The 119,381-nt window shown below is 54.1% G+C and overlaps 4 protein-coding genes across 12 annotated transcripts; all 4 read left to right on the top strand.

Annotated features, from left to right (window-relative positions):
* The first annotated feature begins 3,633 nt into the window (after nucleotides 1–3,633).
* Nucleotides 3,634–15,015, top strand: NOX5 (NADPH oxidase 5). The gene is given in 16 exon segments (XM_062000113.1): nucleotides 3,634–3,756; nucleotides 4,242–4,385; nucleotides 4,991–5,280; nucleotides 6,040–6,280; nucleotides 7,043–7,196; nucleotides 8,717–8,859; nucleotides 9,062–9,244; nucleotides 10,002–10,134; nucleotides 10,300–10,440; nucleotides 10,681–10,703; nucleotides 11,809–11,832; nucleotides 12,545–12,663; nucleotides 13,731–13,815; nucleotides 13,958–14,057; nucleotides 14,200–14,366; nucleotides 14,884–15,015. Coding segments are annotated over 16 exon segments (2,199 nt in total). The 5' UTR covers nucleotides 3,634–3,636.
* Nucleotides 15,016–23,712: 8,697 nt separating this feature from the next.
* On the top strand, nucleotides 23,713–82,399 carry GLCE (glucuronic acid epimerase). Of its 3 annotated transcripts, XM_062000156.1 has the most exons (6): nucleotides 23,713–23,797; nucleotides 43,518–43,617; nucleotides 63,873–64,009; nucleotides 72,420–72,955; nucleotides 76,693–76,938; nucleotides 79,400–82,399. In XM_062000156.1, exons 4-6 carry the CDS (start codon nucleotides 72,433–72,435, stop codon nucleotides 80,422–80,424), a joined length of 1,794 nt encoding a protein of 597 aa, XP_061856140.1. In that variant the 5' UTR covers nucleotides 23,713–23,797; nucleotides 43,518–43,617; nucleotides 63,873–64,009; nucleotides 72,420–72,432; the 3' UTR covers nucleotides 80,425–82,399. The 3 variants fall into 3 exon arrangements, with proteins under 3 accessions (XP_061856140.1, XP_061856139.1, XP_061856141.1); XM_062000155.1 differs by lacking the exon at nucleotides 63,873–64,009; XM_062000157.1 differs by lacking the exons at nucleotides 43,518–43,617; nucleotides 63,873–64,009 and having other exon boundaries at nucleotides 23,747–23,797.
* Nucleotides 82,400–88,092: 5,693 nt separating this feature from the next.
* Nucleotides 88,093–100,548, top strand: PAQR5 (progestin and adipoQ receptor family member 5). 2 transcript variants are annotated; one of them, XM_061999688.1, is made up of 9 exons: nucleotides 88,093–88,384; nucleotides 90,520–90,560; nucleotides 90,996–91,189; nucleotides 91,570–91,697; nucleotides 91,813–92,018; nucleotides 92,556–92,682; nucleotides 97,421–97,517; nucleotides 98,047–98,188; nucleotides 99,055–100,548. In XM_061999688.1, exons 3-9 carry the CDS (start codon nucleotides 91,139–91,141, stop codon nucleotides 99,300–99,302), a joined length of 999 nt encoding a protein of 332 aa, XP_061855672.1. In that variant the 5' UTR covers nucleotides 88,093–88,384; nucleotides 90,520–90,560; nucleotides 90,996–91,138; the 3' UTR covers nucleotides 99,303–100,548. The 2 variants fall into 2 exon arrangements, with proteins under 2 accessions (XP_061855672.1, XP_061855671.1); XM_061999687.1 differs by having other exon boundaries at nucleotides 90,457–90,560.
* A 1,292-nt stretch (nucleotides 100,549–101,840) lies between these two features.
* Nucleotides 101,841–118,592, top strand: KIF23 (kinesin family member 23). 6 transcript variants are annotated; one of them, XM_061999464.1, is made up of 24 exons: nucleotides 101,841–101,919; nucleotides 102,023–102,089; nucleotides 102,204–102,332; nucleotides 102,961–103,066; nucleotides 103,752–103,888; nucleotides 104,503–104,612; nucleotides 105,159–105,329; nucleotides 106,295–106,336; nucleotides 106,735–106,847; nucleotides 106,970–107,091; nucleotides 107,914–108,016; nucleotides 108,351–108,430; nucleotides 108,521–108,640; nucleotides 109,135–109,294; nucleotides 109,999–110,166; nucleotides 110,402–110,559; nucleotides 110,920–111,093; nucleotides 111,738–111,917; nucleotides 112,266–112,568; nucleotides 114,402–114,632; nucleotides 115,636–115,718; nucleotides 115,971–116,052; nucleotides 116,176–116,246; nucleotides 117,825–118,592. In XM_061999464.1, the coding sequence occupies exons 1-24, from the start codon at nucleotides 101,909–101,911 to the stop codon at nucleotides 117,838–117,840; spliced, it is 2,937 nt and encodes a 978-aa protein (XP_061855448.1). In that variant the 5' UTR covers nucleotides 101,841–101,908; the 3' UTR covers nucleotides 117,841–118,592. The 6 variants fall into 6 exon arrangements, with proteins under 6 accessions (XP_061855448.1, XP_061855447.1, XP_061855449.1 ...); XM_061999463.1 differs by having other exon boundaries at nucleotides 101,866–101,919; nucleotides 102,020–102,089; XM_061999465.1 differs by lacking the exon at nucleotides 106,295–106,336 and having other exon boundaries at nucleotides 101,866–101,919; nucleotides 102,020–102,089.
* Nucleotides 118,593–119,381: the final 789 nt, after the last annotated feature.

Raw genomic sequence — 119,381 nt, 5'->3', positions numbered from 1 at the left:
TTTGAGTTCTTAGAAGGCTTCTGTCAAATCTTGCTCTTGCCTGCAGCACAGTCTGGTGCAGGGATGGAGAGCTGAAGATTGAAGCTGTGGTGGCTCTGACATAGAACTGGATATGTTCACTCCATGATATCCTTCTTTCTTGCTGTTCCCACTGGAGGTGGGTTTATGCTGTGGGTGACACGAGGCTCCTGCACGTGCTCAGTGGTTTCCTACCAAGTGGAGAAGGAAATGAGATGTCATCTCCAGATGGGTTTCTCACTGTCCTGTGGACTCCTCATTTCATACACTTGGCACATTGAGGCCATGGAGGTGCCACACTTGCACTCCTGCCTGCTGACAGTAACGAATTGTTTGTGAGACTCTGGCCAAGGCCCAAGGGGAGATTCACTGTGGAGTTTGGAAACAACCCAGCAAGGGAAACAATGGCCACGACACTGGCAGGTGTCACTGACCTGCAGGAGCTGCTGTCTTGTGCTCTCTGGGGGTCTTTGAGATAGGTGGGAGACATGAGAGTACCAGCTGTGCTGTGCAGCAGCCTGGGGTGGTGTCTGGGAAGAGCTGCCTTCTGCTCAGCCCAGCAGCCATGTGCTCTTTTGTGCCTTTCAGAGAGCATTTAGGGACCTGCAAACCGACCTCAAAGCAGTCCTGAGGTAACTCATTACAGAAATGTCACTGCCAGATGCTCCTCAAGGCTCCAGGTGAAACCTTTGATTGGCTTGACATGAAAAGCTCTCCAGGGACTGAGTGAGCTTCAGCCCTTTATAAGGGTCTGTGTCCTGGATCGTGCTGCTGGGAACCCACAGCCACCTGAAGAGCACCAGCTCCTGCAGTAAACCACAACCAAAGCCTCCCCAGATGCCTCATTTCAGGTGAGTTCAAGCCCTAAGAAAGTCACAGGAGACTGTTCTTCAGGCAGAAGCTTTGGTGGCGCTTTTGATACGATTGAAACACCTTTAGCTTCTCTGCTTTGTAGGAACACTGGTGCAAAGGCTGAGCAGCCTGGGGTATCTGTGGGTGGGAGCTGCATAACTTGTTGAGCTACACATCCTTTCTTCCCTCAGTGCAAATATTCTGGTAGCTGGTAAATACAACATCAACTAGGTTGGGGGTGTCTTGGAAACACGTGAAGTGTTCTGAGGAGGATTCTTTAGACTGGGGAATATTGGCCAGTTAGAGTTTTGTATTGTGCTCTCAGCTTCATTGGAAGAACTGTAGATCCCAGCCTGTGGAATGACAAAGGGATAAAGGAGTGTGATTCTGTGCTAAGGCCAGAGGTGGAGTGTGGCACTTAAATCCCCAGTCAGAGAAACACCACATTGTCCTGGGGAAGAACCCCTCACATTTTCTCCCCTCAGAGACTCTTGGCTGGTGTGTTTTACAAATCATTGCCAATGAGCCTCCATTTGAAGGATGTTACCTTCCCAGCTCTCATTCTCCCTGCTGGAAGCCTTTTGTTTCCCCTGTGTCTGGACATGTGGCTCCTTTGGCTGCCTTTACCTGCAGCTCAGCGCTGAGTGGATTTACTGATCCCATCTCCACTCTCAGTGATGCTCTAGTGATGTGTCTGCCCTGTGTGTGAAACTGGAGGCACTTTGGGTTGATTTCAGAAGCTGGACTGTTCTCAGCAGCTGGTGTGTTTGCAGCAGCTGATGTGTTCTCAGCAGCTGATGTTCCTGATGCCAGGAGTGCAGGACGCTGCAGCTCATCCCTGTGGGTTCCCTGTTTGGGCACAGCTACACTAAGGAGCCATCAAAAGGTAACAGGGGAATTCTCCCAGAATTACTGGCATCCAACACTCTGCAGTCACAAGCCAGAACCTGTGATACTGGGTGAGACTCCCAAACAGCTGAAAGCCTCCTTTAGCAGGGGGTTGGGCTGGATGAGCTCTGGGGGGGTCCTCCCAACCCTCCCCCATGCTGGGATTCTGTGTGGCATCCCCACTGCACACCTGAGCAGTTCCCAAGCAGCCAGAGTGAGCTTTTGTTTTTGCACAGAGCCTCAGCAAACTCTCCCAAGAAGGTCAGGAGACAGAGGGGGTTTCCAGCTGGGCTCAGCAGTCCCAGCGTGAAGCAAAACTGCTGCTCAGTGAACAAACCGTGTCCCTTCTGCCCTCCTGCTTCACTGCCTGGAGCAGCCATGACATCAGCCCCAGGAGGAAAGCAGAAATGGTTTACTACCTGGTTTCTGCTTCTGACATTCCCATGGCAACCTCCTCCCCAGCTGAGTCACGCTTTAGTGCCGTACAAGTAGGATTTGTTGGGGAAGGAAGGTAGGCTGCAGTATGAGAGGGCCACTCCTGCCTGTGCTCCTGATGGCCAGTAAATAGGGGCTGAAGGGCTGGGTGAACACGAGCTCTTTGTGGCACCTGGCAGAGCTCATGCTCCCCCAGGTCAGGCTGCTTCGTGGCACAATAGGAAAGAAAAGAACAACCTCCAACAGCTGCCATCACCCACGTGTGAGATGTTAGGAGGAACCAGGCTGCAGCTGCACACATGGTGGCAAACTGTGGTTCTGAGAGAGGGACAGTCAATTAAAAGCAGTGTGAAGCAGGAGAGGGCTCAGGAGTGTCCCCCCCTAGGTGTGGGCTGAAGTTTGTGCCTCATTTCCAGCTGTTTTGCCCAAACTTGCCCTTTGGCTGCCCATTCTCCCTGGGAGCACCATCCCCTTCTGCTGAGCCCCTGTTTGTGTCCCACAGCAGCCCTTTGAGGAGGGTGACAGCAGAGGGTTGGGGTGATAAGGCACAGGCTGGTTCTGGGTTGTAAGAGGGCTCGTTGAATGCAGCAGCTCTGGGTTGGTTTCCTCATGGTTTCCCAATCAAGATAATGAGAGTCTGGGGCTCTGGTGCCAATTTGGGGCTGTGGTGGCAAGCTGCTGACAGAATGTGCCCTGTTAACCTGAGAAAGGAGCTGCACAGGCTTGAGAGTGTGCAGGGCTGCCAGGGAGTGGAGCAGTAGAGCTGCTTTCAGGGCTCAGCCGTGGGCTTCATCTCTGGGAGGGCAGTGGCTGCTGCCCTTGCCGAGGATGCTGTGCTGCAGGGTGCCTGGCAGGCCATGGTGGCTGTGTGAGCCCCGTGGGCCTCATGCAGCACAGGCAGCTGCAGATTTTGGGGTGTTATTTCTCCCTTTTGGCCATCAGCTGTGCAGCCACACAGCTCCTGCGTGGGCACAGTGAGAGCAGGGAGCTGCCAGAGGCTTTGCCAGGGCAACCCCACACTTCTCTCTGCAGATGCTTTAGCTCTTGTCATCTTGTGTGCTGGTGCTCACCGATTCGAGTCCATAAAAGCAAACACAAGTCTCAGGCAGGGACACAGGCATGGTGGGGGGGTGCTCAAAGGGCTGCATCTTTGGACTTGCCATGGGAGGAAAGCTGAAGGAGGAAGGGGTTACCCCTCATCTCACCTCCAGCACCTTTGCAGTGGGGTTCAGCAGCAACACAGGTACAATGAGGACTCAGCAGCTCCTTTCTTTGGGGTTGCATGTGATGCAGCAGCCACACGCTCCTCAGACCTGTGTCACTGCTGCAGCCAGCGTGGCTGCCCAAGCCCCAGCTCATCAGGACCCAGTCTGGGTAAATAAAGGCAGACTTTGGATGCTCTGGAGGTTTAGGGGCTGCTGCCTGTCTACAGGTTCCCCCAGCATGAGTGTGGCCCAGGATGCTGAGTGGCTGCGGTGGGTGAGGAAGCAGTTCAGGAGCATCGCGGGGCAGGACAAGGAAATCAACCTGGAAGAGTTCAAAACCGCCCTCCAAGTGAAGGAGGTGAGTGCTCCTGGGGGGCAGAGCTCTGGGGCCCCTTCCCCAGGCAGTGCCAGCAGCCTGAGCCCTGGCTGTGACCTCTTCTTGCACTTGGAGAGGATGAAGCTTAACACTAGAGTTAGGTGATGTGGGAGAAGGGGAGAGAGAAACGTGGCAGTGGGGGACACAGCTCAATCTGTGCTGCAAAGGCTTCTGGATACCCATCCTGAGGCTGTTGTTGAGCACATTGGGCTATTCCCAGGGAATATGCTCTGCCAGCTGCCTGTCACCCTGTCCCATGTCCCCAGGGCTCCCTCCCTCAGGCTGCGGTGCCAACCCCCCTCTGCAGAAAGCAGCCTTCCCTCCTCCCTCCTGTCCTTGGGCCATCCCTGTGACTTTCACCTTTCCCTGAGTGATTCCCCTTGCTGGGGGAGGGAGAGCTTAGTTAGGATTGAGCCAGTGGAGAGCATCCCAGTGCTGTGTGAGAGCACCTGTCCCCCTCCCCACAGTCGTTCTTCGCCGAGAGGTTCTTCGCGCTGTTCGACACCGACGGGAGCGGGAGCATCAGCCTGGAGGAGCTGCTGAGAGCCCTGAGCCTGCTGCTGCACGGGGATGAGACAGACAAGCTGCGATTCCTCTTCCAGGTCTATGATGTGGATGGTGAGATGATGAAAAAGAGATACACTGGGGAGGGGTTTGGGGTTGGGGTCGGAGCTGTGAGTTGCGAGGCAGCACAGTGCTCCTCCGAGCATCCCCCCCGGGCACGGCCCCTGGCTGGGTCCATACAGCCACAAGCATGGAAACACCAACAAGACATCTTTCAGGCAGCAATTCCAGCCAGCCACAGGCCAAGGTCTCCTCAGCTGTGAGCAGAGCAGTCTCTGCTGCACTCAACAGCCCTCTCAGTCCCGTTGGTAGCTGTGGAGCCCGGCACACTCTTCCTCCATCAGCTTGGGAAAGCTGCAGATAACCAAAGCAAAGCTCTTTTGGAGCTGCTTTTCCTGCTCTGCCCTGCTTGGGCTTAAAATGCTGGCCAGAGAAGTGAGTGCTGAGCCTCTTGCCTGGCTGGTTTGTTCTCTGACCTGGCTGCCAGACAAGGGTGTTTACACCCCTTTGCCAGTGCTGAGCTCTGCCATGGGCTTCATCTCTGAACGCCCTCAGCCCATGAATGGCAGACTTCTGAGCACCGGCCCTATCCTGCTCTGAGCAGGCACAGTCTCCTCCCAAGGAGCCCACGTGCAAGGCAGGGAGGCAGCAGCTGCATCAAAGGCAGCCAGTTTCTGGATGAGGGGTGCAGGGTGAAGGTAAAGCCGGGGGGTGTCGGGGTCCCCACGCAGGCAGCGGCTCCATCGACGCGGACGAGCTGCGCCTGGTGCTGCGCTGGTGCCTGCGGGAGAGCGCCATGGCCCTGCCCGAGGAGCGCCTGGCAGACCTCACCTCAGCCCTCTTCGAGGCTGCTGACAAGGACCACAGTGGCTCCATCACTTTTGAGGAGCTGAGGGAAGAGCTGGAGGCTTTCCCAGAGGTGATGGAGAACCTGAGCATCAGGTACCTGCGGCGGCTCCACGGGGCTGCAGGTTCCCTTCTGAGCACCTTCCCCCTCCTGCCTGGAGCAGAAAGCATGGGGTGGGATGGTGCCAAGCTAGGGGCTGGGCTGGGCTGCAGGAATAGGTGCTGGCATGGGTGCAAGGCTAGTGCTGAGATGAGTGCAGAGCTCAGATGCAGGGATGCTGCTGGGATGGGTGCTGGGATGGGTGCAGGGACGGTGCTGAGATGGGTGCAGGGACGGTGCTGAGATGGGTGCAGGGACGGTGCTGAGATGGGTGCAGGGATGGTGCTGGGATGAATGCTGGGATGGGTGCTGGGATGAATGCTGGGATGGGTGCAGGGATGGTGCTGGGATGGGTGCAGGGATGGTGCTGAGATGGGTGAAGAGCTCAGATGCAGGGATAGGTGCTGGGATGCTGCTGGGATGAGTGTTGGGATGGGTGCAGGGATGCTGCTGGGATGGGTGCAGGGATGGGTGCAGGGATGGGTGCTGGGATGGGTGCAGGGCTTGGATAGAATGCCAAAATGGTTGGGCTGGGAAGCAACCCTAAATTCCTCCTGTCCCAACCCCTTGCTCTGGGCACAGACACCTTCCACCAGCCCAGGTTGCTCCCAGCCCCATCTAGGCTGGCCTGGAGATAGCAATGGATGTGGGGATAGTGCAGAGATGGGTGCAGGGATGGTGCCACGCTGGGCACAGGGCTGGGTGCCAGCTGGGTGCAGGAGTGCCCAGCTTCCCTCTGTCTGCTTTGCCCCCAGCGCAGCGAGCTGGCTGCAGCCCCCGCCGCGGGCACAGAGGAGCTGGCGCCTGCGCTGCCTCAGCCGGGCGTACTGGCACAACCACGGCAGCAGCCTCGCCTTCCTGGGGGCCTATACCAGCCTCAACCTCCTGCTCTTTGCCCTGGCTGCCCTGCAGCACATCAGCCATGGCACCTGGCTGGCGGTGGCCCGGGGCTGTGGCCAGTGCCTCAACTTCAACTGCGCCTTCCTCGCAGTGAGTGTGGAGCTGGGGGGCTGCTGAGCTCGTGGGGGGCACAGGGGGGGGGTTACCTGAGCCATCTACAGTCACACACCAGGACCTGTGCCAGGGGTTCTTGGGAGGGCAGCAGTGGGCTTTTCATGGAATCACAGAAGCATTTGGGTAGTTAAAGCCCCTGGAGCTGCTGCAGTCCCAGCCCTGCCCTCACCCTGCCCAGCCCAGCACTGACCCACAGCCCTCAGCACCTCAGCTCCAGGGCTTTGGGATCCCTCCAGGGCTGGGCACTCCCCCAGCTCCCTGGGCAGCCTGGCACAGGGCTGACACCCCTCTCAGGGAAACAGTTCTGCCTCAGCTCCAACCTCAACCTCCCCTGAGCCAGTTTCCTCCCATCCTGTCCTTCATTACTGGGGAGAAGAGCCTGACCCCCAGCTCCCTGCAGCCTCCTGTCAGGCAGTTGCAGAGTGCCCTTATGTCCCCTCAGCCTCCTCTTCTCCAGCCTAAATAACCCCAAGTCCCTGAGCCTCTCCCCACCAGGCTTGTGTTCCAGCCCCCTCCCCAGCACGAGGAAGGGTTGTAGCTGTGGGACCAGGCTGTGTGGGCTTGTGGGGACTCTGTGGCACAAGGACACCCCTGAAACCCTGCAGAGGGGTCCTTTATTTCTGCCTCGGGGTGCTCTCCAGGCTCACCCCCCATATTAGCAGGCAGCTGGCTCTGGAAGCTCAGGGACCAGCCCCTGATTGAACCCCCAAACACCTCTCATTGCCCCCCAACGTCACCCTCGAGGTGCTGATGCTGCGGAGGTGCCTGACCTGGCTACGAGCCACCCCCGTGGCCAAGCTCTTGCCCCTGGACCAGCACGTTGCTCTGCACCAGCTCGTGGGGTACGTGGTGCTGGTGCTGGCGGCCGCTCACACCGCTGCCCACCTCGCCAACTTCAGTAAGTACCAGCCCCTGGGCGGGGCAGCTTATCTCAGGCAACCAACAACCCTCTCAGCCCTGGGATGGGTTCCCCTCGTCCAGTGCTGGAGCAGAAAATGCCTCTGGGTGCAGGGGCCGGCGCCCACAGCACTGATCCGTCTTGGGGGAAAGTCCCAGGGGGGAAACTCACGTCCCAGAGGAATGCACATGCCGCAGGGAGGGGAGCACGTGTCCCGGGGGGAGATTCTGTGTCCTATGGGTGATGCCCCTGTCCCAGGGAGGATGCCCGTGTCCCGGGGTGATGTCCATGTCCCAGAGGTGATACCCGTGTCCCAGGGGTGATACCCGTGTCCCAGGGGTGATGCCCGTGTACTGGGAAGGATGCCCGTGTCCCCCTGGTGATGCCTGTGTCCCGGGGGGATGCCCATGTCCCAGAGGTGATGCCCCTGTCCCAGGGGTGATGCCCATGTCCCAGAGGTGATGCCCGTGTCCCAGGGGTGATGCCCATGTCCCAGAGGTGATGCCCGTGTCCCAGAGGTGATGCCCGTGTCCCAGGGGTGATGCCCATGTCCCAGAGGTGATGCCCGTGTCCCAGGGGTGATGCCCGTGTCCCAGGGGTGATGCCCGTGTCCCAGGGGTGATGTCTGTGTCCTGGGATGATGCCCGTGTCCCAGGGGGGATGCCCATGTCTCAGGGGGGGTACCGGTGTCCCAGGGGGGATGCCCGTGTCCCGGGGGTGATGCCCATGTCCCAGAGGTGATGCCCGTGTCCCAGAGGTGATGCCCCTGTCCCAGGGGGAGATGCCCGTGTCCCAGGGGGGATGCCCGTGTCCCAGAGGTGATGCCCGTGTCCCAGGGGGGATGCCCGTGTCCCAGAGATGATGCCCGTGTCCCAGGGGGGATGCCCGTGTCCCAGGGGGGATGCCCGTGTCCCAGGGGTGATGTCCGTGTCCCAGGGGGGATGCCCGTGTCCCAGAGATGATGCCCGTGTCCCAGGGGGGATGCCCGTGTCCCAGAGGTGATGCCCGTGTCCCAGGGGGGATGCCCGTGTCCCAGGGGTGATGCCCGTGTCCCAAGGGGCATGCCCGTGTCCCAGGGGGGATGCCCGTGTCCCGGGGGGATGCCCGTGTCCCAGGGGGGATGCCCGTGTCCCGGGGGGATGCCCGTGTCTCAGGGGTGATGCCCGTGTCCCAAGGAGGTTGTCCATGTCCCGGAGGGGCTGCCCGTGTCCCAGGGGGCTGCGGCGGGGCCGTGCGCTGCCCGTTACCCCCCTCTAGCGGCTTCCCGGACGGCTGCTGAAGGGCTCCCACCTCTCCGCACCCCCTCGTGCAGCCCCGCACCCCACAACCCCGCACCCCACAGCCCCCCTGACCCCGGAGGCTGCAGCGCCCCCCTCCAGCCGCGTTTTCCCCCCCGTAACTCCGAAACGCTGCGCTGTACCAAGGGCCCGAGCGGAGCCGTTGGGCGCTTCACCCGCAGCGCTGCGGCGGGCGGGGGGCTGCGGGTGCCCCTCGCCCCGTGCCCAGCCGGCTGTGCCCAGGCAGGCTGCGGAGCGGGCAGCGCGGCATCGGCGCGGGGGGCGTGCGGGGCACGGCCTGGCAGACGGGGCTGGCGCTGCAGGGGCTGCTGCTCGTCCTGGCCGCCTTCTCCAGCCCCTGCGTCCGACGGAGCGGCCACTTCGAGGTGAGTCCCGCCCGGTAAAGGGCTGCACGGGGAGCGGCTGCACACGCGGGTGCTGCCGCGTTGGGTGGGGAGAGGCCCCTGGACACCCCCCAAGCTCCTCAGATTTGGGGTTTCTGCCCTTTTCTTCGTGCCCTGGGCTGCCTCTGCCCGCGGGATGCTCTGCCACAGCCTCACCTTCCCACGCGCCCTGCTCTGCACACAGGTTTTCTACTGGACCCACCTCTCCTACATCTCCATCTGGACCCTCCTCCTCCTCCACGGCCCCCGCTTCTGGAAGTGGTTTGTGGTTCCCGGGTGCCTCTTTGCCCTGGAGAAGGGGCTGGGCTGGGCTTGGCGGCGTGCGCGGGGGCTGCGCATCCTGGAGGCCAACCCGCTCCCCTCCAAGGTGGGCACCCCTCCCGCGCCCCGCCGCTCTCACGCACCACACAGCTGCTCCAGGGCACAGCGACACCCGCCGTGTTGGCACCGGGCTTTGCAGACTGGGGAAGGGCAGGTTGAGAGAGCCCAGGGTGCGGGAAGAGGGGGCACAGCGAGCTGTGGAAGGGGATGATGCCCTGCTGTGTCACACAGCCCCCCAGGGGCTGGCAGGAGGAGGCAGGGGCAGGCAGGGACAGGGGGAGGAGCACGGTTTGGTTGTTAAAGCCCCTGAAGCTGCTGCTGTCCCAGCCCTCCCCTCGCTCTGCCCAGCCCAGCACTGACCCACAGCCCTCAGCAGCTCAGCTGTGCAGCCTCTCCAAGGTGCAGGTCAGGGTGGCTTTGGGCTGTTGCTGCTCAGGGGTTGCACTGAGCTGGAAGCACTTTCCTCATTTCCCAGCAGTTCTTTGTGATGTTCCCTTTAGAACTCTTACCTTTTTTTTTTCAAGTTAAAAACCCCTCAAACCTAAACTCTGGGGACAAAAAGCTGAGGCTTTGACTCTGAGTTTCTCCAAACCAAGCTGTTGTTTGAGGCCAGCCTGAACGTTCCTGTCCTGAGGGTGGAGGGTGAGGCTGGGCAGTGAACACACAGCAAACCTCTTCCCCATGGCAAAGCTGTAGGTCCATGCCACACTGGCCACTGTTCCAACGGGGAGGCACAAAGCCAGGTGCAGGGAAGGCAGCCCAGTGGAAATGCTGCCAGCTCCTCTGGTCTCCTGTTCCTGCAGGTGACCCACCTTGTGATTGAGAGGCCACAGTTTTTCCACTACAAGCCTGGAGACTACATCTACCTCAACATCCCGGCCATTGCCAGCTTCGAGTGGCATCCCTTCACCATCAGCAGTGCTCCTGAGCAGCAAGGTGGGTGCTTTGGGCTGGGCTGGCATCACCAGGAGGGTGTTTGGTATCACATGAGCCCTGTCAGGGCATCTGGGTCTCCTCTGAGGGTCGTGCAAGGAGATGTCGGTGCCCACAGAGCAAGGCAATGTTTGGCCACTGCTCCCCTTCCTCTCCCTCCTCCTGCAGATACCATCTGGCTGCACATCAGGTCGCTGGGCCAGTGGACTAACAGGCTGTATGAGTACTTCCAGCAGCCCCAAGCACCCATCCTGGAACCAAAACCTCTCAGCAGGAGCCTGAGGGAGAAGAGAGGCTGGGCACAGGTTGGTGCTGCTGCAGATGAGGCTCAGCTTTGGCAAATGCAGAAGTCAGGTGGCTCTTCTCCCCAGTGATGAGTGACAGGACAAGAGGAAACAGCCTCAAGTTGCCCCAGGGGAGGTTGAGGCTGGAGCTGAGGCAGAACTGTTTCCCTGAGAGGGGTGTGAGCCCCTGTGCCAGGCTGCCCAGGGAGCTGGGGCAGTGCCCAGCCCTGGAGGGATGCCAAAGCCCTGGGGCTGAGGTGCTGAGGGGTCAGTGCTGGGCTGGGCAGGGTGAGGGCAGGGCTGGGACTGCAGCAGCTTCAAGGGCTTTAACAGCCCAACCCAAACCATCCCATGGCTCAGAGTGGTGCTGGTTGGCAGCTGTCTGCAGGGTGATGGCTTTGCCACGCTGAGGGTCTCCTGTGCCCGTGGGTTTCCCAAGCTGAGTCCATGTCTGGCCCGTGTCGAGGGCTCTGACAGACAATCTGTCCCTGCCCAGCTCCAGGAAAAGCCAAGGAGAGTGGGCAGAGCTGGGTTGGGTGGGCTCTGCTGAGCAGCTCCCTCCAGGCCACCTCAGTTTGGGGCTGGGGGTGTCTGGTGGCCCATGGCCCCTGCCAGGTGCTGCTGGAACCCCTCCAGCACCACAGCCTGTGCTGGCCTTTGCCTTCCAGAAAGGTCTCTGCAGCAGAGTGGCCTCAGAGCAGGGCTCAGTGGCCACAGGGGGAGATGGAGCCGTTGAACTGACCTTGTACAAAGCCACAGGAGAGGAGGCTCCACCAGGCTCAGCCGGGGGGGTGAGTGAGCACCATCTCCCCCTTCCCCAAGCCCCACTGAGACCTCCCAGGGAGCAGAGCAGAGCCCTGGGGGCTCCCAGGGCAAGGAGGGCTGTGCTCTCACAGGAGCAGCCTGCAGAAACAAGGGGAAGCACCTTCCCAGTGGGGCAAAGCTTGTGAAAAAGCTCTTGCAAAAAGCAAGTCCTGGGCTGTAAATCGTGGCAGTGCCAGGACACTGAGAGGCACAGTCAGCAGCTTTTATCCCCCAGCATGAAAAGCTCTCAGGGTATTGATTCTGTCTGGGCTGGAGGAGCAGTCCCTGCAGATAATGAATTTCCATGCCCTAGTTTTAATGAGTTTCTCTCCTTGCTGCCTGCACCCTCTTCTCTGTGTCCAGAGAACACCAGCAGGTGACAGTTCCTGCTGTTGGTGGCTGGTGGGACATCCTGCCCAGGGCTCTGGGCTTGCTCTGACCCAGGGATATGTGTGTGCAGCCCCAGTAAACCCAGCTGGCCAGAAACCACCCACACCTGGGGAACAAGTATGTTTTGTGTTGGCTGTTTCAGGCTGGGGAGGTGGTCACTGCTCTCTTTGCCTTGCAGGACTCTGCCAGGCTGAGCCAGACCCGTGGGCTCTGCAGCACCAAGGTGAGGCTGCTTCACTCCCCCCCAGCCCCAGAGCTGAGCTCAGCAGCACCCAGGGACACACACATGTGCCCAGTCACCCCAGCTGTGCCTCTGCACAGGGTGTCCCAGCTGGGGCTGCTGCAAACCCCGTGCTGCTGGAGGGCTGCTCCTGCCCAGCCCCTCCTTTGCTCCCATAAAAGCCCCCAAATTGTGCCTGGGTCCTGCAGCACACTCATGCACTAACCCTGCTCCTATCCACAGCCTAAGGTAAGGATAGGGACAGGTCTGATGAGATCAGAGTAAGTTTGATGAGGAGCACCTGAGGGTGTTGAGGCTGGAGAAGAGGAGGCTGAGAGGAGACAGCAGCACCCTGCAACTCTGACAGGAGGTTGCAGTGAGTTGGGGGTCGGTCCCTGCTCCCCAGTAATGAGTGGTAGGAGATGGATTCCAGTTGCCCCATGGGAGGTTGAGCTTGGAGCTGAGGCTGAACTGTTCCCCTGAGAGGGGTGTCAGCCCCTGTGCCAGGCTGCCCAGGGAGCTGGGGCAGTGCCCAGCCCTGGAGGGATCCCAAAGCCCTGGGGCTGAGATGCTGAGGGCTCAGTGCTGGGCTGGGCAGGGCTGGGTGTGCAGCAGCTTCAAGGGCTGTAACAACCCAAATGACCCTGTGTTTCTGGGGGTTGTTGCAGCACCCAGGGGCTGCTGCATGTCTCCCCAAGGTGCTGGTCTCTCCTAGTGCTACATCGATGGTCCGTACGGGACGCCCAGCCGGCGCATCTGGGCGGCGCAGCACGCGGTGCTCATCGGCGCCGGCATCGGCGTCACCCCCTTCGCCTCCATTCTGCAGAGCATCATGCACAGGTCGGTGCCACTGCAGCAGCTGGGGCTGCAGTCCCAGCAGCACAGCCCAGCACCAGCTCTGGGTGTGCTTTGGGAAGCCCAGGATGTGATGTGTGCCAAGGCAGAGCTGTCCCCCCCACACCCTGCGGGGTGACCCCCATGGGGCTCCTCACTCCTGACTTGGACACTCACAACCTGCGGCCACGAGACACACAGCTGGGTCCCCTCTTGGTGTCCCCCTGGGGATTCCTGCTGAGGGAAACCCACTGGCAGGAGGTTGGTCCTGGGCATCAAACCAGAGCTGCTGGGGAATGGCTGCTCAGGGTCCTCCTGCAAAGCTCTGCTGGGGTGTGAGGGGGCTGGCAGGAGGAGGCAGAGGCTGGCAGGAGGAGGTAGAGGCAGAAGGAGGCAGGGGCTGGCAGGAGGAGGTAGGGGCTTGCAGGAGGAGGTAGAGGCTGTCAGGAAGAGGCAGGGGCAGGCAGGAGGAGGCAGAGGCTGGCAGGAGGAGGCAGGGGCAGGCAGGAGGAGGTAGGAGGAGGTAGGGGCTGGCAGGAGGAGGTAGGGGCTGGCAGGAGGAGACAGGGGCTGGCAGGAGGAGGTAGAGGCTGTCAGGAAGAGGCAGGGGCAGGCAGGAGGAGGCAGGGGCAGGCAGGAGGAGGTAGGAGGAGGCAGGGGCTGGCAGGAGGAGACAGGGGCTGGCAGGAGGAGGTAGAGGCTGGCAGGAGGAGGCAGAGACAGGCAGGAGGAGGCAGAGACAGGCAGGAGGAGACAGGGTCTGGCAGGAGGAGACAGGGTCTGGCAGGAGGAGGCAGGGGCAGGCAGGAGGAGGCAGGGGCAGGCAGGAGGAGGCAGAGGCAGGCAGGAGGAGGCAGAGGCAGGCAGGAGGAGGCAGAGGCAGGCAGGAGGAGGCAGGGGCTGGCAGGAGTAGACAGGGGCAGGCAGGAGGAGGCAGGGACAGGCAGGAGGAGGCAGGGACAGGCAGGAGGAGGCAGAGGCTGGCAGGAGGAGGCAGGGGCAGGCAGGAGGAGGCAGGGGCAGGCAGGAGGAGGCAGGGGCTGCCAAGGCTGTTTCTGCCTGTGCAGGTACCGTCGGCGAAAGCAGAGCTGCCCCAAGTGCCACCACACATGGTGTGAAGACCTGCAGGATGAGGAGATGACACTCAGGAAGGTAGGGGCAGGGGGAGGGCGATGCAGGAGCAGGGTTGGCCCTGGGGATGGGGGCAGGAGGGCCCATGAGCATCCCTTCCTGGGGAAGGGGGGCTGGGTTTCCCCCTGCCAGCTGCGAGGCAGAGGCTGCAGCATCCTTCCAGGTTGATTTCATCTGGATAAACCGGGACCAGAAGCACTTTGAGTGGTTTGTCAGCCTGCTGACCAAGCTGGAGCTGGAGCAGGCTGAGGAGGAGGCAGGAGGTGAGCAGGAGGTGGCCATCACACCCCCCCTGCCCCGGGGGTGCCTGACCCCTGCTTGGCATTGTCCCCAGGACATGTCCCCCAGGGGCCACGGTGTAGGGCTGGACCCCCATCCACAGCCAGGCTCCCCCTGAACACCCAGGGAGGTTTCTGGAGATGCACATGTACATGACATCAGCCCTCAGCAAGAATGACATGAAGGCCATTGGGCTGCAGATGGCCCTGGAGCTGCTGGCTGCCAAGGAGCAGAGGGACTCCATCACGGGGCTGCGCACCAGGACCCAGCCCGGCCGCCCCGACTGGGCCAAGGTGAGGGCTGCTGCTGCCCCAGCACCCACCCCATGCTCACAGGCAGGGAGCCACGTCCCACAGCCTGCTCTTTGCAGGGCACACCATGGGAGAGCCCTGTTTCACACTGGGAGGATGCACTGGGAGGTGTAGCCATGGGGAAGCCTCTCCCTCGGAATGACAGGACAAGAGGAGATGGGCTCAGGGTGCCCCAGGGGAGCTTGGAGCTGAGGCTGAGTTGTTTCCCTGAGAGGGGTGTGAGCCCCTGTGCCAGGCTGCCCAGGGAGCTGGGGCAGTGCCCAGCCCTGGAGGGATCCCAAAGCCGTGGGGCTGAGGTGCTGAGGGGTCGGTGCTGGGCTGGGCAGGGTGAGGGCAGGGCTGGGACTGCAGCAGCTCCAGGGGCTTTAACAACCCAAATGCTTCTGTGCTGTGGGCACTGGGGGAGGCTGGGTGGTGCTGCCAAGGCAGGCAGGACCCAGCCCTTCCCGGGGCAGGAGTGGGCTCTGCCATCACCTTTCTCCTTTCTCCTTTGGGCCAGCTGTTTGGGAAGGTGGCAGAGGAGAAGAAAGGCAAAGTGCAGGTGTTCTTCTGTGGCTCTCCAGCGCTGGGCAGAGTGGTCAGGGAGCACTGCAACAGCTTCGGCTTTCGCTTCTTCAGTGAAACCTTCTGAGCCGCCTCCTGCTGCCTCCTGCTGCCTCCAGGCAGGGGACTGGGCTCCAGCAGCCACAGCCTGCTGCAGTGCTGGGGGAGGGGGCTGCCCCTTGGGGAGGCTGGGATGTGCAGGGAGGGGAAGGGCTGAGCTGGGGGGATGGGATGGTCCTGGAGCCGTTCAGGGGGTCCCTGGAGCATCAGTGCAGGGGTTTGAGGGGGAAAACATTGTGTCCCAAGAGCATCTTTGGATGGGAAGGACAGGGTCCTGAAGCACCTTGCAGGGCTCTGGAGCAGAAGGGATGGAATCCTGCATCCCCTTGCAGGGCTCTGGGATGGAGCCCTTTGGAGAGGAGGGATGAGCATCATCCATCCCCTTGCAGGGCTCTGGGATGGAGCCCTTTGGAGAGGAGGGATGAGCATCATCCATCCCCTTGCAGGGCTCTGGAGCAGAAGGGATGGAGTCCTGCATCCCCTTGCAGGGCTCTGGGATGGAGCCCTTTGGAGAGGAGGGATGAGCATCATCCATCCCCTCGCAGGGCTCTGGGATGCAGGGGCCCGGGGTCCTGGAGCCCCGTGGGATGGAGGAGGTGGGAGTCTTGGGGCATCCGTGCAGGGGACAAAGAAGCAATGTCGCAGAGCCTCTGGGATGGAGGGGCTTGCATCACGTCGCAGGGCTGGGAGGTGGAGGCGGTGGGGGTGAGGGGCCGATGCCCACAGGAGGGCGCTGCAGCCTCGGCTACCGGGGCTGTGCCGCTCGCCCGGGGCTGGGGCTGCGCTGGCCGGGTCCTCCCTGGGCAGCTCTGCCCCTGCCCCAGCCCCTGCCCCAGCCCATCCCTCAGCCCGAGGCAGCCCCAGCACCTCCAGCACATCTTTTCTCCAAAGGCAAACAAGCCACCAGCCTCCCCGGCCCCTCCCCTCCCTCCCCTTTGCAGAACAGAAGGGGTTGGGGTTTAGTCTCTTTTTACACCAGAAAAACCTCATTTGGGTGGTCCAGGGGACCCAGCACCAGCCACCTCCCTGGGGCTGGGTGGGGGCACAGGGGGAGTGCCAAAGTGTGGGGATGCCCGTGAGTGGGAATGGGGGTGTTGAGCCTGGAGAAGAGGAGGCTGAGGGGAGGCAGGAGCCCTGTGCCAGGCTGCCCAGGGAGCTGGGGGAGTGCCCAGCCCTGGAGGGATCCCAAAGCCCTGCAGTTGAGGTGCTGAGGGGTCAGTGCTGGGCTGGGCAGGGTGAGGGCAGGGCTGGGACTGCAGCAGCTTCAAGGGCTTTAACAACCCAGATGCTTCTGTGATTCTACCCAACAGTTTATCACCAGCACTGCCAGGGCTCTGTCCTGGAGCTGCCCCCCAGCAGGTCACCCCCAGCCTGTGCTGGTGCAGGGCTTGTTTCTCCCCAGCTGCAGGACTCTGTCCTTGTTGAACCTCATCAGGTTCCTCTGTGCCCTCAGGCCAGTTGTATTTGGTGAGTCCTTGGCCTGCTACCTGTGATGAGTAAGCAATCACCCAGGCTGTGGCAGCTGCCAGGGCAGGGGGTTCCTGTGCCAGTGTGGCAGAGGCTCTTCCCTTTCCTCTCCACCCCACTGCCTCCCTCTGCAAACAGCCTCCTCAGCTCTGCACTCCCCATCACAGCTCTCTGCCTCTTCCAGGCTTCATCCCAGGAAACTAAACCCACTGGGGGGGTCTTTTCTGGAGACCCCCACTGTGAAACAGGGCATGGCCATGACCCCAGACAGGGCTGATCCCCTGGGGCACAGACACATCCAGTTGCTGTGATTAAAGGGGCTGTTTCCATCAGGGATGATGTAAGATGCTGCTCACCACAGCTGAGGGGAAATGAGGCCAGCTGCAGCCTCCTGGGGCTTGCTGGGATAGAAACAACCCCCTTGCACATGGAGTTGGGGTGTTCAAGGGACAGCTTTCAGCTACACTCCCAGTTTGTCTCTATTCCCACACCATCACCCACATGCTGTGTCCCCAAAGGCTCCAGGGAAACCCCATGGAATCCTGGCTGGAGGTGGCAGAGGGAAACACCCCCTCACCTCAGTCCTAAAGAAGAGTCCATTACAGCTCCTCTGCCCTCCCTCCCATCCAGAGCAATTACAAGCAGAAGGAATCACCAGTGTGTGCTGCTGGTGGCTTCCCCTGGGCAGCCCAGGCTCAGGCTGCAGCAGTGCCTGGATGCTTGCAGAGGCACAAACCCCACAGAAAGCAAGTCTATAGCTCTTTGAGCCTCTTTTTGGTTGAAGCAGATGGATCTGGGGGTGGAAACCATCCCAAACCCCCAAGAAACAAGGCTGCTGCAGGGGCTGGGAAGGGTGGGAGGGTTTGGCAGGCTGGGTGGGCTGTGGTTTGGCTGTTCCTTTTGGGGGGACACTGAGATGTGCAGCTGGACACTCATGCAGGTGGTTCACTGGGAGGAATTTGGTTGCTCTTCTTGTTTTAGGGGCTTGCAATATGCCAGGGAGGTTGGGGGGTGGTTGCAGGAGGCACTTTTGCTGCCTTGGGACATGCAAAACACCTTGCAAGCTTCCAGCCTTGCTGTCTGCCTCCTGAAGGCTGCAGTGGTACTTGCCTGCCTGCACTCACTCCCACCCTGGGGTGTAGGGGGGTGTTTTCCATGGCTGATGCTTCAAGCAGATGGTGAGGAAACGCTCTCCAAGGGCTGGGGGATGATGAAGGCAGCATCAAGGTCGCTGCTGACATGATGAACACTCAGTTGCTCACGTCCCAGCCAGGCTGATGAAAAATTAATGCATTTCTTCCCCTTCCATCCACTGAAGCTCCATCAGATGCCTTTTTTCCCCCCACCCTGAGTCTCTGGATCATCAGAGCTGAGGGATAAATGAGTGAAAGCTGGAGGGGGGGACAGGGGTTGATGCTGCTCAGGGGATGTTGTCCCTGGAGCAGGGCTGATGTGCCAACAGGCCATGGGCAGCTTTGGCTCCTTGGCCAAGCCAAGCCTCAGCAGGGATGGGAAACTGCCCAGAGAGGGGCTTGGTCCCCCCAAACTTGGGGTTTGCTTTATTTTGGGGTGAGTTTTCATGTTAAAGCAACAGGAGGCTCAGAATGAGGAGCTGGGGAGGCAGGGGGTGAGGCTGGCTAACGATGTGCCTCCTGATTAATGCCTTCCCTTGGCTGGCTTCATTATTGTGATTACACTCTGGCTGTAGCATAGCAACAGCTAATTGTTGGTTGGATGCAAAGCACATCATTCCCTCCACTAAAATTGTATTAAGCTATAATTGCATCTTGTCCTGCAGCAGCAGAGGCTGAACCAGGCTGGGCAGCCAAGGCTGGGGCTGGGCTGGGGCTGCCCAGAGCTGCCAGAGGGGTCTGGAGGGACCCTGAGCCTCTGGGGGTGGGGGGTCAGGTCTGTGTGTGGGGATGTCACGAGCTGCAGGGGCTTGGCCTTGGTTTCAGGATGGAAGAGGGGGCTGAAGGCTCTTGCACAGAACAGCATGTGCAGAATAGTCCCTGACAAACCCTCCACAGAGAAACTGTCATCCCCTGATGGAGGAAGAGGAGGGTTTGAGAGGTGATGGAGTGCTTCTGTGTCAGGAGAATCACAGGATTCCAGCATGGTGGGGGCTGGAAGGGCCCTGCAGAGCTGCCCCAGCCCCTGCTCCAGCAGGTTCCCCTGGCTCAGGGGGCACAGGAACGTGTCCAGGTGGGGTTGGAAACCTCCTGAGCAGGAGCCTCCACACCCTCCCTGGGCAGCCTGGGCCAGGGCTCCCTCACCCCAGCACTGAAACAGTTTTCCCTTATGTTTAAATGGAACTGATTGTGTTCCAGCTTGTGTCCATCAGCCTTTGTCCCATCTCTTGCCAAAACATAAACAAGTGTCCCCCCATCCTGCTGACACCCACCCTTTAGGTGCTGAGCAGTGTTGCTGAGATGCCCCTGAGCTCAGCCTCCTCCTCTCCAGGCTGAGCAGCCCCAGGTCCCACAGCCTTTCCTCATAAGGGGGATGCTCCAGTCCCCTCAGCATCTTGGTGGCCCTGCACTGGCCTCTCTCCAGCAGTTCCCTGTCCCTCTGGAGCTGGGGAGCCCAGCACTGGCCACAGGACTCCAGATGAGGCCTCAGCAGGGCAGAGCAGAGGGGCAGCAGAACCCTCACCCTGCTGCCCACACTCTCCTTAATCCACCCCAGGATGCCCCTTGCAGGGGGCTGTGAGTGGCAGCTGCTGTCAGCTCAAGATGCTTTTTGCAACCTGTTGCAAGAAGAAACCGAGCTCAGAGCTGTGAGGAGCTCAGAGCTGTCAGGAGCCTTTTTGCTTTCCCTGTGCTGTGTCCCTGCCCCTCCAGAATCCAGGCAGAGAGGGAAACCTTAAAGAAAGTGTATTTATCAGCAGTATGATCCCATTTGGCGTGTTCTGCTGCTAAGTGGCCCTGCTACATAGATATTATTCACTTAAGTAATCAATCACTGCCAACAAATTACAGGATCCAGGGGATGAAATTAGCAAAATGAACTATGGATGTAAAATTCATTTGAAATTCAATTTAGGAGCAACATTAGGCTTTCAATTAGTCTGCCCAACTGTTGGAGCATCATTTTGTCTATCAGGTTTTCAAACCAATGCAATTAACCTTTGCTGTTCAATTGTTGTTGATTTCATTGATATCATTATTATGTGGCTCCTAATATTTTGCTTGGATGATACCTCGTTAGTGTGATGGCTTCTAATTAGGGAAACAAGGGACCAGTGGTGGTATCTGGGGCTTCTTCCCTCTGCCTGCTGGGGCAGGGGAGGGAGAGGTTTCAGGGTTGTGAGGTGTTGCACAGGGAGGGGATGTGACCTGCCCCTGCTGTCTCCAACACAACTGGTCCCAAACTGGTGGAGCTGGGGACTGAGAAGCAGGGGGTGGCAAGGACAGGACCATGGGTATAAAGAGGATGGAGGAACCCTGCAGAGGAAGGAGGCAACAGCCAGATGTTGGTCACCCCCTTGGGCACAGCTGGGAGGGTGACACCAGCCTCCTCACAGGTTATTTGGGTGGCCCATGGGGTGAGGTGGGGTTGGAAAGGTGCTGGTGCTGTTTTGTGCTCCCTCTGTTGCATTTTCCAGGCTGGGGCTCTGTGTGTGTGTGAGCCCAGGCAGTGTTTATCCCCCACACTAAGGTAAGAAAGGGGATATCTTGGGCTTTCTGCCTGCTGCTAACACCCAGTGCAGCTGCTTCAATGCACTGGATGTGGCCACAGTGGTAAACTCAATTAAGCTCTTATTTTCAGGTAGTAAAAAGTGCTTTGAGAGCAGGTGATACCCCACAGAGAGGAGGCCCAGGGACTGTCCCAGGCTGGGGAGGGAGAGCTTGTGCCATGGCCATAGAGCAGGTGATACCCCACAGAGAGGAGGCCCAGGGACTGTCCCAGGCTGGGGAGGGAGAGCTTGTGCCATGGCCAGCAGCAGCTGAGCTTCCCCCTGCAGCTCTCCCACTTGGAGAGGGCAGCTGGATGTGACAGAGGAGTTAATTGCACAGCAGTAACTCCTTGCAGCCCCCATGTGCAGAGCTGTGGGGCTGGGCACAGGGCTGGGTGCTCCCTGTGGCACAGGCAGCCAGCAGCCCCAAGAGCTGATTTCTGCCCCCTCAAAAGAAAAGGGAAATACCTTTGACAGTCACTAAATTGCCAGGAGTTGTTTTTAACAGCCACAGCTTTCCCCTCCAGCTCCAGGGAGGTTTGGAGGTTATGAATGGAGCCAATATCTGATAGACAGACCTAATTGTGCCCCTGGTAGAGGCGATGGGAATGTTTCCATTGACGTCAGGAGGAGGATTGATCTGCACACATGGACTGTTTGTTCCTGGGGTTTTAAGAATTCATTTCCTCCTTCCATTGCCAGAGACAGATAGCAGCAGTGGAGGTAGAGGAATCATCTAATAACCACATATTAATACATGAATCATCAGCTTAGAGCCCAGTGTGGGGGGAGGCTGAGACTGCCTGAGCTGGGGATGGGGCTGGTGGACAGGCAGGCTTTTGCAAACAAGGCTCAGCAGCTAAGCTGGAACAGGGGAAGATTTGCATTGGACATTGTTTTTGATGCCAGGCATGTTTTGAGCTCTGTTCAAATGCATCCTGGCAGGCAGGACCTCTGCTGACAGCTCTTACCCTGTGCTGGAAGGGGAGCACCAGCACAGGCTGGGGGTGAGCTGCTGGAGAGCAGCTCCAAGAGAGACCTGGCAGTGCTGGCTGATAATAAACTGCCCATGAGCAGCAACGTGCCCTCGTTGGAAAGAGGCCAATGGCAGCCTGGGGGCAGCAAGAGTGTGGGCAGCAAGAGTGTGGGCAGCAGGGTGAGGGAGGTTCTGCTGTCCCTCTGCTCTGCCCTGGTGAGGCCTCATCTGGAGTCCTGTGGCCAGTGCTGGGCTCCCCAGCTCCAGAGGGACAGGGAACTGCTGGAGAGAGGCCAGGGCAGGGCCACCAAGATGATCAGGGGGAAAGAAGCTGGAACACAAACAGTTCCACTTAAACATAGGGAGAAAGTGCTTTGGTGCTGAGGTGAGGGAGCCCTGGCCCAGGCTGCCCAGGGAGGGTGTGGAGGCTCCTGCTCAGGAGGTTTCCAGACCCACCTGGACACTTTCCTGTGCCCCCCAAGCCAGGGGAACCTGCTTGAGCAGGGGCAGGGGCTGGGGCAGCTCTGCAGGACCCTTCCAGCCCCCAGCACTCTGGGATCCTGTGATTCTCCTGCCCCTGCAGCACTAAGGGCAGAGGAGTGTACACAGCACAGGCAGAACTGGCTGCTGACCTTTGGTTATGTTGCATGAGCTGTTGAAGGCTGTGTGCTGCAGACCTGTCAAACACAGGGATCCTGGTGGCTCTGCAAAGCAGGAATAGTCTTAAAAGCATTATTCTTTGAGCTTGGCCCAAAGATTGTTTCCATGGCAATAAATACACCTCCCCCCCTTTGTCTAAGTTCTTCCTTAGTTTGTCACAGGCCATGAAAACAAAATCATAGGGTAAAATGCAAAGAGACTTCAAGATAATGAGAGGTTATTGCCTTCCACCGTTCCTCTTTGTGCACAGAGAGACATTTCCATTGCAAATGAGCTCCCAACCCCACCGATGCTTTTACAGGCTTTGGCGGGCGGAACGGGTCGAGCAGCAAACATGCTCCTGCTTTGGGTGAGGGGTTCCTGGAGAGCTGTGCAGGGGGTGCTGTGAAGAGAAGGGAAGGAAAACTGTCATTTCCCTCCATTAAAATGCAACAGTAAAAAGCAAAGTGTCTAGGTAAAACTTTGAGGCTCCTCCCTGCCTGTCCTGCAGCAGTGTGAGGGGAGGCAGCAGCCTTGGCCTGGGGGTGCCAGGGCTCTGTCCCAAAGCCAACACTGGCCTGAAGTGTGGTGTAGAGAAATACCACAGAATCACTGAATGGTGGGGGTTGGGAGGGACCTTTAGAGATCATCCAGCCCCTGCTCCAGCAGCTTCCCCTGGCTCAGGGGCACAGGAACGTGTCCAGGTGGGGTTGGGAACCTCCTGAGCAGGAGCCTCCACACCCTCCCTGGGCAGCCTGGGCCAGGGCTCCCTCACCTCAGCACCAAAGGAGCTTCTCCCTGTGGAAGGTTTTGTGTTCCAGTTGATGTCCATCACCCCTTGTCCTGTCTCTGGGCACCACAGACAAAAGTGTCCCCCCATCCTGCTGCCACCCACCCGTTAGGTGCTGAGCAGCGCTGCTGAGGTGCCCCCGAGCCCAGCCTCCTCCTCTCCAGGCTGAGCAGCCCCAGGTCCCGCAGCCTTTCCTCACACGGGGGATGCTCCGTTCCGCTCAGCACTTGGCAGCCCTGCCCTGGCCTCTCTGCAGCCGTTCCCTGTCTCTCCTGACCCATCCTGGCGCGGGGGGTCGCTCCTCCCCAGCTGCACGACGCTGTCCTCGCCCTCGCTGTCCCTCCGGGGGTTCCCCCGTGCCCGACTCATCGCGGCGGAACGGCAGCACGGTGTGGAGCCGCCACGGGCCCGTCCGGGGCCGCAGGCCGTGCCGGGAGCCGGGGCCGTGCCGTGCCGTGCCGTGAGCCGGGGCCGTGCCGTGAGCCGGGGCCGTGCCGTGAGCCGGAGCCGTGCCGTGCCGTGCCGTGAGCCGGGGCCGTGCCGTGAGCCGGGGCCGTGCCGCGCCGTGCCGTGCCGTGAGCCGGGGCCGTGCCGTGCCGTGCCGTGAGCTGGAGCCGTGCCGTGAGCCGGGGCCGTGCCGTGCCGTGCCGTGCCGTGCCGTGAGCCGGGGCCGTGCCGTGAGCCGGGGCCGTGCCGTGCCGTCGGGTCCGTCACGGAGCGCCCCGGGCCGCCGCGGCCCCGCCCCCGCCACGCGCGCACCGCCGCAGCCAATCCGCGTCGCGCCGCCCCATCGGCGCCCGCCCATTGGCCGGCGCCTGGCCCCGCCCCCCCCGCGCGTGCTCTCGCGGGAAGCAGGGGCGGGGCCAAGCCGCCCCCCCACACACACACACACTCCCCTCCAACCCCCGATCCCCACCAAGCCCGGCGGCCAGCGGTGGCTGCGTGGCGGCGGGGCGGCGGCGGCTGCACCGGGGCGGCAGCGGGGCCGGTGTCCCCGGCTTGGCTGCGGCCCCTCCCGCGCGCGCTCCCCGCCCCGCCCGGTCGGCGGCGCTGTCACGGCGCGCCAGGCGCCGCGCGCTGCCATTGGCCAGCGCCTCCGGCTCGCCCCGCCTCCCCCGCGCTCCGATTGGCTGATCCGCAGAGGGGGCGGGGCCGCTGCGCGGGTCCCTCCGTGCGCCGCCGCCGCCCCGGCGCTGGGCTTCCGCCGCCCGCCAGGCCCGGGTCGTGTCCCGTGTCGTGTCCCGTGTCGTGTCCCGCAGGTAGGAGCCGCCCCTCGCCCGCCGCCGCCCCCCGCCCGCCGCCACCCCGCGGCCGCTGCCCGCCCCGAGACCCCGCTCCCGGCGCCTCCGGCCCAGCCGTGGCCCCTCGGCCGTTCGCGGGCCCTTCTCCCGTCGGCGCGGCTCCGGTAGCGGCGGCCGCGGGGCTGTCCCGGCGGGCTGTGGCGTCCCGGCGGCCTCAGCCCGTGCTGCCCGTGTCCGGACGCGCTCGGCCCGAGGGGAGAGGGCGGGGGTTGGTGTCCGAGCCCGGGGAGGTGAAGGCGGGGGCAGGGGCCGAGGTCCCGGCCGGGGAACCTCCGGCTGAACCCAACTCCAGACGGGGTCGTTGCGCTGGCCGAGGCCTCCCCCAGCTGCTGAAACCCCGCGCGTTTCTTCGGCCGGCGGGGACGAGCTGCTTCTGGCGCCTCAGCAGCACGAGGGGCTGAGCCCCGGGCGGCAGGGCGCGCTGTGTGGGGAGGCTTGGGGAGCGATGAGGAGCTGGCTTTAGTCACGCCGTGGTTAGGCCGGAGGAGGGAGGAATGTCTCCAGAGGTGGGCTCCCAGCCCCTCTCTCTGGGGCAGCCTGGCTGCACACACACACATCCCGGGAAGGTGCTGCAGGGGCCTGGCTGGGTGCTGCCGTGTCCCTGCTCAGGCCTGGCTGCTCTTCTGGTCCTTCGAGCTCTTTTGCATGTGCTTTGTGTCCGACCTGAGACGTTAAGATGTAACAACAACAACATGAAGGCACTCCTGAGGTGCTGAGTCAGGTGTCTGTAAAACTAAACCCAGCTCAGGGTACCCTCCTGTCCTTTAGTCTTTCGCTGGGAGCTTCAGGTGTGTCTGACTCTGTCAAACCAAGCTCTGAAGCTGCTGCTGTGGCCCCCAACATTCCCTACTGGAATCAGCGAAGCAGAAGCCACCTGTAAACCTGTTTGCTTGAAGGATGGCTGCATCCTCCAAGCAGCTGCTGCCAGGGGGTAAGGAGGTGAATACAGCTTGGTTGGGAAGGCTGCAGCAAGGTGGGGTGTGTGCTGGAGGTATGTTAATATGGGAACAGGCTGGCAGTGTTGGTTGACAGTGGCTGAACGTGAGCCAGCCGTGTGCCCAGGGGCCAGGAAGGCCAAGGGCATCGTGGCCTGGCTCAGGAACAGGGCTGTCAGCAGGAGCAGGGAGCTGATCGCTCCTCTGGGCTCGGCTCTGCTGAGGCTGCACCTCCAAGACTGTGTCCAGTTCTGAGCCCCTCTCTACAACAAGGACATGGAGGTGCTGGAGAGGATCCAGAGCTGGGTACCAGGAAAGGATTTGGAGAACAGCTGAGGGATCTGGGGCTGTTCAGCCTGGAGAAGAGAAGGCTCAGGGGAGACCTTCTCTCTCTCTACAGCTACCTGAAGCTGTAGCCAGGCTGGGGTGGGTCTGTGCTCCCCAGTAACAAGCAACAGAACAAGAGGAAACAGCCTCAAGCTGCAGCAGGGGAGGTTCAGGCTGGATGTGAGGAGGAATGGCTTTGGTGCCAGGGCTGTCAGGCACTGGAACAGCTGCCCAGGGAGCTGCTGGAGTCACCATCCCTGGAGGGGTTTCAGAGCTGGGTGGGTGTTGCACTGAGGGCAATGGGCTGGTGGGTGATGGGGCTGGGACAGAGGCTGCACCCCATGGGCTGGAAGGGCTCTGCCAGCCCAAACCATTCTATGACTTAATTGAGAGAGGCTGTGTCCTCCATGTGCTCTTCGTTTTGCCTTCTGGAATTCACTCCCACTTGAACAGCATAAAGAGGAGAGAACCTGATCAACACCTCAGGGAAGGGGGAGATTAAAACAATATCCCCAGGGTTTTTGGTAAGAGCCAGGCTGAGTGCAGGTGGGTGCTGGGGTGAGGAGGACAGGACGTGCCAGGATTGCTGTGCTGGGGCTGCTTTCAGGCTGCACCCTGCAGGTCAGCTGCTGCACACTTTGGGTGTGGGAAATGGCTCCCAATGAGAAAGGTTTTGGGTGCTTCATTGCAAAGCAAAGCCAGGAGAAAACAAGATGTGCTTGTGCTGTAGGTGCAGCTGGGCTTGAGCTAGGTCCCTGGGCTCTTTGCTCCTGCCCCTTTTCAGAAGCATAAGAAGGAAGCAGAACAGCAACATGCTGATGCAAACCTTTAGCTCATATGTATTCTGCCTTTAGGTGAAATGTTAATGTTGCAGTGGCAAATAGCTCCCAGCTCCCCAGGGAGCACAAGGGCATCAGTGTCCATGCAGCACTGTGACCTTCCAGATCTTCCACGTGGTGCTTGTGGGCTTCAGGGGAGGGTGCAGCCCAAACGGTGTGAGGTGCTTGGATTTGGTGGGGATTTATGGGTTTAGGTCTTTGGACTCTTAGGAACTTGAGCCTTTTGGCTTGTTTCATTCCCCACAGGAGCTGCCAGTGGTTAATAGCTCTGCTAGTTGGAGCTGGCCAAGCAAGAAAGGTTTGTGAGGAGGGTGTTATGTGCTTCTAGCCTTGGCTGGTTGGAACAAGCCTGAACAGTGTTTGATATCTCTGGAGAGGCGTTTTGCCCTGCTAAGATGTTCTCTGGCATAGTTGTGAAATCTGGGTGAAACATTGCACTCCTGTTTGTTTAAAGGCATTGCTCTCACTGCAGTGACCTGCCAACCCTTCCCACACAGCCCATGCTCCACAGGTCTGGTGCAGCTCAGAGGCAGCTGCTACCCAGCTGCTCTTTGTGCCTTTCTAAAAACACCAAATGAATCTCTTCTTACCAAGATCCTGGTGCCCCTGCCACAGCTGCTCAGTCTGCCCAGCTCATGCAGTGGCCTTTGACACTGTGCTCTGAGAAGATGGGAAGGCTGGCTTTAATAAGGAGATGCTGGCATGTGTCTCTCCAGGGTGGTGCCTTGGGAAGTCCTTTCACTTTGCATGAGGTTGTGATGTCTCTGTACATTTGGGCTGGTGGCTGTTCAGGGTTCTTCTCCCTAAAAGGATGGAGCCAGGCTGTGCTCAGTGATGGCCAATGACAGGACAAGGGGCAACAGGGACAAGCTGCAACAGAAGAGGTTCCAAAGCAACACAAGGAAGAGTTTCTTCCCTGTTGAGGTGAGGGAGCACTGGCAGGGGCTGCCCAGATGGGCTGTGGAGGCTCCTTCTCTGGAGACATCCCAACCCAGCTGGATGAGTCCCTGTGTGCCCTGCTCTAGGTGGTGCTGCTCTGGCAGGGGGTGGCACTGGATGAGCTTTGCAGGTCCCTTCCAGCCCTTGAGATGCTGTGATTCTGTGGTTGCCAGGGGGATCCACTGGCTGTTCTGGGACAGTCTGATCATAGTTGAAGGGAAAAGACACCCACACTTGGAGCCCACGTCTCTGCTGGTGCTGCCTGGCCAGGGTTTGCTTTAAGTAGAACTGTGCACCCCTGTTTCACAGGATAGCTGGTTTGCAGTGGGTTTGGGTGGTGTTTTTTCCTTGCCCACACAACAGATTTGTGCTGGAGCTGCCATGAGATGGTGAATTTAGAGCAAACCTCCATTCTCTGGCAAAACCTGTTCCCTGTTGAGGTGAGGGAGCACTGGCAGGGGCTGCCCAGATGGGCTGTGGAGGCTCCTTCTCTGGGGACATTCCAACCCAGCTGGATGAGTCCCTGTGTGCCCTGCTCTAGGTGGTCCTGCTCTGGAAGGGAGGTTGCACTGGCTGAGCTTTCCAGGTCCCTCCCAGCCCTTGGGATGTGTGGTTCTGTGAAGCCCAGCCTGGATGGAGTGGCGCTTTTTGTACCACACAGCGTGTTACACGGCTGAAAATTAGTAGGGACCTGAAATGATTAGTATCTGGCTGGTGGCCCAGAAAAGAGGGAAAGCTGGGCCTGGCAGCACTTGACAGTAATTTTCTGTAAGACAAGTGTCCTTAGCTCTTTCATTGTCCAATTGATTCTTTAACAATAGGGCTCCCATTTGTAACACTGAGTCTACAGCACTGCTCAGGCAGGGAAAGGCAAGAGGTGGATCAGGAGTACTCCCTGGGCTGCACCAGAAGGGCTGTGGGCAGCAGGTCTGGGGAAGTTCTCCTCCCCCTCTCCTCTGCCCTCATGAGACCACATCTGGGATGTTGTGTCCAGTCCTGTGCCCCTCAGTTGCAGAAGGACAGGGAGCTGCTGGAGAGAGCTCAGTGCAGGGACACGGAGATGAGGGAGTGGAGCATCTGCCTTGTGATGAAAGAAGGTGCTAGTGCCCGTGCTGCAGTAAACAACAGGCTTTGGGTGACTGCTGCAGAGAAAAAGGCACAATGTGCACAGAAAACCCCAAACCCAACCCCTAAAAGCCCTCCAGAGTTGTATTTAGCTGGCAGTGGCCACCTCTGGTAGCAGTGGAACGTGAGCTGGTGATGCTCCAGGCTGCTGCTTGGTGATCTTTGGGCCTGATGGCAAAATCCTCTCAGGATTTCTCCTCCTTTGGGAAGAAAAAGGAAAGAACAATCAACTGGATTCTGCTGAGCTTCCATTTGAGGCAGCTTCTGTTTCTCTGAAGCTTTAATTGAGCAGGGAGATGAAAGGGCATCTCCTTGTGGTGTTTCTCAGCCTGGTTACTTTGGGTGTGTTTTTAATGAACTGGCTTTCATGTGTGAGCTGCAGCCCAAACTTGAGCATCTCGTGTCTGCTGCTGTTCAAAGCACAGTTGACTCATCACTGCAGCCCTGAAATGTCAGGAGATGTTCCCCTTTTGCATTTGCCATTTTGTAGCCATTTGCTTTCTTCTCCTTTCTTCTTTCCCCTCCTCCTGAAGCTGAAATTCAGATGCTCCCAAATAAAACTGGAGCAAGAAACGCTTGTGTTGGCTCCTGCATTCAAGCCCAGTGCCACTCCAGCTGCTCTGTACCCAGGCTGGGGTTTCACTTAGCATTTCTGGTGTGAAATGCACATCTTTCCTCACAGCACACAGTGTCTTGCACTGGAACATGGTGTGTGAGGGGTGAGCTGCTGCCTTTTGGATCCCTTCCTCACCACCAGACTTTGTACCACACGTGAGCCTCGGCTTTTGCTCTTAAGCCAAGCCAAGCAGCCTCCAGACCCGTGCCAGGCTGGGGAGACTTTGTCATTGTGGAGCTAATGTTTAACCCAAGTTTCCTTGGAAAAGGCCCATTGCTCCTCAGCTGTGTCAAGTGTTGATGTGGAGTTTGAAAGGCTGGGGGTGACAGATGAAGTGCATGGTAATGAGATCCTTCTGAAGGAAGCTCACTGCTAATTCCAAAGGAGATGAGCTTTTAATTAGTGTCTTATCTCAAGCATGCCACCTCTTCTTTTTCCTTGGGGGATTATTGGAGGTACAGATCAACTGGTGTGGTGGCACTTCATGGAATCTGATTGACAGGCTCTTGGTTACAGGGAGCTTGGTGATCACAAAGGGAGTTGGTTCCATGTGCTTTCAGGAGTTGGAGTCTGCTGTTGTCTTAAGTTGCACGTCTGGAAATGATGATATTCAGAGAATACCCACAGTGCAGCACCTGCCACAGCAGGGACTGAGTCTCAGCTCTTCCAGACATCACAGAATCCCAGAGTGGTGGGCTTGGAAGGGACCTTTAGAGCTCATCCAGCACAACCCCCTGCCAAAGCAGCTCCCACCTACATCAGGTCACACAGGAGCCTGTCCAGGTGGGGTTGGAAACCTCCTGGGCAGCAGCCTCCACACCTTCCCTGGGCAGCCTGGGCCAGGGCTCCCTCACCTCAGCACTGAAACAGTTTGTCCTGATGTTTAAATGGAACTGTTTGTGTTCCACCTTCTTTCCCTCTGATCCTCTTGGTGTCCCTGCACTGGCCTCTCTCCAGCACTTCCCTGTCCCTCTGGAGCTGGGGAGCCCAGAACTGGCCACAGGACTCCAGGTGAGGCCTCAGCAGGGCAGAGCAGAGGGGCAGCAGAACCTCCCTCACCCTGCTGCCCACACTCTTGCTGCCCCCAGGCTGCCACTGGCCTCTTGCCCACGAGGGCACGTGTCTGCTCATGTATGTAAATGATGTATCCTGTTTCATTATGATGAAAACCTTCAACCAGAGTTTTCTGTGGCCACTGTGAACACCAAGCAGCAAGGTGAGCCACTCACCTCCAAACCCCTTTCAGCTTGAGCTGGAGAACTTACCTCCTGCTGACCTCGATAAAGTCAAGAACAATAAGGTTTCTGTTTGCTTAAAGTTCTTTTCACTGGGCTTTCTACAGCAGTATTAGTTTAAGAATACACAAACAGTCCACTGAAACACAAGGAGCAAGTCCTTTGGTGCTGAGGTGAGGGAGCCCTGGCCCAGGCTGCCCAGGGAGGGTGTGGAGGCTCCTGCTCAGGAGGTTCCCAACCCCACCTGGACACATCCCTGTGGCCCCTGAGCCAGGGGAAGCTGCTGGAGCAGGGGCTGGAGGAGCTCTGCAGGGCCCTTCCAGCACTCTGTGAATAGGTAAAACAGCAAGTAAGGTGTTCTTGAGCAAGCATGTGTGTAGTTTGGGTCCAGACTGAGACACTCAGAGATGATTTGGCTTAAGGAGCAAAGTGTGCTCGAGGAAGCTCACTGAGCAAAGGGTTTCCCTCTCCAGCTCTTGCTCTTCCCTGGCAAAGGTCCTGGGGAGGCACCAGGGGTCAGCACATGCTCTGTCAGTGGTTGGTGACCCAGCATTTGCTGGGGTTTAGGGCTAATGAAAAGATCCACAAGGTAAGGACAGAGCTGAGTGAGCGTAAAATGAGCTTGACTTGCTGGTTGAGCACTTGATCTTCTCGTGTGTGGTGGCAACTAGGAAGGTTAATGCTTGGTTTAGCTTCTAAAGTGGCTTCATTCAAGCTCAGTGGTGTTTGTCCTGCTTCCTGCCATGAAAAAGACTTGTTCCTGAGTATTAAACCCTTTCCATGTCCCATGTAGGGTGCTTGTCAGCTCAGCTCAGGCTGTGTTGTGCAGAGAGGAGCCTTCTGAGCAGGCAGGTTGGATAGGAGTGTTCCTGAGCTGCTCTAGCACAAGGGCTATTGGTGTGTTTCTTTTCCTCTTCTTAATTGCATTAAGGCATGCAGGAAATTCCAGGAGGCTCTGAAACAAAAGCAGTGGATCAGGAGCTGGTGGAGCCAGCGAGGCTGAGGGACCTTCCTCAGAGGGGAAGAGGCAGGATCTTTATTTGCACTTAGTGCCAAAGGCTGGCCTCACCTTCACTGAGGGTGGCTGCTGCTTGGAAAGGCAGTTTTGTTCCTGTTAAATGTTGGGTTCCACGTGCCAAGTGAAATGATTTCCCTGTCTCTTGCTGTGTGTGGTTAACCTGAAGGAGTGATTGTGCTGTTTTACTTAGAGGTGAGGGGAAAAAAAAGGGAGTTAAACCTGAACAGGAGGAGCTTATTGTACCAGTTTCTATGTATTTGATGAATTCCCTATAGAAATCTTCTCAACCACGTCAAAAGATACCAGTGACTGCCTGCAACAAGCCCTCTGTCAGTCACAATGGGCAAATGGCAGCCACATTCTTACCTCGTTGCATTACCAGCCCATGGGCTCAGCTGCAGGTATCCAGGCTGCAGAGGTGCCTGTGGCAAGAAAATCATCTCTACAAACCCTGCCCTCCAAGTACAGTTGTGGTTGCAGATGGTGGGATGCAGTCCCACAAAGTACCTGGAGCTTTGAGATCTGCAGGCAGTTGCTATCACCCTTGAGCTTTTGGCAGCTGCTGGCACTGACCACGTTTTGAGCTAGAGCTCAGTTGTTTAAATGCACTTGAAGGTTATCCAGCCAGATAACTGTCACCCCATGTTGGATGTGTACATTTGGGCTGTGTTTTCATCCCTATCTGCCCAGATGGGCTGTGGAGGCTCCTTCTCTGGAGACATCCCAACCCAGCTGGATGAGTCCCTGTGTGCCCTGCTCTAGGTGGTGCTGCTCTGGCAGGGGGGTGGCACTGGATGAGCTCTCCAGGTCCCTTCCAGCCCTTGAGGTTCTGTGTTTCCCCTGAGAAGCTGTTGGCTTGCCTTGTGTAGTCTGGTGTTGCACAAGGTGGCTAGGTGCTGTTTTGACTGAATAACAAACAATGGATGGTTGCTGGTTTCATTTCCTTTCTAATCACTCGTTTTAAGCAGCATTTGAACAGCTAGAAGGATTCATTGCTCAATGGCTTCCTGAGGCTGACTATTGAAGAGCATGGTTTGCATTTGCAACCAGTTGCCATCAGCCAGCAGGGTTAGTGAGCTGACCTGGACGTGTGCAGCTGCTGAGTGTCTCAAGGCTTCAGAGACAGAAGATGTCATAGGTCTGCAGAAGCCTTTGTCAAAGCCACGTGCTCTGATTGTGGCTCGTGGTTTGAAGCCTTTCAGAGTGCTTTCCTGGTTTATTTCTGTCTGTGCCCATTTGCTGAGCAGAACAAGCTTTCTTTAGCACACATTGTTCAAAGTGTTGGTTCTGGATTTTTGGGGGAGGCTGTGCCCTGGCTTCAAGATGTTATTTACTCATCAAGAGCTCGTCACTAGCAAGTCCCACACAGAAGGCTGCTGGTTGTGTTGTCTTAGCTGAGTTGGTTAAGCTCCCTTAAAATAACCTCTCCAATGGTGTGCACTGCCCTGAGCATCTCAAGCCCAAGGACTAATCTGCTCTTGCCATCCCTGCTGTTTAATGTGGGCTTTCTTATAAACCCTAAGCAGCTTTCCTCCCCTAGCAGGGCTTCTTCAGGTGTCTCTCTCCTAAGGATAAATGTCAATAAGTGAGATCAGAGCATCTGCTGCTGCAGTAAGGGCAAAGTCATCTTCTTAGTGTGGGGTTGGTTGGGTTGGGTTTGGGGTTCTTGGTTTGTTTTGGTAGATTGTTTCTCCAGGTAGCTGAGAAAGCAAAATAGATCACAGGCTTCACACTGCAGGGAAGGCAAGCATCCTGGTGCTACATGGGGATGTGGTGTCCAGTTCTGGCCCCTCAGTTGCAGAAGGACAGGGAGCTGCTGGAGAGAGTTCAGTGCAGGGACACAGAGATGATGGAGGGGAGCATCTGCCATGTGATGAAAGGCTGAGGGAGCTGGGGCTCTGCAGCTTGGAGGAGGCTGAGGGGGGAGCTCATGGATGTTTACAAATGCATCAAGGGTGGGTGTGAGGAGGCTGGAGCCAGGCTGTGCTCAGGGATGGCCAATGACAGGACAAGGGGCAACAGGGACAAGCTGCAACAGAAGAGGTTCCAAAGAAACACAAGGAGGAGTTTCTTCCCTGTTGAGGTGAGGGAGCACTGGCAGGGGCTGCCCAGATGGGCTGTGGAGGCTCCTTCTCTGGAGACATCCCAACCCAGCTGGATGAGTCCCTGTGTGCCCTGCTCTAGGTGGTGCTGCTCTGGCAGGGGGGTTGCACTGGCTGAGCTTTCCAGGTCCCTTCCAGCCCTTGAGATGCTGTGATTCTGTGGTTGCCAGGGGGATCCACTGGCTGATCTGGGACAGGCTGATCATAGTCAAAGGGAAAAGACACCCACACTTGGAGCCCACGTCTCTGCTGGTGCTGCCTGGCCAGGGTTTGCTTTAAGTAGAGCTGTGCACCTCTGTTTCACAGGATAGCTGGTTTGCAGTGGGTTTTTTTCCTTGCCCACACAACAGATTTGTGCTGGAGCTGCCATGAGATGGTGAATTCAGAGCAAACCTCCGTTCTCTGGCAGCCCCCCAGCCAAGGTGCCGGAGCTGTGTGTGCTGGGGGTGACGGCAGCCACCTCCCTCCCTCCCTCCCTCCACATCCTTCCCTTTGTGCACTGAGTGTTCTTCCAGAAAAATCTGGGTTTCTCAGGAAGTTAAAACTGTCAGAAGAGCTACTTGCTTTTGGGTAGGTGGGAGGAACAGCTTCATCCTGCTCAGCCATATGTTAGTGGTAAATTAAAGCCAGCAGCAGGGGTTTAGGATTAGGATAAGTATTCAGTCACCCCCACAGCCCAGACAGACCCTCAGCACTCTGTGTGTGGTGGTGCAGATGTACCACTGCCCTTTTGCTTCACAAAATGCTTCTTGATGCCTACAGCTTCAGGAGCACCAGGCTGTCCCTCACTCCAAGGACTCTGCCTTTGCTCCCCAGCGAGAGTGCTCACTGCCACCTGCACTTGAGCTTGTCTTGCAGCATCTCAGCTTGCTCTGTCCCCATATTCCTGGGTGCACTGCAACCAAGAGATTGGGTGTTTATCCTTTTTAAGCTGTTTTCAGTGCTTCCCTCAGCAGACAATGAGCTTTCTGCAAATCCCTGCTCTTGCAGCTGAAGCTTCAGGTCCCTCCGGTGAGTCAGAGCGTGATGCTGAGGTCAACCAGACCGCAGCACTTCTGTTTGAGGAAAGCTGATGGAGACAACTGGACTCCGACCCTGGGAGGCTTTGGGGAGCCCCTGCAGCAGCGTTTTGAAGGCAGCTCAGCACCCTCAGAGCACGGGCTGTGCTGTGGAAGCTCATCTTGGTGCACGGTACCTCTGCACTTGCCCTGGCTCACGGGGAATCCTGGCTGCCCAAGCAAAGTAGGGCAGTTATTTTTAAGTGCTGATGATTAATTTATAAATGCCATTATTTGTGAGGTAAGATGGAGCTAAGTACTCAGTCTTAGGTGGTGAAGAGAGCTGGTGCTTCACAGCAAACAGCCAGGGCTGCAGGGGAGAGCTGGAGGGAAGAGCAAAGGATTAGTTTTAAGCTTTAAGCTTTGCATGTCTGGAGAGTTTTTTCTTTAACATGAAGTGGGTTTAGAACAGAAAATCTTTAGTGGTATGTAATGCTTCCAAAACCCTTGGCAGATGGGTAACTTTGTTTCCAAACATCAAATGTTGTAGCTGTTTAATGCCTGTTTTTAAGCATGAGCAGCTCTGGCAGGGAATGTTCATATTAAGCCTGTGGGGAATTAGGCTTTTAAAGGAACTGTTTCCATTGCACCGTCACACAAAGTGCAGAATTAGGGAAGATTTAGTCATGGAATCATTTTGATTGGAGAAGAACTTCAAGATAGTCAAGTCCCAGCCCAGCACTGACCCCTCAGCACCTCAGCTCCACGGCTTTGGGGTCCCTCCAGGGCTGGGCACTGCCCCAGCTCCCTGGGCAGCCTGGCACAGGGCTGACACCCCTCTCAGGGAAACAGTTCTGCCTCAGCTCCAGCCTCAACCTCCCCTGGGGAGCCCCTTTCCTCTTGTCCTGTCATTCATGGCTGGGGAGCAGAGCCTGACCCCCAGCTCCCCTCAGCCTCCTGTCAGAGTGTCAGAGAGTGCTGCTGGCTCCCCTCAGCCTCCTCTTCTCCAGGCTCAACACCCCCATTCCCTCAGCCCCTCCCCAGCTCCTTCTGCTCCAGCCCCTTCCCCAGCTCTGTGCCCGGCTCTGGCCTCGCTGCAGCCCCTCAGTGTCCTTGTGGCAGTGAGTGAGGGGCCCAGCACTGACACAGCCCTGGAGCTGCAGCCCCTCAGTGTCCCTGTGGCAGGGAGTGAGGGGCCCAGCACTGACACAGCCCTGGAGCTGCAGCCCCTCAGTGTCCCTGTGGCAGGGAGTGAGGGGCCCAGCACTGACACAGCCCTGGAGCTGCAGCCTCCCCAGGGCCCATCAGAGAGGGACAATCCCTGCTCCTGCTGCCAGCCCAGTGCTGACCCCAGCCAGGCTGCCACTGGCCTTCTGGGCAACACTTGGACTCCTTTGCATCATATACAGAATAAGCTCACCCTGGGGTAAGAGGACATGAGTGTGGCTCCCCACTAGTGTTTAACCCTCTGTAGGCACATATTTGCTTATGTCTGGTGTGGAAATTGCCTTGTAGCTAAATGAGCTGTGCCTGCACACAGACACATCTTTGACACGTGGTCTCAAGCCCCTTGAACACCCACTGGTAGGAGCAGGATCAGCATCAGCACTCTGCTGAGAGGGGAGAGCAGAGTAAGAGAAGGTGTGCTTTTGGATTTGATGTCTGCCAGGTGTGTTCCTCCATAGTCACCAGTCTGTTTTCCCACTAGATGTTTCAGGAGTCAGCTTTTGCAGTCACTGAGTGCATGGTCTGTCACTGCTCTGACCAGGTTATGAGCCCCCATTGCTATAAGGTGGAGAACATTGGTCACATCTAGTCCTTAAACTCACAGTTGATCTTTGAACTACACCTAGCAGTAAAGATATCTTACAGGAGTAAGAAGATATATGGAAGATGAATCTGTTCTTAGGCTCTTGTGGGTCACAGAGCTGAGAGTTCCAGTCAACAGCAGCAGTGAATGTGATGCTTTAGACAGAGGCTTTTGTGCCATCCCAGGCTTTCTTGGAAAGGCAAGTCTTGGCATCTGAGCTGAGCAGCACTAAAGGATTCTTGGTGTGGAGTCATAGAGATGCAAATGTGCTGCCACATCACTGCAGGCTGGATGCTGATGCAGAATGGTGACATGGTCTTCAGCTGGTTGCAAAAACTGGCTTTCTCCCAGGTGTGAGAGTCACCAGGGTCTCACCTTTGTAAAGACATCATCCTCAGGTCTCTTACCCAAACACATATGTCTCCTGGTTTCTGTTGTTGTGATGTGCTGTTGGTGGCTTGGGAAAGCAAAAAGCTTACAGATCTCTTGCAGAACTGCCACACTTCGATGGCTGGTTTTCACTTCAGGTGGTGCTGCATTTCCCTGACACTTGCTAAATTGCTTTGTGTCTTGGCATGTGTGTTCATGGAAAGGGCACAGTGTCAGGAGGTTAGGAGCTGGTCTGTTCAGTGCCTGGCAACCCCAGGTGTTGGAGCCCTGGGACAGGCAGGTTGACAACTCTCAGTGTTTGCTAAGGGTGTAACAGTGCCTGCAAGGTTGTGTGTCCTGTGGCACAGGGTTTTGCAGACTCTTGTCAGTCACCTGCATCATCTGATTGTGCCTTAAATCCACCTTTGGGATGGTAGAAACCTGTCTTGCATGTAAGTTTTAAAACCAGTGTAAATGAGGGTGAAAAAAACCTCCACCTGCCAACCTTCCCCTGGTTTTCCACAGTGCATGTGGCCATTTGCAGTGTCCCCTGCAGGGTTATATCAAGGCTCATCCCACTGATTCTATGCTGTGCACAACCTGAGGTGCACAGCTCACTGCATTTGCTTGGATGCTCTAACTGTAGGTTTCACCTCTGCTGTGACAGCTCCTTTAAAATGACAGACTGTAATAGTGGTGAGATGCTTCTTGCTCCAGAAGGACCTTTGAGCAGCAAAGCTGGGAGTTCTTTTACCATAAGTAACTACAGTTTAAACTGATCCTGCCAGTTTTGGTCCTGCCATTGTTTCCATTAGAGCCCAAGGAGGTTATTTTGCTGAGATAAAACACCATGCCTCACAACTTGTAGTGCTGGTGGGATTGTTAACAGGCTCCCTGCCTCTTTGGCAGTGAGTTTCAGGTGTTGCTGGTGTAGAGTTGACTGTTTCTCCCCAAGAAGCTTTCTTTGCAGAACATTGCAGCGTGAAAAATACCCAACAAGGCACTTGGCTTGACTTGTGGTGTTGCTTTCCTGGTGTATTAACAGCTGGTGAGAGTGACAGTGGTGCACATTGTCCCTTAAACAGCTTCCCAAACTGGAAGCACTCCTCACGAGTGGGGTTGCTTATTCCCTGCCTTTGCCTTGTCAAAGCAAACCCAGCTGTGCCCAGTGTGTGGGATGGCAGAGATCCTTCAGAACGGGAGCTGGCAGCAGAGGTGTTCTGCTGTGCCTGGGAGAGAGCCCCAGATTAGCCCTTGGATGGAACATGGCACGGTGTCAGGACCAAAGGCCAAGCCCTCCCAGTGTGTGGGGGCTGTGGGCAGAGCAATCCCAGTGCCCCACACCAGTGTGTTGGTTCTCTCTTGGCACCCGGGTGCCCTCTGCTGGCACTGGCTCCTCTGCTGCCAGCATGGAGCTGGCTCTGGTCCCAGCAGGTGCTGTCTGATGCCACTTCTGCAGCCCCTTCCCCTTGGTATCCAAGTTCCATTCAGTGCACTCCCTCTGGACCCAAGTGCAAGTCCCTCTCCAGCTATTTGCCATCGTTTCTCTTGGGATATGCACAAAGAAACCCTCCCTGTGCTGTGTTGCATGGCCAGCTGGACCTTTGGCTGGGGAGCAGCAGTGTGCAGAGCCCCTGGCACCCACTGCCTGGGGCTGGGGAGGAGGCTGCAGAGTGTGTGAGGATGGGAAGGGAAGGAAGGGAGGTGCTGGTAGTGCTGTCATCCTGCTCCACGCCTGGTTCTTGTAACCTCAAACATTGTAGGACAAGGGAATCAGTCTTAAATAGCTGCTGCCTTTTCTTTTTAACTCTAAAGAGCCTCTTTGCACTACACAGCAGTCAGAAAAGCCACCCATCAGGGGCTGAGTGCTGGGATGCAGCGTGGGAGGGACGGTCTCACTGCTGGGGGCTCCGGTTTAGGGACTGGCTGCAACAGGCAGAGCCTGGGTGAGTCCAGTTTAACCTCATGGACATGAGTCAGGCTGGTTCCTCTTTCTGTGGGACCCAAAATTCCCTTCCCACCAGGAAGAGAGTTGGGTAAAGGTGAATACTGGGGTGTGAACAGGCAAGAATCAGAAGAGAATCCAAGTGAGCCAGTACTGATTGTGGTGCTGGGATGTTTTGGGGGGGACAAGGCACAGTATTAGTGCAGCTTTGATGTGTGTGGGTTCAGCCAATTAAGAATCCCCTCCCTGCTTTCAGTGCTTCATGAATATTAATGCCATCCTCCTACTGAGCAGTTAATTGGGTGCCACCACTTGAACCACCTTCCTTCAACTGGAAAGCGCTCTCAGTAAGTGACAAACGTGAGACTCAGTGCTCAGTGCACTGCAAGCAGGTGAAAGCAGGCTGCTGGGCTGCTCCTCTTCTCCCCTGCCCTCATCTAGCAGGTACACAACCTTCAACCTGTGAGCCTTTGGGCTGAGACATGAGGCTGCAGCTCTGCTGCCTGCCCGTCCCACAGGAGCAGCAGGCTGCAGGAGGGTGTCCCTCCCTGGCTGGAGGGCTGGGCACAGCACGTTTTGGAGGAGCTGTGTTGCTGAAGGGCACCTTCTGAGAGCAGAAACTCAGGTCTTGGGGTTTGTGGCCATGTCAGGTGCTTGGTCTGAACTGTGTAACTCGAAGCTGTTGGATTCTTGCCTCGGATGGGAAGAGGCTGAGAGGCAGCTGGGAGGAGGAATGGTGCAGCCTGGGGATGTGGCTCTGTGTCAGAAATGGGCACCAGCTGGGAGTGGAGCAGAGACAGTCTTGGGCTTTAGGAACAACAGATTCCTTTTTATAGATCACTGAAGTAAGATGTGGTGTCTTGCTGCTGTGTTTAATAGCAATGAGATAAACCTTTCCTATGTGGCCAAATGCTGTTTGGGTTTTAGACTCATGACAGGAATGTGAACAAAGTTAAACTGCTTTGGGGCTGACTCTTCAGGATGTGTCTGTGCAGCCTGAGGACAAGATCACAGAATCTCAAGGGCTGGAAGGGACCTGCAAAGCTCATCCAGTGCCACCCCCCTGCCAGAGCAGCACCACCTAGAGCAGGGCACACAGGGACTCATCCAGCTGGGTTGGGATGTCCCCAGAGAAGGTGCCTCCACAGCCCATCTGGGCAGCCCCTGCCAGTGCTCCCTCACCTCAACAGGGAACAGGTTTTGCCTTGTGTTGCTTTGGAACCTCTTCTGTTGCAGCTTGTCCCTGTTGCCCCTTGTCCTGTCATTGGCCATCACTGAGCACAGCCTGGCTCCAGCCTCCTCACACCCACCCTTGATGCATTTGTAAACATCCATGAGGTCACCCCTCAGCCTCCTCCAAGCTGCAGAGCCCCAGCTCCCTCAGCCTTTCATCACAAGGCAGATGCTCCACTCCATCACCTCTGTGCCATCACCTCTGAACTCTCTCCAGCAGCTCCCTGTCCTTCTGCAACTGAGGGGCCAGAACTGGACACAATATCCCAGATGTGGTCTCACGAGGGCAGAAGATCCTTTTGCTGCTTCTGCTGCAGGTCCTGGTGAGGCAGAGTACATCTCCTCTGCAGCTTTCCTTAGCCTCTCTTCCCTTTTAGCTTTGCCTACAGTGAGAACTTTCATTATCAAAGATGGACAAGTGTTGCTCTTATGTGAGGCTTCCTCCAGGGAGCATCTTCAAGCTTTACTGTGCCAAAGCTGGAGTAAGCAGCTGTCCAGCCTTGCCCTGCTGCTGGAAAGGCTGCCCTTCCCTAGGCAAGCTGTGGGCACTTCCAACTGCTCCTTTTTCTTCCTTATTTTTAATTAAAAAGTCATAAAGATTTAAATGTAATAGCAAAACCCCTGCTAATTAAAGAAGAAAGACCTAGCAAGGCCTTGCTGGTTTAATTGTGTGCTGGGGTATTGTGTTCCTGTGGTGTGTGACAAAGCATCAGCCTCTGCCTGGAAGCTGGATTTCATCTTCAGGAGGGAGTTTGCAGCTGCTTGTGTTGAAGCCTCCGTGCTTGGCTGTTGGTTTGGGGGTTGAAAGCAGCACGTGGCTCTGGCTGGAACACACAGGTAAAGGCAGCAGGTGATGAACACCTTGGCTGGTGACACTGCTGTGGCTGGGCTGAGGCTGCAGGTTGTAAGCAAAGGCTTCCAACCACGTAGTACAGGGAGGAATGACTTAGCAAACCATGCTGGAATCGCCGTAGTCTCAGCAAGAGGACAAACAGAATCCAGAGCTTTTGTTTGGATGCTGGAGCTGTGTTGGGAGAACTGAAGCTGAGTGGGGCAAGGCTGAGAAGGAGCAGCTGGCTCAGGCTGTGCTCATGGTTAGGAGTCTTCCATTCCCTGCATGTGTTGCTAAAAGCTGTGGGTAAATGTGCAACAGTGTGTGTGTGAGTTTCACCTTCAGCCTGCAGGGCAGCCCAGGTGCCTGCTGAGCAGGGCAGCACATTGAGCTGCTGCTTCCAGCCTGGCCTTGGCCTCCCCTGAGCAGAGATGAGCTGCCCTCCTTACCCTGGGGCTGCAGTAAGTGTCACTTGTACCTTCTCCTGCTCGGTTTCTGCCCTCTCACCCTCTGCTGCCACAGTCCTGTGGAGCTGCCTGCCTCAGGATGTCCATCCCTGTCCTGAAGGTGCCCAGGGAGGGTTTCTTTGCCTTTGGAGCCGTGCCCTCCCTTAGCCCCCCGCTGCAAGCTGCTTGCATGAGCTGCCTCTCGCCTTGGGAACAAACGGGGAGGGGAGGCACCTGCTTGGCTGCTTGGTGCTCAGCCCTCAGGCAATCTCCTGGGTTTATTTCCAGGCTCTGCAGCTGTTCTTCCTGCGAGCCAGGAGCAGCCAGAAACAGAACTTGGCCAGATGGACTCTCCTGACTGTGTCCAAGCTGTTGCAGGGATGCTCCTTGTTTATTCTCTGCTGAGCTGTTGTAATGAGCCAGCTCTGTCCTGCCCGTGCAGGGCCAGTGGGGAGCAGGGGGACCTCTGCCCAGCACTGATCTCTGCATCAGCACTGAACAGGGCTACAAGGGCTTCCTGGAATGTCACCAGTATTTCAGGGAGGAATTCTCCTCCAGATGAAGAGATACAGGGATATTCTGCCCAAGATGAAAGGCAGAAGCAAGGTGCAGACCTGAAGTGTCAATGGGTCTTGTGCCTTCCAAGTCAAAGCTATTGATTACTTGTGAAACTTGGTAATGAGACACAAGGCAAAGGATTTGTATGGGCAGAAGAATCCCCTGGACAGGCTCGATTTGGGCAGGGGCCGAAGTGCTGCTCAAGTTGGGGCTGCAGAGCTGGTTGCAGGTTGTGCACAGCCCCCTGGAAGGACATTTTGGGCACTTTTGACAGTAGGTTGGAGCCTGAGGGGAGGAAGCTGCAGCATATGAAGAAGAGCTGGTTGGTTCCCAGGTAGAAATGCTGACAAAAAAAAAGAGAAAGGAGGTATTAAAAATGGAGAGCTCCCTTGAGGAGTGACTGCAGGGGCTCCTAAGCCATCATCTCCTTGGCGTGGGACACCTAGCACTCGTGTTGGCACCATCCTTTGTGTCTGGAGGACTGTCTCAGATGCAGATATCCCAGCTTTCTCCTCTCCAGAGCTTGTTCCCCTTTAGCAGCTGCTCCCATCTGACCAGAGTGCAAAACTGGGGAAGTTCTCACTTTGCCACTTGAAGGCAGGAGGGTGAACTCTTCAATAAGAAACCCAGATCTCTGGAGGGAGCCAAGTGCAGGGAGCTTTCTGGTAGCTGTTAACGTGAACATACTGCACAGCCTTTAAATCCATGTGGTGGTGTGGAGTGGGTCTGCTCTCCTCTTCCTCGCTGTGGAAGGGACACGTGGTGCTCAGTCTCTTGGGCTCTGCCTTTGTTTGCTTGGGTCTGTAAGTGCCAAGAGAAGGGAGTGTTTTGTAGTGGGGATGTTTTCAAGGCCACGTAGCCAGAGTTTGTTGTTTTTGAGGAGAATGGTGGGAGACAAGCTGACAGTTTAATAGTGTGTGATGCACTAATAAAAACGTCCGTGTGGCTGCCTCTAATCCTTGAAAGGAGAGCAAAGCAGCGAGAGGAGTTCTCAGCATTCGAAAGGCAAGAGGCAGCCTTAAAGGGATGCAAAGCCTGGGAGAGAGGCTGAGGAGAGGCACTGGCTCTGCTGCAGAAAGCTGCTGACAGGCACATCACATCTTTGAAAGTAAGATGGGAATTATTAGGGCTGCCTTTGTTTCTCAAATGGAGCCTCCAGCCAGAGGATTACAGGAAGAGACGCGCTGCGGGCTGGCATGGGTTTTAATGGGGGATAAAATGGGCTTGATTGAGCTAATTCAGGGAAGGAAATCCAAACAGATTTGGGGTTTTCTTCTCAGAGATCCAGGTGTGTATTAGATGACTGAAGAAACAGGCTTGAAGTGCATGAATAAGCCTCCCTTTATGGAAGGCGGTTTGCTTTTAGCGGCGGGTAATCCTTTTAAAACCAGGCTTCTCCCAGGCAAACTCCCCACACAGGAGGGTTTTGTTTCACTTCCAAACCGAGAGCACGAGGGCAGGATGCAGAGAGCTAAAAAAAGAGAGTCATTATCCCAGCTGAGGAAGGGCAGAGCCCATTAAAATGCCGTTTTGGGAGCTGATCATACGGCGCTTCCAGCTGATGCTGGTGCCCCCGCTGCTGTCTGAACCCACGTGTGCTCGGGATGTTGTGGTGATGGTGTCTGATTTGTCTCTGAAGGAACTTTAGGCCACCCTGTTCTGAAAGGCTGGACTTTGTGCCCGTTGGGTTTGATTAGGAAAGATGCAGGAGCAATAAAAGAGATGGAGGAAAAACAAAGCCCTGGCAAATGGTGTATTGGGAGCGGGCACACGGAGGGTAACTAAAGCTTTGCAGCGGAATTTGGGGAGTTCAATCCCTTCTGAAGCTCATTGAGTCATTCCAGAGCTGCTGCCACGGCTCAGACGTAGCCAGCTGTGATTTGGTTTGAGGTTAGTCTCTGCCTTCTGTTTTATTAGCTTTGCAGTTGATATTCTTCCACTCGTGCAGCTCCTGGAGTGAAACGACACGAGGGTTTGGCTGATGCTGGGGTCCTGGAGACAGGGGCTCGGGATGGGAGCTCTTGAGGAGCGTTTAATGAAAGCTCTGCGTGAGGCAGATGTCAGGATTTACTCTTCAACTGGGTAGGATTGCGGTGGGGGGAGCAGATGAGGCTCCTCCACAGCTGATGTGCTGCCTAGAGGAGGTGACATTTATGCTCCTGATCCTTCAGTGATTCTGCATGTCAGGAGCTGAGCCTTGAAATTCGTCAGCAGCGCTGTCTTAAGAGAGACAGGACTGAATAAGAGGATTTTTACAGATAGAGGAGGGGGGAAATTCAACTCTGATGGCTGTTGCAGATCCTTAAGTACTTCAATTCTCCCCCCTCTCTCTCTCCACATCTCCCCTGTAGGAAATCGAAGAGGGAAATCACTTCAAATCACCAACCGAAACCTGTTTGAAGCTGAGAAGTCTGAGATGCATTAGAATTCAGAGACCTCCCTTTGCTTAAGGTAAGAAAAGGAGCAGATTGTCCCTGTTCCCTCGCTCCCTCAGCCTCTGGACTCGCTTCACTCCGGGGCTGGAGCCTCTGTGATGTGTTGACAGCGTTTCAGCCTGCTGGGGATGCCTCAAATGGTTAATGCTCATCTGCCTGGGGAAGGTGCGTGGCTGGGGCTTTACAGCACGTGTGCTGGGGATCCCCCCGTGTTCAGCCTGCCCAGGGGAAGGGCAGCAGGCTGCTTGGTGCAGGGACTCCCGGCAGCAGCTCGTTCGCAGTGCTCGGGCAGAGATGAGCTGGCTGTTGCTGTGGTACAGCTGAAGGGCTGTCAGGCTGCAGACCTCGGTGCTCAGAGGTTTTTCTCTTCCCTCTCTGGTTGGTAAGTGAGCTGGGTGGCTTGTGATGGACTCTGGGGAGGGAAAGCCAGTGTAGGTGTGTGTGTTGGGGGTGGGGGGGGGAATCTCACTTGGGAGAGGTAGTTGCATGAATCTCATGAAAGGTGAGACTTGCTGAGCTCTGGTTATGTTACCATGGTATCCATAAATTACTCCAGTGTGAGTGGTGAATGATGTGGGCTGGAGAGGTGTGTGAGGACAGGTCTGCATGCTGTCAGCCTCACCACTGGGTTTGTGTGAGAGGTGTGTTAATTCCCTCCCTTTGCACGTTGCCTGTAATTACCCATGAGCTGGGTAGCACCCAAGAGACAGGGTTTGTAACCTGTTGTCCTCACACACACAGAGGCTTTGGGACCCCATACAAAGTGTTAACCAGAAGCTTGGCTTTCCCTGGCTCTTCATTTCCAAGCCGGCTTTCTCCTCCTCTTAGTGAATCCTTTCCCTGCTGCAACAGTTTCTGCAGCATCTTGCTGTGCACAACTTCAGGAAACCCAGTTCAAAAGGAGAGATGCCACAAGAGGAAGGTAGAAAACCTTGCCTGGGGTTTCCAGCGTGTGCCTCCCGTGTTACAGCTGCGAGGTAAAAGCTCTTCCAGAGCTGCTCTGTGCCAGCCAAACGATTGCAAAGCCTTTCCAAATGATTAAAGGCACCTTTAAACTTCTGCCCAATCATTAACACACGCTGCTCTTGTGTGTGTGTGCTTCACCTGGGAGGTTTGGTGTGGTTTTCATCAGGCTTTTGCTGCTGAGCCTGGGCTGGAGCGTGAGTGTTGCCGGGGTTGGTTTGAGAACTCCACGTACAAACGTTTGTCCAGGCTGCGCTGCTCGGTGGGATCTGTCAGGTCCAATTGCTGTGTGCAGCCAGGACTGTCTGAGGCACAGAATGCTGCAAAGTCTCTGGTGGCTTGGGAATGAGCAGAGCATCTGTGTCCACAATTAAAAGCCTTCAGGATAAGTAGGAAATGGGTTTTGAACCGGACAAACAAACTCGTTGGGGGGGTTCGAGGCGATGTTTGCAGGGGAAAAGAAACAGCATCCATTTTGTGGTGCTGCTCTCTGCCTTCCCCTCCTCTGTGCAGCTGGAGGAAGAAACAAACATGCTGAATCCCTTGTGCTGTGGGGGGGTTCTTAATCTGTTGCTTGAACCATTCGCTCTCCCATCCCTGACCCTATCCCTGACTGCATTCACCAAGCTTGCTCCTGGATTGTCTGACTTGTCAAACTCATCACCCTTCCCAGGCTTGTTCCAGCTGAACTGATGGCACAAGCTGCTTTTTATTAACACCAAGGCAGAGAATGCTCCTGTTTAGGAGGGGAATCAAGTTTTGCTGCCAGCTTTTAAGCATATATCCTGTTAAAGATGCTCAGCAATGTGCTTATGAGCACCCTGGGGTTTTCACATTTAAAGTGCAGTGGGGTGGGGTTTTCCTCCCCCCTGTCTCTTTAGGATGAAAGTAGTTGGAGATCCAAATTGCAAGAGACAGATGAAATTAAGCTGCAGGAGCACTGATGGCATCCACAAAGCTTTAATGTGTTAATGTAGCCTGGGCATTATACATATTTAGATTGAATCTTGGGAGAAAAAGCAGAGTTATTACTCCTAGCCTCCTGGCTTGATGGTGTTTTCCTGTAAGTGATGGATGATGTCAAACAGGGGCTTGAAGGAGATGCTAACAATTACTTTGCTGCTGGTAGAACTGTGTGGGATATTAATTGCCCCCAAGTTCTGTGTTGGTTTAAACACGGGGTGGGGAAGGGGGGGGGTAGATGAACAGAATGATGTTTGCAACATTTCCCAGCTTTGCCTAGACCTTGGGATTTGGGTTTGGGTGGGTTTTTTTTGCCTTCATGAATGATTCAGATTGTCAGGTTTGGTGTATTGCTGTATTTAATGTGTTTGAAATGATGTTGCATCAGTTCAGATGGTGAAGGAGAAGATCTGGGCAGGCCAGTAATTACCCTGCCAGGGGGACCAGCAGCACACGAGCTCCTGACATAGACTGAACAGTTGATTTTACACAAGCAGGGAGCATTTTAGCATCTGCTAAAAGGGTGTTTTGATAAACTGGGGCTAAAAAGCTTCCTGGAGCCAGTGTTGCTGTTCAGCCTTGACCCTGGCTGGAGCCCTGCAATATATAGCAATAATTGATAGGCTGTCAGTGGGGTTGAGAGGGAAGAAAGAGTGAGTGTGGTGGCTTTCTAGATGGAAAAGGGAGCCTTGTGGCATCTGGAAGAAAATGGGTTAGTATTAATTTGCTTTTTGTGCTTAAGTATTGAGCAGCTGTTGGGCAGAAACACAGAATGGGGGGGGTTGGGAAGGGACCTTTAGACATCATCTAGTCCAACCCTCCTGCCAAAGCAGATCCCCCTAGATCAGGTCACACAGGAACACTCTTCCTGGCAGTGGGGGGTGTGGGGGTACATGGGAACAACTTCTTAAAGAGGCTTTTTTTACAGTATTGGTGAAAACAGACTGTTTTGCCTGTGTGTTCACTTGTCTACAAGAGGCACCAGGTTGCTGTGGCAGCAGCCTGCTGGGAAATGTGCCCGTGGATAGCAGGTCGTGTCGTCAACTTCTGCATCAGTCTGACTTTGATGGAACATCTCCAGGTCAATATTGTCTTTCCACAGCAGCAAGGGCATTGTGGGTTATTTTTGGAGGCTGCTGCCCTTCTGTGATGCCTTCCCATCCTCGTTGATGGCCTCAATTAATGTTTCCAGAGATGCTTGTTCAAATTAGCTTTTTGTGTGACGGTTTCTTGTTCTACCTGTGCTTCAGTGGTTCAGCTGCAATAATCAGGATGGAAGTCTTTCTGGGTTGCTTGATCTATCAGGTATTTAAATAACTGCCTCTGGCCATCTACAGCCCACCTGCTGAAGTTTAAGGTCAGCTCTCTCAGTGCCCTGGTGAAACACAGGCAGCCTGTAGGCTGCAGAGGAGCTTTGAGCTTCTTGGTTTGTATTTCTGCTTTGTGTTCATTCAAACTTCAGCTGACTTTTAACCAGCAGCATCTGAAAAACTGTCACTTCACAAGGTTGTTCTGAGCTCAGCTCAACCAAGGGAGGTGTCTGAGTCCTGTGACCGTCCCAGTGCTGCCGTGCAGCCCATTCCCAGCTCCTCAGGCGCTTGTGGGGTGTGATGCACCGTGGCTGGGTGGAAGCAGATCACTGCAGGAAGCCTGGTAATTGCTTCTCAAGTGACCCAGTTCCCTTGCTGGAAGCAGATGTGTAAGCTCTCCCTTCCTCCTCTGTGTTTTGTGATGGTGATGGAGCACCTCCAGAGCTGCTTCCCCAGCAGGCTGCTTGGTTGGTTGGCTTTTTATTTTCCAAAGGCCCAGCTCCTGTTTGGAAACTTCCACAAGCTGAGAGTATTCTGTGTGGTTTCCCCATGGAGGAGAGCTGGGCTGTCTGGGGGCTGTGCCCAAGGATGCCTTTCTGCAGCTACTGTGGAAATGTCCCAGAGCAGCATATTTTATTACCCTGACCTACATCAGGGGAATGGAATTCATTTCTCCAAGCAGATGGCAAAAAGGTGTTTTGGTTCATGTGCACCTACTTGAGAGAAGTCACTCAGTGTGTGTTAAACCCCTCAGTTATTAGGCCAGAGCATGTGACTGGTGAATGCTGGATTGCAGGCTGAAGCCTCCTGAGGAACTGGGCAGGTACCTGCAACTAAAACCAGACCAGACAAAACATTAAACTGACTTAGAGCTGTTGGAGCCTGCACATGGTGAACCTTTACAAGGGAGACTGCTGGCTGGTCTGAGAACAACTTGCCTCCCAATGAATTTGGCTAGCAAGTTGCTCATTTCTCCTATAAAATACCTCTTGTTGCTGTCTGCTTGCAGCCCTGGCTCCTGGGCTAATACACATCTGCTGGTCACTGAGATGACACCACGTGCATGCTGGTTTTGTTTGCCTGGTTGGGCATGGTGATGTGCTGCACCCAAACTAGGAGTCCTCTGTCATCAGGAAATGATCTGCCATTGCAGTCAAAACCTCATCTTTCCATGTCCTTCACAGAAGGTGAAATGATGTGTCTCTCCAAGAAGACAAAAACCCCACCTGGCAGAAGGAGTAAAACCACCACTAATTACTGGTTCCGTGAAACCTGCAGCGACACGGTGTGTGTTTTCTGCCTGGCATTTCGGGCTCTGAAGTGTGGCCTTTCATCAGCATGTGGTTCCTCTGGTGCTTCAGTAGGTACCAGGTGCAGCAGAGATGCCTGTGGGACTGTGTGCTCTCATTGCTGGAGCGTTAATGACGCTGTGAGTGCCCTGACGGGAGCGGCTCCCGCGCTCGCCGCAGCTGCGGATCTGCCTCTATCTCCCTGCTGCTCCCGCTTTGGCAGCGTCTCTGAGCATTGCCAGGAGCTGTACATGGGAGTGACAGTGGCCCAGCAGCCAGCTGAAGGCTGGCAAATGTGGCTGTGGCCCTGCCTGAGAGGACACTGGGGTTGTGTGAGAAGTTGCTTAATGGCAAGGGCTGTGTCTAATGGGACAAAAGGAAGCTAACCAGAATAGCAGAAGGAGAAACGAAATACCTTTGGTCAGAGCTCATAACCTGATGTGCCCAAATCAAGTTGTTGAGAGCAGCTCCATGGTGAGCTCAGACAGCTCTGGGACACACAGGCTGCAACTGGAGCACGTGGGACCTTGCTTTAGGTGTGAGGACCTCAGAGACTCCGTTGTTGGTATTGGGGAAGGTGGGGGAATGTCCATCCATCCATCCATCCATCTTCTCCTTGGCAGCATCATGAACTCCTTACACTTGACAAGAGAAGGAGAGTGGCTTCCTGGTACTGTGAGGAAATCTCACCACAGAGTGTTTTAGGACCTTTGTTGCATTATGAGGCTTCCTTTAGTGCCAACTAATTCCACGGACCATGTGGCATTTGACTTGCAATTGCATTGGCCAGTGTACAGTAATTACCTTTAATCTCCCTCTCTGTGCATGGGGGAGATTTAATTGCTTGCTGGTTTGTGACAGAGAGATTGTTATTGTCTTTAATTGGGTTTCCCCTGCCTTTGCCAGTGACTCTGGAGAAGCAGCAGCCACTCAAACAGGAAGATGCAGCCACTGACAATTTCTTGGAGATGAAGATGGCTTTAGCATTCTCTGGCAGCTTTGCTAATGGCATTTTTGTGCATCTTGCTCACAGGCAAATACTTTGTCTTTGCATCCATCTAACAGCATTAAGCCTCACAAGTGTTTCCTGTAACACAGGGCTAGCTCCAGCTAAAATGGAAATGCTTTTGGATCAAACTCCTTGGTCTGCAGGAACTTAAAGTAATGGAGGTGGTCTGCTTACACATCTTGACAGAACCCCAGAGTGGTGGGGGCTGGAAGGGCCCTGCAGAGCTGCTGCAGCCCCAGCCCCTGCTCCAGCAGGTTCCCCTGGCTCAGGGGGCACAGGAACGTGTCCAGGTGGGGTTGGGAACCTCCTGAGCAGGAGCCTCCACACCCTCCCTGGGCAGCCTGGGCCAGGGCTCCCTCACCTCAGCACCAAAGCACCTTCTCCTTGTGTTTAAGTGGCACTTTCTGTGTCCCAGCTTATGTCCATCACCCCTTGTCCTGTCCCTGGGCACCACAGAAAGAAGTGTCCCCCCATCCTGCTGACACCCACCCTTTAGGTATCTGTAAGTGTTAATGAGGCACCCCCAAACCATATTGATGCTTGATGATGGGAAGGCTGTGTTGATGTCTGTCTTCTCTTCTGAAGTATCAGGAACACCCCTCCTCCATGTCATCAGCAATGCAAAGGGCAGAGGTAACCACAGCTTTCAGCTTCTCTTGCTTTTACTTGGTATCTTCCAGGCAGCCAGGCTGGGAAAGAAGACGAGAAGGATTGTATGTGCATTGTTACAGGTCTCATTTGCCCTTTTGTCTGTTGGGGTTTTTTTACACACCTGGGGAGGTAAAACAAAACAATTGGGAGTTGAAAATTTGTTTTTATATTGTAATACTTAAAAATGGGGGATGTGGAGCCTGGAGAAGAGGCTGAGGGCAGACAGGAGCACTCTGACACTCCCTGACAGGAGGCTGCAGGGAGCTGGGGGTCTGCCTCTGCTCCTGAGTGACAGGACGAGAGGAAAGGGGCTGCAGTTGCCCCAGGGGAGGTTGAGGTTGGAGCTGAGGCAGAACTATTTCCCTGAGAGGGGTGTCAGCCCCTGTGCCAGGCTGCCCAGGGAGCTGGGGCAGTGCCCAGCCCTGGAGGGATCCCAAAGCCGTGGGGCTGAGGTGCTGAGGGCTGTGGGTCAGTGCTGAGCTGCGACTGCAGCAGCTTTAACAACCCAAATGATGTCATGAGTAACAAGTGTGGAACAGAAATGCTCATATATGCACAGAATACTAAATTCTTACGTTTCTGCTTTAAACATTTACTTGGAAATTGGCTTTTGGTGACATTTCCAGTGAAGCTGCTGCCACAGAAGTGCTGTGGATCCCCTTCTCCTGGCAGGACGTGCAGCCTCTTGCTGCAGAGCATCTTGCTGAATGTGTTCAGCATAAACAGTGCAATCAGCACAACTATTGTCAGTGCTTAATTGCTAACTGCATCTTTGCATGTCTGCAGAATTTTTTTGGCAATGCCACTGCCAGTTGCTCGAAAGAGGGGGGGAAAAAAACCCCCTCCCCACAAAGAACCCACTTGTGAGGAAATTGTGCTTGCAGGGCTACATTTGTGCCTGGCAGACCCATCATTACCTGTCCAAACATCTTTAAATGGCTGACATGCAACCATAAAGCCACAACAAGCATTAAATACACACCCAGGAACTTGTTATCAAGTCTCAGATAATGCTTCCAGTGCCTTCTCATAAACCATTTTCACTGTGACGTGATGAGGTCCATCTGTAGAGTGATTTAAAGTGTCCTCATTTCAATAGCTGCCTTGCCCATAGCAATGCCATGCTGAGGATTAATGAGGAGCTACAGGATCATTGTCAGTCTCAACACATCTTTTTCCTGGTATATTTTCATTAGATTAATGACCTCATTGTAGGACAGACATCCCTTGTCTATAAAGCAATCGTTGTGTTGGTATAGGGATAGATTGATGAAGCTCTCCTCCCTTCCTGGTGGTTCCCCTCCTTCTTTCAGCTCTGCATTTCTGGTGTTAGTCACCTTGCAAGCTGGTGAGCAGGGAACCAGGACCAACTGCTGCTCAGCCTCCTCAGGTATTGATGTTTTCCCCTCTGCATTCAGTGCAGAGTAAAGCCTTAAGGTCAGCTCATGCTGGTCTAAATCCTCTCATCTGAGTTTCCCCCTTGTGGAACTGAGCTGAGTGTCTTAACTCTGAGGACATCCATGAAGTCTTTATCAGGGAATGTGCTGAGTTGAGTCTCCTTCAGCAGGTTGAGTGCTGGAGGCTTCATTCTCACCACCTTCAGCTGACATTAAACAACGTCTTTTGTGTTTTCAGTGCATCTTTGGCAAAAGCTCCTTCCTCCAACCAGGCAAAGGTATTCAAATCTTAAACCACTTGAAATGTAGCTTCTCTGTTGGCAGAGTATTTAGAGCCACCTGCTCTCTGGAGTGTGTTCTGGTGACTTGGGCCCCTGTAATTTCTGCCTCTCTGGGTTGTGGCCAACGGTGCTTGTTGCTCACCGTGAATCAGCAGGAGTTCAACACAAAACACTGTCATCAGAGGCTGCAACTGAGGCATTAAAACAGCCCACTGCCAGTTTAAAACTGGAAATACTATCCTTTGCTGCAATCTGTGCACCAAAGGCAGGTATTTAGTGACATCCAGAGCAGGTGAAAGCAGCTCAGGGGCTGTGAGATGAGCTGCTGCAGAACAGGCTCTTTCTGCCTTCAACAATAAGAAGCCTTCTAGGAAACCTAAGTAATCTCAGAGCAGGAGGTGATATTTGACTCATCTCCTGCTTCCTCTGCCACCAAGGTGCGTGTTTCATGGTTCAGAACACCCAGTGTAGAGGAGAGGGAAGGCTGCTGCTGGTGTGTGACTGGATGCTGGGGAACCTTCCTGCATCAGTTCAGGCATTTGCAACTTGTCTTTTGCTGGGGAGAGTATCCTCTGAGGGGGGTTGAAGTTTCTATTTTGCTATTGGAAAATGTGTTGCTTTGGGGGGAAAAAAGCCAACCCCAAACTGAGCCATTAGTTAGTCCCATATTACCTCTCTGGCTGCAAGGCACAGATGGAAGGGGGAGGGTGCTGGTCTGGGGTTAAGGATTGGAGCAGCCCTGGCCTTGGGCTCTCTTTGGGGTTTGGGGTTGCCTTGGGGTGGGGTTTTTTGCTTACAGGTAGAATTTTTGCATGTGCTGATCATCTGGGAGATGCTGTGCCATGCAGGGCTGCTGAATTCTATTGGGCTGACTTAAACTTTAGGCTGTTCTTAGAGCTGCTTGAAGTTTGCTTCCCTTCTCCCCATCATAGCTGATGTGACTGTGTCCCCCCTGTGTGTTCCATCTCCCTTGCTACCAGGCTTGTGATGGTGAAGCTGCCTCCCTTTGTGGGGGGCAAGGGGTGTGCTGGTGCTGCACAGCAGTTGATTTAAAGTAGTAAACCCAACTCCTCCTATTGCAGGGCTGGAGTTTGAAGGGACAGGTGAGCCACAAAGCTGGGTTTCCTTCAGCAGCAGCAGTGGATGCATGAAGCAGTGCCGATGATTTGACCTGTTTTGGACGAGGGTATTTCCTGCCAGTTCTGCTTTGCTGTCTCCATGCATTAGGTTTGTGTGGGTATGAATACACAGGGAGAGCTTTAGTTATTGATGTGGGAGAGGTGGGTAATTTACAGTCCATTAGATTCAGTCTCAGAGTGGTGATCAAAGGCCACACACATCTATTGCAAATCGTTCCCTTTTACCTGAAGCGCCTGGGGAGACCCAAGGAACTGTGGCCTTTTTCTGCAGGAGAATGGGATGAGAGAGCTGCCTTTGTCCTGCTTGTTTGATGGTAATAGCTGGGGGGGGTTCATAAATGGAGTTCTTTAAGCAGTAGTAGGTAAATCTTGGGATTCTGAGGATTTACAGTGTGCAGCTTCTGTGGGAATGTCCTTGTCTGCTGTGGGTATGGAATGCAGCTCTGCCGGTTCCCATGGGGCTGCTCACAAGTGTTGACTCTTAAGTACCAAGGTCTGATTTCTGCCCTACTGCTGGAGAGCTAGCAGGGCTGTCTGCAGTGGCTCTGGGCTGGTGCCTGCCTGGCTTTTGGCAGGGAGTTGTTTCTAGGCTTCAGGCAGTGGCTGTCCTACAGCCACGTGCTAAAAGTTTGCAGTACAGGAGGGAAGCTGTGTTCCTCCTGAACTCCTGCCCATGAGTTTGTGTGAAAACGAGATGCAGGAAGAGAGGAGAGAAAAAAATCTCTGGTTGGGGGAGGGTGGTACAGAGGAAAGTCGGGAAACCAAGCTGCTGAGCTGAAGTTAGGCACAGCTGCAGCCTGGGGAGGTAAAATCGGTGTGTTCCCATAACCACGCTGCCACCAGAGCCTCCCAGCATTTGGATGAACTTGGCTGGCAAGCTGCAAGCCAGTGGAAAAGTCTCCAGTACATGGAGGTGAAGAGTCAAAGATGAACAAATGTGTGCTGGTGTCCTGGAGGGTTTGTTCTGTAACGTGGCTCCTAACACAGGCTGCCAGCTTGCCTGGGGGAAAGACCAGAGCATCACTGAGCACAGTCCTGCTCCCAGTGAAGTGCTGTTGTGAGTTAAAGGGGACAGTTTTCTCCTCACTACTGGACTTTTTATGATATGTGGTGTTTTAAAAAGCTGAGGAGATTCAACATCAGGCTCCCAAACCTGTGGTGACATGCACGTGGTAAGGGTGTGATAGAGGCAAGGGATGGGCACAAACCCGATCAGAAAGCAATCTGGGATGTGCAGAAGCAATTAAGGAGAAGAGTTCATTAGGAGAATTTATTGACAGCAGCTGCTTTTTGGTTTAATTGTTTAAAGGCATGGTTGCTGTAGGGGCATCACAGCATCCTCCAGCACCAGAGCCTCCAGTCAATGGCTGCGTGATGTCTAGGCTGTCCTGGTAGCACTGAAGGTATTAAACCCCACAGTCCCAGCTGGACACCAGCTCTAAAAGCCCCATCCCATGGGGCTTTTTTAAGATGAAAATCCAACTGGGAGTGTTGCTGGAGGGCCTGCAGCTGAAGTTAATCCAATCAAACTAAGAGCCTGTGGAGGAAATAGAAACCATCGTGTAGACCAAAATCAGTCTGTGCCTGTTAGGATGAAGGTTACTCCACTGCCACTTCTTTGCCTTCCAGCACACAAAGTATCTGTTGTGTCTTTTGTTTAATGGCATTGCTGACACTGGGGTTGACTCTGGGAGGTTTTGCAGGGGCTGATCCCAAGAAGAAAAGCAGAGAGGTGATGTTGCCAGGAGATGTGTTTGGAGCTGTTTGCTTTCCTGAATATAAGAAACTGCAGCCAGGACATCTTCAGTGCCCTAACTGTTGAGGTGGAAGCAAGGAGGAGCCTTAGTTACACAGGCTAATGGAGAACAGAGTTTCTCAGAGTCAGAGAATCTCAAGGGCTGGAAGGGACCTGGAAAGCTCATCCAGTGCCACCCCCCTGGCAGAGCAGCACCACCCAGAGCAGGGCACACAGGGACTCATCCAGCTGGGTTGGGATGTCTCCAGAGAAGGAGCCTCCACAGCCCATCTGGGCAGCCCCTGCCAGTGCTCCCTCACCTCAACAGGGAACAAGTTTTGCCTTGTGTTGCTTTGGAACCTCTTCTGTTGCAGCTTGTCCCTGTTGCCCCTTGTCCTGTCATTGGCCATCACTGAGCACAGCCTGGCTCCAGCCTCCTCACACCCACCCTTGATGCATCTGTAACCATGAATGAGGTCACCCCTCAGCCTCCTCTCCTCCAAGCTGCAGAGCCCCAGCTCCCTCAGCCTTTCATCACAAGGCAGATGCTCCACTCCATCATCTCTGTGTCCCTGCACTGAACTCTCCAGCAGCTCCCTGTCCTTCTGCAACTGAGGGGCCAGAACTGGACACAATATCCCAGATGTGGTCTCATGAGGGCAGAGCAGAAGCTCAAACCACAACAGTTGTGTACAGCAGAGATGTTTGTATGACTTTATGATTTCTGGGGTTTAAGGACTCCTGTTATTGCTGACTGAACTGCTCCAGCACTCACTAATTACAGTTACTGCAGAGAGAGTGTGTGATGAGAGGGACTGTGAGCAGCTCCTCGTCTTTCATCACAAGCCGAGGGGTTTGCATGTAGGCAGAGCGCTGCCTCCCACACGTGAACGCTATCAAAAGCCTTTTCTATCCAAATGGAAATGATGCCAGCCTCATCTTCTGAATCTATTGTGGCTCTGAGGAGTTTGGAATCATTTCATCTCTCTAGGCTGTGAGAAGCAATTCAGTGCAGCTGTGCCTGCAGCTCCCTCCCAGGGATGGAGGTCGGGGCGTGGGAGGACAGGGGTTGTCCTGTCCCAGAAAGCCCCAGAGGGCTGTTGCTGCTCTGCACAGAGCTGAAACCATCACTCCCCTCTTTGCCACAATCTCCAGGACCCCCTGAGGGCATCAGAACCGAACCCCAGCAGAGCCTCCTCCCAGCACCAGTGGTCTCCCTCCTCATTACAAGAAGGTGACAAAAAGCAGCAAATTCAGACCCAGTTTTGTGCTCACTCAAAGGGAGCAAGAGAAATCAGTTTGTGTTGTCTGCACTAGCAGGGTGACTCAAGAGCCTTGATATCCTGAGAGAACATTTGATTCCTTGGGGATTGCTTTCTCTCCTCTGCTTCTTATGTTCCAGGATACCCAGAGTAAGTCCAGCTTTCTCTTTCCTCCTTTATTTTTTTTCTCCTCAGGGTTCAATTCCTGCATCGTGAGGTTGAGCTGGAGAAGGGAAACTTGCTTTGGGAGAGAGTTGGAGAGTTGAATCAATCATTAGGATTTGTCTGTTGGGTTAAGTGTGAGTTAACCTAAAGGTTAAAGCATGAACTGGAGAGATGTGGCCACCACAATGGATGCAGACCCTTTTATTTTGGCCACAGTACAAAGAACAACTTTACAGACTTGCACTTAAGGCTGTGAGTCAGACTGAATAGAGCCATTACTGGAACATCTCTCCTCCATTACGTGTGTTTAAATGTTGTAAAGCACAGTGTCATTCCCCCCCCTCCCTTATTTCAATACAACTTTTACCTCTTTAGTGGTAAATGACATGAAAACAGGAGTTTCTGTAGGGATGTGTGGATGCAGCCCTGTAAGGCTGCCTCTCCTCAGGACAAACCACTTCAACTTGCTCAAGTCCCATTAGACTGAGAACAACTGCTCCAGGAAATGACATAAATGTTCCATTTAGAAAACAACAACTGAGCAAAAAAAACCCACCCACAAAACCAAACACTCCATCCAAAAAAACAACCAACTTTGCTTTCAGCAGCTGCTGTTGCTACCCAGTCACTGCAACTGAGTCTGCAGACATGAGGAGTGGATGGTACCTGGCCTCAAAGGGTTGCTTCATGTCCTGCAGCTTGGGAGCTATTTCCATGTGTGCAGCCATCCCATGGTGATCTCTGTCAGGGCAGCCTGCTGGAGTTTCATTCATTCTAATTCATTTTTAAACCCCAAACCAAAAAGCCTCCTGTTAATGGGACACCTGCTTGGGCTTGTTTGTGTTTGGTTCAAAAAGTGGAGGTGTAAATCACAGTCCAACACTCCTGAGAAGAGCTGAGATCCTCATGCTTAAACTATTGGGTTAGGATGCCTATACAGTTATTTTTCAAGCAGGGATAGGCAGAAAAAGTCACAAAAAACTGAAGAGTTTGGCACTGCAGTAGGATTTTAAGGTCTGGTATTTCCTGCAGCCTTTGAGAATTAGGTCTGTTCTTTGCTTCAACTGCCCAAACTATTTCAACTTGGATGTTGGCTTCCCAAACAGAGCTGGAGAATAAGAGATGCAACGTGGCATCCCCCAGCCACATCCCTCGTCCTGGTCCCCTGGAGTAAGAAGTCAGGACATCAAAAAGCTGTTTTGACTGATCAACCTCAGCTTACAGTTTCTTTGCTAGAGTTTTAAAGCTACAACTCCTGCCAAGCCCTGTTGTGTTGGACAGACCAGGCTGGGGTAAGTGTAGAGCTGCAGCCCAGTTTTGTTAGAGGGAAGAACCAAAGGGTCTTGGAAATCAGCAGAACACAGGAGCCTTGGACAAAAGTATTCCATCTCTCCCCATGCAACTCTTGTGAGTACTTATCATGGAATGGTTTGGGCTGGCAGAGCCCTTCCAGCCCATGGGGTGCAGCCTCTGTCCCAGCCCCATCACCCACCAGCCCATTGCCCTCAGTGCAACACCCACCAGCTCTGAAACCCCTCCAGGGACGGTGACTCCAGCAGCTCCCTGGGCAGCTGTTCCAGTGCCTGACAGCCCTGGCACCAAAGCCATTCCTCCTCACATCCAGCCTGAACCTCCCCTGGGGCAGCTTGAGGCCGTTTCCTCTTGTTCTGTTGGTTGTTACTGGGGAGCACAGACCCACCCCAGCCTGGCTACAGCTTCAGGTAGCTGTAGAGAGCGAGAAGGTTTCCCCTGAGCCCCCAGGAGCAGCCCCAGATCCCTCAGCCCTTCCTCACATGAGACGTGTTCCAAATCCTTTCCTGGTTTGGTACCCAGCTCTGGATGCTCTCCAGCACCTCCATGTCCTTGTTGTAGAGAGGGGCACAGAGCTGGACACAGTCTTGACTGATCCAAGGAGAGAAGTCGTCTCTGGAAACCTTTTCTCTCTGCTCAGCCGTTGTTCTGACCTTTCCTCTCCCTGGTCTGTGGGGTGTTTAGTAGTAACCACCTCGTGTACTTAAATAATTCACTGTCATAGCTGTACAAAGTAATTCCCAGCCCAGGCAGTTTGCTATCAAGTAGCTTTCAGCAGGCTTTGCTGCTAATTTTGTTGTGCCCTCCTCTCTCAGCAGCTCTTCTGAGGGTCTGGAAAGTAGGACAAAAAAAAGGTGACGTGAGACAGAGATTCTCTCTTTTATACCTTATTACAAGCCTAGATGCATTCAGGGGCTGCATTCTAAGCAGCAGAACTGAAGCTGGTGGTGTGCCTGATGCAGGAGCCAGCTCAGCCTGGGTGGTGGGCTGCAAGGGAAAGGGGTTTGTGCATTACCTCGGTGTCCCCAGGAGCGAGCGCGGCTGCCTCCCGCTGATCTCCCCTGCGCTCAATGGCAGCAAACCTAGAGACAGAAGGTTTCCAGACACGTTTGCCAGGGTTAATGCCAGAGTCTAAACATAAACTCTGCTGGGACAGGCTGTTATTTGGAGAATGAAGTGCCAGACTGAGCTTGATTTGAGGGATTAGGAGGAGGGAACGCAGCGCCTCTCCCCAGAATAGACGGCTCGTGGATCCGAGACCCCGCTGACGGGTGTTTGCTGCTCAGCCTCGACCCCCTTCCCTGTGTTTTCCACCTCCCTGCTGTGTATATTTTCATGTACTGGTCCCCAGACAGCTATGGCTCAGGAGTTGGGGCCTCAGGGCTCTGCTGGTGCCTGTCCCCACTGGTTTGGGTGGCCAGGCTGTGTCTGAACGCGGCTGTAGAGCCCCTCGCCGAGGTCTCTGCCCTCTCTGCTGTTCAAAGCAGCATGTGTGGAAAACTTCATACTTTCTGTTGTTTGCCAGTGCTGAGGTTCAGCTGCCCCTAACACAGCACGTGATGTGCTTTAGGGAGGAGTATTTCCAGTGGGTCTTTTCCCCTGAGGGAATGCTCTGAGAAGACACCCATGGAAGCAATGACCATCACAGGCCATTGGAACCGAAGCCTCAGACTTTCTTGGCAAAATCCCTTTAGTAAAGTTTTCTAACAGCATTGCTTATTGTTGCCCATGTCATCCCCTTCAGAGATAGCTGGTGAAGCAGCCAAGTTTCACTGAAACCTTGGATTCTGCCATTGAGTGACTACCCTCAGTAAGCCCTTCCTGGAGCACCATCTGCAGGGAGTGCCAGGGTTTGCTGTGCAAGGAGAATGAAGCACATTTAGCCAGTTCCTCTGACTTAAAGCAGATCTGAATCCTTTCTCTGCCAGAAGCAGTGTGTTGCTTCCTTGCCCTCTGCTTTTTGCACAGGTGAAGTTCAGGGGGTGTGTGTGAGAGTGCAGTTGTGAACAGTCGGTGCCAACAGTAAACTGTAAACATCAGCAAACCCACTGTGGGAGGCTTTGGGGCTTCCCAGAGACTGGAGCTTTCAGGGGAGCCTTGGAAGCAGCCCACGAGGGAACTGCTGATGCATTTACTGCTGTGACACTGGCTCCTGCAGGGTATTTTGCAGAGCCTCTCTGTGCATCTCTTGCTGGAAGGTGAGTGGTGATTAACTGCAGCAATCACACAAAGCTCACAAGGAGCTGCCAAACAAAAACATGCTCTTGTGGAAACACAGAACCACATCTTCAGAAGTTCATCTGCTTGGTAGGAACTGTGTCATTTCTAGGGTGAGGTGTGTGTATCCCAGAGCCTCAGCCCACTCCTTGTAAATGCTGGCAGTGTTCAGGCTATAGAAAGGTCCTTCTATTTTTGTTTGAAGCCTGATTGTGAGCAGGCCTGCCAAAAACTTGCCAGCTGTCCAAGTTGTAATTTGGAACACACTTTGCATTGAGTTCTTGCAGGAGTTGTAATGAGTTGGCAGCACAAGTGCCTGCATCTCTGGCCACTCTGTGCCTGGCTGGGAAACCCTCTTGGGAAAGGAACCACCACTCCTCCTTTGCCACTGGAACGTGCCTTGTGTGGCAGGAGGAAAATGATGTTCTGAATAATCAGGAGTGGGTTTGAGTGGAAGCTCTTAAATGGGACCTGGTAGGGCAGAAAAGTACAAAACAGACTCGGTGCTTCCTGGGCTGCAGCAAGAGTCTGGAGGTCTCGTGGGGTCGAGGTCACTGGGCTGTTGGCACCAGGCTAAAAGCTTTCTCCCTTTCTGTTCATGTGAAAGGTCTTTCAGAGCATATGCTGAGAGCCAAACAGAGAAGAGCATTTTGTGAGAATGAAGGAAGCTCGTGCTGCTCTGGCTGCTCCATGCCTACAGGCAGCATTTGCCAATGCCTTAGGAAAGCCAAGAGGACACAGAGCTCAAGTGTGAGCTGGCTCAGCATCACACCTCGCGTCCTTCGCTGGAGCAACTGCACAATGTGGTGCTGATGTGTACAGAGCTGCATGAGGCAGCTTGCAAGCATTTCTGACAAGCCAGTAAAAAAAGTGACAGTGAAGAAACCCCTCCCTCTCAGTCTAGGTTATGTGTTCCCTTGCCATCAGTTCCCAGGGAAAACACATCCACTTGTGAAATCAGCCCAAGAGCCGCTCTGCACCCACAGCTCCTTGGCTCTGGCAGAGGGAGGGCTGCTGGGGATATTGCCCTCTCTCCCCAAAAATGAGGGAAGCCCAGCTTCAGGCTTTGGATGTTGGTTCATCTGATGTATGTTTGCAGCAGAGGCAGGTCAATAAGCAAGAGATGTGGGTGATTTCTTGCATCTGGGTAGCAGAGTGTGATGTGCAAAACTCCTCCCGAGGCTTTTACCTGCTGGTGCCAGGTGGGTAAAGGGAGAAGTGGCTTTTGTTTTGTTAAACCTGCTTTGTTGAGCACAGCATTGATGTTGTTATTAAAGTCCTGTTGCTGTAAGCCACAGATGTGCTAAGGTACATAACCTAGTGATGCTCAGCTGAGTGCTTTGTCCTCCACTGTTGTGGTCTGCACACCTTTATAAACACTGTGTTGTCTTTCCTAAACCCAGCCTAGAATAAGGTTGCAAATCCTGTGTCTGTGGTTTGAAAAGCAGGGTTTTTTCTCTCAAACACCCTCCAAAGCTGCACTCCAGGGGTGTAGGTTTGCTAGCAGTGCACTGTGCTGGGCAAAGGGAAGCAGGAGGGGAAAGCTCAGCTTCTTGTGTCTTGTCAGTCTTAAAGATGTACATACAGAACATTGAGCTGTAGAGAGAGGTTTCCAAAGTACATGAGTTCTGACTTTTAGGGATAAATAGGCAATGAGTGATGTGGTTATCCTCTCTCCAGTGGCATGAGCACAATGTGAATTAGTGCTGCTGTACTGGATTGGTCCCTGCACTAAAGGCACTTGGCCTTAGGTGCTGGTCTCCAGCAGACAGCTCAGTCTGAGCAGGGAGTTCCCGGGCAGCCATGTGGCTGGGGTGGCAGGGACATCATCCTGGCTCTCCTGTCACAGAATCACACAATCTCAGGAGTTGGAAGGGACCTGCAAAGCTCATCCAGTGCCACTCCCCTGCCAGAGCAGCAGCACCTAGAGCAGGGCACACAGGGACTCATCCAGCTGGGTTGGAATGTGCCACCCCCTGCCAGAGCAGCAGCACCCAGAGCAGGGCACACAGGGACTCATCCAGCTGGGTTGGAATGTCTCCAGAGAAGGAGCCTCCACAGCCCATCTGGGCAGCCCCTGCCAGTGCTCCCTCACCTCAACAGGGAACAAGCTTTTCCTTGTGTTGCTTTGGAACCTCTTCTGTTGCAGCATGTCCCTGTTGCCCCTTGTCCTGTCATTGGCCATCACTGAGCACAGCCTGGCTCCAGCCTCCTCACACCCACCCTTCATGCATTTGGAACATGAATGAGCTCACCCCTCAGCCTCCTCTTCTCCAAGCTGCAGAGCCCCAGCTCAGCCTTTCCCTTCATGGCATGACCACAGGGATGTGTGCCTTCAGTTCAGTGCTGGGCTGAACATCATCCACCCTCTGAGAAAGCCTGTGCTGTGTTCCTGTTTCAGTCTTTTCCTATCCCTTGACTTTGTTCTAAATGTAAAGTAGCTTCCCACCTTTGAGGCTATAGTGTTGAACCAGCTGCTGGGTACTGCAAGCTATCTTAGGATGTAACATCAGCAGATCAGTCCATTGGAGATGGGGCTGGTTCCCACCTGTTCTGCATAAGGGAGCTGGTCTGTGGGTCTTTGGGCATGTGATGTGTGCTGAGCATCACAGCTGTAATTGTAGCTGTTAAATGGTCTGTAGCACACCCATTCCAAGAAGAGATTAAAGTGTCCTTTGGACAGAAAACAAAAAGCCCAAACTTCTGAGCTCAAATGCTTGTGTTTTGGGAAAGGCAAGTAGTTGCAGTGAAGCCCAGGTGCTTGCACTTGCATCTCCCAAGTAACAGGAGACAACTGCCAGAGCAGAGGGGGGATGGGGATTCCTGTTCATTGGACATTCTGATGCTCTGTCATCAGTATTAAAAGCTTCTCTATTTTAATAAGACACTAACAAATAGGAGCTGACATGGGAATGTAACAGCTGCCAGCCCTGATGATTAAATGTGACCTGGGTGGAGGCTGCAGGAGCGGGGAAGCTGGTAACAGAGATACCACAGAGGCTGCTTTTGAGGACAAAAACGGTGGCAATCAAGGTGTTTCACTGGGGTAAAGACATCTGGCTCATTCAGGTAAATAAATGGTCACTTTGCATTCTTGTGAACCTTTCAGATTACTGGTAACACCAAGTATTGACTCCCCAGCTGCAATGAGGAGGAGTTGGCTGGCTGTGCTCCCCCCTCACTGCCTGACCCTGCCTGGGCACAGGAGCTGGGGCATCCCCTGCCTGCTGCCAGGAGGGAAATGGAAGCTTTGGGAGAGTGAGGAAGGATGTGTGCTTCACTCTTCCTTGGATGTCAATTCTGCTTTATCTTCTTTGGGGCTGCACTGAGCTGCCTCCTTACGTGGAAGTTACTAATGATCCAGAGGAAGAAAACAATGCAACCGCTTGTTCTCAGCAGCCAGGCTGCACGGTGGGATGGAGCACATCATCCATCTGTGTGCACAGAGCAGCAAGTGCTGCCTGCAGCCCTCTCATTTAGATGGATCTTTGTTTGCTCTGAGTGATTAACCCACGGCAGGACCTTTCCTGACAGCCCACTCCTCACATCTCACGAGGCAGCGCTGCAAAGGGAAAGGTCTGTGGGGCTTCTCCCTGTTTGGCTTCTCGTTGCTTCTCGCTTGATGAAGACAGATAGTTGGAGTGATGAGCTTCCTGGCTTGTTCTGAGGAGCTAATAACGTGGTGCTGAGCAGGAGAATGAGCAGCTCTGAGGCCTGTGCCTGGCAGTGGGATCAGAGCACATACCTGTGCTGGTGCCCTTGGCAGGTGCAGTTATTTTTCCCTGTGGGTCCCAGGATCGCTGTCAAGCAGAAGCGACAGTTCAGTTGCTGCTTAAAGCTGCTGCAGCTCCCCTGGCTCACTGGGGGAGTTTAGTGGGAGCTCCTCAGTCCCCAGCCCCTTCCAGCTCCCTGCAATAACACTGCAGGGCTCATCCTGAGAGGCTTGTTGCAGCCTTTAATGCTGCTGCCTCGACACTCGCTCGGGCATTGCTCTCAGCGGCTGCATGTGAGGGGGGCTGATGAAATGGTTTCATCTTTTGCTTCATTAATCTGTGTAGTAACAGTATAATACTTGATAGCTTGGAAAGAGGCAGTGTAATGCCTCTGTAAGCAGCAGCTAGGTTTTGGAGCTACTGTTTGTGCCGTTAGTGAGGGGTTTAATAGCTTAATCCATCTGGAAAGCAAGTAGATTTATTAAACTGTACAATAGATGGGCTCGTAATTACAGCAGCAGTCCCCACTAACTGCTTCTCCTGATGCAGCATAAAAGTATGATAGCAAAGCAACTTCATCTTCAGAGTTTGGTGGCAATATTTTGCACTAGCTCTGCTAGAAAAAAAACCAAAGGCACCTTGAAGTCTCTTTGGTGCCTGAGAGCCTTTGCAGGTGCTGGGACTGGCCAGCTGGTCCAAAGGCACGTGGTGTGAAGAAATAAGGGCAAAGGCATGGTTTGCAGGGCTGCCTGCCTGGCATCTTAGAGAGAAGTGTTTCTTTTCTGCCTTGTTTAGAGTCCAGTCACTCTTTGAGCTGTCCTTGGTTGTGTTAAAGATGGTTACAGGCTGATGGGTGCTTTTTGCAGCGTGCAGGAGCTGAGGAGGAAGAGCAGGGCTTGCTGTGGAGGGTCAACATGGAATCACAGCATCCTGACAGTTGGGAAAGACCTTGAGGCTCCTGGAGTCCAGCCACTCACCTCACATTGCCAAGCCCACCACTGAGGTACATTTTCTTCAGGGCAACATTAGCTACGTGAAAAGGATTAAAATGACAGGGGTCATCTGTAAAAACATCCCAGTGGGTTTCCTCACTTGAATTCAAGGCCCAGGGACATTGCTTAGCTCTCCTCTGTTATCTCAGTCATTGCTAACTAAGGGATATGCCTAACCTCTAAATACTTCTACACACACACAAAAATCCCCCAAACAGGAAAAAGGAGCAGAAAACACGATCAGGTCTTGTGTGTTCCATTGGCCACACCAACGTGGCCTCCCAGAGCTGTGTGTGCTGCTGTGGGTTACTGGTAAGCCAAGGTTGCAGGCATGTCTGGAGATCATCTAGCCCCACCTCCTGTTGAAAGCAGGGCTTAGATTTACCCAGGGCCTTGTTGAGCCTCGAAGCAGCTTGTCTGCTTCACTGCAATGAAGTGTGCAAGGTTTTTTTCAATGCTAAATATTCCCTCCCCCCTGGTTTTGGATCCAAAAGCATTCCTGGTTGCACGAGCCACTGCAGCCCACCTCGATACAGTTTGCTCTAGCTTGTGTTAACTGTGCAGAGAAATGTTCATGGGGGGTGAGGGTGAGCTGCAGTCACTCCCTGAATGGCTCCAGGCCTGTTGGAAAAGCTTGCCACAGTGGTGTAGCTGCATGGATGCCAGCACTGAGTGTGCTTGGTGCTGAAGTGGGATGCAAGCCTCAGTTTCTAATGAGATATAACAGCAGTAGCCACAGAAGAGTCCCCTGACTTTGTGAATGAACTGTTAAATAGCCTCAGACTTTTGCTGATGCTTAATAATAGGTGTGTTGATGCAAATAAAACCATATTAGGTCCTAATTGGGCTGGAAGATGGTGGGATGAGCTGTTGAATACAGCTTCTTCACTTTATATTTGTGATGCTCTCTGTCTAATCATCCCCTGATGGAGCACTGGAAGCGTGGGGATTAGCTAGAAAATCTGTGCTAAAGAGGCAGTGGAGGGACTGGTAATCTCCATCCCGTGACAGCAGATACACAGGGTTCTGTTTGTACAGTCCTGTCATTTCCTACCACTCCAGGAGGATACAAACAGTCTCAGCAGAGCTCCAGAACACCAGTGAGCACAGCTCTGTGCACAGCCAGTGTGAGCTCAGCAGTGCTCCAGAACAGTTCTGTGAGCACAGCTCTGTGCACAGCCAGTGTGAGCTCAGCAGTGCTCCAGAACAGCTCTGTGAGCACAACTCTGTGCACAGCCAGTGTGAGCTCAGCAGAGCTGTATGCACAGCCAGTGTGAGCTCAGCAGTGCTCCACACCACCAGTGAGCACAGCTCTGTGCACAGCCAGTGTGAGCTCAGCAGTGCTCCACACCACCAGTGAGCACAGCTCTGTGCACAGCCAGTGTGAGCTCAGTGTCAGGCGCTGAGTGTGGCTGTGGAGAGCAGCCTGCCCAGCTTAGCATTCTGACTAACTGCTCGTGTTGCTGGGGTGTTTTTGGTGGTTCTCCTCAAGGGCTGGTGTTTCTGGGGCAGTGCTAGTTTGTGTGCATGCAGGGGAAGCCAGTGCAGCATGAAGCAGGGGATGGGAAGTCCTCAGAGCCAAGGGGAGTGGAGTGAGGGTGCAGGTAAAGGCATGTTTGGGAAACAAGAGCTGTCAGGAAATTAGCTAATGGATAATTATCACATTTTAAGGCATAAACAAGCCTTGGCAGAGGATCTGAAGTTTTGGTGTCGTTCTAGGTTGTTGAGAACAATCTCTGAGCTCTTTGGGGATGTTTTTTCCTGTTACATAACACTGTAAGGAATGGTCTGCATGGTGTTTTGCTGTAGGTAACAAGCTCCCAGGTCTCTCTCTGCAGAGTTGCTCTCCAGAAGGTCACCCCCAGCCTGTCCTGGTGCAGGGGGTTGTTCCTCCCCAGCTGCAGGACTCTGCCCTTGTCCTTGTTGAACCTCATGAGGTTCAACTCTCAAGCCAGTCAAGATCAGCCTCTGGTGAATCAGCCAGTGCTCCCAGTTTGGTGCCAGCAGTGAACTCACTGAGGGTCCCTCTGTCCCCTCATCCAGGTGGCTGATGAAGATGTTGGAACAAGACTGGCCCCAGAACCCATCCCTGTGGAACCCCGCTGGCCACAACTGTCATTCAGCCAGCTCTTGATCCACCTCCACTCATCCAACCCACCCAGCCTGAGCTTTCTGATGAGGATGTGATGGGAGATGGTGTCAGACTGGCCATCACTGGTCAGGAGTGAGGCTTTTCCCTCTGGACTAAGTAGCTTAGTCTGGCACAGGGGCTTTGAAGTAAATAGGTGGCTTATCACTATTCAGCAGAAATCCCTGGTCTTAAGCAAAACTACTGTGTTCCTGCAGAGCAAGCAGGGAGCTGGTGTGTGAGGCTGCTGGGAGACCCACGAGCCTCAGCAGGCAACTCACTTTTGATTATTGTTTAAAGGCAGAGAATGGAAATGCAAACACTTTAACTTGCTGCCAGCCCACATCTTCTTGGGAAATGTGCTGTGTGATGTGGTTTCCAAGTCCAGGAAGAGGGCTGGTGTTTTTAACCAGCTCAAAACACTTTCTGTGCTCTTTGCTCGTGCTTGTAGGGTGGCTGCAGTGGAAATCAGGCTTTGGCTGCACGTGAGGCATCCTCTGGGGGTTTTAATCCAAGTGAAATGCAAGTCATCTCTGTTGGCTGGACAACCACATGGGACTGGAACATGTTTCTTAAGAGGAAAGGCTATGGGACCTGGGGCTGTTCAGCCTGGAGAAGAGCAGGCTGAGCTCAGGGGCACCTCAGCAACACAAGTATTTGAAGGGTTTATGTCAAGAAGATGGGGCAGCACTTTTTTCTCTTGTCTCAAGTGACAGAACAAGAGGTGATGGACACAGGCTGGAACACAGAAAGTGCCACTTAAGGAGAAAGTCCTTTGGTGCTGAGGTGAGGGAGCCCTGGCCCAGGCTGCCCAGGGAGGGTGTGGAGGCTCCTGCTCAGGAGGTTTCCAACCCCACCTGGACACGTTCCTGAGCTCCCTGAGCCAGGGGAAGCTGCTTGAGCAGGGGCTGGGGCTGCAGCAGCTCTGCAGGGCCCTTGAACTCCTACCATTCTGTGATCCTGTGATCTGGTTTATTAAAAGCTGATCCATGCCACGTGAGCCAAGAAGAGCTGACAGCACTGAAGCAGCCTGTGGCAGCCAGGATGGTGTGCTGCCCTGCAAGCTGGGTCAGTGTCCCTGTCACCCAGGTGAGACGGGCACAGTGCTTAAAAATAAACACAAGCCCGTGGGCAGCAGCAGTGTTTGTGTCTGCCTGCATCCCCCTGTCACTGCCCAGTCACCACTGACCTCTGCAGATGGGGCCTCTGGGAGCTCTGAGAAAGCCTTAAGTGATTCTCATCTGTAGGCTGTGTAAAATGCATCAGCCCTTGTGCAAAGGGCTGTGTCTGGTGTCAGCACTCAACAGCCTCTCTTTTAACTCCAAATGCCTGTGAGACATGGCAAACACCCATAGATGTGGGGTTGTTTGGAAGGACTGTGAGCAGCAGGACTGTGTCACTGCCTTGGGGTCATCCTTGCAGCAGAGTCTTCCAGCTGAAATACACTGAGGTTATGGAAACCCAGGCCCTGCAAGGAGTGTGCAAGCACCAGAGAGGGAATGCTCCTGGCAGGCAGCAGCAGCTCTGCAGTCTCACCCCTCTGCAGACACTCCATCTCTGGAAGGAGATTGGGATGGTAGGTCCCAGCTGGAGGATTGCTGCAGGTTTCAGATGAATTCACCACACTGTGATGATCCAGACTGGGAAAAGCAGAAGGTGGGTTTGCAGAGTGCATCTTCTCTCTTCCCCATCCCAGGAGGCACAGATGGGACTTCCCAGCCTGGGGAGCTGCATCTTCCCACATAGAAAATCCTCTTGAGGCCTTCCTGTGCTGCAGAGTGTCTCTGACAGCCACCACTGTGTGCAGAAGGGTTGGAGTCACCAGTGGTTAGATCCAGAGAGGAGCATCTCCCCTTCATGCCGAGTGGAGCAGCCGGGTGCTTCCCGTGCCGAGTGCCCAGAATCAAGCTGGCAATCATCTGGACTTGAGACAAATTCTGACTTTCCATGTACTGAACACAGTTTTGCAGCTCAAGAGAGAAAAAAAAACCCCAACCCTGTGTTATGAAGGACTTCCTAAGCCAGAGGTATTTTTAGAGTGTGAAGAACTTGGGTTTATGTAAGAGCTGAGAACAGAATCCGTCGTGGTCGGATCCGTGGCAGGGCCTGTGGATTCCTCATTCACAGCACACAATACCAACATTTGTCCTTTTTCCAGGCATCATGAGGAAAGCAATGGTTTGAAGGCTTTCTTTTTCCTTAACCCAGTTGTTCTTTATATTAAGAACAGTGTCTTCAAAGCCCCAGCACCTCGCTGGAGCTGCACAAAGGTGTCTCTAGTTCAACCCTTCTTTTGGGATACATGTGGAACCAGTCCTTTGCTCTGGACAGGGTTCTTTCATTGCATGCTAATTGGAACTGATATGGTGATTTGTGCATGGCTGTGTAAATGTCAACAGTGTAAAACTAAACAGGTCTTAAACAGAGATGATTTGTGCTGTCACTGTAGGCCAGTGTGGGTGTCAGTCCCAGCTGGAGGCATCAGCTGTGCTGCAGCCCTCTGGCACCCAGAGGTTCAGCACCAAAGGGATTTTTAAGGCATTCTGAGATGTATTAACAAGAGTGTGGGCAGCAGGTCAAGGGAGGTTGTGCTGCCCCTCTGCTCTGCCCTGCTGAGGCCTCATCTGGAGTCCTGTGGCCAGTGCTGGGCTCCCCATCTCCAGAGGGACAGGGAAGTGCTGGAGAGAGGCCAGGGCAGGGACACCAAGATGATCAAGGGGCTGGAGCATCTGCCTTATGAGGAAAGGCTGTGGGACCTGGGGCTGTTCAGCCTGGAGAAGAGGAGGCTGAGCTCAGGGGCACCTCAGCAACACTGCTCAGCACCTAAAGGGTGGGTGGCAGCAGGATGGGGGGACACTTTATTCTGTGGTGGCTGGTGACAGGACAAGGGGTGATGGACATGAGCTGGAACACAAACAGTGCCACTGGCACAGGAGGAAAAACTGTTTCAGTGCTGAGGTGAGGGAGCCTGGCCCAGGCTGCCCAGGGAGGGTGTGGAGGCTCCTGCTCAGGAGGTTTCCAACCGCACTTGGACACGTCCCTGAGCCCCCTGAGCCAGGGGAAGCTGCTTGAGCAGGGGCTGGGGCAGCTCTGCAGGGCCCTTCCAGCCCCCAGCACTGTGTGAATTTCAGCCAGACTTCTGAGGAGTATTTGCCCTTTAAAACCTGCAGCTCCAGTATTACTTGAGGGCTAAGGATTGGCTTCTGTTATTACCAGCCTGTGCCTGCAGCTTTGGGTGGGAGATGTTTCGGTGCCCGGCCGGGCAGGGGCATCCTTCAGCGAAACGAGGAGGAAACCAACGTGTGTCTTACAGATGTGGTACCTCATGACTCAAAACTACCTCCCCCTGTTGTACTCCTCAGATCTGTCAGGCATGGCATGATGAAATACTTTTCATAAGGGGATAAATGGATTTAACACAGTCTCTTTGTGGGCTTTAATTCCCTCTTCTTGCTGTTGGAGTGCGAATCCTTTGGGGGTTTTTGCAGCTGCACAGAGATCCATCTGTCCACTTCACATGTGGCCTCTCCCCTGCATGCATGTTCCTAGGTCCTATTTTGCTAGGTGACTTGTGAGACTTGCTGTGATGGTTGTCTGAGAACCCTCCCCTTCTCTTCCTGAGTCCTCTTCACTTACAGCTCCTGATGAACAAACCTTTCAGCAGCGTTGCCACGAAGCTGTAGGTGCAGCTGGACCCAGCCTGCAGCAGCTCCTGCTCATCCCTGGAGCTGCAGGGCCAGCAGAGCAAAGCTTTCCACAGCTGTGGAGTCAATGAGCACAGGGTAATGGGGATGTAAAAGCATGGTGCTGGTGTTTCCCCTTCCCTCTCTCCCTGTCCTTTGCTAATCCAGATGGCTTAATTAATGTGGGGGGTTTATAGGTAGGGGTGAAGTGTCAGAAACGTCGTTCCCCTGTTTAAAAGGGAATGATCCCTTTGTGTGGAAGGAGCAGAGCGTGTTTGTTGAGGTCATCCCTGCAAGCATCATCCCTGAGAATTATCTGCTGATGCAGAAAATTGGATTAATCCTGATGTTAGCATTTCCACAGAAATACAATTACAGACAAATTTATGTGCTCTAAAAGCTTGTAGTAAACTGGGCTTCCAGAAAATAAGACACTTACCTTTTAAAGTCCAGCTCTAAATGACCAGATGGTGCTTACAGCACGGGAGCATAAAGCTGGGGAGGCAGAATTGATTATCCCTATCTAGAAAAAGAGGTGTGTGAGCTGGTGGAACTCGAGGTGAAACTCCTTTTAATTGCTGTGCTGTGAGCTCCTGCCTATCAGCAGAGCCTCAGCAGTACCTGCAGCCTTTCCTGAGGCACCTTGTTGGAATCCTTGGGCTGCACAAAGCCCTGGCTCAGGAGCCCCCAGGGATGGGTGTCAGATGGGGCTGCAATTAAGCAATGGCTTTAAAACTTAACTCAGCAGCTCTGATGCTGTGGCTTACCAGGGAGGGGAAATTAAGCTCGTGTTTAATAAGGATTTTATGAAGTGTGTCTTGAACAGTCCTGTGTGTGTTACAGAGGCACGTGGCGTTGGTTTGAAGGACTTGGCTCCTCAGCAGCAGCAGGGTCCTGTGAGCAGGATGTGCTGCAGTTGCTGCAGCTTCTGGGTGTGTTTTTGTGGTGCTGAGCCCTGCTCCTCCTTGGGGCTGGAAAGGGGCTGGTGGGGCTGGAGCACCAATGCAGCAGGAGGTTTGTCTTGCAGAACGAGAGACAAGGGTTTATTGACATCATTTCTGCTTTCTCCTGGGGAACCAGGATGAGCCTGTGAGTGTGGCCATGGGAGTCCTGTCCCTGGGGCAGCCCCACAGCCCCCTCCATCACTGCTTTGGGAGGCTGCTGGCTCAGAGCCCTGGTGTAACAGCCTCCCTCACAGCCTGCTCGCTCCTCCTCAAACACAGCATTGTTTTTAAAGTGCATCTGAGGTGCAGGAACCTCAAAAATCGATCCAGCCTTGGGCATTGAGTGTCAGAAAACATCCAGCCTTGGGCATTGAGTGTCAGGAAACGTTCCTGGCTTGTGCTTCAACAAAAGCACCCAAAAGGACAAAAAGGTAAAGCTTTTTATGTAAGTGTCTGGTGATTTCAGCTGTGAGCACTACAGATGTTTCAAGGCTGCAGGTGTTGATTGCAGGGCTGCTTTGTTGGAAGTGGCTCTTTCAGGGTGCTGGGTAGGTGGTGCTGAGCCTTTCTGGTGGTGGTGGTGGTTACATTCTGCCTTGTGAACCGAGGCTGGTAGGAGTTTGCTCGCTGCTTCCTGGTGTCTGCTGAGCATCTCCTGAACTTTGAGCCTTTGTTTGCACTTGGTGCAACAAGCTGCTGTCATCACAGCCAGGAGCTGAATTTGGTACATTTGAGGCTGTTGCTTATGGAGAGCTGGAAAAACCCCAATTGCTTTCTGCCTGTCTCCTTGTTACTGAACACCACAGAAACATGGAATCGGTTGGGTTGTTAAAGCCCTTGAAGCTGCTGCAGTCCCAGCCCTCCCCTCACTCTGCCCAGCCCAGCACTGACCCATGGCCCTCAGCACCTCAGCTCCACGGCTTTGGGATCCCTCCAGGGCTGGGCACTGCCCCAGCTCTGGGACCCACAGAGCCTCGAGCCAGTCTGTGTGTGCAGCCACTTGCCTCTCCCTCAGCCTGATGCCGGTTCCCAACAGCACAGATGTCCTGGAAGAGAGGAAAAAAAGTCCCCATCAGAAAGTGGTGGTTTGTGTCCATGGGTAATCTGGGCACTGGGAGCTGCTTTATCAAATCAGAGAATGGTTTTGGTTGTCAAAGCCCTTGGAGCTGCTGCAGTCCCAGCCCTGCCCTCACCCTGCCCAGCCCAATACTGACCCCTCAGCACCTCAGCTGCAGGGCTTTGGGATCCCTCCAGGGCTGGGCACTCCCCCAGCTCCCTGGGCAGCCTGGCACAGGGGCTGACACCCCTCTCAGGGAAACAGTTCAGCTTCAGCTCCAGCCTCAGCCTCCCCTGGGGCAACTTGAACCCCTTTCCTCTTGTCCTGTCACTTGTTACTTGGGAGACCAACCCCCAGCTCGCTGCAGCCTGCTGTCAGGGAGTGTCCGAGAGTGCTGCTGCCTCCCCTCAGCCTCCTCCTCTCCAGGCTCAACCCCCCCATTCCCTCAGCCGCTCCCCATAACCGTGGCTGGTCCGTAGCTGCAGTGCTGCTGGGTGCTGACCTTTAAAGGCCGTTCCCAAGCGCTGTGACAGTCCGTGGTGCTCACAGGCTGCCGCTCGGGCTGCAGGGCAGCGCGTCTCACAGCCCTGTCCCCTCTCTGCTTCCCAGGTATGGTGTGAATATGCGTTGCTTGGCAGCTCGGGTCAACTACAAGACTCTGCTGGTGGTCTGTGCGCTGCTGACGCTGGTGCTGGTGCTGCTGTGGAACCGCTGCTCGCCGCACAGAGCCGGCCCCGGGCGCCGCGCCGCCAGCAGCAACGTGGGCTGGCAGCACAGCGAGGAGGCTTCGCCCCACGAGCAGCAGCTGCAGCAGCGAGCCCCCCCCGTGGCCGGGGGCTTCAACGGCAACAGAGCCCCCGCGCCCAAGTACGAGGAGATCGACTGTCTGATCAACGAGGAGCACACGGTGAAAGGCAGGAGGGAAGGCAACGAGGTGTTCCTGCCCTTCAGCTGGGTGGAGAAGTACTTTGAGGTGTACGGGAGGATCGCTCAGTACGATGGCTACGACAGGTTTGAGTTCTCCCACAGCTACTCCAAAGTGTACACCCAGCGAGCACCGTACCACCCCGACGGGGTCTTCATGTCCTTCGAGGGCTACAACGTGGAGGTTCGAGACAGGGTCAAGTGCATCAGCGGCGTTGAAGGTTGGTGCTGAGCGTGGTTGTTCTGCCTTGGCTTGGTTTGTGGTTGAAATGCTTCTCACGGTTTCGTAGAGTCACGGCATGGTGGGGGTTGGAAGGGACCTTTAGAGCTCATCCAGTCCAACCCCCCTGCAGAAGCAGGGTCACCTAGATCAGGTCACACAGGAACGTGTCCAGGCGGGTCTTGAAGCCCTCCAAGGAAGGAGCCTCCACACCCTCCCTGGGCAGCCTGTGCCAGGGCTCCCTCACTCAAACACTGAAATAGTTGTTTCTTATGTTTAAGTGGAACTTTTTGTGTCCCAGCTTCATCCCATCAACCCTTGTCCTGTTGCTGGCTACTATAGTAAAAGTGCTGCCCCAACCTCCTGACACCCACCAGTGAGATACTTGTAAATGTTAATGAGATCTCCCCTCAGTCTCCTCTTCTCCAGACTAAACAGCCCCAGTTCCTGCAGCCTTTCCTCGTATGAAAGATGTTCCAGTCCCCTGATCATCTTGGTGGCCCTGTGCTGGCCTCTCTGCAGCACTTCCCTGTCCCTCTTGAGCTGAGGAGCCCAGAACTGGACACAGGACTCCAGATGAGGCCTCACCAGGGCAGAGCAGAGAGGGAGAAGAACCTCCCTTGACCTGCTGCCCACACTCTTCTTGCTGCCCCCAGGCTGCCATTGGCTTCTTGCCCACAAGGGCACGTTGCTGGCTCATATATAGTTTATTATCAACCAGCACTGCCAGGTCTCTCTCTGCAGAGCTGCTCTTCAGCAGGTCACCCTCAGCCTGTGCTGGTGCAGGGGGTTGTTCCTTCCCAGCTGCAGGACTCTGCCCTTGTCCTTGTTGAACCTCATGAGGTTCCTCTCTGCCCAACTCTTTTGTTTGCTGCCACAGTTGGAGATGCAAAGTGATCTTACTCTGTGGATGGAACCCACTCCCTCTGAGGAATCACACACCGCCTCTGCTCTGCACCAGGCTCACCAGCTCCTGTCCTGCTCCTCTGGCTTAACTCCAGAGGTGCCAGGACGCTTCTGTTACAGTGCTGACATCAGGTTTTGGCATTGTCCTTGACTTGTCATCTCTGTCAGGGAGCCAAAATTCTTCCCAAGCATAAAACTGAACAAAGCAGCCTGGCCCTGCTGTATGAGGAGGATCCTGCTTCCCTGTGTGCACACAGAGCCCCACACTCTGAGCCAAACAGCACTGCCAGGGAACAGCCCAGCATCATCTCAGATACTTGTCTTCAGGTTTAGCAGTGTCCCCTCTGCTTGCATTGCTGGGGCAGTGCTGGAGGTAACAGCAGTCAAACCTTCCCCACTGGCCTGCTGCACAGCAAGCAGGGAGGGGTTTTGCTCCCAGCAAGGCCAAGGGCAAGGTCCTACACATGGGACAGTCTCATGCTCCAATCCAGGCTGGGGGATGAGCAGATGGAGAGCAGCCCTGTGAAGGACTTGGGGGGTGTTGGGGGATGAGAAGCTCAGCATGACCTGGCAACGTCCTGGGCTGCAGGCCCAGGGAGGGGCTTCTCCCCCTCTGCTCTCCTGCCTCGCCAGCTGTGTGTGCTGGGCACACGGGGGGCTGTGCAGAGCTGCTCCCTCCTTACGAGTCTAACACCCAGCAACGTGGTTATTTAGCCCTAAACCTCCCTCTTTGGCTGGGTGTGATTTAAGAGCTGTCATCACGAAACATGGTGCCAGAGCCTGGGGTTTTGTAAAGGCACCAGAGTTATTGGCATCCAGCAAACCAGTCAGAGAAGAGGAATAGTTGTAGTTTGTAGGGAAGGGGGGTTAATACTAAAGCATGTTGTCAGGCAGTTTTAGGCTCTTCCCTTGCGTGTTTCCAGCCCTAGAGCCTCTCATTGCAGCACGAGGAGACAACCCTCATCTTGCATTTCCACCTTCTCCCTTTCTGCAGGGTTAATGTGTCGTTCTGCCCTCTGACCTGGAGAATTTCATCTTGTCACCTTGTGTAAATTTCAAGGGGAGCTCTGAGAGCAGATTTCTCTCTCTCTCTGTTTTGTTGCATCTCTCAGTCTCAGTGACTGCAGCCTCAACTGCAACTGCCGAGCACTGAGCGAGCTGCCTGCCAGGCCTGCACATCATCTGTGGTGGTTAAAGATTTCCTGGGATGGTTTTCTCTTTAGGCAGCTGTAAACCATCCCATCTCCATCAGGAGTATTTATTAGTGACACAAAGCAACAGCATGTGTATGAAAATGCCTCTCTCTAGTTGAAATAAACTCTGCCACATCTCAGAAGAAACGAGTTGCAGAGTGTGACGTTGCCAGGGAGGGGGAAGTGGTGCAAATGGCAACTTATTGCCACCTCTTTCCTTTCCTTACACACATGCAGAAGCTTGTGGTGCAAAACATCCTTAGTTCCCTGCAGGAGGGTCTGAGGGATCCGTTCCTGCTTTGGGTTTGTGTGTAGAGGTTGGCATTTTCTCCCAAGTAAAGTGGCAAGACTTGAGCAGACTCCTGGCTTTGTCCCTGGCTGGAGTCTCCCCTGTGTGCTGCTTCTGGAGGTATGTGTCATAAATCAGCCTCCTCCACACTGTTTGTTTTCCTTTCCCAGACAGCCCATGATGCAATCAGCAGTTCATGGCACAAGGGTTTTTCCACCCCAGCCCTGAGGCCGCAGCTCCTGGGAGCTGGTGAAGGGCAGGCAGAGGAGAGCCTGGAGCTGGGCAGCGTTTGCTGCAGCTCTGCTAGTGATCCTGACAGAGGGTGTGACATTGTCTGAGCTCATTCCATGGGGTTTGCATGTGAAATGCAACGCATTGGGCTGCAGGAGGTGTACTCTGTGGTCTCCCTGCATCGAATCCTGTCGAGAGGTGATGCTCCAGGAGGGTTCTTCTGGCCCATGCAGACTTCTAAGCCTAAAATCAACCCTAAAGCAAAACGAAGCGTGCTCTGCTGTGAGTCTGCCAGCTCTGGGGGATGGCTCAGGTGTGGAGGGTTAATGCCAGGGATGGCTGAGCTGGAGCAGCAGCTCTGGAGACGAGGGACAGCTCTGAGTGGAAGAACTGGGGCGCATTCTGTCGGTGCGACACGGAGAGCTTGGCTGGTTTCCACAGGCACCGCTTCAGATTGAGCTTGTAATACTCTTAGGGGAGCCAAGGTAATTGGAGCAGATTTGCAGATGCTGGGTAAATTGCTCTTTTAGCATCAAATAACTCTTACCAAAATCTAATAATGACATATAGGCTGAATTTGCAAAGATTTATGTGACGTTAAAGGGATTGTGTTAGATGTTAACATCGTTTGGAGATTGACTGCTCTCTGGGGGCTGGGGGCCAGGGGAGGGGGGGAATCTTTTAGGGCATCTGAAATGTATTTTTAAAGGACTGTGATGCTTCAGCACACATTTACATGAGAAGGATCAGGGCTTATTCCACTCAAATCTGCTTAGTTTTGCCTAGCCACGGATCTCAATGGGAATGGGAGCAGTTCTCAAACAGAAGCCTGAGGTGAGTTGGAAGGCTGGCTGAGGCGAGTTAGAAGCCTGCCTGAGTCAGTTAGAAGTCTAACTAGACTTTCCTCAGGTCTACCTAGACTTTCCTCGGGTCTAACCAGACTTTCCTGGGGTCTAACCAGACTTTCCTGGGGTCTAACTAGTGGTGAAGCCTAGAAGTAGCATTTGCTGGCAGTGAAGGAGTGCTGGGGTAAGGAGGAGGAGCTTACAGGGCTGCAAACATTGCTGTCTTTTGACCAAGTGCTGCTTTTAAAGCACTCCTTTGCTTCCCCTCTCCTAGGTGTGCCCTTGTCCACGCAGTGGGGACCTCAAGGCTATTTCTACCCCATCCAGATCGCACAGTACGGGCTGAGTCACTACAGCAAGAACCTGACGGAGAAGCCGCCTCACGTGGAGGTGTATGAGACGGCCGAGGACGGGGACAGGGGAGGCCGTGCTGGGGAGTGGACGGTGCCCAGGGGCTGCTCCCTCTCCACAGTGCCTGACAAAGCCAAGTTCACCAGCGTCAAACACTTTGTGGCTCCAGGTGGGTTGTGCCCGCGGGGCGGCCGAGCCGCGGCTGTTGGCGCCCAGGTGGTGTCGGGGGGAGCTTCAGCTGCCTGGCATCGAGCACTTCTCATTTATCATCCGTTACTTCCCACCCTTGAGATCTCACCTGAGAACATCATCTTGTTCCTCTGCCTCTGGAGCATTTATTGCCTTTTGTTTTTCTCCCCATCAGTGCTCTTTAAACATGACCCTAAGGACAGAAGCCTTGGGGGTGTGCGTGGGGGGCCACGAGCAGCTTCAGCTCATGTTTGCTGGGCCTTTCAGCTGCTGTCCCGAAACAGAAGCCAAAAACAAAACCCCACAAGGGAAGGAAAAGAATCTGGAGGCAATTGGGAGGGCTGGGAGTGGCCCTGCTGTGTGGTAAGGGCTGTTTTCACCCTGGAGCAAGCAGGGCACGTGCAGCTCTCCGCTCGGGCGCGGGGTCTCTCTCCTCAGCGGGGTGCAAATGGCAGATCCTAGTTCTGGTTAAGCCAAGTTGCCTTAAACGAGGCAGCAAGAGGGAGCAGAGCTGCCCTGGTGCTGGCAGGGGCCTGGGGGAGGCTGGTGATGACCTGAGGCCACCTCCACGCTCTCCCCTTCACCTGCAGACACGTGAGGGGCGTTGCGTTGCCGTCTCTTCGATTCCCAGTGTCCTGTTTTGTACTTAGCAGGGAGATTCATTATCTCATGCAAGAGTTGCCTTTGTGCTAGGACAGGCTCATTAATAAGGACCTGATGTATTTTGCCTCAATCAATACCCATTAGAATTAATGAGTCCATTACTTAAAAAGACAGTGAAGTGATTTTCAGTTGGCACCTCAGGCCTGGGTCTCTAAGGGGAAGAGCTGTCGGACTCCTGTGTCTGTGCAGTAGATAAATAGGTGGAGAGGAAGGGCTGGAGGATCCTTTATGCATTCCTCCCTCATCCTTTATTGATGAGGAGTAATCTGCAGGGCTGGAAGGCCAGAGTGTGCATCCACTCCTCTTAGAGGCCCTTAAGTAATGGATTTATAGGTGCTTGAGGCGCTGCAGACAACAGGCAGCCTTTAGTCCTCAAAACTCCTGTTTTCTCTCCCTTCTGTTACAATTCACTTCCTTAGCACACCAGCATTTCTTTGCAAGGAGCCATAAAACTCCCTGGACAGGAACCACGAGCCAGGGGAGCGGCTTTAACCAGGTTTCCTTTCCACAGGAGCAAAGTGTTGCGTAACAAAGCACTCAGGGGCTTCTCCAGAAGCAGATGCTCGTCTCCAGAACTCAAAGGGAGGACAGGTTTTCCTTGAGAAGATTGGAAAACGTGGCAGTGAGTCAGTCAGTGGAAGGAACGGGCCCTGCACGACAGCAGCCTGCCACACAGACACTGCAGAGGCCGCTGGTGGGGTTGGGAAAGGGGGGGAACCTCTGCAGGGGCACTTTTCTGGGGTGTTTCACACTGCCAGGAGGAGTGGAAAGGGAGCAGCTGCCTCCTTTGGGACAATCTCCCTCTGTGGAAAGCTGTTGGTTCAAGAAGACTGTCTTTAAGCGTTGATCATCCCTCTCTGCCTTCAAAGCTACAGGACTGGCACTAAGCCTTACAAACTAATTAGCCCTTTGATCTTCTAGCACAGGTTTTTGGAGGAGAAGTTGCTTTTTACCTTTTACAGCCTAGCCTGTGAGAGAACTCTGCATTTTGTTCCGTGGCATTGCCTCAGAGCTTCATTCTACGGGGTTTTCTTTTTAATTAACCTGAGTTTTGCCAACGGAGAGGTTGATAAATAACACATGAGTCCTTCCAGATCCTTTTCCCCTCCCCCACACTGTTAAACTGGGTTTTGGAAAGAAGAAAGTCACAGATTGAACTGTCAGTCCTGAGGGGATCCCAAGTACCTGCTTCTTGGCTCTCCTGGCTTTCTGGGGCGGTGGGCTTGGGAGTTTTCTGCTGGGAGCAGAGCTTTGTTCAGAGCTGGAGCCACTCGAGCAGGGCTGTGTTCTCGGTGTCTCCTCTGCCAAGTGCCATTCCCAGTTTGGAACAAAAGGCTGGTTTGTAGCTTTATGCTTTGAGTTCCAGCAGAGGAAAATGCCACAGCACCTCCATCCTCACAGCTTGGCTGTGGGAAAGGTCCTGCAGGGGCTGCAGCAGCAGCAGCAGCAGTGGGACCTCCCCCCACTGCTCTGCCTCAGCCCAAATCCTGCTGGTGCTGCTTGTGCTCCTGCATCCATCGTGTCCCCAGCAGCATCCCGTGAAGCCACAGCTCAAGGGGCTTCCCCCACTTAATGGCACGTGCTTAATGAGCTCGTGTGTGACGGGGGGTGGGAAAGGACAGCTCGGTTATCCCCGGGGTTGCCCCCAGAGCCTTCCATGCCGCCTGGGAGGAGGGGCCACCCCTGGGAGCTGCCCTCCAGCGCTTGTCTGTGCGGGGGGAAGGAGAGTTTCAGCCCTGACCGGGGCCCGTGTGGTGTCGCTGTGGTTTGTGTTGCAGAGAGCAGCGAGGGGGTGTCTCTGCAGCTGGGCAACAGCCGAGACTTCATCATCTCCTTCGACCTCAAGTTGGTAACGAACGGCAGCGTCTCCGTGGTGCTGGAGACGACGGAGAAGAACCAGCTCTTCACCGTGCACTACGTGTCCAACAGCCAGCTCATCGCTCTCAAGGACAGGGACATCTACTACGGTGTGGGCGCCAGGACTAGCTGGAGCACCCTCACCAGGGACCTGGTGACCGACCTGCGCAAAGGCGTGGGGCTGTCCAACACCAAAGCCGTCAGGCAGACCAAGATCATGCCCAAGCGAGTGGTGAGGCTGGTGGCCAAGGGCAGAGGCTTCCTCGACAACGTCACCATCTCCGCCACCGCCCACATGGCGGCTTTCTTCGCCGCCAGCGACTGGCTGGTGAGGAACCAGGACGAGAGGGGAGGTTGGCCCATCATGGTGACCAGGAAGCTGGGGGAAGGTTTCAGGTCCCTGGAGCCGGGCTGGTACTCGGCCATGGCGCAGGGCCAGGCCATGTCCACGCTGGTGCGCGCGTACCTGCTGACGAAGGAGCAGGCCTTCCTCGGCGCCGCCCTGAGGGCCACGGCCCCCTACAAGCTGCCGTCGGAGCAGCGAGGGGTGAAGGCCGTCTTCATGAACCGCCACGACTGGTACGAGGAGTACCCCACCTCGCCCAGCTCCTTCGTGCTCAACGGCTTCATGTACTCCCTCATCGGCCTGTACGACCTGAAGGAGACGGCGGGGGAGAAGCTGGGCAAGGAGGCGCGGCTGCTGTACGAGCGGGGCATGGAGTCCCTCAAGGCCATGCTGCCCCTCTACGACACCGGCTCGGGCACCATCTACGACCTCCGGCACTTCATGCTGGGCTCTGCTCCCAACCTGGCCCGCTGGGATTATCACACCACCCACATCAACCAGCTGCAGCTGCTCAGCACCATCGACGAGGCGCCCATCTTCAAGGAGTTCGTCAAGAGGTGGAAGAGTTACCTGCGAGGCGGCCGGGCCAAGCACAACTAGAGCTGGCGACCAAAGGCCTCGGCCCCGGGGACGCTCCCAAAGGCGGCTCCTTCCCCCCCCCCACGTCCTGTACAGACCATTGCCAAGAAGTGATCCTTAAAGCTGATCTCGAGTGGCTGCACCCAGCGGGAAGGGGGCTGGGCGGGATTCGGGCACCTCGCCTGTCCCTGGTGCTCCACAGCAGAGGCGTCCGCGCGGAGCACGAGCCCCGAGCCCGTGGGCGAGTGGTGTTGGCTTTGAGTTGGGGTTCTGGGTTTGAGAGGGACGTTTGCAGAAGCCATACAGGTCCTTAAAGCCCAGCACTTGCCTGAGAAGTTGCTCTGTGGGCTGTGTGACGGCGGAGAGCCGCGTGGGTGCAGCGCCGCCGCCAGCGCGCCTCCGCTTGCAGCCCGGGGAGTGGGACAGTGCGTCTTTATAAAGGTGGGGCTTTTGTAATGTGAAAATACACCTTATGTGGGGTGGGTATGTGTGTGTGTTCCCCCTCAGCTCTGCACAGGGAGATCCTTCAGCAGTGTGGTGTCCCTACAGGCGTGTGGATGGCGACTGTGGGCTCCAGTGTCACGTCATGTAAGCACAACCCGCTGTGGCTGGCGGGCTGCGGGGGCCTGGAGCCACAACACCCCCTCTGCAAAGCCCAGCTGGCCACCACCAGCCAGCTTTGCTGGGGTCACCCCCTCCCTGGCACATCTTGGCGTGGAGCCCCGTGTTTTGTCCTGGGCTCTTTGATGGCATCCGAGAGGTTGCCCCGAGCTTTGGCAGCTTTCTCTGGGAGGCTCGTCTGGAGTTGCCCAGTGTGAGGTGGAGCTCGCCTGGGGCAGCTCAGGGCCTGCTCTGGGGATTAATGAAGCATTTTCCTCTGGTGATTTTCACTTTTCACCACCTTGAGTATGTCGAGCGAAAACGAAAATCACCCCTGAGGCCTTTCTAGCTCTAGCTGTGCTTTAATACCAAGCCTCACCTCTGCCTCCTCGTCTCACTGGGCTCAGCTGGGCTGTTGCATCTGCAGCACTGGCTCCTGGGGTGTGCTTTGTCATCGTGGCTGTGCCAGGGGTGCCCGTGCAATAACCCACCCCCTGCGTCCAACCCAACGCTTTCTCTGTGCTCTCGTGACGCAGAAGAATCCAGGTGGTTCCTTTCTCCCACGTCCTTTACAGCCCCTGTTCCCTTCCCTTCTCGGTGGTGTAGCATCCTGCTTGACCCAGGTGGGTGGAAGCAGCCTCCTGCCTGGCTGGAGGGAGGTGGTGTGGCTGGCAATCCCTGGCTGCCTTTGCTGGGGCAGCTCTGGGGTTTTGCACTGACCCCATTACACCTTGTGGGCTGAGCTTCGTGCTGAGGACAAGGCCCACTCAGGTGACAGAAAGGCTGGGCACAAGGACAATATGCATTTGATTATTTCCTTTTTCCCTTTCCTCTGGGTTTTTTTTGATGCTTTTTCTCTCTTTTACCCAGAACAGCTTTGTGATGGGCTGATCTTTGCAGTGCTCCCTACGGTTCCATCCCTCCACAGCAGTGCATGGCACGGGAGAGATTTCAATACCAAAGGTAGCAGAGGTGAATTTCTTTCCCCACCCATGTGCACACCCAGCTGCTCCCACCCAAACCCCAGCAAACCAGCTCCCTCCCCAGCACCAGCTCCCTCCCCCGCACGCCTCCTGCGTCTGCTGCCCCTTTGGAGACCCCAGAGAGGCTCCTTGGGTGCAGCTCAGGAGCTGCTGTCGGTGCCTTACAGAGGCCACAGTTTCCTCTTCTGTGCTTTTTTGCTTTCACTGATGCTGGTTGGAATGTTGCTGCCTGGCAGATCCTTCAGCACCTGGTGAGGGGCGGCTGTAGGGGAGGGAGCTCAGAGCGGAGCTTGGCTGTGCCAGTGCCATGGGGCCTGTCACACCACCTCCTCCTTTCCTCCTCCTTCCCACCTCTTTTCCAACTCCTCTTTACCACCTCCTCCTTTCCTCCTCCTCCTTTCCACCTCCTCCTTTCTTCCTCCTCCGTTCTTCCTCCTCCTTTCTTCCTCCTCCTTTCTTCCTCCTCCTTTCCTCCTCCTCCTTTCCACCTCCTCCTTTCTTCTTTCTCCTTTCTTCCTCCTCCTTTCTTCCTTCTCCTTTCCACCTCCTCCTTTCTTCCTCCTCCTTTCCTCCTCCTCCTTTCCACCTCCTCCTTTCCTCCTCCTCCTTTCCTCCTCCTCCTTTCTTCCTCCTCCTTTCCACCTCCTCCTTTCTTCTTTCTCCTTTCTTCCTCCTCCTTTCTTCCTCCTCCTTTCCTCCTCCTCCTTTCCACCTCCTCCTTTCTTCTTTCTCCTTTCTCCTTTCTTCCTCCTCCTTTCTTCCTCCTCCTTTCTTCCTTCTCCTTTCCACCTCCTCCTTTCTTCCTCCTCCTTTCTTCCTCCTCCTTTCTTCCTCCTCCTCTCTTCTTTCTCCTTTCTTCCTCCTCCTTTCTTCCTCCTCCTTTCTTCCTTCTCCTTTCCACCTCCTCCTTTCTTCCTCCTCCTTTCTTCCTTCTCCTTTCCACCTCCTCCTTTCTTCCTCCTCCTTTCCAACTCCTCTTTACCACCTCCTCTTTCCCTCCTCCTCCTTTCCACCTCTTCCCTTCCACTTCCTCCTTCCCACCTCCTTTTTCCCACCTCCTCCTTCCCTCCTCCTCCTTCACACATCCTCCTTTACCATCTCCTCCTTCACACCTCCTCCTTCACACCTCCCTTGCATTTTTGATTGGCCTTAGCACACATGTGACTTGAACCAACCACCATCAGAGGCCACAGAAGCGAAGAGAGCGAGCTGTGGGGTTTCTCCTGCTTCTTTTGAGTGGAGGTGTGCAGTGGAGGGGGATCAGTGGCCGTTGCTGCCCATAACCTCATCCCCATCGCTTCAGCCGGGGTTCTTTGGTTTGTTTTCAGCCTTCAAACTGACAAAGGCCGTGGGGAGTGAGCTCTGGGGAGTGTTTGCTGGGGCTCTGCTGTCCATAGTGCTGGTTGGGAGCGTGGGGTGTGTGCAGAGCAGTGACACACAAGCACAACTGTACCGGTGTGGCAGTGCCATCCTGCAGGACATTCACTGCAAGCTGCTATGTTCATTCACCTTCTAACTGTGCTTTGGATTTTGTGTGTCTTTCCTACACTTTGGGGTTTTTTTTTCTTTACATGTGGGATTTACACCATGTGTTGAATATGCAATAACTTGTTTACAGGATGCCCTTGTGAAGGGCAGTCCTCTGTAAAGCTGTACAGACTTTGCAGTTGAAGCACAATGTGCACACGTTAGTTTTATATCCAGCAGGAACATGACTTTTTGCAGGGGGGAAAGCTTCTACTATGTTTATACACAAAGGAAAATGGATCAGCATTTGTGCTCAGTGGAAAGCTGCTTTCTAAGACTGTGTAATAAATTGGTTTTTTACCTGAAGACGAACGGGAGGTGTCTCGGTGATTGTGGTCGGTACCTGCAGCCCTGTGGGTGGCTGCAGATGGGCCCTGAGGAGCAGGCAGGGTGCTCAGGTTGAGATGTTGCCTTTTTGGGTGCTCTGGGAGGTTTTTATTCAAAGGAAGGTGGAAAATCATAGACTCAGAGAATGGTGGGGGCTGGAAGGGACCTTTAGAGATCATCCAGTCCAACCCCCCTGCAGAAGCAGGTTCACCTAGATCAGGTCACACAGGAACGTGTCCAGGTGGGTTTGGGAACCTCCTGAGCAGGAGCCTCCACACCCTCCCTGGGCAGCCTGTGCCAGGGCTCCCTCACCTCAGCACTCAATAGTTTTTCCTTATGTTGAAATGGAACTGTTTGTGTTCCAGCTTCATCCCATCACCCCTTGTCCTGTCACTGGACACAACAGAAAAAGGTGATGCCCCAACCTCCTGACACCCACCCTTTATGTACTGATCAGTGTTGCTGAGCTGCCCCCTCAGTCTCCTCTTCTCCAGGCTGAACAGCCCCAGGTCCCACAGCCTTTCCTCATCAGGAAGATGCTCCAGTCCCCTCAGCATCTTGGCAGCCCTGCCCTGGCCTCTCTCCAGCAGTTCCCAGTCCTTCTTGAGGGACACCACTCCCCTAAGTCTTGTTTTCAGCTAAAAACACACAAATCCCATCAAAATCCTGCCCTGCCCACTCCAAAGTGAGATTGAGGCCACCTCTGTCTCAGCCACTCCCTGCCTGAAGTGATGCTTCCCACCTTGATGCTCCCTGGGCAGAGCTGCCAGCTGCCTTGTGGGGACAGAACTAGGTTTTCATTACTTAGCAGTTTGTTAAAAACTGTATGAATTGAAAATAGAAACAGAGTTAAATCTGTTGTCTGGGTGATGAATGTGAGTGTTTGCTGCTCAGTTTGTGCTGAGAGGAGATACATTCTCCATCTGCCTGGAGTGACTGATAACTCCCATGTCCCTGTGCCACGTCCTGAATGTTAAACAGCTGCTTCTAGACTTTACCAACCTCTCCTCCCCCCCCCCCCAAAAAAAAGCTGTTTAAGTGCCATTGCTCAAGGTTTCAGCCCAGTCAACAAGGGGCAGTTGTGCAGTGCTGAGGTGCAAATGTTGAGAGACGTCCTGGCCCTTGGCAGCGTGTTCCAAGAGCTCATCGTGTTGAGTTTGTGTCTCTGCTCAACTTGCTCAGTAGCTCTCTCAGGTTGAGCTGGAGATTAAGGGGATGGAGCACCTTGTAATGACCATGAAGAGCCTCAAGTTGCCCCAGGGGAGGTTGAGGTTGGAGCTGAGGCAGAACTGTTTCCCTGAGAGGGGTGTCAGGCCCTGTGCCAGGCTGCCCAGGGAGCTGGGGGAGTGCCCAGCCCTGGAGGGATCCCAAAGCCCTGCAGCTGAGGTGCTGAGGGCCCAGGGTGAGGGCAGAGCTGGGACTGCAGCAGCTTCAAGGGCTTTAACAACCAAAACCATTGTGGTTCTATGACCTGCTGCCTGTTGCTGTCCCTGGGGAGGGAATGTGGAATATGTGATGGCTCCTTACAGCAAGGTCAGTGCAGAGTGTGGGGAGAACCAAGGTACTGGCCTGGCCTCGGGCACTTGAGGTTCTGCTCTTGCCCTCAGCGTGTGCAGATGCTGGCAGCAGCTCCTGCTCTTGGTGGTGGTGAAAGTGAGGTGTGTCTCATTCTAGATTCTAGATTAACACTATTTGCTAGTGGGCAAATGCTCCACGTGCAGCATCCCTCCCACATGCCCACTGAGGATGCTGTGAGGGCTCAGGGCTGCGTGGGCACAGGCACATCTCTGAGCACCCCACTCCTCTTCCCCAGCCTCTCAGGGAGGATCTGGGCTGGTGGTGTCCCCCATCCCTGCTGATCTCCAGGTGGGATTTCACACAGCCCTTTGCTCAGTGCCCTTTGAGGTCCTGACACAGCCAGAGCCCCCCCAGCCCCAGTCCACTCCTGCTGCTCATCTGCAGGAAGCACCTCCAAAGCCTTATTTCTGCAAAGCCCCTTAGTGGGAAAGGGGGGGAAAGGCAAATCCAGCTGGCATTGCTTGTGTGGGGAACACAAACCCATTAAATCATCATAAAGAAGCCTTTTTACTGAAATCCTGTCTCTATCCCACGTGCTGCCAGGGCTTGGCTGGAGCTCATTAAATGCTGTGATGTTCCACCGTAGCTTTTTTGTTTTCCCTGGGCCTTGTTTGAACAATCAAATGTCAGCAGAAGCAGCTGGTGGTAAATGCCATCTCCCTCTGCCCAGGGAGGGCTGCAGAGTGCTTAACCCAGACATGAGCTGCTTAGAGAGACTTAAACGTGACTCCTGGGTTATTGCTGTCCCTAATGCCCTGAGCCTGGCTGGTGCAGAGCTGTGTCTCCTGCCACGGGCAGGCAGGGCAGCAGTGAGCTCAGGGGAAGGGAGGAGGAGGAGGAGGAGGAGGAGGAAGAGGAGCAGGGTGCCCAGTTACAAGTCCAATAAAATCCAGAGAGTGATTTTGCACTCTCAGGGGCTGGAGCACAAGGGTGCTGGGGAGGGGCTGAGGGAATGGGGGTGTTGAGCCTGGACAAGAGGAGGCTGAGGGCAGACAGGAGCACTCTCTGACACTCCCTGACAGGAGGCTGCAGGGAGCTGGGGGTTGGGCCCTGCTCCCCAGTAATGACAGGACAAGAGGAAACAGCCTCAAGTTGCACCAGGGGAGGGTTAGATTGGAGATGTCCCTGTCCCTGAGCCATGGGATGTCTCCACTGGCACTGCTCACTCTCCATTTCCCAGCAGTTGGCCTCCCAAGCTGCCCCCCCCAAAAAACCTGCATTGTGCAGGGCCCTTCCAGCCTCCACCACTCTGAGATTGATTCCATGACTCTGTGGTTTGGGGCTGCACAGACCTTTGCTGACAGCGCAGCTGCTCCAGCAGCACCTTGTCTCCCGCTGCCTTGGTGCTTTACCACGTCCTGGGAGGAGCTGAGCCATGCAGCCAGCAGCCTCCCTGCTCCAAGTGCCTTTGCCACGAGCTTTCACCCCAGGAACAAGAGGCAGCAGAAGCTCTCAGATGGTCAGTGCCCTGGGGCATCTCTCCTGATGGGAACAGCACCCAGGAGGAGGTCATGGAGCCCTTGGGAAGCTGAGGTCAGTGCTGGCAGGGGAGGGTCAACACACTGGCACCCAGAGACTGGTGTCAAAAACCTTCCCTTGTGGTTAAAATGTAGGATCATAGAATCATGGAATCCAAGAGTGCTGGGGCTGGAAGGGCCCTGCAGAGCTGCTCCAGCCCCAGCCCCTGCTCCAGCAGGTTCCCCTGGCTCAGGGGGCTCAGGAACGTGTCCAGGTGGGGTTGGAAACCTCCTGAGCAGGAGCCTCCACACCCTCCCTGGGCAGCCTGGGCCAGGGCTCCCTCCCCTCAGCACCAAAGGACTTGCTCCTTGTGCTTAAGCAGAACTTTATTTGTTCCAGCTTGTGCCCATTATATCCCTTGTCCTGTCACTGGACACTACAGGAGACAGTGTCCCCCCATCCTGCTGACACCCACCCTTTAGGTGCTGAGCAGTGTTGCTGAGGTGCCCCTGAGCTCAGCCTCCTCCTCTCCAGGCTGAACAGCCCCAGGTCCCACAGCCTTTCCTCATCAGGAAGATGCTCCAGTGCCCTGATCATCTCGGTGTCCCTGCCCTGGCCTCTCTCCAGCCGTTCCATGTTTCTCCTCAGCTGGGGGTAGCGCTGGACATTCCCCAGCCCTCATTTCAGACGACCTTCACTGCCTCTCCCATGCCCTGCGAGCAGAGCCTGGCTCCAGCCCTTCCAGCCGGACACCCCAGCAGCGATGCCCATCTCGCAGCCCGTCGCAGGCTTGTGCAACACGTCAGCAGCGGGAAGAGGCAGCGGCGGGGAGCGAAGGGCTGTGGCAGGGCTGTGGCAGGGCAGTGGCAGGGCTGTGGCAGGGCTGTGGCAGGGCTGTGGCAGGGCTCTGGCGCTGCCGCCGCCGCAGGCTCCCGGAGCAGCGGGCAGGGCGCGGGGCTCAGCGCACCTCCCTCCTCATCTCTGCGAGCTGTTAGCTTCGCGGTCCCGTTGCAGAGCGGCAGCGGGTGCTTGGCGGCGCACAGCGCAGGGGCCCGCCGCGGGAGCTGGGGATGCGCAGCGCGCTCCTGGGAGCGGATCTTTCTCGCTGCGACCCGCCCGGAGCCGCTCCCGACATCCCCGACCCGCGAGCGCTTTTGGCCGCACTTATTTCCGGTTCTATTTTGTTGCCTTTTTCCTGTTCCACTCCAAAGACGAGCCAGGACTCGTTTGCTCCTAATCTGGGAGAGCAGCCGGCGCGGCTCCGACCTCCCGCCACGTCCCATCCCCGCGCCGGGCTGCGGCCGGGACCGTCCCGCGGGGCGCCGGCAGGCGGCTGCGGCTTTGGCACGGCCTCGCTGCCCTTGCTGCGGGGAAGCTGCCCCAGCCCGCCCCGGCCCGGCCCGGCCATGTGCCGCCGTGTTTGTACACAGATGAGCGAGGCGGGTGCCCGCAGCCAGCGCCGGCGCTAACGCAGCAGCCGCCCGCGGCCCCGCTCCCGGAGCAGCGCCGTAAGTACCGGCCGCTCTGCTTTCCCTCCCTCCCTCTCCAGGCTCTCCCCTCGCCGAATCGTTTCGCCTCGCTGCTGCTTTGTGTTTCCACGCTGCTGCCGAGGCTTTGGGGCCGGGGCGATGGCACTTGCACGCAGGCGGCGGTGGGGAGGAGCGGGGCGCCGCCTGCTCCCTGCCCGGTCGCTCAGGGCTGCTGTTTGCGGGGCTTGGGGGGCAGTTTCGGTCGGCGGCGTTGCAGGAGGCGGCCCCGGGGCTGCGAGGGGCCGCTGGGAACCGCTGTCTCAGGCGAAGGGCTCGGACACGCGCCCGAGCCGCAGCCGCCTCCGCGATGCCCGGCGCTGACGGGGACGCTGCGAGCTGCTGGTCCCGGACCCCGAGCGCGTCCCGGCAGCCGCCCGCAGCAACAGCCGCGTCCCACAAAGGCTCCGTTGTTCTGTGCGGAAGGTCTCGGCGTGTCCCGCGCCGCTGACTCCGCTGCCCGCCGCTCAAAGGAGCCCAGCTGCTAGTTTTACACTTCAACAAGTCTCTCTCCTTGCGCCGCCGCAAGAAAGTCGTAAAAGTTAATAATTAACAGCTAAAATAGTTGTTTCCCCTTCCGTGAAAGGCACGGGCTGCGGGCGGGAGCTGGCGGGGAGAGCCCGGAGCCGAGCCCGGCCGGGGGCACAGGGGCAGAGGGGACGTGGCAGGGCTCCCGTCGCCACGGATGAAGCGCAGCCTTGCAGGGGGAGAGCTGGAGCCTCGCCGGGGTGACCCTGAGGTGGCTCCGGACATCCCACGGGGCTCCGCGCACGGCCGTGGGGGGATGATGATGATGATGATGATGATGATGAGGAGGAGGAGGAGGAGGAGGAGGAGGAGGAGGAGGAGGAGGAGGGGCGCGGGGGGTGAGCCTGCGGCTCTGGAGCCCGTTTGCAGCGATGCCCACAGCGGTGCAGCCGCTGCCCTCGTCCCACGGCGCTGCACCGGCCGCTGCCCGGGTGGACAAGCCACGCGAGGGAGGAGGGAGGCGGCGGGGCTGCGGGCTGTGCCCGGGCTGCCGCTGCGCCCCACGGCGCCCGTGACTCATCCTGCTCTTCCAAATACCAGCCCTCGGTTCGGCCGCCTTCGGTCCCTTCCCACGGGCCGTGGAGGGACGCGGCCGGCGCGGGCTGCGCGCAGCGGAGCGGCTCCGTCGGGGCAGCCCGCGGGCTTCGCTCGGGTTTGCAGCCCAGCGCACGGGGGACCAAGGCTCGGGGGGCTCTGTGCAGGTGAAGGCTCTCGCCCCCCGCAGCCCGCCCTTGGGAGGAGTTCGCGAGATAAGGGACGTTATTTTTGTTCCGTCCCGTCATCACCTTCATTTGTGTTTTTATCAGACGGGCGAAGGCAGAGCCCGGCACCGGGCTGCCCTCTATTTCTGGGGCATGCAAATAACCAAGGGCAGCTCTCCCCCAGGTCTGGGGGCTCCGGAGGCCGCCGCAGGGCTCAGGATCCCTTCCCACCGTGCAAAGATCTGGGAGCAGCGAGGGGCTCACGGAGGGGCTGCACGGAGCTTTGCACGCTCGTAGCCCAACAGCCCAAAACACCCACCCCCGTCCCGGTTTGAGTCTAATCTTTAACTAAAGGCTTTTCCAATTTGATTTTACGTCGGGTTTATTGCTCTCTTGCCTCGTTAATTTTTTTCCCTCCTGCAAACCACCTCCGGGCACGTCCCTCCGTCCTCTGCAGGCACAGCCCTCTCCGGGCACAGCCCTCTGTCCTTCTCTGCAGGCACAGCCCTCTCCGGGCACAGCCCTCTCCCCGGGCACTCCCCACATTCAACCCCCGCAGGTCTGCGCCAGAGCTGCTCAAGCCCCACGGAGAGGTAGAGTATGGGCAGGGAGGAAGAGGCCTGGAAAGGGCAGCAATGGGGTTTCTTTGGGACTGGCAGGTGCCTGTGCAGCACCAGCGATGGGTGCTGATGGCAGAGGCTGGCGGTGTCCCGGTGTGAGGTTGTGGGATGGCTGAGGCAGCTGAAGTGCCATCCCGGGAGCAGCTCTGGGGAGGCTGATCTCACGAGCTGAGCCTCAGGCTCCCCTCTCACCACGCTTCCCCAGGGCCTGGTGGTTCCTTGCAGCAGGACACAGGAGACCATCATTTGTTTCACCTTTATTTCACAGCCCAGAGGGGGAAGAGGCGGCGCTGCCGGAGCCAGCGGCGGGTAAGAGGGGGAGGTTTGTGGGGGGGGGGGGTCTACACCTTGGCACCGGGATGTTTGATGGGGTGTGGGCAGAGGGAGACCAACCCAGACACTGCCTGGGACCCTGTGTCCTCCTCCCCACTGCCCCGAGGGGACCTCCCCACACCCTGCAGCCCGTGCCCTGGTGTGTCTGTCTGACCTTGAGGTGCTCTGGGGATGTGTGGGCTGTCCCTGCATCACCCCTGGCTCTGCTGAGGTGGTAACAGGGGGTTCAGTCCCTCTGGATGGTGGGCATAAGGGCACGCTGTCCTTCTCCCACAACCTCTTTTGGATATGGGTGGCAGGGGGGGATCCCACCGGCTCCCCTCGCTGTGCCACAGGAACCCCCCCCCAGAAGTGTTTGGGACCTCCACAGGGACTCTGTGCCACATCCCCACGGATGCTCCTCTCCTGCAGGCTGCTCATCCCGAGCCCAACCAGCACCCACTGCTGCCCACCGAGGGGGATGTGCCCACGTGGGCTCTGAGCCACCGCCGGGGCTCGACCCCAGGGCAGCTCAGCCAAAAACGTCCCTCGGAGCCTGAGCCCCGACCTGCACCATGCTCAGCCTCAAGCTACCCCGGCTGCTCAGCATCCACCAAGTGCCTAAGGTCAGAGAGGGGTTTCTCTGCCCTACACCCTGGGCTCGGTGGGATGTGGGGAGGTGACAAGCAGGAGGGATGTGCTGTGGTGGCCATTCCCCCAGGGGCAGTGCTCATTCTCTTTCCCAAATCACCTCCCGTGGGGGCACACGGCTTTGTCCTCACAGCCCCTGGATCATGGGCACCCTCCTTCCTTTGTCCCCAGCCCCGGAGGGATCCCAAAGCCGTGGAGCCGAGGTGCTGAGGGCTGTGGGTTAGTGGTGGCTGTGGCAGGGTGAGGGGAGGGCTGGGCTCCAGCAGCTTCAGGGGGCTTTGCCAACCAGAACAATCCTATGGTCCTATGACTCCTTCTCCTCCGACTGCCACCAGTGCCAGTCCTTGCCTTGCAGGGCTACCAGGAGCAGGGGATCCTCTTTGGGTATCGCCCCCCCAGAAGCTCAGCAGCTGACTGTCTCCTCAGCGTCTTCCAGATGACAAACGAGACCCTGAACATCTGGACACACTTTGTGCCCGCCTGGTAGGCTCCATGCCCGGGGCCATCTGGGGGAGGAGGAGGAGGTTGGGTCCGTGTGGTGGGAGCGAGGGCTAGGGGCTGCCCAGGGGCTCGGTGCCGACCTTCCTCCACCCCACAGGTACTTTGTGTGGACGCTGGTGGGGCGGCTGCGGGGCCCGGGGGGCCGGGAGGACCCCCACACCCAACCCCTCCTGGCCTACCTGCTGACCTGCTGCATCTACCCACTGGCCTCCAGCTGTGCCCACACCTTCAGCACCATGTCCACCCGCGCCCGCCACCTCTGCTACTTCTTCGACTACGCGGCTCTCAGCATGTACAGCCTGGGTGAGGAGAGGCTGGGCTGAGGCAGAGTGTGTGAGGGGCCAGCAACCCCCTGAGCTGAGCCCCAGAGAGGCACTGGGGATGGGGCTGAGCCCTGGGTGCTCAGATGGGACACACACACATGGCAGCTGCTTGTGTGCAGCTCCTGCTCCTCCTCCCTGCAGCCTGGCGCTCGGGGAGGACCCTGAAGCTGCTCTGACACCGTCACCAGTAAGAATTTGGGGCTGGGTTTTGTAGCAGGCACAGGGGCCTGGCTGTGTGACACTCTGTGGTGTTTGGAGGACATGGAATAAGGGGAAAAACCAGCACATGAAAGACAAATGCTGTCAGTGAGGTCGGGGAGCAAAGCCAGGCTGGGTAGCAGCATGGCACGACACCCACCCGGCTCCTGCAGGGCACTGCAGGAGCTGCCCATCGGGGTGTCTGCCCAGGGCTCCCTCAGCTGCTCCCCAACCTTCCTCCCGCTTGCTGAGAGCACCCACAGCCCCGTGCCCGTGCAGGGGCTCAGGGGGGGCTGACAGGGCTGTCCTGGCTCGGCAGGCTCTGCTCTGGCATACTCAGCCTACGCCTTCCCCACGGCCTGGCTCGGCGGCTCCTTCCACCGCTGCTACGTCCCCGTCGCCGTCTTCAACACCATCGTCAGCACCAGCCTGTCCTGCTACTCCAGGTAAGAGCCTGCTCTGGCTGTGGGGTGCTTGTGGTGTGACTGGTAAAGCTTTGCAGTGGCTGGGCTGTAGCTGTCAGCCTTGAGCCCGGGAAGGGGAGGCAGGGGAAGCGTTTGTTGCGTGTGGGTGCTGGGAGAGGCTGGGGAACAAAAGCGTCGCAGTGGCTGCAGTCTGGGAGAGTTCAGGAGGTGATGTGGCATGGCATGTGCCTGCCAGGGAGATGCCCTCCTCCAGCACCTCGTCTGGGCTGTGGTTCCTTTGCACAGGAGCCACAAAACAGGGTGGGCTCCACTGCCCTTGGCATCCCTGTGTGTGTTTCAATGTGAACACGAGCATGGTCAGGCCAGGAGCACGTAGCAGCCTGAGAGCTGCATGTCTGTGTGTGTCTGTGTGTCTGTCTGTGTGTGTCTGTGTGTGTGTCTGTGTGTGTCTGTGTTTACATGTCTGTGTGTGTAAGAGATTTGCAGAGGAGGAACCCTGACGTCCTCACAGCCCGTTGCATCATTCCCAAAGCATGAGCAGCACTGTGTGAGCCGTGTTTTGTTCCTGAACGACATTAGACCATTTGTTTGGAGTAACTCAAACATCCCGATGACTCAGCTGGTTTCCAGAGACACATGCCGTGCTGGATCCTGAGCTGGAAGGCTTTTCAGTTCATTCCTGGTAGATGCCTCCCTGAAGGCTGTTTGTAAAGCACTTGTCTCTGTCACTACAACAATGTGCAGTTTCATAGATTCATGGAGTGATGGGGCTGGAAGGGCCCTGCAGAGCTGCTGCAGCCCCAGCCCCTGCTCCAGCAGGTTCCCCTGGCTCAGGGGGCACAGGAACGTGTCCAGGTGGGGTTGGAAACCTCCTGAGCAGGAGCCTCCACACCCTCCCTGGGCAGCCTGGGCCAGGGCTCCCTCAGCTCAGCACCAAAGGAGTTTCTCCTTGTGTTTGAAGTGGAGCTTTTTGTGTTCCAGCCTGTGTCTGTCAGTTCTTGTCCTGTCACTGGACAGTAGAGAGAAATCCTCCTGACACCCACCCTTTAGGTGCTGGTCAGTGTTGCTGAGATCCCCCTCAGCCTTCTCCAGGCTGAACAGCCCCACATCCTGAAACCTTTCCTCCTCATAGAGATGCTTCAGTCCCCTGAGCATCTTGGTGGCCCTGCCCTGGCCTCTCTCCAGCAGTTCCCTGTCTCTCTGCAGCTGGGGAGCCCAGCACTGGCCACAGGGCTCCAGATGAGGCCTCAGCAGGGCTGAGCAGAGGGGGAGCAGAACCTCCCTCAACCTGCTGGATATAGTTTTCCTAATACAGCCCAGGATGCCATTGGGCTCCTTGCCCAAGAGGTCACTCTGCCAGCCCCAACATGTTGCCACTTTGCTTTGCAAAATGTGCAATTCCTGTTTTCACAAGCAGCATGAATCAAATGGCAATGTTCCTTCCTTCCTTCCTTCCTTCCTTCCTTCCTTCCTTCCATCCATTTTGGGGTGTTGTTTTATTCTGGGGTACCTTTGGCATGTGGTTGCTCTCTGACATGCAGCTGCTTGTCCCAGTATCACATAACCCTGGAGGGCTTTTCCTCCTGGGCTGCTGTGCCCAGGCAGCTCCCCAGGACCTCTGGCACAGGGCTGGGGGTTTTGATGCTGCTGCCTTAGTGGGCAGAAAGATGCTCCCAGGCCCTGGCAAACAGAACCTGGCAGCCCACTGGCTCTGCCTCAGGAGAGAGGCTGCTGCAGGGGGGATGCAGCTCAGCATTGCTGCACCCCACTGAGCTCTTGATATTCCTTATAGTCCTGCAAATTCAGCTCATTTAAGTGTCTCTTGAGTCCAAGAGGATTTACTTGCCCTTTGATCTATGGGTCCCTCCCTGGGGTAACTCCCTGGGGTGGAAGGTTTGGACCTCTCCTTGGCATGGCTGCAGACTCCAGGGTCTCTCTTGGATCACTCAGTGCATGATGCCAGTTGAGGCTTGCTATTGTTTTTTCCACACATCCCTCATTTCTTTCTCTTTCTTTCTGTCTCTTTCCTCCCTTATTTTTGTCTTGTGCATCTCCTCCTTGTCTCATTAGATGGGCTTAGCAAAGGAAGCTCACTGACCATGTGCTGATCCTAGTGCTTACCATTTGAAGATAACACTTTACAAATAGCAGCAGCTTCAGATCAGCTCCAGATTAATTTGGAGTGTTTAAAACAACACCCCAATCTTGACCTGCAAATGTAAGTGCCAGCACCTCTCTGCTACAGAACTGTAAGTACAGGTGTGTGAAATGCATCCAGCTCTTGCAGGGGGGTAAGATAGCAGCTCCTGTTTGGGTCATTTTCACTTAGAGAAGTAGTAAATCAGTCAAATGTAGGGTCAAAAAGTAAAATAGCAACACAGAGCCCTGGGTGAGCAGAAATGCTGACTGTAGCATAGCACTGGGGGCCAGCAGTGCTGCTGGTTTACCTCACAGGGGGGAGCAGAGCCCCTCTGATTCATCACCACACCACACTGTGCAACGGGCAGTGATGCCTCTGAGCTCAGAGGGGACTGGTCCAGGCGGTCCAGGACTTGAACTGGGGGTGTTTATACTGGAGAAGAGGTGGCTGAGGGGAGACATGAGCACTCTGTGACTCCCTGCCAGGAGGTGATGGCTGAGGGAGTGGTCAGTCTCTGCTCCCCAGTAATGAATGACAGGACAAGGGGAAATGGGCTGCAGTTGCCCCAGGGGAGGTTGAGGCTGGAGCTGAGGCAGAACTGTTTCCCTGAGAGGGGTGTGAGCCCCTGTGCCAGGCTGCCCAGGGAGCTGGGGGAGTGCCCAGCCCTGGAGGGATCCCAAAGCCCTGGGGCTGAGGTGCTGAGGGTTAGAGCAGGGTGAGGGCAGGGCTGGGACTGCAGCAGCTTCCAGGGCTTTACCAACCCAAATGCTTCTGTGATTCTCTGATCTGAAACAAAGGCCTTTGCTAAGCCACTGCCTCAAATTTCACCCTCTTCTCTGGAAACTTCTCTGGTCCTGGCTGGCTGGTTGATGAGTCAACAGTGCGATCTTTGGTTGTTTGTTTTTTGCATCCTGTGCCCTGGGAAGGTTGCATTGCCAAACAGGGAAGTGTGTGCAGATGGGCTGCATGGCCTTTCCATCAGGGCTGATAACCTCTGTCACACAGAGCTCCCGGCTGCATCCCCACCCAGCAGCTGCACAAAGGGTTTCTTTCAGCTGCAACATTTGGTATGTCCCTGTGGCCATCCCTCTGAAAGCAGAAAAACCTGTATGGGCTTCTCAGGATGAGAAGAGGGTGTGCTGGGACCCTGCTGCCTCTCACTGACTCAGCTACATCTCACTCCATCTCCACTGTCCCCAGGGTTACCATGGGCCTGGCCTCGTGCCCAGGCTGTGATAGGTGCCTCTGTGTTGGCAGCAGAGGAGAGCAGGTTGGATGGGTGTGTGGGTGAAGGAGTGGGGAGATGCATGGTAAAGGTGAGCAGGGTGGGAGTCCAGCACTGGGCAGGGGAAACCGAGGCAGGAAAATCCACCAGGAACCATGCAGAAAAAACAGGAGAGAATAGAGCAGGAGGCAACTCCAGCAGCATCCTGATGGGTCCTGAGCAAGCCACCAGCCACAGTGGAAGGGCAGACTGAGGAGCAGCAAGATGAGAGCCCGTATGCAGTTGGTGGCTCGTGTTGGGGTTTCAGCCCATGCTTTGGGTCACGTTGGCAGAGCCCTTCTGCTCTGTGGGCAGGGCAGTTGTAACTCCACTCCAGCTTATCTCCCTCTTCCCACACTGGGCTGAAGCCCTGTAAAAGTTGGTTTTTCCCCAGACAGTGGGAGAGGTTTTGTGGTCCCAGGCTGGAGCTCCAGTGGCAGGGAGCATCCTGATGCCCACCCTTCTGCCCCCCAGCTGCCCTCACAGCCAGTCTCACTGGGGGTGGCTGGAGATGCTGCACTGAGCAGGGTGTCAGCAGGTGCTGCTCAGCTGCCTTGAGCCCCCCCTGGACTTTCCATCTCTGGGTTTCCTTGGAGCTGCATTGCCCAGGCAGCAGGAGCAGGCTCAGGGCTTGGCACAGGGCTCGTGGCCCAGCTCCAGGTGCTGCAGTGGGGGGTTTTGGGGACCTGGGTGTTCAGCTGTGAAGCATGTCCTGTGCTTCAGCAGCATGATTTCCTGGGGAGCAAAATGCAGGCTATCATTCCCTGCCCAGACACTTCCCTCCTCGTGCAGGGTGTGATTGGAAGGACCAGGCTGCTGCTTCTGTTGTCATGGTGATGTCATTAAAAAGTAACTGGTTTAATTAATGTAGTTGGTGATTTCAGGAGCTCTCAACCACACATTCACTGAGGTGATGGTGGCAAAGTCTTGGCAGGGTGTAAGAAAGGAAGGGTGTTGTGGCATTTCATGCACTTCAGCCTTGAGCTGCAGCACGGCTTAATTAACAACCAGCAGCGATCCCAAACCAGGGCAGCTGTATTCCCCTCCACTGCTGTGCTCAGGAGCCTTGGCTTCAACACCCAGAGTGAAAACTCTGTTAACAACAACTGCAGAGGCAGCAGCTGTTGAAAGGCCAGCTCTGGCCCTGGCTGCTGATGGGTAACAGTTAATGAGCAATGGTCAAAGAAGCTGTCAGCCACGCCAGGGTGGTGTGAGGCTGTTTCCAGAGCTGCAGAGTCACCTGTGAGAGGGGTGGGTGGCCAGGGAAGGTTCAGCAGGCAGGGGAGGATGTGTGTGCAGTCTGTGCACTGCAACTCCCAGCAGCATATGAAAATGCCTTCTCTGTTGTGCTGCAGGTTCCTGGAGGTGGAGAGGCCCAGGCTCAGCAAGGCTGCCCGCACCCTGGCCTTTGTGTACCCCTACCTCTTCGACAGCATCCCTCTCTTCTACAGGGTATGGCCTGTGTTCACAGCACCAAGGCATCTGAGTGCCACGGGGTTGGGAATGCCAGCTGCTTCATCTTAGCCTGAAAGGATCTGGGAAAATAATGTCAGCCTTTTTAGGTGTTTGGTTTGAACAAGAGAAAACAAACTCTGGCAGGAAAAGAGATTGCAGTGTTTGTTCCTGCACCTATTGACAGGCAGATTCCTCCCACTTCAAAGCACCAAACTTTGCAGCCAGTGTAGGAACTGGAACACTTGCAGCTTTCAAAGGCAGGAACTTTGCAGCCAGTGCTGCAAAGTTCCTGCCTTTGAAAGCTGCAAGTGTTCCAGTTCCTACACTGGAGTGGGCTGGGGATTTTCCTGTGTAAGGAAGGAGGTGTTGGGCTGGGATTTGCATGAAGCAGCTCCTGTGCTGGGGCCAGGGTGCTGCCCGGCGTGCCCCTGGGGGTGGGTGATGGGCAAAGATGATGTGGGCTGGGGGAATGGCTCTGGCACCCTCAGAAGTGTGTTGTTCCCCTCTTCCCTCTGGGCTGCTGCAGTTCTACCTGTGTGCAGTGGAGAGCTGCTCAGAGGCTGCCATCCTGCTCCACTACAAACACACCATCTTCGCCTTCCTCACCTGCTTCATCTTTGCCAGCCACCTGCCAGAGAGACTTGCACCAGGACACTTTGATTATATTGGTAAGTGCCCCAGGGGAGTGTGGTGGGCATTGTTTCCTCACTCTTTGCAGGGAGGAGGCACATTAATGTGCAGGTGACTCCCAGAGGTTCTCTGCTGCAAATCTGGAGCGCTGTGTGTGAGATCCAGCAGTCCTGCTGTAATGGGCAGTGTGGGAACAGCTCTGGAAGCATGCTGCTGCTTCCTAAGTGTTTCCACTGAGGGTTTCATGGCCACAAAGCACTCACTGCTCATGGGAAGAACAGCTCTCCCCTGTGGCACAGGGCTGCTTGACAGTGCTGTGTCAGGGCGGTGCAGGAGGCTGGATGGCAGTCCTGGCCATGGCAGGGTCACAGAATCACAGAGTCCCAGAGTGGTGGGGGCTGGAAGGGCTCTGCAGAGCTCCTCCAGCCCAAGCTCCTGCTAAAGCAGCTTCCCCTGGCTCAGGGGGCACAGGAACGTGTCCAGGTGGGGTTGGGAACCTCCCGAGCAGGAGCCTCCACACCCTCCCTGGGCAGCCTGGGCCAGGGCTCCCTCACCTCAGCACTGAAAGTGTTTTTCCTTATGTTGAAATGGAGCTGTCTGTGTTCCATCACCCCTTGTCCAGGGGTCCTCCCTGCTCTCTGCAGCACTCTGTGCACAAGCACAGGGCTCCTTGGCACCTCACATGTGCCAGGATGGCAGCAGTGGGCTGCACCTCCCTCCTTCCCTCCCTCCCTCCTGCTCCAGCCGGCTGTGTTTTGGAGAGGAAGATCTCTGTGCTGTGGTGGCACGACGATGGAAGGCACAGAAATGACTAGAATAACTCCTTAAAGGCCCTGGATGGTAGGCAGAAGGTTTCAGCAAAGCCTGAGGAGCTTCTTGGCCAGTGCTTTTGGCTTTGTTGCAGGGCACAGCCACCAAGTCTTCCACGTCTGCGGGATCCTCGGCACGCACTTCCAGATGGAGGCCATCACCACAGACATGGCGCAGCAGCACCAGCAGCTCCTGCACACCTCGCTCCATCCCTCCTCCCTGCAGACTCTGGGCTCCATGGGCATCTGCCTGGCCATCAACCTGGCCATCATCAGGCTCTGCTCCACGTCCCTGCGCCTCGTGCCAGAGCCTCTGCACAGAGACAAAGCCCACGGGCATTAGGCTTCGGGTGCAGGTGGTGGTTATGCTGCTCCACAGGAGAGACCCCCAAACAATCTGTGTGTGGGGTGGGTGAGGAGGATTTTATTCACCTCCACTCTCTGAGGAAACCTTTCCTTATCCTTTTCTCAAGAGGGAAGCGTATTGCACTGGGTTTTGTACATAGAGCTTCAGAGCAGGGACAGATTAGGGGATGCTTTTAATCAACTTTGCTGTTTCCCCCACAAGAAATATTTAACATAATCCTTTCTTTTCCTGTAAAAGGGAGATAAGTGCTAATACTTTCCAGAGCAATAGGCATTCATCAGATCTGCCTTACAGAGGAGCTGGGGAGACAAGGGAATGTGGGTGGCCCTGGTCAGCTGGTGACACAGATGTCCTCTTGTCAGCAGTTCAGGCCAGTAGCCAAGACTCCTTGGCGAAGGCACGAGCAAGGCCTTTCCCAGGAGCTCCCTAACTAAGGTTTTCACCATGAAAGTGGCTTTATTGTGGAGATTAAAACCTCAAGTGTGTGTGTTCCACAGCCTTACGCTAAACACAAGTGCCTGACAGATGTGGGACTGAGACAGAGGTCTCTGACAGGTTAACTACATCTGTTACCTGCCAAGAGTTATTCTGCAACAACTCTCCGTGGCCATTCCTCCTAAATAGCTCTTTTTTTGGGTCCAAACATCAGCTGAGCAAGAAGTGGGAGTCTGTACAGCATAGAGAGAGAGCAGTGTTGGATGAGAGGCAAGGGCAGCTCAGCTGTGGGGTCAAACCCTGTCCTTTCAAAGCAATTCCAGCATTAGAGCTGTGCTCACCCAGCAGTGGCCCTGTGCTCCAGCTCCTGCTCCTCGCTTTCCTTCCCTGCTGTGTCTGGCTTTTAGGGGCAGGAGGGGAGAGCTGGAGGTCTGAGCCTGGTCTTGGTGAGCAGCCTGTGGGGAGAGCTCAGCTGGTGGCTGCTGAGATGGAGGCTGGATTTACCCAAGGCCACACAGGAGGCCCAGGAGCGAGTGATGCAAAGATCAGTGCCAGGGAACACCATCAAGCTCATTGATAATCATAGGGGTGTAGGATCCCTTTGGTGTGTAACCATCTCTATCAAGGTCTGGCTGATGCACTTTGGAGTGACAACACAAGGGCTCATTTAATATAACGATGGGACAGATAAGTCATTTGAGAAATGGCTTTCTGCTGAAAGCTGACCGAGGTTTATATTTGTATTTATAAGCACTGGAACTGTTTATTCAACAGGTTTATTTCATTAAAAGAGGAAAACCTACTACAACTGGTGTATGCCAACCTGATGGGTGGAGCTTCATAAAGATGCAGGCTGGGAAAATGAATCACCTCAGAGAGAAGTGCTCATGCTGCAGAGTTTGTTTACCTCGTGTGAGTGAGGGCAGAGGAACCTGGCTCTGTGAGCAAGGTGTGCTTTGAGGGTCTGTACAATCAACAGGAATCATTTGACATTCTTTTCCTTGCTTGTTTAACTCTGGAAGTCCTCTCATCCTCTTCTGGTGAAACCACTGGTAGGAAAACTAGATTAAAAGTAAATATAGCACCATGTTACACACCGGTATCATAACCCTGCTGGATCCTGCAGCACTTTGCATCGACCCTTTGTTTGGCACACCCTTTCTGTACTGAACAAGGGACTGTTTGGTCTTGGAGCAGCACAGACCACACAAATTTCTTCTGCAGTCACGAGACAGGCCTTCAAAAATTGTCAGGACAAGAGGAAAGAGGCTCAAATTGCTCCAGGGGAGGTCGAGGTTGGAGCTGAGGCAGAACTGTTGCCCTGAGGGGGGTGTGAGCCCCTGTGCCAGGGAGCTGGGGGAGTGCCCAGCCCTGGAGGGACCCCAAAGGCCTGGGTCAGTGGTGGGCTGGGACTGCAGCAGCTTCAGGGCCTTTAACAACCAGAGCAATTCTCTGATTCCATAAATGTCGCCAATGCACCAAACTGTGTTCACTCAGAGCAATAAGAGCTGTGACAAGTTGTTCGGAGCACACAGTGCAGGGCGGTGTGTGCTTCTGACAGGCCACAGGGGCAATGACAAGTCGTTGGGACGGCTTTGGGCATCCTTTTCTGCTTTATCTGACTCTTTCAGGGGGTAAGCTTACTCCAGTTAGTTAATTTGCACTGAAACTGAGGCCTGGAGTCAGATGGATCGAGTTGGAATCACAGCACGGTGTGGGCTGGAAGCGCCCCGCAGAGCTCCTCCAGCCCCAACCCCTGCCCAAGCAGCTTCCCCTGGCTCGGGGGGCACAGGGACGTGTCCAGGCGGGTTTGGAACCGCCCTGTCCCGGGGCCGCGCCTCAGCGAGCCGCCCGGGCCCTGCTCCCCGCCGCCCCCCTCAGCGCCGCCGCCGCCTCCGCGCGCACCAGGGGGCGCCCGCCGCGCGAGCCGCGCCCGTTGGCGTCACCGCGGCAACGCCGGGCGGGGCCCGCCCCCAACACGCCGGAGCTGCCGATTGGTCGGTCTCCTCTGTGACGTCAGCGCGCTCGCTGCGCGTTGGAGCTGGCCGTCGCTGATTGGTCGGATTTGAATCGCGGCGAGCGCGCGGGTCGCTCGGTCTGAGGCAGCGGCGGCGGAGCTGCCATCGCGACCCGCGGCCGCCGGCGACATGAAGGCGGCGTAAGTCGCTCCCTCCCTTTCCCCCTTCCCCTTGCGCCCGGTGGCGTGGGGCCGGCCCGGTGGCGTGGGGCCGGCCCTGACGCCTCCCCCCTTGTCCCAGTAGGGCCCGGACCCCGCGCAGGCCGGCGCTGAAGAAGCCGTCGCAGCCCATCCTGAAGGACCCCGTGGGGGTGAGTGTGGGGCGGCCGGCGGGGAGGGGCCTTTGGACCCTCTCTGTGAGCGGGGGGCTCGGGGGGTTCGGCCTCCTGGCGTTCTGAGGGACTCCCGGTCCTGTTCCCCCTCAGGTGTACTGCAGGGTACGGCCGCTCAGCCGCCCGGACCAGGAGTGCTGCATCGAGGTGATCAACGAGACCACGGTGCAGATCCACCCGCCCGATGGATACAGGGTGTTCCGCAACGGGGAATACCGAGAGGTAACGGTCGAAGGGGCGGTGGGGAAATGCGGGCGGCTGCCCGCCCCCTCGGAGCTGGGCTCGGGGGAAGAGGCTGTCTGGCGTTGGGGGTCGGGGCCCTTTCACCCCTGTCGGTGTTTCCCGATGGCTTGTGGAGTGGAGTTGTGGTTAATATGAAAAGGAAAAGCATATGAAAAACTTAGGACTGGAAACTGTGGGCAGATGGGAAAAAGACACCAACTAAACCTAAAATGATGAAACACAGGAGCAGTTTGCTCTTGGCCATTGTGGGTGTTCAGTTGCTCAGCACTTGTGTAGGTTATGGTGGGAGCTCAACGAGGAATTTGGGTTTGAAGCTGTAAATGGTGAGATTCTGTAGTCACTGGGGTGCTGGGTGTTGTTGTGGTTGTTTCTGGAGTTGAGCTCTATGGAAATGTGACACTTGCTGCTCTTCCTTACACACACCTTACTCTCAGAATAGTTACACCAGAGCAACTGCCCGTGTTCAAACACTGATGTAGTCCTAAAGTAGAATCTTTACCATGCTGGGAAACTGGTGGAATGGGGTGCTGATGTGTGAAACAATGAAGCAATGCTCTCCTGGACAGAGAAACCTAAAGCTTAGGAGGGTGTATCTTCTTTTCTTCAGACACAGTATTCGTTTAAGGAAGTGTTTGGCACCCTTGTTATCCAGAAGGAGCTTTTTGACGTGGTGGCTAAACCTCTAGTGGAAGATCTCATTCGTGGCAAAAATGGTAAGCAAGTACTTGTTTTCTACCACTTTGCTGTGTGTCTGCCATGCAGTTTCTTACATTACTATGATTTCCTGTCTCTTAAGGTTTCTTAGTTTGTCTAGGTAAAAACATGTCTGCCATGAGAAGAGCTCCCTGATGCAACATCCTTGGAAGCTCTTCCTGCCTTTTGCTGCTTCTGAAGCTATTTACCTTTGTTGTGATGTGTGTGATACTTGTGTGGAGGTCTAATCTTTTTATACACCATTAACTGGAACAGCTCTTTTGCTGCAGAAAGAGGTGACTTATCCACCTAAAGACTGACTGCAGAAACCAAGGTGTAGAGGTTGATCTCCTGAGCATGGTTGGATATGATGGTGCTGGTCTTTGCAGCATCTGGCTGTTATGAGACTCGTGAGTAACAGGTGTAACAAATTGGCTCTCTAAACCTGGGGCTTCATGGCTTCTTTCCAGAGAAGGTGAGAGGTACTGTCAGATGCAGCTGAAGTGGCCATCAGTGAGAGATGTGCACAGGAGTGATGACACTGGCTTTTGGTGGACTGGAACAGTTTGCTGTTAACTGTTGAAAGACAGCTATTGGGTTTTTTCATAATACATTTGACCCAGGGCAAGACAGGATGTGTGATTACAACTGAGCTTTTGTTTTGAGCCAGCAAGCATGAGTACAGCACTTTCCTGTCTCTCCTAGGTCTCCTTTTTACATACGGTGTGACAGGCAGTGGGAAAACTCACACCATGACAGGATCTCCTGGTGATGGAGGGCTTCTCCCACGCTGTCTGGACATGATCTTCAACAGCATAGGACCATTCCAGGCCAAGAGATTTGTGAGTAGTTTTGCACCAAGTTCTCCATGCTGTAGCTGAAATGTTCAGTTCCTAGGAGAATATTTGTGTCCTGTCTAACTGTGTGATGGGAGTGCTTAGATGAGAAACCCAACCAAAACAACCCTGCTTCTGTGAGATCTGGAGAGCAGGGCCAAGGAGACACGTGTAGTAGCTAGGACAGGCATGCCATGAAGTTATATGGTCTGGCTGTCCTTAGAACTATTGCTTATCTTATAACATTTAAAAAAACAATAGAAAAGAGGAAGCTATATGACTTAAAGAATGATGTAGCCAAAAGACACAACAGCCATAAGGAGCCACACCTGAAATCATATAGGAGATGTGAGGCTTTCCTTGTGCTCAAACATCTCTGGCGCTTTGGTATCTTAATAGATCTGAAATAATACTAGAAGCCTTTTCCCTGGTAGCACGCTAGCTTGGGAGCTTTTCTGGAGTAGTCTTACCTTGGAAATACCTGCTTTCTGTCAGATCTACTTTGCATGAGCCAGGAGATTGAGAGCCAGGGAGGGCATGGTATCAGTTGCCAGACAGCTTGATGAAATAATCTTCTTTTGATGACCATGTTTGTCATTGTATTATCTAAACACACTCAGGTTTTTAAGCTTGATGACAAGAACGGTGTGGATGTTCAGTGTGAAGTAGATGCTCTGTTGGAGCGCCAGAAGAGAGATGCCATGCCTGTTCCAAAAACTCCATCTAGCAAGTAAGTAATTATTGTAACATGCAGAAGGAATTCAGCCAGTGTAACTGTCATTCTGTGCCTGTGGCTTTTGCTCTCTTTATCCTTCCCTTGAAAAAATGAAAGAGATTATTGGCACGTCAGTGTATTGCATGTGGTTTGAGCAACTGCACAATTAAGTGTTTAGATTAGAAGACTTGGAATCAGGCAACAGAAATGGTATCTCTTTGTTCCTGTGAGTAAAGTGCTGTGACACTGCTGAGTAGTGACACTGTGGGAAGTTCAACTGGTTCATGTTTAGCAAAATAGTGAGATTGCTGAATGGAGACTGGCAATGGTGACTCTCCGGGGATTTTACAAAGCATTGCTTCCTGCAGTGACAGGTGGATGTTTATCTCCTTATTCCAGAGTGCTTTCTTTAGTCTGATGTGACTGGATGCATTGGCATTAATGGCTGCTGTGAGCACCTCAGATCTTGCTGTTGGTAGACTTGCTTTTTAATGGTAGAGTCTGAGGTGTTTGCTGGCTGTGGATTCTCCACCACAATCACTTGTTGTGTGTGTCCAACAGGCGACAAATGGATCCAGAATTTGCTGATATGATCAATGTCCAAGATCACTGCAAAGTGGAAGAAATTGATGAAGATAATGTCTACAGTGTCTTTGTCTCCTATATTGAGATCTACAACAACTACATCTATGACCTCTTGGAGGATTCTCCCTTTGAGCCCATAAAACCAAAGTGAGTTTCGTGAATACCTTTCCTCTGACTTCATTTCCACTTCTGTGGGAACTCCATTCTCTCTCTGTGCTGCTGCAGTCTTGGCAAGTCTGGCTCAATTCATGGGAATCACTTCAAAAACAAAACCACTTGAGAAAGGTGATGGCCAAGAAGTCCAGAGAATAATACTGAAGTATGCAAAGTACTGGTGGGTGCTTGTGTCACTGCTAAGACTTGGTGCTCCCTTTCCTCATTGTAATGAGAGATTAATAAGCAGGTATTTTTTAGGCAGCTTGTTGCACCTCACTGGGATTCCAAGTTTATTCCTGCTTCTCTGTGAGTGCTGTTCCCAGCAGGTGGCTGCCACTTGAAGAGGAAACCATCCCAGTGCTGACAAATGGTTGGGGTTCTTTTCCTGGAAAACAGTGTATTGGGTGAAAGATGCTGTTTTGTTGTTGCCTTACAATGAATGCAAGTTGGCATATTTGCTTGATGTCAGTCACTTGGCTAAAACCAGAATGAATTGTCTCATAAGTTGTAGGTAGTTTTTGGAAAGCTGTGTGCTTGGCTGGTGTCTGAAGTTGGTAACTCTCAAGCCTATCAGAAAAAACAGTCTGCAAATTAAACTCTGAATACATTTTTGAAACAATCTAAATCCCTTGAAGAGAGAACTCTGGGCCTGCCCATCAGTACATGTGTTAATTAAAGACTTGGCTGATTTACAAAGACTAGCTAGAGCAAAACACGCTTTGTCTGTGAAGCAAGAGCTGTCTCCAGGGTACTGATCTGAAAAGACTTTGAATGGCTGAGAATGCTTCTTAGAGAAGGGAAAAATGATTTGGTTGAGATGGATTTTTGGCCATAAGCACAGCTTATAAAGAATCCTGGTTTATTGCTATTTATGGAAGCTGCAGTGTATCATATGAAGAGATTTTAGACTCAGGCTGAATGACTTAATACTGTTTTTAACCCTGTTTTTTTGGTAGGTGGAACAATTGCAACACTCCTGTGCGAAATGGTGACTTTATGTACGTGCACAAGCATATTATTCCTAATATTAGAAAGTGTTCTTTTGAGTAGAAGCAGAAAAGAAAATCAGACTGACTCCTTGCCTCTTCTTGCTTTGCTAGCAAACATAGATCGCTGTTGAAGCTGTCTTGCTTCTGTATGCATGTAGCAAAACAATAGCTGCCACCCAAAGCCATGATTTCCAGTAAGAACTGCAATTAAATGTAGCTTCTAAATTAAAGCAGTAGCTGAAGTGTAACTAATCTTGGCTGAATGTGTGTCCATATACTTGTACTTCCTCTTCCATCTGCTGTATGGATAATACACATATTCACTCTGAATTTTGTGGTTGAAATCTGCATGACACAGCCTATTGTTAGGCAGAAAACTCCATTGTGTGGTTTTTATTTCCTTTCAGACCCCCACAATCCAAAATACTTCGTGAGGACCAGAATCACAACATGTATGTCACAGGGTGCACGGAAGTAGAGGTGAAATCGACAGAAGAAGCTTTTGAAGTGTTTTGGAGAGGTAAATCTTCACTTCCTACATTCATTGTCATCCTTCACACTACCCTGAACTGACATTGCCAGGTGGCAAGGCTGGGAAATAGAAGAGTTTTCTGCAGGGGTTGCTTTTGTTCCTCTGAGCAGGGCAGAAGAAGAGGCGGATTGCAAACACTCAGCTGAATCGAGAATCCAGTCGCTCTCATGGTGTTTTTATCATCAAGTTGGCTCAGGCACCTTTGGATGCAGATGGAGATAACGTGCTGCAGGTGAGTCCTAGGGCTGGCTATTGAAGAAGAACTCTGTGTGTGTGTGAGAGAGGATGGTGAATCTGAAAGGATGGTGAACCTTACAGCGTGGCCTACTGAAACACGTATGCCTTAGTTAGCAGCTTCCTTCTGAAGGAAATCACAGTTATTAAATTTCAAGCCTTTGACAGAATTAACCTCCTTTCTGTAATGAAAGCAGGACATTCAAGGCCATGGGGCAGCCCTGTTTTCTGTACTGTCCAGTGATAGTCCTAGGGGTAATGGATGTAAGCTGGAACAGAGAAAATTCCACTTAAGGAAAAGCTTCTTTACTGTGCAGATGAGGGAGCCCTGGCCCAGGCTGCCCAGGGAGGGTGTGGAAGCTCCTTCTCCAGAGGTTTCCAAATCCACCTGGACATGTTCCTGTGCCCCCCGAGCCAGGGGAACCTGTTTTAGCAGGGGCTTGGACTTTATGGTCTTTAGAGGTGCTCCAACACCTACCATTCTGTGATCTAAATGGAGTGAGGCTGCTTATTCCTTTGGCTTTTCTCTGCTTCTTTTTAGCAAAATCTCTTAAATACTTGGAGGATCTGAATGAGCACAGTTGTTACATCAACTTGTGGCCCAGGACAGAGGAGATCTGCTAAACTATTTGACTAAACTCCAGTGATGCACAGCTTCTTGTGTTGAGGGCAGGAAAAACACCCTCAGGCTTTACTGAAAAGTGCTCCACATGTTCTTTTTAAGTGTGCTTGCTGGTTCGTGTTTGGAGGGAAGGTGTTCCTCCATTAGAAGGGCTACAGAGCTCACTACTAGCCTAATGTAAATTGCTTTCTGTCGTAGGAGAAAGAACAGATCATTCTAAGCCAGCTGTCCTTAGTTGATCTGGCTGGAAGTGAGAGAACCAACAGAACAAAAGCTGAAGGGAGCAGGCTACGAGAAGCAGGTACGTGCCACCTTTGGACAGCCTGGGGGCTCAGTGTGCCAAGACAGGCTCACGTTGGTCCTGTTTCCCAGTAATAACGTCACAGGAAGAATGAAAGTGTTCTATTAGAGTGTTCAGTTGTCTGATCTGATGACCTCAAATCCTCCACTTTGGAAACCAGGAGTTTTTGGTAGCACTTATTCTGCTACTTCAGTTCATTGGAGCAGTTGTCTCTAAGAGACAGAACTTGGGAATAAATTGTCTGGGCTGAAGTAAACTGTTAAACAATTCAGGAACATGGTCCAAATGGCTTCTTACAGAGGTGTTTTTCTCTTGTTTGCTTCCCTTTTTGAAGGTAACATTAATCAGTCACTCATGACATTAAGAACATGTATCGAAGTTCTGCGGGAAAACCAGCTGTATGGAACAAATAAGGTATGCAACCCATGACCCAATTCTCTTGTCATTTGATGAAGATCTGGTGTAATGAAAGCTCACTAGACCTTTTATGTCCTTTATTTTAAGATGGTTCCCTACAGAGATTCCAAACTGACTCATCTCTTCAAGAACTATTTTGACGGAGAAGGAAAAGTGCGCATGATCGTGTGCGTTAATCCCAAAGCTGAGGACTACGAGGAAAGCCTGGTAACTTCCTTGCAGATCTTGTCTCCCTCCTCCTCTTCTTTCCTGTTTATCACTGAATTCTTATACCTTTTTTAATAGATGAGAGGAATGAAGCTTTGTGGCGTGGCCACTTCAGAGAATCAACCACAGTCTGTAGGGCAAATGTGCCCTCCAAGTCTTATTTTTCCACTTCGAAGTTGCAGCTGGAATTTGCATGTAAATTAGGAAAAGTTTCTCTTATTTACAGTTATCTAAGTAGCCATATTGAGGTGCTGAATCCCTACTATGACAGTATTTACAAAGCTTCAGGTGTCTGCACTGTCAGTCTCGTGGTTCCTTGGGGGCTGAGGAAGGGTTCTGAAACACAACCTGTTGAGCTGTGAACCGATTGAGCTTGATAATGTCTCCCCTAAGAGTTCTATTGACCTAAAATATCCCTCTCAAACTTACATTGGGCTGCCTCTGGGGGATCTCTGGGGACTTTTGCCCTGAAGCTTGCTTTCGTTCTCTCGTAGCAAGTCATGCGCTTTGCAGAAATGACGCAGGAAGTGGAAGTTGCGAGACCCGTGGATCGACCGCTCTGCGGCTTAACGCCCGGCCGGCGCTTCAGGAACCAGGCCTTCAGGGAGGAGCTCAGCAGGAAGCTGGAGATGAGGGGTGGCCCAATAAATGGAGGTAATTGCTAGAATGCTAGGTGATCACAGCACACCTTAGGAGCTGAAGGCTATTGTAAATCAAAATACTTGAGCCTTGGAAGTGCAGAAGGAACCTCGCTTAGTTGTGGTGAGCAAGGGGCAACAGGGACAAGCTGGAACAGAAGAGGTTCCAAAGAAACGCAAGGAAAAGCTTCTTCCCTGTTAAGGGAGCACTGGCAGGGGCTGCCCAGATGTGCTGTGGAGTCTCCTTCTCTGGAGACATTCTATCCCAACTGGATGAGTCCCTGTGTGCCCTACTCTAGGTGCTGCTGCTTTGGCAGGGGAGTTGCACTGGCTGAGATTTTCAAGTCTCTTCCAGCCCTTGAGATTCTGTGATTCTCTGTAATAGGTACAGTGATGAGTTGAATTCATGGTCCCATTGTTGCAGCTTCTGGAAGGAAATTGTGCTAAGGATGATACTTTGATGTCTTTGTATGCTTAGGGCCTACTTCAGAAATCTGGAGTTGCCTGAAGGCATTATAAAGCAATGAATCAAGAATGTCACATTTAATCTTTTCTCAGTGCTGTCATTTCTTCTGCAAGCTTCTAGTTCTCATTAATTATTTGAAGTTCTTGCCTGCTTCATGATACTGTGGGATGAATGATCTCTGGCTCTGCATTGTCAAGTGGAAAGTTCCTGTTCTGTAGCTTGCTGACAGACTTTCTTGGCTTTAAATCTTGCAGAAACAGAAGAGCAATCTGCTTCAGAAATGTTTTTGCAGAGCTTTCCTCCGTTGCCTTCATGTGAGCTACTGGATGTTAATGATGATCAAACACTCCCAAAGCTCATTGAGGTCCTGGAAAAACGCCATAAACTACGACAAATGTTGTCAGAGGAGTTTGCCAAAAATGGTAAGAATCTGAACATCAGTGTGGAGGGAGATTGTTTTGGCAGCCTTATTACCACTCAAAGGACCTCTTCTGTACCCACGTGACATAAGTATCTTGTCTGGACTGATCATTTACAAACCCTTATCTGAGGTTATGAAATAGCTGGTGAAGTTCAGTCAGGTAGGAGAAGAAACAAAACTGCTTTTGGTCTGGTGGAGACAGAGTGAGGGGCTAAAACCTGTCGATTCTCTTGCAGTGCTTGCCTTTAAAACTATGCTGCAAGAATTTGACTCGGGTGTTATATCCAAGGAGAACTATATTCAAGGCAAACTGTCTGAGAAAGAGAAAACAATAGCAGGACAGAAAATGGAGCTGGAACGCCTGGAGAAGAAGATTAAAACTTTGGAGTACAAGGTCAGTTGTTGCCACGGTCTGAAGCTGAGCACAAAATGTGTTTTCTGTGTACTGTTTGTTTCAAGCTCCTGGATGTCAGAGGTTGCTGGTGAGGTGGATATTAGAAACAAGATTAAAAGTGGTTTGTGGGGAACTCTCCTGAATGCTTTTAGCTTTTTGGCTTGCTTTTGGAGTGAAGCTATTCTTAATATGAGTTACTTACCTGTAAGTTGTCAAATGCCTGAAACTTCTTGGCATGTGGACTGTTTACCTCAGTGTTTTCTAATATATGTAACAATCAAATACAAGCAGCACTTCTGGACTTAGGTGGTTGCATTTCTAAACAGCCCAGCCAAGTCCTTCCTCTCTTCCTTCCTCCAGATTGAGATTTTGGAGAAAACAGCAACAATTTATGAGGAAGACAAACGTAACCTCCAGCAGGAACTGGAAAGCAAGAGCCAGAAACTGCAGCGTCAGGCTTCTGACAAGCGGCGGCTGGAGGCTCGACTGCAGGGCATGGTGGCAGAAACAACCATGAAGTGGGAGAAGGAGTGTGTGAGTACCCTGCCCTGGCCTCTGGGAATGTGTCACAGGGAAAGGCTGGGCACTTTGTGTGAGGGCCTGTTAGTATAGAAAGGGCTTTTGTAAATGTAGTATGGTATGGTAAATTCCTCAAGGACTTCTGATGCACCTAGAGCAGCTCTTTAAGCACTGGGTCACCTCATTTCAGTATCTAGAACCTGGATTCTCTTTGTGGCACTCTAACCAAGGGGTGATTCTCTCCATCTCTGGATTGTCAGTAGAAGCTTAATGTCAGGGTGTCTCCTTTTAGCCTCGTGTGAACTCTTGCTCAGCTCTGCACTTGACAAGCTATAAGAGAGGAAATCTGAGGGATGAACTCTTTAGTGCTGCAGGGCTGTTTCCTGCTTCAGGACCACTGATAGATCTATGGTTAGACACGCTCCTGTTTGTCATAGCATAGGAAGCCAAATGGTTATGGCATTAAACATGGTTCTGTTTCGTAATCTGGAAGGTGTTTAGCTTGATATGTCATTACTTCTGTCTGAGATGATAGTTCTTCCTCGCTGAGACACAAACTAAGTTCCACGTGGAACATGCAATTCCCTGCAAACCTCCAGCACAATTACTCGTGCTTTCATGTGAAGGTGCCTCATGCTTTTCCTCACTTGTCTCTGTAGGAGCGTCGTGTAGCAGCAAAGCAGCTGGAGATGCAGAATAAACTTTGGGTCAAAGATGAAAAACTGAAGCAGCTGAAGGCCATTGTTACTGAACCCAAAAATGAGAAGCCAGAGAGGCCTTCACGGGAGAGAGACCGACAGAAGCCCGTTCAGAGATCAGCGTCTCCTCCAGCAGTACCTGTAAGTTGCCTTTAAACCCCTTCTTGATATGAGTGATCTAAAGTGCAGGCCACTTCTCTCTGGTGGCTAAAGAATAGTTCCCAAGCACAGGGCTTGGATAACTGTAACTTGCTTTGAATTCTTTGTCTCCTGCTGTGTTTATCAGTGTTCTTTACTCACGCTCCTACCCTCCAATGCCGCTGGTGTTGGAAGAACACCTGGTTCTCACTGCAACACAATACCTCTGCAAAAACCATAAGCTTGAATAGCTGAATTGACACTCTGCATGTGTTGTCCATATTCATTGTTGTATTGCCTTAAAAGTTGACAGTTCTGTGTGTTCACTAACTTCTTTCCTGTTCTCTCTAGCCTTCTAGTAACTGTATCACTCAGGTCCCTCACAGCCAGCGGCTCGTGGGCACCCCGCAGGCGCACAGACGGTCTAATTCTTGTAGCAGCATTTCTGTGGCATCTTGTGTTATGGAATGGGAGCAGAAAACCCCTTCGCACAAACCTACCAGTGGCACTTCTCATGCAAGGAGTAGACAAGAACCAGGACAAAGTAGAGACTATAACTCCTCAGACAGAAGGCGAGGGATGTGCTGGACTGGAGTCACTGAGCTTTCCAGGCGTAGAGATGAGCTAGAAATAGAAGAGGATCAAAGCTGCAGGGTTGGTGCTGCTCCTGTTGAAAACTAAATGTAGTGTTGCTTAATCTGGCTCAAAAGCTCCTGACAGCTGCTCCCTTACACTGAGGACACCTAACATAGATTGTAGTTGTCCCCTAAATGTGTAGGACACCACCCTTTCCAAATTGAGTCTCACTGCTCATTCTCTTTGACTTCTTGACGTGGCATTTAGAAACTCCTTAAAAGCAGCTTGTGTATTTCTTGCTGGTGCATAGATAGTGCTTGTAAGGAGCTCTGAACTAGCTAGACTTGTTCTCTAGCTGTGAATGCCCTCGTGTTTTAACTTGTGTCTGTCTCCTCAAATCTGTCTTGCAGCCTCCAATTCACCATAGTCTGTTTGGGCAGCTTAAAAGGTGGTCTTATGAGCCATGCCTGCAAATGTCTACTGGAAATGGTGCTTGGACAAATATCTTCACTTGTGTTAACATTTTCTTAGAATAGTCTTCTCTAATTTTCTCATCTGCCTTAAAAATGGGGGCTTTGCTGACAGGTGGGAGCCTGGGTTTTTAACTGATGTGTGCAGGTGTTTGTATCAGTGGTGTCTCTCATGTCACAGTGGCTCAGGTAAATCAAAGACAACTGTACACCCTCAGCCTTTTGAGGGGACTATGGCTCATTTTTGAGAGTTCTCAAAGTTTCTGTCACTTGCTGGGCCTCTGAGGTCAGGGACATGCTCTTAAGCAAATGCTGTTCCAATTAACTAATGCATGAACCTGTCAGCAGAGGAGGGATGTGGTCTCTGCCCAGTAAAACATGAGCAGTAGTGGTATGCCCTCTCCTGCACATGGCTTCTAAGGCACTTTGGCAGAATTGCTTCAAAAGAACTATCAATGGGAATAAGTATTTGCTCACTAAAGGGGGGAGAAAAGCATTCCAATTCTTGTTCTTTAATGGAAGACTTTGGCCTAAACCCAACATTTCCCTGTATAGGTTAAAAATGAAACAGCAATGTTAGACATGCAGGAGGTTTATCTGCAAAGGGTACAGCCATTCTTGTGTGTGCTGGGCAGAGAAACCAATCCTAACTGATACTCACCACCTGAAAAAGCAGCAGGTGGGATCTGCATTTGTAGGTTTGGGTTCTGTAGCCTCACCATGGCTGAGGTCTCAAAGTAGCTTGTAAATGTAACAGAGTCTCCAGAGACTCTTTCAAAAGCCCCTTCAAAGATCTTGAAGGGACCCAGGTTTTGAAAATCACTTCCAGAATGTTCTGATTTTCCTGAGCAACTGCCAATAACGTTCATGAAATCAACTGATGAACTTCAATCATTTCTCATGGATTTCCAACAGCTGCGTTGAGGAGGGACAGCACCAGCACAGGGGATGCTTCCTCTGCTCTGCTTACTCAGAAGTGTTTTGAGGTCTTGCATCCTTTAGAGGTGTTGGAAATCCATGCTCAGGCTGCTTGCTTTGCCATCCCAAAAATACATATTGATTCATGAATGAACCCACGGAACATCAATTGCTCTGTTCTGGTTGGTTAGTATGTTCATAGCTATCTGGTTTGATTTGGAAACTGGAGGAGTGTTACCAAACATACAAGTAACCTCCTTGAGGAAACCTTACTAGGTTTGGAGTGCAACGGATTGGATGACAAAGTTTGCAAGGAATAGGAATTGGCACAGAAAGAATCCATTAACAATTTTATACAAGGCCCCTGGTAACGGGGCCTTTCAGGATGTGCTTCAGGAATGAAGCTTTGACCTTTGTACAAACACATCTCAACCAGACCTGCAAAGTTCCCTTCTACTAACGACCCCTGAAAGATTTACTGTGTGTTGATTTCTTCTGCTTCTCTTTCCTCCCCCCTGCTCAGAACCTCCCTCCAGTTCGCCTCAGACACCGCCGCTCGCGCTCGGCCGGGGAGCGATGGGTGGATCATAAACCACCTTCTAACGTGCCCACTGAGACAGTCATGCAGCCCCAGGTGCCTCACGCCATCACGGTGGCTGCTGCCAGTGAGAAGGCACTAGCTAAGTGTGACAAGTACATGCTGACGCACCAGGAGCTTGCCTCTGATGGGGAGATTGAGACAAAGCTCATCAAGGTAAAGCAAACGCCTCCTTCCTCCAACTCACGGTAACCCCGTCACCACCTCTCGCTGCCCATGTGTTTGGGGCTGCAAAAGAGTTCCTTTGGCTCAATCTGACTTGATTTTGGCAGCTGGATTCAAAGGTGCTTTTGGAGACTGAAAATACTTCCCTTGAACGCTGTCATTCCTCTGTGTAAACCATTACAAGCTCCTTTATCTCGGCCACCTTGTTCCTTCCAAGTAATTACTTTCCTTCCTCTAGTAAAATGCAATAATCCATTTGTAGTGGAAGTTCCTTAGCTGCAGCTAATCATGTGGAGTCAGTCTTGTTGGAGGGATGTTATTTGATTTCCACTAGCACTGAGTAAGCTTGCTGCAGTGATGGATGCTCCAGTGCTCCAGGACATAATTTCTAGCAGTCAACTGACAAATAGATTGGTGAGACAACCGAGGCTTTCAATGCTCCCTGTGTTGGGATCTCCAAACACTGACCATACTTGCCTAAGGCAAATTCAGAGCTCTTCATATTCTCTAGCAAGAAGCTTTTGGTTCATTTTTTTCCCCCCCTATAGTTACAGGCCTCACAATATGGACTCATTTTCTTTGAGTTCTAAAAAAAGCCTTCACTCCTGTAAGGTAACCTCATAGCAGTGTTTCCAAAGGCAGAGGCTTGCAGAGCTGGCTACATCCCTGTTTGTGCTGTGGAAGGAAACCATTGAGAATAAGGCAGTGACATGATCTCTCTGGTATTACTCAGTCATCACCATACAGAAATCTTTGTCATCATAGGGGCTGCTCTCTGGGTATCTTGCATGATCATCAGGGGAGGTGGTGCTCACTCTCTTCTCCTGTGTATGAGAGGATATATCATGGAGGAGAGTGTACCTGTTCACCTATGCTCCCTGGCTACTGACCTGCAAGGAAATGGCTGTTGTGAGCACTTTACATGTGAAAGCCAGTGCTGTAGCCATGGTGCTGCCCTAGTGACTGTGTCTTGTGAACTGCTTCTTGTTTCCAGGGTGATGTGTTCAAAACCCGGGGCGGTGGACAGGCTGTGCAGTTCACAGAGATAGAGACTCTGAAGCAGGAATCTCCACCTGGGTGAGTTGCCATCTTCATTTCAGGTTCTGCCACTGCTGGAGGTAAATGGCTGCAGCAGTGCAGGTGCCCAGGTGACTGAGCACAAAGCTGTTGCATCTAACTGGAAACAGTGTAAAAGCAACTCAGTTACTCTAGCTGCTTTTAAGATTGGTCTGTTTATTTGGAAGGTATTGAATGTGTTCTTGTGTGTGAGAATCTGCCAAAATACCTCAGGCTTTTAACTCTTCGCCCCTCCATATACTCCTCTTTCAGTCGCAAGAGAAGATCATCCCCTCTCAATCCTGACCCCCCTGAGGATGCTGCAGACTCTGACTGGACTGATGTAGAAACCAGAGTAAGCTGAACAGGAGGGATGGGGGCATCCCCTGCTTGATCTGGATGGGAATTTGGGATAGTGCTGACAGCTGGCTGGACGGGTTCACAGGGGAGGCTGATCTTTTTTTCTGTGTTTTCTCAGTGTTCTGTGGCAGTGGAGATGAAGGCAGGATCAACCCTTGGACCTGGGTATCAGCATCATGCTCAGCCCAAGTAAGTGCATCTCTCCTCTGTAGCCACAGAGGTTGGGGTGTGAACCTCCTTGATACTGAGAGATAACCAGGCTTAGTCAGAGTTGGAAACTGTGACAGGAGGCATCTGTAAGGGACTCTAAGCAGAGTTATTGACTTGTCTTCTGGGTAAAACTCTGGCTTTCAGTGCAGTGAGCAGAATGTCAGGTTTGATTTTTATGCTACCTTGACTAGAAAGCTGGGAACTGTAGGTTGCCTGGCAGCTCTGGAGTGGCACAGGATTAGGGGAGGCAGTGACAAAGCACTAAGCTACATCTCTCTTCTCCTGCCACCCTGGCCTTTACCAGATGCTGATGTAGTGAAGTGTATTTGGTTTTATATCTTCAAATAAATTCAATAAGGTTGCAAATGCTGGAGTGAATTGTAAGGTATGGTACAGAGGGGGAAGCTGATGGTGTGGATATTCCTCATGGTGCACTTGAACAGGGCTAATACTCCAGCTGCTGCCTGCTGTGGGGTCGTTAAGGTGCCTGCTAAGGAAGCATGTGCACTGGTCATGCTAGAAGCCTTCCTCTCTATTTTCTTAGATGCATAGATAAGAATCAGAAGTCTCCAGGCTCTCGTCCATCCTTCAGTGTGGCAGCTGTGCACAGAAATGCAAACTGCTGAGCCACAAGTCCCGGTTTCTAGCAAAAGTCCCTGCAGTTTGTCAGGATGGTGCCAGCATTTGAGCCTCCCATCTAACAAAACACTTCCCTGGCAAAAGAAATGCTTTGGATAAGAGGGTCTTTTTTTAAACTAGGTGCTGCAGAACAGAGTTGAATACCCAGGTTTGGCCTCTTGCAGATAGATGCTGGCAGTGCTGTGGAAGTCACCTCCAGCTCAGGGGAGGACAATGTGCAATTTTGCAAGATGCTTACAGGCAGGAGAGAGGGCTGGAGAGGTAAAGAGGTTTCTACAGAGCCAAAAGTACCTACATTTTAGTGGATTTGGAATCCAGAAAGCTTAGAACTGTGGTGGAAGGGGATTTTGGAGAGTGTCTGAAATTGGTAATCTGTGATAAATACCTGCTGTTTGTGTGTCTTACTGCATCTCTGATGAGAAACTAGGGCCTGCTACTGCTGCTTGCAGCCTTGTAAGAGTGGAGTCAATCCCTCAGCTTGCCTGTGCATTCAGCTGGAGCTTGTGTTTATTTCAGCTTATTAAGTAATGAAAATAACCTCTGCTTTCAAGGTTGTGGCTGCTTAAAAAAGCAAAATCCAGCTGTTTCTTGAGAAGTCAGCTCTAGTTTTATTGTGTTAATTGTAGCATCCTTCAGCATAGGAGGTCTGGGAGGTGTATACAGCAGAACTAGAGCTTGTATTTACTTAAACCTATTAAATAATGGAAGTAAAACCTGGGTTTCGAGATTGTGACTGATTAAAAAAGCAAAATCCAACTGTTCCTTGAGAAATCAGCTCGCTCTTGTGTTAATTGGAGCATCCCTTAGCCCAGGAAGTCTGTACAGCGGAATAGATAGAGGGGGTTACAGACTACTGTCAAGGAAACCTGCTGCTGTGTAAAATCTGAAAGGTTTTTTGTGGCTCTCTTCTTCTTTCAGGCGCAGAAAGCCGTGACCTTCATGTGCCACTGCCTTGGAATCCTCCTGCCTTTGTCAGACTGAGAGAGGACCTGCTGCCAGTGCTAAACTCGACAGAAACGGCTGTTAGTGCTACAGGCTGATGTATTTGTGAGGGCCTGTGCTTGCCAGAGGTTCAATGGGAGACACTTCTGGCCCTCCCAAAGCAGCATATGGGTGTGTATATTTTCAGTAGATGTAGGGGAGTTCTGCCATTGTGTCCTCTGGCCTTCTTCAGAACACCTTCTGTCCTGTATGTATGAAGCCCTTGTTATTAAGCTGTGCCTTTATAGACCCATGACACAAGGCTTTTGCCTTCCCTGTTTTGGTTTGTTTTTTCAGCTTTTTATAGTACAAAATCCTTCAGCTGGGGTCACTCTCCCTTCCTTGTCAGGTCCTCTGTTTTGGAGAGGCATAAGTGCTGCTATTTATTTAGATGCAGTAATGCACTTTAAGAGTGTTTCTATGCCATTTCAGATTTTATTATAACTAGCAACAGCTTGGTAACGTGGATTTCTTCTTGCAAGAATTACCTTTGAGTATTTAATATGCAAATCAGCTTGTGAAAACAATCCTCAGACCTTGATAGCAATGAAGCCAAGAATACTGATCTGATGAGTAGTGGTGATTTGACACCAGACCTACTTTAGTGCAAGTAAATAACTGTATGTTTTACATCCATAGCTCTGGGGTGCGAGGGTGATCTGCTCACAGATGTGGTGAGGACTGTTGTATGTGTGGCTCTGCAAACATGGTAAAATAAATACTTTTATTCAATGACTCTTACAAACCATGTTTTCTGTTACTTAGGGCTATGCCAAGCTACAGAAACCAAGGTAAGCACCACAGCATCTCGACTGTCTTGTGCAGAGGGCTGTGAGCCAACACACTTTTTGGGAGTGCTTCTGCAGTTGAAGCTAAGGGATCTGCTTGGATTCTGAGATGTGTTTTGGACAAGCTTATCTGTGTGTCTGCAAATGGTTTTGGGGGCAGTTGGTTCCATTTTGAGGGACTGCCACGTTAAGGTATTGAAGCTTTGAGGCTTTTTTTTCAAGGTAAGAGGAAAGCTTTTGTTCCAAAGGAGTTTAAAAACTGTGGTTTGTAAAGCCTGAGGGATTCATAAGGACATAAGTGACCAATAGGAGTGCCTAGTGTAAGCAAACTTGTCTTCAGAGGGTGGATGAAAAGGCTTCTATTCCGAAGGAAGTGTTTTTCCCGAGGTCTCTTGGGCCTGCTGCCATACCTGCATGGTGAGCTGATGCCACTAGATGGTGTGGAGTCACCGCTGGGGCTGGATCCCTCTCCCTCTCCTGCCGACTGGCAGGGAAGGGCTTTGCCCTGGGTACAGGGCAGGGAATTCCTCCCTTCCACACTGGAATATTCCACTGCACGGGCTGGGGGATCCCTGCTGCCACCCATCTTCCTTCACTGCTGCCCTGTGGGAGGATGGGGACAGGGCAGACAATAGGAATAACAATGACAAGAACTTCAATATGACCCATGTTCGTACTTCTGGCATTGAAATTAACTCCTTCACAT

The sequence above is a fragment of the Colius striatus genome, chromosome 7, assembly GCF_028858725.1.
Source record: "Colius striatus isolate bColStr4 chromosome 7, bColStr4.1.hap1, whole genome shotgun sequence".
Classification (NCBI taxonomy): domain Eukaryota; kingdom Metazoa; phylum Chordata; class Aves; order Coliiformes; family Coliidae; genus Colius; species Colius striatus.
Note: the sequence above shows the minus strand (reverse complement) of the source record. Positions and strands in the feature narration are given on the sequence as shown.

What these genes read in the sequence shown, in the direction of transcription:
- GLCE (XM_062000155.1), top strand. Translation starts at nt 72,433, where the DNA reads ATGCGTTGCTTGGCAGCTCGGGTCAACTACAAGACTCTGCTGGTGGTC. An exon ending in GTGCATCAGCGGCGTTGAAG is followed by an intron (nt 72,956 to 76,692) that starts GTTGGTGCTGAG and finishes CCCCTCTCCTAG; the next exon opens with GTGTGCCCTTGTCCACGCAG. An exon ending in CAAACACTTTGTGGCTCCAG is followed by an intron (nt 76,939 to 79,399) that starts GTGGGTTGTGCC and finishes TTTGTGTTGCAG; the next exon opens with AGAGCAGCGAGGGGGTGTCT.
- PAQR5 (XM_061999688.1), top strand. Translation starts at nt 91,139, where the DNA reads ATGCTCAGCCTCAAGCTACCCCGGCTGCTCAGCATCCACCAAGTGCCT. An exon ending in GCATCCACCAAGTGCCTAAG is followed by an intron (nt 91,190 to 91,569) that starts GTCAGAGAGGGG and finishes CTTGCCTTGCAG; the next exon opens with GGCTACCAGGAGCAGGGGAT. An exon ending in TCTCAGCATGTACAGCCTGG is followed by an intron (nt 92,019 to 92,555) that starts GTGAGGAGAGGC and finishes CTGGCTCGGCAG; the next exon opens with GCTCTGCTCTGGCATACTCA.
- KIF23 (XM_061999463.1), top strand. An exon ending in AGAGGAGTTTGCCAAAAATG is followed by an intron (nt 110,167 to 110,401) that starts GTAAGAATCTGA and finishes ATTCTCTTGCAG; the next exon opens with TGCTTGCCTTTAAAACTATG. An exon ending in GGACTGATGTAGAAACCAGA is followed by an intron (nt 116,053 to 116,175) that starts GTAAGCTGAACA and finishes GTGTTTTCTCAG; the next exon opens with TGTTCTGTGGCAGTGGAGAT.